The sequence below is a fragment of the Embiotoca jacksoni genome, unplaced genomic scaffold (assembly GCF_022577435.1).
Source record: "Embiotoca jacksoni isolate LCO1_2020_lvr unplaced genomic scaffold, fEmbJac1.0.p SCAF_29, whole genome shotgun sequence".
Taxonomy (NCBI): Eukaryota; Metazoa; Chordata; class Actinopteri; family Embiotocidae; genus Embiotoca; species Embiotoca jacksoni.
In genome coordinates, this window is record NW_027185380.1 from 121,702 (window position 1) to 264,342 (window position 142,641).

At 43.2% G+C, this 142,641-nt stretch overlaps 7 protein-coding genes and 1 non-coding gene across 15 annotated transcripts in view; 2 read left to right on the top strand and 6 right to left on the bottom strand.

The window, feature by feature from the left end:
- The window catches only part of LOC138205499 (kinesin-like protein KIF3C), a 20,173-nt gene extending 14,634 nt beyond the window's left edge, over window positions 1–5,539 (bottom strand). Inside the window, exon 1 of the mRNA XM_069161513.1 lies at window positions 3,547–5,539. Within this exon, the coding sequence (XP_069017614.1) occupies window positions 3,547–4,962 (1,416 nt within the window). The 5' untranslated portion in view covers window positions 4,963–5,539. The remainder of the gene's footprint in view (window positions 1–3,546) is intronic.
- Window positions 5,540–9,857: 4,318 nt separating this feature from the next.
- rab10 (RAB10, member RAS oncogene family) lies at window positions 9,858–22,401 on the top strand. Its single transcript, XM_069161720.1, is given in 7 exon segments — window positions 9,858–10,645; window positions 16,434–16,494; window positions 17,890–18,028; window positions 19,306–19,395; window positions 20,861–20,962; window positions 21,162–21,206; window positions 21,208–22,401. Coding segments are annotated over 7 exon segments (606 nt in total). The 5' UTR covers window positions 9,858–10,518; the 3' UTR covers window positions 21,250–22,401.
- lats1 (large tumor suppressor kinase 1) lies at window positions 22,208–31,627 on the bottom strand. Of its 4 annotated transcripts, none has more exons than XM_069161717.1 (8): window positions 31,410–31,627; window positions 30,342–30,854; window positions 29,724–29,838; window positions 27,788–29,250; window positions 26,679–27,261; window positions 26,097–26,279; window positions 25,378–25,484; window positions 22,208–25,236 (listed from the first exon to the last, which is right to left on the bottom strand). In XM_069161717.1, exons 2-8 carry the CDS (start codon window positions 30,684–30,686, stop codon window positions 24,721–24,723), a joined length of 3,312 nt encoding a protein of 1,103 aa, XP_069017818.1. In that variant the 5' UTR covers window positions 30,687–30,854; window positions 31,410–31,627; the 3' UTR covers window positions 22,208–24,720. The 4 variants fall into 4 exon arrangements, with proteins under 4 accessions (XP_069017818.1, XP_069017817.1, XP_069017820.1 ...); XM_069161716.1 differs by having other exon boundaries at window positions 30,342–30,857; XM_069161719.1 differs by lacking the exon at window positions 31,410–31,627 and adding an exon at window positions 31,054–31,351.
- Window positions 31,628–32,152: 525 nt separating this feature from the next.
- On the bottom strand, window positions 32,153–35,994 carry nup43 (nucleoporin 43). Of its 2 annotated transcripts, none has more exons than XM_069161595.1 (8): window positions 35,946–35,994; window positions 34,948–35,070; window positions 34,569–34,646; window positions 34,180–34,342; window positions 33,900–34,035; window positions 33,600–33,751; window positions 33,362–33,478; window positions 32,153–32,619 (listed from the first exon to the last, which is right to left on the bottom strand). In XM_069161595.1, exons 2-8 carry the CDS (start codon window positions 35,020–35,022, stop codon window positions 32,393–32,395), a joined length of 948 nt encoding a protein of 315 aa, XP_069017696.1. In that variant the 5' UTR covers window positions 35,023–35,070; window positions 35,946–35,994; the 3' UTR covers window positions 32,153–32,392. The 2 variants fall into 2 exon arrangements, with proteins under 2 accessions (XP_069017696.1, XP_069017695.1); XM_069161594.1 differs by lacking the exon at window positions 35,946–35,994 and adding an exon at window positions 35,418–35,657.
- Window positions 35,995–36,046: 52 nt separating this feature from the next.
- pcmt (protein-L-isoaspartate (D-aspartate) O-methyltransferase) lies at window positions 36,047–43,039 on the top strand. Of its 3 annotated transcripts, none has more exons than XR_011178887.1 (8): window positions 36,047–36,131; window positions 38,675–38,779; window positions 38,904–38,935; window positions 39,203–39,307; window positions 39,431–39,551; window positions 40,873–40,958; window positions 41,041–41,281; window positions 41,822–43,039. XR_011178887.1 is itself a non-coding variant. In XM_069161596.1 (8 exons), exons 1-8 carry the CDS (start codon window positions 36,077–36,079, stop codon window positions 41,832–41,834), a joined length of 687 nt encoding a protein of 228 aa, XP_069017697.1. In that variant the 5' UTR covers window positions 36,047–36,076; the 3' UTR covers window positions 41,835–43,039. The 3 variants fall into 3 exon arrangements, 2 of the variants coding, with proteins under 2 accessions (XP_069017697.1, XP_069017698.1); XM_069161596.1 differs by having other exon boundaries at window positions 41,041–41,210; XM_069161597.1 differs by having other exon boundaries at window positions 41,041–41,166.
- Window positions 43,040–44,758: 1,719 nt separating this feature from the next.
- On the bottom strand, window positions 44,759–53,228 carry lrp11 (low density lipoprotein receptor-related protein 11). 2 transcript variants are annotated; one of them, XM_069161873.1, is made up of 9 exons: window positions 52,450–53,228; window positions 51,180–51,370; window positions 49,877–50,018; window positions 49,676–49,801; window positions 49,383–49,577; window positions 46,023–46,190; window positions 45,857–45,913; window positions 45,663–45,755; window positions 44,759–45,554 (listed from the first exon to the last, which is right to left on the bottom strand). In XM_069161873.1, the coding sequence occupies exons 1-9, from the start codon at window positions 53,024–53,026 to the stop codon at window positions 45,400–45,402; spliced, it is 1,704 nt and encodes a 567-aa protein (XP_069017974.1). In that variant the 5' UTR covers window positions 53,027–53,228; the 3' UTR covers window positions 44,759–45,399. The 2 variants fall into 2 exon arrangements, with proteins under 2 accessions (XP_069017974.1, XP_069017975.1); XM_069161874.1 differs by having other exon boundaries at window positions 51,180–51,337; window positions 52,450–53,227.
- Window positions 53,229–53,768: 540 nt separating this feature from the next.
- Window positions 53,769–114,337, bottom strand: map3k5 (mitogen-activated protein kinase kinase kinase 5). Its single transcript, XM_069161871.1, has 30 exons — window positions 113,324–114,337; window positions 96,105–96,244; window positions 93,385–93,408; window positions 88,726–88,919; window positions 86,427–86,595; window positions 85,238–85,344; window positions 80,091–80,261; window positions 77,760–77,872; window positions 76,133–76,292; window positions 75,047–75,200; window positions 74,811–74,918; window positions 73,889–73,941; window positions 72,227–72,322; window positions 69,687–69,768; window positions 67,843–67,976; window positions 66,383–66,510; window positions 66,105–66,241; window positions 65,471–65,576; window positions 64,057–64,214; window positions 61,648–61,825; window positions 60,832–60,849; window positions 60,331–60,508; window positions 59,539–59,707; window positions 59,244–59,429; window positions 58,258–58,363; window positions 57,089–57,335; window positions 56,867–56,979; window positions 55,888–56,009; window positions 55,670–55,746; window positions 53,769–54,992 (listed from the first exon to the last, which is right to left on the bottom strand). The coding sequence occupies exons 1-30, from the start codon at window positions 113,769–113,771 to the stop codon at window positions 54,932–54,934; spliced, it is 4,137 nt and encodes a 1,378-aa protein (XP_069017972.1). The 5' UTR covers window positions 113,772–114,337; the 3' UTR covers window positions 53,769–54,931.
- Window positions 114,338–134,139: 19,802 nt separating this feature from the next.
- Window positions 134,140–134,213, bottom strand: trnai-aau (transfer RNA isoleucine (anticodon AAU)). The gene has a single exon. It is a non-coding gene; the product is annotated as a tRNA-Ile (tRNA).
- Between the last annotated feature and the right edge of the window lie 8,428 nt (window positions 134,214–142,641).

Here is a 142,641-nt window from a genome sequence, read left to right on the forward strand (position 1 = left end):
TTTATAAAACTGGAATCAGCAGTTGAAGTGCCCTGAGCATCCTTCGGCAGGGTACACTACGATAAGGCCAAATGTCGTCCCTGAACTTATATTTCAGCATATTTCAGCATCTTTGGAGGAAACGAATCAACATCTTGCACGACAAACAGCTCGGAGGCGACGCAGGTTTCCCTCCGAACCGACAGCAACAGACTGATGCATCAAAGGCAGGAAATACTTCTTCCCCTCAATCATCTTCCTCCACCGAGGGGAGGAGGGAGTTGCTGATTCACATCGTTCAGCAGCCACCGGGTCAGCATCAAAACACACACGACCGAGCCACTGAATCGCAGGAGGGTTTTTTTTACACCGTTCAGCACTAGACAGCGTTATCGTTAGACGGGAGGAAATGTGAGGAGGCTCGTCCACCTCAGGCCTTCACTCACAAACGAGAAAAGTGCAAGATACGAGAAAAAAAAAACACCAAAAAAAATTGACGTGTGTTTACGCGGCTATTAAAATGACGAGGTAGGCACAAAGTGCAGCATGAGCGCTCTGGCTTTTTTTTTTTTTTTTTTTTTGGGCGGGGGGGGGGGGTCCAATTTCAGGGATTTTAGACCTTTTGTATTGAGCCTGTGCTGCTGAGGCCACAAAATAAAAGGAAAAGCTTTGGGAAGTCATTTTGGCTGGTGCTGTCATTAATGGATAAGAGTCTCCTTATCCTTATCCTACAATTGCAATAATTAGTTGATTAATATGTTAGTTGATTAACAACATTAATTGTCAACTATTCGGATAAATGAGTCATCATTTTGAGGTTTTTTTTTAATGAAATAAATACTAAAATTCTCTGATTTCAGCGCCTAAAATGTGAATATTTTCGAGCTCCTTCAATCCTCTGTGATAATAAACCGAATATCTTTTGGTTGTGGACTGTTGGTCGGAGCAACACAAGACATTTCGGGCTGCATCTTGAGATTTTGGGAAACACGGTGTGATATATATATATATATATATATATTTTTTTTTTTTTTTTTTTTTTTTTTTTTAAATCCTTTTCGGACATTTTACAGACCAAATGGCAAATCATCGAAAAAAAAAAAAAAGATTTTCCTAATAATATCATGATGTTGATTCTCGCCGATCAGCCTGAAATCTATTAGAGGCCAACAGACCAGTTCGTTCAGTGATGTCGTGTTTGGAGGCATCAAGAAAAGTGTAAAGTATATAAAAAAAAACAAAAAACAAAAACAAAAACAAAAAAAACTGTTGCTGCAGCTCTCTCCGCCTACACCGAGTCTTTTTTACCCACAGCTGAATACTTCAAGTTCACACCGCTGCTCCGGGAGGTGTTAGGTTGTGAAAATGTAAATTAAAGCATTTTATTACCCCTAAAAACACGCAGAAGATCACAAACTGGTTACAGGAAAGACTCTTTTTTTTTTTTACTCCCTTTAAATCTACATTAACTAGCCCTTTTTATTTGTCCCCCATAACACTAAAAACATCTTCCTCCTCTCATTTTCCTCTCTTCACGGCCTCGGGCTGCTCAGTAAGCCGATCTGGCGGCGTCTCGCTCTCAGCTGCAGTATTACAGAGCAGCAGTCGCTCAGTCATCCCGCTCGAGTGATTTATTGACTGGATATGCGCCGTGAATCAGAGCCAGTGATTAACGCAGCTCGCTCTTTGATCGCCTGCGTGTGAATACAGCAAAAAAGAGGGGAACGGACATTTGAAGCTGCAAAAGGGTCAGAGTTCCCGTCTGGACTCGCCAGACTGCGGATGAAAGGGCGGTAGGTGGGAAAACACAGGCACTCGAAATCAGTAAGTTACGACTCCAAAATTAAAGATTTAAAAGGGGTCTAATTGATTTTATACATTAATCTCAGTTTGTAAATTCTTCGCGGCTCAGAGGGAGATTTCGAGTCACCTGTGATGGTTAAGTTGTGGCTTTGTTATTTCAGTCGCAATTAATTTCAAAACAAAAGCCTTGTTAAGAAAAGAAAGGTTTCTGTCGAGTGAAATGCCAGGCTTTTATTTTGAAACAGTTACAGGAAGTGTTAAGTTTGTGCCAATGGATTGAGATAGAGATTGTTATTATTGTGATAATTCTGTTTGTGCTGGGATGAGTTGAAAAATTGGATCTTGGAGATAGTTATTGTTACAATCGGGTAAATTCAAGTGGTTACTGAGCATGTGCAGGTTTATTTTAGATGGTGAGACATGTAGAAGACAGAAGAAGCTCGGAAATAAAATAGTTGTTTGTGTCATATAACGTAGAACAACAAGGACAGGTTGGACATTTTCAAATGTCATCTTTGGAAAGGAGTTGAAAATGAAAAACCTGCACTTTGGATTAGTTTATAAAAAAAAAAGAAGAAAAAAAAGGAAAACTCAGAATGGATCTCAAAACTTTAAAACCTGAAAACATATAAAACCCAAATATGTTCCTGGTGAGTAGTTTTTGCACCACAGTGATGACACTGGTGGTCATCAGAGATCATTCAGGACAGATCTGAGGTCAGTTTTTCTGTCAAAATAATCCCGGATCGAGGTATTTAAAATGATCGGTCACACATTGTACGATGGTCAAAGACACACACACACACACACACACACACACACACACACACACACACACACACACACACACACACTGAGGTTACTGTCCATCGTTTCACTCACTAACAGATCATCAGATTATCACATATGATAATCCCACCGACCACATGTTCTTAATCTGAGTCCCCGCGGTGAGAGGACGACGTGTGTGTGTGTGTGTGTGTGTGTGTGTGTGTGTGTGTGTGTGTGTGTGAAATATCAGGACATTTATGAAAAAATGAGGACTTTTTTTTTTTTTGTCACATTAATTTTTTTTTTTTTCCAATTTCACTTTTGGCCCTACTTCATATGAAACAGCAGACTTTCCCAAATCGTGCGGTTTTTCTATACGTTTGTGAGAAATCGTCATACTACAATACCCATGAGCCCTCGTTGCCATGGAGAAGAGGCCAGTCAAGAGTTGTAGAAAAATCTAAACTCTTCACAGTTTTATTCGTAAATAAAAACATATCATTTTTGCCTTTAATTAAAACCAAACCGGACACAGAAATCCAAAATGAATTCAATTGAACTGCTTTTCATTTTGGCCACACCTTCATCCGTTACAGAGCTTGAAGATAATTGGATATTTCTTGCCAAAATGCAGTTTATGAGTTGTAGTCAACTCATTCTCCCAAAGATTTCAGGTGCGCGGGATTATACATGAAACTTTTTTTTATAAGAGCAGGAGATGTTCTAACATTGCTGTTACATTTTTGGGGTTTTTATGTTATTTCAAACTGTAGAAATGTCAAATGTAAATTATCCAACATTGTCTGTGGAGAAAATCAAAAGGACTTTTTGCACCGTTGCGCCTTTTAATTGTTGTTTTGTTTGTTTGCTGTTTCGGTCTCTGATCTTCTAAACCTCCCAAAGCACTTTTATATTTGGTCCTTTGTGTATTTGTTTTCCCTCTCGAAACGAATGAATATCTTCACTCGATGAAGAAGGACAGACGGGACTCACCTTGTACTTGGCAGTCAGTTGCTCGGTGGCCTCCTGCTCCTTCCTCAGATCCCCCATCATCCTCTCCTTCTCTCCCAGCAGCCTCTGCTTCTCCTCGGCCAACAGGAACCGATCCTCTCGGATGGCCTTCTTCTCCCTCTCCAGCCGCTGCTCCTCCAGCTTCACGTAGTTCTCCGCCTCCTTCTTCTCCTCCTCCTCCGCCTCCTCATCCCCGTCGCCCTCCGTCTCCTCCTCCCCGTCCCAGTCCTCGCCGTCCACCTGCTCCTTCTTCTGCTTGCTCCTCCACTTCCTGTGGTTGAGCTGGGCCCTGAGGCGAGCGATCTCCGTCTGGAACTCGCGCAGCAGGGCGTCCTTGGGGTCCTCGTTGACCCGGGGCTGGTTCTGGATGTTCTTGGCCCGGTTGGCGTAGCGCAGGGTGGTGAGGGTTTCGTCGTAGTGCTGGGGGGCCGGGCCGAGCGTGGCGACCATGACGGTCTTGGCGTTGCCGCCCAGAGAGTCCTGCAGCAGCCGGGTCAGCTTGGAGTCCCGGTACGGCACGTGGCCGCTGCGCCCGTCCGCCAGCGCCGAGATCACGTTCCCCAGGGCCGACAGGGAGAGGTTGATCTTGGCGGCTTCTTTCAAGCGCTCGCCCTGGACGCCGGTCTTGGCTTGGCGCTCGCTGCCGGCGAGGTCCACCAGGTTAAGGCGCCCCACTCGGATGTGTTTCCTCCCGTCTGGTCCGGGCTGGCTGCACTCCACCGTGATCAGGAACAAGGCGTGGGAGCGGGACGAGTGCTCGTTCATGTCCGTGGCCCCGACCGCCCTCGCCTGATTGCCCACGTTCATCACCTCCTCGATCTCCTTGATGCTCTTGCAGACGCACGACGTGAGGTCTCGGACGTACACGCCGGTCTCCGGGCTCTCCCTGAGGTCCAGGGCTCTGGCGTTGCCGTGGTTGGGGTCGAGGAGGTCCCGCACCTCCTCCCGGTAGATCTCCAGGTAGGACGCCCGCACCAGGTACTGCCTGTCCGACTGCGAGCGGGAGATGTGCGTGAAGATGTGGTCGAAAGCGTTGGGGATCACGCCTCGCTTCTCCGGGTCCCGCCACGCTCCCTGCATGGTGTACGTCTTTCCGGTTCCGGTCTGCCCGTAGGCGAAGATGGTGCCGTTGAACCCGTCGAGCACCGAATCGATCAGCGGCCGCACGCTCTCGTCGTACAGGTCTCGCTGTTTGGAGTTCGCGTCGTAGACGCCGTCGAACGTGAACGTTTTCTGGGGCTCGCTCGGTGGCGCTCGAGGGTTTCTGAGGATCACCTGTCCGAGCCGCAGGTCCATCTGTACGATCCCCCCCGCGGGCCCGTTGGACTCCTCTTTCCGGTTCAGAGGCCGGCATCGAACTACCACCTTCACCGACTCGCTGCTCTTACTCTTTGACATGATTGCTTTGTTCTTCTTGTTGTAAACAAGAAATCAAATATTTACTTAAATTAGGAAAAACAATTTTTGAAACCTTTATGGCGCCTTTAGGCCGAAATCTGCTCTATGTCTGCTGAATTGTGTTGTTTTTTTAGGTTGTTTTTTTCTTCAAATCATTAATAACCACATTCAATACGGCTTCTTGATCGAATCACAGAGGGGAAAAATAGCTGCAGTGCCTCATAACCCAGACTCAGATGTTTTCCAGCGCAGACCGAGAGATGCCACTGTGTCTGATGGCTAATTTCCTTTCGGTTGATTGTCGGTGAGATCACGAGCAGACGGTCGGTCGGCACCTCTCACGCGTCGGATCGACGCTCCATTGCGGTCCCCGCTACTCGTCCAGATTTGCCTCGGTGAGAAAAAAAAAAAGGGTCCAACAACGCCGGCAAAGACACCAAAATCATTTCAGACCGTCACACGCTCGCGTCGTCCCGGTTGGTACACGGACCGGCAGCTCCGCCACGCACCGCTGTCCGCATCCCCCCCCCGTCCGCCGCGCGCAGATGCTCCGTGGTGGATCGACGGCGCTCGGCTCTGCGCGGAGAGAGAGAGACAGACGCGCACACAGCTTCCCCCCTCCACCCCTTCCCTCCCTCCCTCCCTCCTGTACGCAAAGCACACACACATACAGAGATACACACACACACACACACACACACACACACACACACATTCAACCACCACACCCCACATCACTGCGGAGCGCAACAGAGCATCATGGGAAATTGAGTTTTGTCGAAGTAAAGCCTTGATTCTTGTCCAAGGCGTCTGACACCAACTCGTCAGATATGGACATCATGTTTGTGTGTGTGTGTGTGTGTGTGTGCGTGTGCGTGTGTGTGTTCACACCGTAGGAGCCCTCATCAATTTGAATCATTTTCTACAAGTAAAAGTCTTTCATTTAAAACCTTACTTAAGTCAAACTACTCGAGTATCATCAGCAAAATGTGATGATTCTCAAACTGATTTTTTTTTTTCCCCGATAAACTGAAGGATAAGATGTTATTTTTATGGGTTGAGGAAATATCACCTGAACTAAATAAACTAGCCCGATAAAACATATCAAACATAGCCTACGGTTTCCCCCTTTTAAATGCATTACAGTTGCAATAGTCATATTATTGCACACTGCATGACAATATCAAATATCTGCAACATTACCCTGTTGAAATGTTTAATTTTAGTTTTTGTGGTTGCACCACACAGTATAATCTAATCTAAATAAATGTTCTGATACATTTTTACACACATTCAAACCATAATCCAGCCATTTTGGTACATTTGAGGAGTTTAAACAGTATTCGAATGCCCAAAAATAACCTAAAATATGATCAATAATTATTTACATTTCCACTTGATTTGCACCGTAAAAAAAACTAACCTTGTACAACAGTTCAATGATAATATGTTTTATGTGATTTATTGTTAAGAAATGTGTGCTAAAAGACCCATTGTACAAGTTATCTGATCAGTAATGGCTCAGTTAAAGTTTCATTATTGTGCATTTAGAGGAAAATGATGGTAAATGTTTGATGACTGGTGACATGATGCATAAGTCACATTTGATACTTGAAAAAAGGGGAAGTTCCCACATTCACCAGTCACATACTGAACGTGGCTTCCCAGTTTATTATTCAACTGTTTTCCCAAAGCAGCACTGAATTGAGGACAAGGGGGCCAAAATATAAAATTAATCATTGCAAGACTTATTTAACCATGAAGCTCAGTCAAATGTGACTCAACAGCGCCCTCTGGTGAGATAAGGGTGGTGCAAGCGCGTGGAGGCCACGTGACTTGAAATTATTTAACGTGGTCGTGAATTGTGAAAAGTCTCAAATAATTAATTTGATGCAACACATGAAGCATTTAACAATTTCTACAGGAAAGAAAGAGGTTTCTAGTGCTTTAAACTGAAATTTAAAAGACACGTCATTATTTGTTTATCTGCCATGTTGCAGTCTTGAAATGAATACTAAGCATCAGTTATGGTATGATTAAAATAACTGGATAATGATGTAATTGTGCATGTTACACAGGGGCAGAAAATAACACGATCATGATTATCAAATTATAATTTTACCCTTAAAAATGTGAGGAAAAAAAGGAAAAATAAATGCTGACTGCTTTGTTTTGTTCAATCAACTGTTTAAAACCTGAACATATTTTGAGTTTAAAAGTTTGTTGTTGACTTTAGAAACAGAAAGTAATTTACAGAAATAATAAATGTCTTTTTTTTGTTTTAGTAGCTGTTCTGGGGACTTTTAATCATTTCACACACTCACCCTCAAGTGGCCCAGTTGTCATGGAGATACAGATGTGCAAAGGGATTGTGAAAGATGTTGGCGGAAAAAAAAAAGAAAAGAAGTGCGTATTTACTGTAAGAAACAAAGGGCAGGAAATTCACAAATGAAGATGGAAGCAGGGGATGTTTGACATCTTTCATGCTTACAAAATGACGAATTGATCAACTTGTTTTTAGCTCGTGAAATAGGATAGTTGAGAAAAGATAAACTCCTTCCTCTCATTTCCTGTTGCGTCTCAAAGACAAAAAGCACCTTTAAAACCCTTTTAAAACAACAACAACAACAACAACAAAAACCCGTAATGTTTTCCTGTAAAGAGACTTCTCTTCCTCATCACGACCAAAATTAGTGAGAAAACTCGGAGCTCTGGTTGCCGGCTGTTTTGTGTGAGCGTGAGACGAACCCCGGGGCCCCTCGCAGCAAAATAAATAAATAATAAATAAATTAAAAAAAATAAAAAGAAACCAGGAATGCACCCAGATCTGGAAAGATTTTTCTTTCTCAGCACAAGATTTATTTGACAATGTGGAGGAAGAACGCGGTGATACAATCAGAGAAAAACTCGTCCTCGTTTAGCCAATTACTCCCAAACAAATCTATTCCCCTGCGGTCCATTTAAAAAAAAAAAAAAAAAAAAAAAAAAACTCCGTCTGTCTGGAGGATGTGTCGGTCCACCGCTTTGATCCTGAACCTGAGAAAGCTCCACCCGTAACAGCTGGGATCGGCATGAAGAAAAGACACTCATGGTCCCCAGAGGATGAATATATGTTGTTGTGATGTTCTACCTCATCCCCTTTTTGTGAGGTTGGTTCGGCCTGTGGCCTAATTTACAAAAACAAAAAGTACATTTTTCTTTTTATCTTTTTATCTTTTTACAAATACTATTAGCCAATCAGGGTTGGGTTCTCCTTTCTCCCATGCTACACCTTTCCACCAAAGTTTTATTAAAATCGGGCCGGTTGTATTTCCTGAATTCCGCTTGACAAACAAACAAATAAACAAAATAAAACATAACCTCTTTGGTCATAGAGGATTAAACCTGTTTCTGTTTTTTTTTTTTTTTTCTTCCTCTACCTCTTGCCAACAATGCACCATGCAATAACTTTATTTTATCTTCCGGGGTTCTCATCTCAGCGACCACAATTACGGTTAATACTTTGGTTTGTTTATGCAACATCTGGCTTTTTCTTTTTACGTCACAGGCTGAATCTTTCTTTTTTCCCCTCTTGACTGTTTTTTTCTTTATTTCCCTGTTTCTTTCTGTCTCTCTTTCTTCATATCCTCCTTTCGTCCTCAGTTTGAGTCAAGTCTGTACTTGGCAGCAGAAGGCAGAAGCATACTCAGCATTCCTGAGGGGTGTTTGAGAGTCCAACTACTCTGACAGGCGGAAGAAGGAAAGTATTCTCACACACACACACACACACACACACTCAAAGCCAAGTCTAAAAGCACCTAATGATATGTCCACGCAGATTGTGTGTACACTTATTAAAAAAGACTTCAGGGGGATACATGATCTTGCAGTTCTCAGAGCAGAGGATGTGGGAAACGCCCGTAACTACGTACAGAAGTACTTATATATGACATCACTTTGCCTGACTCAGCTGGGATAGTACACAGCACCAAAACTGTAACACGCCCCGGCAGCGAGAGATCGGCAAGAAACCGGCCGCCATATTGGCTCCGAAGGGTATACGTCACGGTGAAAAGCAAAGGGAGGTTTTGAGCCTGAATGTCCGATTAACTCGCGCAGTAACATTTTGCCCTTTCCATCACTCTAAGACACGCCCCTTTACCTCTCAATGGTTGCCGGGGGGAGGGGGGGAGGGTAAGCCAATCGTATTTGGGCGTTTTACTTAATGGCAGCGGGGGATAGCCAATCGGAAACGTGCATTTTGACAGGAGGGGGGGCGGGACGAGGCGTTGTCAGCGGAGCTAGGGTGTCGCCGCGGTGGCTCCCGATTCGAAGGCGACGGCGGACGTCTCTGTATTTCTGATCTCTACTGGAAAAAATAAATAACAATAAATACAAAATAAAAATAAAAGAAGAAGCGACATTAACACGGAGACTTTTAACACACTTTCACGGGTTGTTGTTGTTGTTGTTTTTGTTGGTCCAGATTTCTCTCTCGCTCGAGCTCGAGGCAGGATGACGCGCGTGTCGAGAATTTGAACGAGCTCGCCGTTAGAGAGAGAGAGAGAGAGAGAGAGAGAGACATAGAGAGACACAGAGAGAGAGAGAGACACCGAGAGAGAGAGACATAGAGAGAGAGAGAGAGACATAGAGAGACACAGAGAGAGAGAGAGACATAGAGAGAGAGAGAGAGAGACACCGAGAGAGAGAGAGAGCGAGAGAGAGAGAGACATAGAGAGACACAGAGAGAGAGAGACACAGAGAGAGAGAGAGAGAGAGAGAGAGACATAGAGAGACACAGAGAGAGAGAGAGAGAGAGAGACACAGAGAGAGAGAGAGAGAGACACAGAGAGAGAGAGAGAGAGAGAGACATAGAGAGACACAGAGAGAGAGAGAGAGAGAGAGAGACAGAGAGAGAGAGAGAGAGAGAGAGACACAGAGAGAGACAGAGAGAGAGAGAGAGAGAGAGACACAGAGAGAGAGAGAGAGAGGAGCCATTTTGTCCCGACTGTGTGGGAGAAAAGAAAGAGTGGAAAAGAGGAATCACACCCGGGGAGCAGGTCCTATCTTCTTCTGTTTGGATGTCTGTGCTCGTGTTGTAGGAGGAGGGGGGGACGACAACCTGGGATCGGGAAACGCAACTTCGAGAGTTACGGGGCGCGTTGTTGTTTTTGTTTGTTGTTTTTTTTTTTTGTGGTGGTGTTTTAGCCGACTTAGCTTCGCCGAGCTAATCAACAAAAAAAAAAAAAAAAGAGAGAAGAAAAAAAAAGAGAAAGAGAAAAAGCTCCCGGATTGTTTGAACAGCCGAGCAGCGGGTCGGTCGGTCGGTCGGTCTCAGGTTGGCCGAGGAGCTGCTCTACTCTTCCCCCGGGCTCCACACTTCCCTCCGGCTCGCTAAGGGTTATCGTGGTGGTCGTGTTTTTTTTTTTTTTTTTTTTTTTTTTTGTCTTCCTCCTCCTCCTCCTCCTCCTCCTCCTCCTCTCTTCTTGTATATATATATATATATATATATTTATATATATATATATATACACATATATATATCTCTGTCTGGGTTGAAACGCAAGCTGGTTTTCAATGGCGAAGAAGACGTACGACTTGCTGTTCAAGCTGCTTCTGATCGGAGACTCGGGCGTGGGGAAGACCTGCGTGCTGTTCCGCTTCTCTGACGACGCCTTCAACACAACCTTCATCTCCACCATAGGTAAGACGAGCTGAGGAGGGTGGAGGAGGAGGTGGAGGCGGTGGTCGGCATCGGTATGTTGATGCAGGTGTTTTCTCGGTTACTCTTGACAGCGTTGACACGACGACCCCCCCCCCCCCTCCCTCCTCTTACCCCACCCTTCCTCCTCCACCACCCCCTCTTACCTCCACCCTCCACCCCCACACTTGCAGCTGGAAAGCGGCAGGCGAGGACGCTACGCGGTTAGCCGCTATGCTATCAGCGTGCATCGGCTCTCCCGAGGCCTTGCCCGGGTCGGGCCAGCTGTGCGAGCTTTGACGAGCCTTCAGCCCCCCCCCTCCCCCCTACACCACCACCTACACCCTGTTTTAATTTACTATCACTTCAGTAACAAAAACGTGATTATTTTTCGGGGGGCTTAGCTCGGCAGGAACAGCAAGTAAAAAAAAAAAAAAAAGGGTTTTTGTGGGCCGGAGGAGTCGCTGTCATGTCGGTTGACCCAGTAGCTAACTAGGCTAACTAGGCTGGTAGCAGCGGAGGGCCCGGGCCCGGTCTGGGCTGGGCCGGGCCCGGGCCGGGCTGGGCTTTTGCTTTGCTGGTCCACTAAACACTTACTCCTCGGTATCAACGTGACTGGCGTTATGCATTTGTTCCCTTGTCATGAATTAAAACATTAGAGGTGACCAATATCTTCGTCTTACCCCCTGAAACCCTTAAAACAAAAACAAAAAAACAACAAAAAAAGTGTATTGGAAGTAGTAAAAATCTACTGACTGGGTAATACAACATCGATAGAAATACTTCATCACCTATTTAAATCTACAGAAGCATTATCAGTCAAATGGATTTCAACATCAAAAGTAAAAGTGCCAATTGTCATCAGTCGTTTCTGTTGTTAAACATGTTAAAGTTGGACTTTGGTGGGAGGCTTTTTTAAATTTTTTTTTTGTGTGTGACTACTTTATATTATGTTGGTTAACCTCATCTACAGATATCGATCTGGTGAGACCTTCAAATGTTTCCTGAGTGAAGTCTGAAACCGCTTAATGGAGCTGTCAAAAATAACTAGAGGAAAGAAAAAGGAAGGTACGATTTCCCCCTCTGAAAAGTAAAAGTACAAAGTCGCACGAACGCTCCAGTAAAAGTACTTCTTCATTTATTTCTTAAGTATTCAAGTACTTAGTAACGTCCCTTGGACTTCTCCGGGGAGAACCGTAAACAATTCATCATGGTGATTCATCATCGGTCCCTTATATTGTCCCCCGTCCCCCCCTCCCCCCCCCAACCTGTCCTTCACGTGTGCGTCCCAACATCACGCTCCCATGAGTCAAGTGTCAAACTATGTCAAATCCCCACGTGGCCCGAGCGAAGGCTCCATTTACTCCTGTTGCTTAAGATCATTGCTGAGTAATAACGTAACTTTAGACGTGCTTTGCTCCAACCACGCCGAGCCTCTTGTTTTGCAGTGAGCTGGCATTACGTAGCCGATTCCCCGGGACCGGGGCCTTTTTCATTTTCGAAGCCCGGCTTCTTCTTCTTCTTCTCTTTTTTTTTTTCCATAACTTATGCGGCGTCAACTCTTCCTGACCGCATGCCCGACGACTCGCAGCCAATAACGGACGACGGCGTTCGCCAGCGGCATCCGGGCTCGATTAGATTTGTTGAGGTGCAGATGTGAAGTGTCGCTCTGTCGCACAGCTTGTTGCCACTTTTTTTTTTTTTTTGTGTGTTTTTTTTTTTTTGGTCTTTTTCTTTTATGGTTCTAGTTGATGTTTGGCTTTGACTTGCAAGAGCCTCGGTACCCTCAGTCACGTCTTTTTAAAATGTCCTCGAGACTCGGTGCTGTTAAATAAACCGACGACCTGCCTTAGTTTGGTTAAATCTCTGCCAGGTCGGGGGGGGGGGAAAGACGTCGTCCAGACTAACGGGTTCTTCGGCCCTCAAACACCAGCAGTGACCTTTTGCAGGGCTGCTTTTTTTTTTCTCTCTTGCTTCGCCAAGGTGGGCAGTAAGTCGATGCCTGAAACATGTTAACAGCAACTGCAGGTGTTTTTACATTCAGAGACGATGTAAAAACAATAAAATAAAAAAAATGCCTTCAACCAAAACTCAACAAGAAGCTCCAGCAGCACACACAAGGAGAATAATGTGTTCGATCCCGTTAAATGTAATCATGCAGGTATCGATAGTGTAAAAAAAAAAAAAAAGCCTTTTTTTTTGGTCGATATAGTGAAAAGTTTGTCATTTCAAATATCAAGATGATAAGAAACAAAGAGTTCCCTGAATCAGTCGAAATGTTTTGCCAAGATCTGTCGTCTTGAACCAAGTCGAGAGACTCTCTCGTCTCCGTTCGACATCTGTGTTCAAAACAAAGCAGCATGCGACACGATAAGCTGTAAAAAAAACAAAAAAAACAATGTAAGAACATGTAGAACATCACAGGTCATCCATCCCAGACTGGAAAATTACATTTATTGTTATTGTTCAGTTAAATATGGGAAATGATTTAGTCTGGTATGGATTTATTTTTTTTTTTTTTGGACATTGCCGAGCCGTCGTCGTTCTGCCGACCGCTCGGGGAGATTTGTTAGTTCTGCTTCAGGAAAAACAAAACAAAACAAAAAACCCCCAGACATTTTCAGAAGTGTGTTCTGCCTTGTGGGGATTACATTTTTTCCGACAGCGATACTATATGGTTGCTGGTTTCATTTCTGTATCTCTTATTCACCAAAATTTTGATGCCGCCGATGTTCTCGGCAGACTGGATGATGAGATAAAAACCACAAAACACTACTTAGAAGATCCCAAAGTTTTACCGGGTAAAATACTAGAACGGACGTCTAACATTGGCTTTTTTTTTTTTTTTTTTTTTTTTTTTCCACCACTGAAGTTCGAGACAGATAGGACCAAAAAAACAGAAGCATACAAAGTTGGTGGCACAAAATTGGCAACAGACCAAACAATAGAAAAAAAGAGTTGACAATATTGAGGAGGTTAAAGCCAGCGAAGAATAAGAGACAATTAGCCTCGATCGTACAAGAGATTATCTTTTCTTTTTTCTTTTTTCTTTGCAGACTATTCAAAGTCTGCCACAAAGTGGCCGTAGCGGAAAACACAAAAGCTTTTCGTTCCCATTTCAGTCTGTACATTAAGCAAAGTCAGCAGATATGTGATTGGAGATAATGGTTGCCGGAGGGGGAGAGATGGGGGGGTGTGGGGGGGGGGGTAAGTCTGAAAACATACAATAGACGCTTTTTCCAGATTTGTAAATAATCAAGCCATATCTGTTACTTTTTAGGGAATAAAAACAAAAGGACAAACGCATAACAGCCAGGTTATTATATCTGGGTGCGTTTCCATAGCGACAGTCAGACAGGAACTACAAAGTAAAACCAGCCGAACCGGTACGAGTGAAACAGGAGGTTGTTCTTCCTCTGACGCTCTGGCGCTCATATGGACATAGACACAGATGCACAGCTGCTTCTCAAAATACCCCCACTGGAAACCACAACACCCACCCACCCCCCACCCTCTCACTCTCTCATCAGCCGCTCATTCTCATTTCCAGTCCTATTGAGTGTCCTCCCCCCCCCCCCTCCTCCCCCCCCCTGAGGTTACTGGAGGTTTACGCACATTTAAAGAGTGCTGAATATGCATATAAAAAAAAAAAAGAGCAAATCTGAAAACACGTCATGAATTTTGCATGGAAACTGCCGACTAGCCGAGTGGTGTTCGTACTCGTGGAAGGAGCGGCTCCTCCGGGATTTAAGAAAGAAGAAGAAGAAGAAAAAAAAAAGAAAAAGAAAGACGGCCGTAAACCACAAAAGTACTTTGTCGTGTTTAAGACGTCCACTTCAACAATAGGCTGCAGTGCAAAGTGTCATTTCTCTTCTGGGGAAATATACCCAGATAGATAGATAGATAGATAGATAGATATATTGTTGTTTTTTTTCCAGTGATTGGGTGAATGACCTGTGATTGCACAATGTGCATACTTTCTTGATAACTTGCCAGTACACCTCACGAGGAAAAAAAAAACCAAAAACACATTCGGTTGGTGTGGGACGCACACACACACACACACACATATATATTTTACGTCATTCCCGCTGAGCCCGAAGCTGAGAGCTTAACTTTTAACTGTTGTTGATGAGAAAACTCTCCCTTGTTTACGTATATACGATCCCCAGTATTAACTCCTGCCCTTCCTAATGTCTTTTTTTTTTCTTTCTATCCGACCTCATCCCACCCCCCTCTCCTTCCTCTTCCTCTTCCCCGGGGGGGGGGGGGGGGGGCGTTCATAATATTTAGTGAGTCACACTTTGGCAGCCGGTTCCTCTCATTATTGTGCAGCGCTGCCCCACCTTACAGCACAGCTGTTTCTTGGGACTTTTGAAACCGACCACGGCGTCCGATCGGAGCAGAACTGACGAGCTCGGGTATTTAAGGGGAAAACTCCACTCGTTGGCCAAAAGAGTGAAACCGCGATGACTCACCGGCGTTTTAAACTGGCCTCCTCCAGACCTCTACACTCAGTGAACATTGTGAAAATTGCACGGCGGGTCGTTTTCTCCGAATCTTCTGTAAACTACTGCTCTCCTCTTTGAGCAATGTCTCAAACCGCCAGTTTATTTACATATTTGAGCCGAGTAGTTGTCGAAGTGTGCAAAGTGTACCGAACCGGCGATAAATGCCACGTCCTTGTCTCGCGATTTCCCAAAGACTGATGTGACGTTTTCAACCAATAGTCCAAAAAAAGATATCCAGTTTATAGAAATGTAAAGCAAAGAAAAAGCTAAACGACACGAGTAGCTGGAAGCAGCTGTCTAGCGTTCAGCTCGAGGTTGTTGTTTTTTTTCCCAGCATATTAAATGTCCTAAATATGTGATGTGTTACTACCCACGCAAATGTTCAACGTTACATCTTCAACTGTTTGTGAGGGGAAAAAAAGTAAAAACCCTCCGTGTGAGGATCTGCAAAAGGCAAATATTTGCCATTTTTCTTCTTGAAGAGTGAACCGAGTTGTTTACAGTCAACTTTTCTCCATCAACAACACGACTCAATGAGGTTTCAGTCCTTTTAAAGACCGGACAGTTTGGCACATCGTAGCTTTTGCAGAAATCAAAAGTCTCCCGTTACCGGTGAGTTGCTCAACCGCTAGATTAGTTTCAGTGTCATGACTTATTTCCTGTTTGCACTTGGTGGTTGTTGTTTTTTGTTTTTTAAAAGCGATAGCGCTTAATAAATACAGAACTAAAAGAACCTAACGAGTACGGTAAAATACGAGAAACTAAACAACCGGTATGCAAACAGCCTTCAGGATCAATAAAAGGAAACGTACATCTTCGAAACGGAAAGGGATTAAAAAAAAAAAGGCTTCAGAAACTTTCCACTGCAGAACTGTCCTCTCGATGCATCCTCAGTGCATGTGCTCCGAATTAAAACAGATAAAATAGATATATATATCATATCACTGACGCGCATAATGTGTACCAGCCGAACCGTGACTGCAGACGTCTCATTTGAACCAGCTGTGTTTAAAGCACATGTTGTATTATCATGCATATAAAATAAAATAGAAAAAAAAAAAAAATATATATATATACACTCTCACTCTCAGTCCACTTTCCTTTTAACCTGATTTCCTGCTGCTGATAGACCGGAGGCTCCGGCGTGACGCTGCACAACCAGGAAGAGATGATAACCCCCCCCCTCCCACCCCCCCGAAGTGTTGTTACTGCGCGCATCGTTTCTGACGGACATTTGGGACGCTAACGCAATTTATTTTGTCCTTTTCCCCCTCTTCCAGGAATAGACTTCAAGATCAAAACTGTTGAATTACAAGGAAAGAAGATCAAACTACAGATCTGGTGAGTGTGAAGAGATTTGTTTGTTTGTTTGTTCTTTCAGTGCAGCCTCTCTAGTTCAGTCCTCGTTGTTACACCGTGAGACATCTGTTGGACAAAACCTCCCTGAAGCACCGAAGTATGCTGGAACAGGAAATGGTCATCGGTCCATCAGGAGGTCTGCAGCAGGGAGATCATTGTGGTCCGCAACAGCTGACTTTCCCCGACTGGAAGTGACAGTCAAGCAGCTTTGTTTACCAACAACAGCAGAACAACAACAAATTGTATCACTCGAATACTGAATTTTGTATCGATAAAATAACTTTTAATTGACTGTCAAAGTGATTTAAAGATTCATTTCAAATGTATTTATTGCGGTGAGGAGTCAAAAGCAAAATGCCTCTTTACATTACAACACGCGTTCGACTTTTTTCTTTTCTTTTTTTTTTTTTCAAACCCGTCTGTTTGAAAAGATTTCTTTCAAAAGAAACTTCCGAGTTTCCGACGTCGCAAACGTTTTTTCCGCCCTAAAGAAAAGATAGAAATGTTTTCTGGGGACGCAACGCTTTGCGGTCATAACACGCAAACCGGTAATTGATACGCAGGAAGTTTTATGACCTCGTTGACGTCTCCCCGGGAGACGGGATCTCTTCAGTCAGCTGATCTTTCACTTTGATCTCCCGAGTGACACCTGAAACATCCACACCCACCGTCGTGAGACAACTCGCACAATAAGACGCATTTCGGGGGGGTTTTGATCCGTTTTGTCGGACAAAAAAACCCAAAAATATTTCAATACTCATCGGCTACTTTTACTATTTGCGGACAAACGATTAACAGCGCGACTAATTACGCGTTCGAATAGTCGCTGCTGCCTTTTGATTTCGAGGTCGAGGTGCGTTTTCATTTCCTGTTTTGCTAATAGAAAGCATTTGAAATATGCGTTTGATATCGAGCCGTTTCCTCGTTGCCGTGTGGTTTTGAATGAGTATCGGGCGAAACCTGACAGACGTGCACGTCAATAAAAAAAAAAAAAAAAATCCTGCGGAGATTTCCAAAGTCGAATCCACATAATACAACAGAGTACTTTAAGCCGGTATAAACTTATAATATTCTGATGTTTGCTTTGCGTTCGGTGCTGATTTTCGCCCCCCCGAGCCGATCCGACGCCGAGGACGCCCGCCGGTGTGTATTTAGGCGCAGCTATTGCGCAACAATTCTCTTCATTTTAAGGTTTTTAAATGATCGTCGAGGAACCTTTTGAAGCGGTTGCTCGACGCGACTCTGCCAAAAGCCCGCGTTTTTAAAAAAAAAAAAAAAATCGCCGCTTTCTTTCTCGAGCGGGTAAGATCCGGAGTTACCGAGCCGCTTGTCGTTGGCGTTGGAGTACGTCCAAATGAGAGCTCCGTTTGTGTTCAGGGACACGGCGGGCCAGGAGCGGTTCCACACCATCACCACCTCCTACTACAGAGGAGCCATGGGCATCATGCTGGTCTACGACATCACCAACGCCAAGAGCTTCGAAAACATCAGCAAATGGCTGCGCAACATCGACGAGGTGGGACACACACACACACACATCGTCCTGTGAGGTTGTTTTTTTTTTGTGTGTGTGTGCATCTTTGTGTTTTCATATCGTTGGCATGACGACAGGGCGTTAAGTACTTCGCGGGAACGCGGCCAACATGACTAAACTGTGTGCGGGCCGTGACTAAATCGCATCAGACCAGCCAGATGTCCGTACGCGTCTGTAGTGCGGACCAGAACCAAGAAGTTCAACTCTAAACAGGAAGAACAGACCTTTTTAGTTTTATTTTATTTAGTTTTAATTAGCTAACTGCTAATAAACTCCAGGTGTGGCAGCTAACAGTCCCGTAACAGCGAGTACGTTAATGTGAAGGGAAAAAAAAAATCGCAATCTCCACTCGCGCCCGTGTACTTATTCTCGTCCGGGACATCGGCTGCATCAAAACGAGCGCTCCTTTAATCAATAACAAGGGCAGCGGCACATTTAAGTGAAATAATTCAAGTAAAATTCAATTCAACTTTATCAATAAAGCGCCAAATCACAACGAAGGTTATTTCTCGGGCTCGGAGGTGGGCGGAGCCATCTGTTAACTGATCCGCTTTTATCAGCTGACGATAAATTGCGCTGATAAATCCATTTGAATCTCATCAAACGCCGGTTTGAGGAGGCGTTACCGAGCGATAAGAGCTGCGCGCAGTTTACGGAGGAGCTGATAATTGCTGCCGAGCAACGGTCATCAGGAAGGTGTGAAATTCACCGAAACGACCCAAAATATGAAGCAAAAAGAAAAAAAAAATGTCTCGTTTTATCCAGAATCCTGAACTGAATTCTTTACAGGCTTCGTACTACAAAACCAGGAAGGCTAAAAGTCATACTTACAGAACAATAAGTACCACGTGTTGTATATACTTTGCTAAGTTGCTTATTGGACCAGAATTGTCTCCAAACTCGTTTCTGTCCCACAGAAGTCCTCCGATGTTAAACTCTGCTCGGCAATTATTCTGCCGACACGGGTAACAATTAATGCAACGAGTTTTAGAGTAAAAGGGGGCTTAATGCTTTTTAAACAAAATGTTCTCTTTATTCTGTTAAAATACATTTAAGACATTTGTTAAATTATCTGCCAATTTGAAGAAAGTCTCCCCAAAAAAATAGTTTTGCTTCCAATAAAGACACTTTATTGTGTTTTTCTATCCTGTTAACCATCTTTCAATCTTTTCTCAAAACAATGCAAGACTTTTGAAAAGCTCCTGTTTAAATGCGATTTAATAATCGACTCCTCTTTCTGTATTGTTTTTTTTTTTCAGCATGCGAATGAGGACGTTGAGAGAATGCTGCTAGGCAACAAGTGTGACATGGAGGACAAGAGGGTCGTACCAAAAGCCAAGGGGGAGCAGGTGAGATGGTCCGGTCCGGCTGAAAGCAGCCGCTGCGTGTTGATTGGCTGATTTGTTTGCAATTAACATTGAAGGTTTCCTCTGTAGACTCATCTCAAAGAATAACGGGGGGGGGGGGGGGGGGGGGGGGGGGGGGGGTTACATTTTTAGAATTAACAAATGGGAAACGTTAATTTACTTGATGATCATGAGACTCGGACTAAAACAAAAAGAAAAGGAAAGGTGTTTCCAGACCATCACGTTGACGACGATGACAAAACGTAATGTCTCAAATATCATTTCATAGATTATATATCTATAAGTTTATGGAATTATAATCGCTTGATGATGTGATATCAAACGTACGGGAGTTCTGCTCAATGTCATCCCGAGTGGTCTGCTCACACACACACACTTTAACACACACTCTCACTCACTCACACACACACACACACACACACACATTCTCTCTCACAGACACATTCTCACACACACACATTCTCACACACATTTTCACATACACACTCACACACACATTCTCATACTCATCCTCACACACACACATTTTCACACACACACACACACACACACACACTCTCACACACACACACACACAGACACATTCTCACACACACACACACACACACACTCTCACACACACACACACAGACACATTCTCACACACACTCTCACACACTCTCACACACACACACACACTCACACACACTCTCACACACACACACACACACACACACACATTCTCATACTCATCCTCACACACACACATTCTCTCACACACACCTAAACACACACACACATACACACTCTCACACACACATTCTCATACTCACACACACACACACATTCTCTCACACACACCTAAACACACACACACACACACACATTCTCTCACACATTCTCACACACACACTCTCACACACACATTCTCATACTCACACACACACACACATTCTCTCACACACCTAAACACACACACACACACACACACACTCACACACACATTCTCACTCATCCTCACACACACACACACACATTCTCTCACACACATACACACTCTCACACACACATTCTCATACTCACACACACACACACATTCTCTCACACACACCTAAACACACACACACACACACACATTCTCTCACACATTCTCACACACACACTCTCACACACACATTCTCATACTCACACACACACACACATTCTCTCACACACACCTAAACACACACACACACACACACATTCTCTCACACATTCTCACACACACACTCTCACACACACATTCTCTCACACACCTAAACACACACACACACACACACACACACACACACACTCACACACACATTCTCACTCATCCTCACACACACACACACATTCATTCTCTCACACACATTCATTCTCTCTCACACACACCTACCTCCACCTCCACCTCCTACCTGACTCTGACCCGGTCCCGTCTCCTCCACAGATTGCGAGGGAGCACGGCATTAGGTTTTTTGAGACGAGCGCGAAGGCCAACATCAACATCGAGAAGGCTTTCCTCACGTTAGCAGAAGACATCCTCAGAAAGGTGTGAAAGATGTCCGACTCACGATTCATGTCGCTCGTCTGTACTCTCTTCTTCTTCTTCTCTGTCTTGCGTTAACAGTTCTCATTAGTTTACAGTTAATTTAACTCTTATTAAATAATTATGATTAAGCGACAGGAACAAGTTTCACACTAGTAAAACGTTGTTTCATCTGTTTGTTGTTGTGTGATTGTTGTGACAGACGCCTGTAAAAGAGCCCAACAGTGAAAACGTGGACATCAGCAGCGGGGGGCGGAGTCACAGGCTGGAAGAGCAAGTGCTGCAGTTGAACAGCTCCCCTGTCACTCACACTAACACACACACACACACACACACGTTTTCTCTCTCTCTCTCTAACTGCTAACTCTAACTCTCTCGCCCTCTAACCTGTCTCATGAGTTTTTTCTTGCACACTGACACTCTTGTCTCTTTATCAGAATAAAACAATAAACCACGTTGCTCGTCTAATCCCCCTCCTCCCCCTTACCCACCCCCCCCCCCTCCCCTCTCCCTCCCCCCCGGTCATAATTCCTCCACTCTGATGATCATTTTTATTTCTGATAAAAAGAGAAATCCAGTCACGTTTCTTGTCATTTGTTTTAAAGGTTGTTAAGGAAAAAAAAAAAAAAAGAAGAAAAAAAAAAAAACAAGTGTGAAAAGACAAGCTCATATTTTTTAATATTTCCTTTGCCTGAGCTCACCTGGTTGGACACCCTCACCCACCCTCACCCTCTCTCACCCCACCCCACCCTTTAACCCCACCCACCCACAGCACTCACCTTCAGTCAGAGGAACTCAAAAGTGAAAAAAGAAAATCCCTGAAAAAAAAGAAAAAAAGAAGAAGACTTGTAGGATTAACATTTTGTACTCTTAGTGAGGTTTCTGTTGTCTAACCGTATTTGGTCATTTACAATTTGTTACCAAGTGACAGAGGTGTGGCTAGCTCCTTTTGTATGTGGGGGTTTATTTTGTCCTGTGCCTTATATGGAAGACAGGGGGCGGGGGGCGGGGCTGTGTGGTGGGCGGAGCCACATCCACCCAATGAAATTACAGTTTAATATTATCAGTTGGTGTCTCTCCACACGAGGAAGCCGAACTGAAGCTAAAAGCGTTTGAATTTTCTCCTCCAGCTAAGAGAACGGCATTATACAGTATGTCCTGTTTATTGATGTTTTATTTTTATCTGTATGATTTATTTTACTTTTATTTTTTTTTGTTATTTTTATTTGTTTCCCGTTTTGGGTTGAATTTTTCTTTGATTTTTTTTTTTTTTAATTTTTTTTTTTTGGTTTTGTCTCCTGCATGCAGATTTCTTTGGGTTGGAAGCGTTTCTGTAACGTTGTGTAACGTTTGCCACTGGGTAACTGTGGGCGGGAGGTACACAAGTTCTCTTTGGAAATTCAAACAATTTTGCAGATCCATTAAAAAATAAGCTTGTTTAAGTTAACTTGTTTGTCCTCAATCGTGTGTCGTCTCGTGTCTAATGTCGGATTTAATAAAAGACGCCGACCGTTTCCATCGGTGGGACGCTCTCGGAGAGGAAGTCAAGAAAAGCTTCCTTCCTGGTATGAACACCAAAATATACTTGATTTAACTCTCAAATGTCCCCTCACACATTACTTGTTCCACATCCTGTTTCACTGATGATTTGCATTCAAAGTTAGTTTCGCAGGTCGATGCATTATTATTATTATTATTATTATTATTATTATTATTATTCAGGTGAAGACGTCCTGCGGAGAGAAAAGTTGGTGAAAAGTACATCAATTTCTTGAGTTTCAACCCTCCAAATTGTGCACTGTCAGCATAAATGCATGTAGTTACTTGTGTATAGAGCATGTGTCACTGCCCTGCTGTCGTTGATGTCAAGCATGGTTACTGTGTGTCGCCCCCTGGTGGCAGAAACGGATAGGAGCAGCCTCGAAATGGTCACGTTTGAGTTTATAATCTGTTTATTAATGGTTAATAAAGGATTTATTAATGATCTATAGAGCACTTATGAGCTAAGACCAACTTGTAGTATAACTATTTATTAACGAGAATACAGTGTTTGTCTAGCTGCTGATCAATTTAAATGTTTATGTTCATGGATCATAACTAAAATATGTATTAATCTATATAAAGTCTAAAGTTTGGATGTTTACATTTTTTAGGTTTTAAGCGGATTTCAAAAGTCAATATTTATTTATTCCTAAAACTTACACTGTAGTTTTTATATGACTATATTATCTCGGTACTTTTCAACACTTTTTTTTTTTTTAAACAAATCTAAATCACAAATTGTGTTCACATTCTTTATTTCTCACTCCGTTCCCAAACCTCCCCGAGCAATAAATGTACACAAAAATAAAATTCTCTCACAATGGAAACACAAAAAAAAAAAAAAGAAGAAAAAGCCAGTGCAGAAGGACAGCGGTCACCGTCTTAAGTCCGATAACAAACTACATTCAGAGATCTTTCCTACACACGAAGAAAAGAAAGAAAAAAAATAATAAAAATACAGCGGGTTACAAAAAAATAAAATCATTCACGATATGCGAGGAAGAGTCTCTTTATTATTTTCAGTGAAGACGTGTTTCTAACGTGCGGATGAAGTGATCCTAAAATCGAGGCCGATAGTGTCATGAAGTACTTTCTAAACGTAAACCCACCTATCTTTAGTGCTTTGGTTGAAAGACTGAATGAAAATGAAATAAAATAAGATGAACGGGGACAAAAAAAAAGGCTTTTAAGTGTTTTTCGGAGTCCCGTGAATTAAGTGTTAGAAACAGGAAATAGGTGTGAACAGAGGAAGAAAAAAAACAACAACATCCAACACAAAATCAGCTGACGGGGAAGAGGAAAATATTTACATCCACTGTATACAACTTAATTTATAAATACTTTTTTTTAAAGGTATAAATTAGAAAAAAAAAATACAACAAAAACCTACTGTAGTTCAATCAACTATTGCTACTCTCGTTTTTTTCTGATTATTAAACCTCTTTTTTTTTTATTTTGGTGAAAAGATAAAAAAAAAAAAGAAAAGAAAAAGGCACAGCAATGAATAATTAGAGCAATTTATCCCTGCAAATATCTCTAGGAGCCACGACACTAAATCCCGGTTGCAACAGACATTAAAATATAAATTAAGAGCTTTTTTTCTTCTCTCTTTTTCAACCAATAAATGTCATTTCAACAACATTTTCCCCCCCCACACTCAAACAGCGTCTACGCTAGCATCACCAGTTACAGTTTCTTAAATAAATTAAGGCTTTATAAGGGAGGGGAGGGGAGGGGAGGAGGGGGGGAGAAAACATTTCTGAAAAACAAAATAAAAAGAGGCTATGTGTAGCAGCTGGTTAGCTTAGCTTAGCATGCAGATGGGAAACAGCTGGCGAGGCTTCATTCAAAAGGCCAATTTTTTTTTAAAAATTGATTTTACTTGCGTGCGCTCCAGTTATAAAATAAGCAGCTGTCGCCGCAGTGATGTTAAGAACTTAAAAAGAAAAAAAAAAAAAAGGTTTTATACGCCACGATAACGAGACTTTGATATCTTTTCGACGGGGTCGCCGCTTCCGGTCTTCACGCTAAGCTGAGCGACCGCTGATGAGCTCCAACGTTTAGATCTAATAATTAGGATCCTCTTCCCTAAAATGTCGAACTATTCCTTTATCTTCGTAGTGTGACCGCGTGCTGCTCCTACAAACATACGTTCCTATGTTTTTAAATTACCGTACCCTCGCCCCCCCCTCCTCTTCAACACACACACACACACACCTCTACACGTAGACGAGGTCCCGGCCCGCCGCCGCCGCCGCCGCCGCCTCCTCCCGCTGCGCCGCCCCCTCCGGGTCCGCCTGGTCCTGGTCGTAGCCCTCGTACTCGATGGGCTTGGGGCAGCTGTACGGGTGGCCGTTGTCGTCGAAGAAGCGGCGGAAGGTGAACTCGTAGAAGGCGTGCTCGGGGTGCTTGCCGTCGCGGAACCAGCCGCCCAGCGTGTCGTCGAGGTCGTCCTCGCCGTCGCTGTCGCTGCTCCACAGCTTGTCCGGGTCCACCGGGTCGAAGTTGGAGGTGTCGGTGGAGTGGGCGATGGTGGGCACGTAGGGCGCCGCCTGCTGCCGCAGGTCGCTGGAGAAGTCGATGCTCCGGAAGAAGGCGTGCGCCTTGATCTCGTCGGCGCCGTTCTTGCCGAGGCGGTCCTCGGGGCCGCGGCACAGCTTCACCACCAGGTCCGACGCCTCCGGGCTGAGCTTGGCCGGCGGCGGGATGTGCAGCGTGGTCTTCCAGTTTATCACCTGAGTTTCAGGCGGGAAAGGGAAAAAAAAACAAAAAAAAACAAAACAACAACAACATGAAGAAAACAAAAAAGAGCTCGGGGGAGGAGGAGGAGGAGGAGGAGGAGGAGGGGGGGGATTTTGTTTTTCCGCCTCTCGTACCTTCAGCTGCGTCTCCAGGGGCGTCGTCGCCAGGAAGGGGGGCTGACCCACCACCATCTCGTACAGGATGACGCCGACGCTCCACCAATCGCAGAGCTGCGTGTATCCTGCGGGGCAAAAACAAATAAACAAACAAACAAACAAACAAACAAAAAGGTATTTAACTTCTCTTAGCAGAGTTTGTTATGCTTCTGTGGCTCGTTTATTTTACATTTTATTTCCACAGAGGATACGAGGAACTATTACCGGTCAGATGCTCACGTAGGTCAAAAGAAAATTAATCTACAGCTAATTTATTACCTTTTTTTTTTTTTTTTTTTTAAAAGCATAACAGTCAAACGATTGCTGATTTAAGCATCCCGAATGCGAAGCTGCTTTTTATTTCCATAAAATGATCGTAAAGCAAATATCTTCCAGTTGTGGACAGCTGCAGGATTTCAGTCATAATCATCGACGAAAAAACAAAACAACAAAAAAACAACAACAGCTCTGAATTGTGGAAATAATCTGCAGATTAAATTGAACGTCTCCCACTGCGACTGTTGTCATATTGCTTTAACGTCGTTTTGTTTGCCAGCAGTCGCGCAAGAGCGAAAAAAATCTGGATGTTTAAAAAACCGGAAGCTACGAACGGCGTAAATAAGCAAATCAAATTAGCGGCAATTATTTAAATTCGGAGCCTGTTTTTTTTTTTTTTTTGAAGGTCCGGTCCGCCGTACCCGTCCTGAGCAGCACCTCCGGTGCGATGTAGTTGGGCGTCCCCACCAGCGAGTGGGCCAGACAGCGCTGGTGCTGCCGGGCCTTCCTCCTCTCCAGAGGCTTCAGGCGGTCGGTGCAGCGGCAGTTGGCCGGATCCTCCCACTCCTTGCTGAAGTCCATGCTGTCCTGCCTCACGTGGTCCCCTGCAGAGAAATCACGGCGTTATACTGAGATCGGGGGAGGGGGAGGGAGGGGATTTGAAGACTGTAATCGTGTCGGCGGGCTGAACGTGGAACGTCCGACGGTTCGAAGGTTCGTAAACCGACAAAAAAATAAATAAATAAATTAAAAAAATCCCCCCAAAAAATGGAGAGTTGTTAACTTTCCTTTTGGACTAAACAAACATCTTGAATGCATCAACTAGAGCTACAGGAAATTATTATGGGATTTCTTTTCTTTCTTTTTTTTTTAACAATGTTCTGATCATTTTCAGACCCGACCTAAAAAAACAAAACAATTATCATTTGCAGGCTTGCTGTCAGCGTTGTTGTTGCAGATTTCACACCGCGGGCGAAGTCGGACAACGAAACGTCGACACCCACCGCTCTGGTAATACTTGGAGTCGTGCGTCCAGCGGAAACCGGTGCAGAGGCCGAAGTCGGTCAGCTTTATGTGTCCGTCTCGGTCGATGAGGATGTTGTCGGGCTTGATGTCCCGGTGGATGAAGCCCATCTTGTGGACGCTCTCCACGGCGCAGGTGAGCTCCGCGATGTAAAACTGCGCCAGCTCCTCCTTGAAGATGCCGAGGCGGATGAGGAGGCTCATCATGTCCCCGCCGGGGATGTACTCCATGACGAAGTACAGGTTGTCCCGGTCCTGGAAGGAGTAGTAGAGACGCACCACCCACTCGTTGTCCGCCTCGGCCAGGATGTCCCGCTCGGCCTTGACGTGGGCCACCTGGTTCCTCAGCAGCACGTCCTTCTTGCGGAGCGTCTTCATGGCGTACAGCGCCCCCGTGTCCTCCTTCCGGGCCAGGCACACCTCGCCGAAGGCGCCGATGCCGAGCGTCTTGATCCGCTTGAACATGGATTTGTCCATCTTGGCCCGCTTCAGCCGGATGTAGTTGGATTCCTTCTGGCAGAGCATCATGCGCATCTGCTCCTGGGCTTCTGAGGACAAACCCACCTGAGCACAAGACCGAAGTCCAACGTCAGAAAAACAACAACAAAAAAAACAACAAAAACAAACACCAGCTGTGATCAAAACCTCAAAGGTTAATTAGAAATGGCATCGAGAGAAACAAAACGAAAACCCACCGGTGCAAAATGCGTTCGACATTTACAGTAAATTAGTGTTAATTATTATTTTACTCCAAAACAAAAATGCACAAGTAGTGTCGTTATGTTTAGATGGAGGTGTCGTGCCCTCGGGGACCAACATGCTTTTATCAGAAGATGCAGAACGTTTAAAAAAAAAAAAAAAAAAAAAAAAAAAAATACATTCACCACCCAACAACACCTCACGTGAATAACTGACGGGACTATTTTCGCGTCGCACGACAGCAGAGACCTTTTTACCTTTCAGATCAGCTGTTAGTGACAGCGAGGAGAGAAAGAACAGAGAGAGAACAGTTGAGGGAAGAACGGGGGAAAAAAAGTTCGGAAAACAGGAAAAGTCCTTCGTAGCCGCCGTCCAGGAATATTTCTCTCACCCTCTGCATCTCGCTTTCCAGCTGCTTCCTCCTCCGAATGCGCTGCTGATGGTTCTTCAGGATGTTCTCCACGTGCTGCTCCATGAAGAACTTGAAGGCCTGCGGCGAGTACAGCGCCACTCGTCCGGACTCGCCTCGCCGCTCCTCGTCTTTGGCGTTGCGGCGGACGGGAACCGGCGACGTCGTGATCTGCTTCTTCTCCTTCTCCGTCGCCGCGGCGCTCTCGGCGCTTTCTGACGCCGCCTTGTCTCTGGAGGCGTCTCCGCCGCCGCCGTCCTCCTCGCCGGGCTCCTCTCTGCCCGCGTTGAGCTTATTGGCCCCCGCGTCGTACGCCGGGGGGCCGGGCGAGGCCTGCTGCTGCAGGAGGTGCTTGGGGTAAGGCGGAGGCGGGCCCTGGTAGCTGGGCACCTCGGCTACGACGGGGGCGGGCGCGGCGGGCTCTTGGTAGGCCGGCGCGGCCGCGGCGGCCGGCGGAGGGACCTGCTGTATCCACGGAGGGTGCGTGGGGGCGACGGCCGTGTGCAGTTCGGGTTTCTGGACGCGCATGCTCTTCACCGGCTGCAGGATGGGCGCCTGCGTGATGGCGGTCACCGTGGTGGCCGAGGGCTGCGAGCCGGACGGGTGAGCGGGTCGGCCGCTCAGCTGGTGGTTGTTGAAGGAATTGGAGCGGGCCGGCATGTTGTGTTGCCACGACGGCGACAGATCCTGGTTGCTGCTGTTGCCGGAGGACGACTGAGGCTGGTTGGAGCCGTGAGGACCCGGCGACCAGGACTGAGGAGGACCGAGGCTGTACAAGTCGAGGTTGTGACTGTTCCGGTTGGGAACCATCATGGACGGAGGGATGTTTCCACCGTTGACGTAAGAGGGAGAGGACGCGGGTCCGCCCGCCTGCTGCTGCTGCTGCTCGGTGGGACTGTGCCGGCTGCTCTGGTTGACGGGGTACGGGGGAGGGGGCTGCCTGCTGCCCCCTGCCATGTAGTCCGGCTGAGGGGAGCCGTTCTGGGACCAGCCGGAGGGGAAGGTGAACTTATTCCCCCCGGAGCTTTGCATTATGATGGGCTGGTGGCTGACGGGCACCGGGCTGATCCCGCGCTGATTCTGCGGCGCGGCGGCCGGGTACCCGTCGGGCCAGGCGCCCTGCGGCACCGGCGAGATGCGGGCCACGATGTAGTCCATGTTGCCGGAGTAGCGCTTGGTCGACGGGTTGCTGTCCCAGGAGGACGCCGGAGGCATGGCGCCGCGGTTCGGTGGGGGCGTGACGCTGCGCACCTGCGGAGGCAGCGGAGGGTTGACCCTCTGGCCGTTGGCGGGGTGGCCCTGCGGGAAGGCCGGAGGGGGTCCGGGGCTGTCCGAACGGTACATCATCCCGTCCACCATGAGGGGACCGTGTCGAGGAGCCAGAGACTCCTTGGAGCCTTTCCAGCTCGGCCTCCTCAGCACAGCCTGCTGGATATGAGGAGCTCCTACACGCACGACAAAACAACAACAACAACAACAACACAACGATTTGAATTATTAGCAACATAATTGAAATCGAAGCCTCGCTACGAATTTCTGTCACGGGTCTATTGTTAAAATATATAGAAACTCGCATACGTAGCCACACATGCTCTCTTTTTGTAGTAGATAAAAAGGTAGACAACAAACAGCTGTTGATGATCAACACATAGCAGCCCGTCTTTTAATGTACTACGGCTGCCACGGTGAATGAAAACCTTCCAGTCGACTTTTCCACGCAGCGACTCAGTGACTCAGTGACTCAGCGACTCATGTTCTTTGTCAGCACGCATTGTCATTTTTCTTTAAGCAAATGTCCCAACTCCCGCGGACAATAGGGAGGGCTGAATGATGGTGGATGATACGAGAGGGAGAACCAAACAGTTGATCCGGGGGGACGGGGGGGAGGGGGAATGCGGGGGGAGGGGGGTTTACGTACCTGAGGCTTTCAGGCCTGTGGAGTTGGGGTTGGCCACGGCCATCTGTTCCCTCATCGAGTCCTGGTAGCTCACCTTGCTCATGTACTCCGGAGCCACGCCGCGACTGCCGCTCGGCTTCAGAGGCAAAAAAAACAACAAAAAACAAAATAAAATAAAAAAAAATAAAAACAGAACCAAGTGACATTTAAGAGTTTGTGCCGTCAGATGCAAATGAGCTGTAAATAGATTTAATAACGATTTATTTGGATCATTTGGGGACGGGGGGATTTGCGCTTAAATTGTTTTTCCTACATTTGAGTCGGTCGTCACAATAGTGGAACCCAAATCAACGAAAAGCACTTTTCCCCGCAGAGATGTTCATTTTCTAATCCTCTGTTACAGTCGAACACGCCTGAAATCAAAACAAGTGGCATCTGCCTGCCGAGAAACCACATTCGCAGCGTCGACCGCACGAGCCCGTTGTTCCACTTTTGCATACCTGAAATTTTCCAAATATTTCTCCCCTAAACAACAAAAAAAGTGCAACCGGGCTATTATCTTCAATTACGGCGACACGTTATCGAAAGACACACTCGTCCCGCGATCCTTCACAACACCCTGTTTTGGTGCCGTCTCACCTCCTCGAACCCGGCGCACGGCGGGGGGTCCGGCGCCGGGTGTTTGTTTACATCCGAGCCGTTGGGCTCGTTGGCAAAAGGCAACAGGGACTTGCGGATCTCCTGCAGGGCCTTGTGATAGGGGTTCTTGGGGTTGCTGCAGCGCCCCTGCTGCCTCGGGTCCTCCGCCTGCATTTTTCCGGCCCCGCCGATGTCCACTTTAGGCGGGTCGGAGGGCTTGGACAGGTTGCGCAGGCTGTTCCGGATCTCCTGCAGCATCTGCTGGCTGTTGCCGCTGTAGTTGCTGGCGGGGAACGTTTTGGGTCTCATCTGTCGGTATCCTTCGGGTTTCTCCCCTCTCTTCATGTACGAGCATGTACGGGCGACGATGAAAGGGGGGAGAGGGTGGGGTGGGGTGGAGGGGGGGATGAAGGGGACGTCAACAAAGTCCAGGGTCGCAAATGACTGCTCCAAAACAAATAAATAAAATAAAAGGTCTCCGACTGTCCCGACTTTCACATCTGCATGCTGGTGCTGCTGCGGGACAACAAAAACAAACAAACAACAACAACAGTGAGATAAACAAGCATCCAGAGTAAATGACATGTTACCCAACAGGTTGAACATGTGGGAATAATAAACAGAGACTATCAGATAACCATTACACGACATGCGTAAGATCACACGTCATTTATGGGAGTTCATTTGAACGAGTTTGATTTCACTACATTACCTTTACACTTTTAAAGACAGATTAAAACCCATTTACTCTCGAACCAACACCTCATCCACTTTGTTAGCATCGTTAGCATCGAAACGCTAATCGTCCTGCGTCAGGTGCGGTGACGATAAACGTGAAATATAAATAACCTCCACGAATTATCGACGCGTGTTTTTTTTTTTTTTTTTGAAATCGTAGTTTGTCATAATTTGCGTTTTAAATTAAAAAAAAAAATAAAATAAAGAAGCGGAGGCTCCGCGGCCTGCGTGTGTCCGAGGCGTCCATTTGCTGCTGCTAAGCTACGTCCAACAGGTTAGCCTGTTAGCTCGCGACACTAACTTGTCGAGCAGCGCGAGACCAAAACTCACCGTCCGTCCGTAGCTCGTCACGTGCCCCGTTCCAACGGCCGATAAATGTCGCTCGACCTTCCGTCCGCGGCGAGGACGCGGGTTTTTTTTTTTTTATTAACTTCAAAAATGTGTCCTTGTTGGTGCCGAAAACTGGCTGGTTTCCTCTCAGTCGCGTTGAAATTCCTGGGATGTCTGAATGACAAGTACAACGGCGAGAAAATACACACACACACACACAAAAAAAAAAAAAAAAAAAAAAAAAAAAAAACTACCGTCATCTACTTCCGGGCGCTGTACCTTTCACAATAAAGTTCTCTGCGTGCGTGTTTTCTGAGAATTAGGCGAAAACACGTCCGGTATCAAAGATTTAGTATTTGTAACACCAAAATATAAACAATTTATATTTAAAACGTGTTCTTTAGTAATAATTAGCGACAACTACTGAGTCTGCTCGTAAAACTTCTCGAAGGACTCAGTCGGACCGGATGTGCTCTTTGAGAGAATTGTTGTCGGAAGTCTGGGAAAACTTCATACATGTTACCCGGATGCTGCTTGTTTTTGCGCGTGTACACTTTCAGCCTTCAACCCCTTCACCTGGATCACGTGATCACCGCTGACCCGAACAGGTGAAGATTTTATGTACGTTATATACAGCAGCTGTTGTATTTTGTCATCACCAAAAAAAAAAAAAAATAACGGCTAAATTAGGTGGAGAATTAGAAAAACAGGTTAATGAACCTTGAGACATTTGTACAAAAAGCTTTTGTTATTTTATTTAATAACTGTTTTAAATGTCATCCATACAAAAAAAAATAAAAAAAAGTATCAGAATGAATTTCAAAAACTTTGACACGTGATGATCCATCGCTGCAACTCACGAATGAAGCGTTGCATCAGGCAAATACACAAGTAAAGCCGTTTGACGCCCTGAAGAGACAACAAGCCTCCTGCCGTGCCTGAAATTAACAGCAAATAAACGTCTTTATCCGCATCGTGTCTTTTTAAACTGGGACCTGTCGGTTGACAAAAATAGCCTCTCCGTCGGTCCCGCAGACGAGACACTGTCCGAGTACGTCCAGGCTGTTGACGGACAGCGTCTGGCTGGGCAGCATGTGAGTCGTCTCTAGACGGCCGCTGCTGGAGTCTCCGCTGAGCCAAACGCTGAGGGACGGGTTCCCTCCGGCGGGGGCCATCGCACTGCGAGAGATCAGGCTGCTGTTCCTGCCGCCTGGGAAATACAAGAATGAAACGTGTTACATTAACAATAATATAAGATTATTAAGATACCTGTGCTGTTAATATATCAATATACAGACTTTAACATGTAGCTATACCGATATGTTATCTCGTTAAAGTTTGGTTACTGGTTCAGGTTTTGGGAAGCTAGAAGTCACTGTTGACAGCTAGAAATGGATTTATATATATATATAAAATTTTGTATGTATATATATAATTTTTTTTAGGTAACTCTAATTTGTAGTCCACCACTGATCCATTCACTGATAAACTTCCCATTGTAACAATGAACACATGTGCAACGATATTATGTATGTGCTAGTCAATTTAAAAAAAAAAAAAGCAACCTCAATAACCACCGTGTATTTTCTTTCGTATAATCTCATACACACTGGCTCCATCTGACAATGCAGCATCATGTTAGAACTGTTTTCACACCTTTTAATGCGACCTGACAACCATAATATCCTGTAATACTTAGATTACATAGCTGGTGAGCATTGAAGATGTATGATGAAACATTTTTGGGGTGGCAACTTCTCGATTATTGCACTTATAGATTTTGCACTGCATCTTTGTCTGTAGTAAAAAAAAGAAAAGAAAAAGGAAGCTGTTTCTTTGCAGCATGTAGCAGCTTTTTTAAGTGTCAGAGGCAGAATAATAATAATAATAATAATAATAATAATAATAATAATAATAAAAAAAATCCTACTTTCATGATAAAGTTCACTTGCCTTGTAAGAAGGAGGGCATTTCTGAATGCGAATGAGTCTCCCAGTGCAACAGCGAGCCGTCCTCCGAGCATGTGAACAGATGATCCGGGTTGGTCGGGTGGAAGTGAACCTCCCACACTGTCCAGAAAGCCAAAGGCTTTGTCAAAATTCTTTACACACACGACATCTTTGAAATGCACTTTTTCCACAAGTGTAAATTTACTTATCTGCAAAAAAAAAACAAAAAAAAAAATCTTACTTTCAGCAGAGTGGGCCTCCATAAGGGAGAAGGGCGCGTTGCCTTGCCTCACATCCCACACACAGAGCATCCCGTCTTGGCCTCCCGTGGCCACTATGTGCTGTTGGTTGGGATGTCTGTCCACACAGTGCAAAGGAACTCTGTCCCCTGACCTGCAAGAAACAACTTATCAGCTTCATTTCTAATCCAAATCATCCAAAGGAAAAAAAAAAAAAAAAAAAAAAAAAACACTCTCAGAGCAGGATGGGAAAAAAACAGATCTGAAGGTTTTTTGTTTGTTTTTTAATTTTGAGATCTTACTGGGAGAGAATCTGAGACGGTGAGCTGCTTTGTTGTCGGAGATCCCACACTTTGAGCTGGCCGATGGAGTTCACCGTCAAAATCTCTGTTGTCCTCAGGTAAGTCACGGCATGAATTGTGCTGCTGTCTGCGTTCTCTACCAAAGGTTTAAAGAGTCCAGCAAACATGTTAGTTTCACGCTTTTTCCACACGACTTAAAAAATTCATGATGTCATTTTAAATTTTTTTTTTTTTAATGACATGGCGGTCTGACTACAAGCAGTTCGATCTCAAATCTCACCTATGACTCGAACCGCTGCCTCCTGGTCGGCTCTGAAGACGATGATCCTGCCGTCCTCGCCGACTGAGACGATCTCGGGGCTGCTGCACACGACGCCGGTGCAGGGAGCGTTGTCGCAGGGGTAGCGATGTGCTCTCGCCCAGTGCTTAGAAACTGATATGGTCTACAGTCGAGAGAAAGAAGGCAAATTAAACTATTTGTGTCCCAGCGAGTCAGAGATTAGCTGCTATCTTTATTTAAATTCCTCTTAAAAATTCACAGATTTATCCTTGTCTCTGGTGGAACATCCCTAAATATCAATTATAAAACTGTTATATTTCATGATTATATATATATATATTTTTCATGTAATTCATTTTGCATAAAAACCCGAGTACATATTTGGGTACCTGACTGTTTTGGTGGTGGTGGAAGACGGTGACGGCTCCCGTTGACGATGCCGTGACGATTCTCTCTTGGTCCAAAAACTGTAAACGAATAATATAATAGAAGCAAATCGTCATCCGATTTTGTAAAAACAGAGAAGCTGCATACATTTTTTTGACTCTGCAAAAAATAAACGTGACAAATTAATGTAATAATCTTTAAGAGCAACGTGATCTTGTTTCTTTCAGCAAAACCAAGTGTCACTCACAATGAACGGCTTCATGTACTCACAGTAAATATCGAAATCATCACAGTCAAATATTCACAACACTGGGTGCAGTGTCGTGAATATTTGACTGTGCAGGCTGGTCTATGAGCTCCATATCCCACTGAGTGACTCACTTGAAGGTCAAGAACATCTCCATCGTGCTTGTGTTCACGTAAAAGCTGCGGATCTCCTTCAAATCCATCCTCCATACCGGAGCTTCCATTATTTCCAATGGACCAAATGGAAATCTTGTTGTCCTGTAAGAAACACACACACGTCAAATCTGAACAAAGGTTTATTATTATACGTTGACCAAATAACATCATCACGTATCAAGTTACTTTTTTTTTTGTTTTTGATTTTTGCCAGAAATGGTGATGAGAAGATGTCTGACGTCCCTGCTGTAAATTGTCGCGTTTGTTTATGTAGTGACAGCGTGCCGAAGAGACACATGAGGCTTGATGACGGGTATTAAGTTGTACTCTGACCGTTACGGAGTGTGTAAGCCCCGCCACTTTGCCAAAACACCAAAACGACATCATTTTTCCACGAAGTTTGGCGAGAGATCCGCTTCGATCTCATTTAGCGTAAATATGAACTGCACCTCGTTGTCCCACGAGCCGGTAGCAAAGATGTCTGGTTGCTGCAACGACGAATACGATACCGGCCGCCATCTCGTCTTGCTGATTTTCTGGGACACGTATTTAGCATTTATACTCTCCATGGAAACAGAAACAGTTTCCGCAACCTTAAAACCAACTAGCTACGCGGACGTGTTAGCTTAGCACACAGCGGCGACAAGACATAAACGCGCCTACCACGTCGTACGTAACTACGGTGGCCGAGCAAGACCTGCGTTTTTTTTTTTTTTTGCGATTACGACTAATTTAGCGTCGCACTCCCCCTAGCGGCTGCCGTGTATGTTACTGCGGCAAATCTGATAAAGCACAAGTGAGGAGGAATTTTTTTTTTTTTTTTCTCCTCGCAACAAACATGAGCTCAGCCACTAAAAAGATTTAATTAATTTTTTATTTTTTTTTAAAAATAAAACGTCACCGCTCCGTTATGAGGGCGTGTGTTTAAAAGGCGGTTTCCCTCCCTCCCCCCCCAAACTATTTGCAAGTAAAACCACCTCCGATGCCCGGTGACGTAGCCGCCGCTCCGCCGTCTGTTCTGGAGGTTGTCGGTTTCATCGGCAGAACAGTTGGCGCAGGCGCGGCACTGACAGCTGCTGTCTACTTACTCCGCAAAGTCTGTTTAATAATGGCCTGGAAATCTGGAGGAGCCAGCCACGCAGAGCTCGTCAACAATCTCCGCAGTAAGTGCGAATGTTTTTGTAAAAAAAAAAAATGAATGTAATTAAAAAATAAAAACAGCTTTTACCCGGAAAACAAACAAAAAAAAAACCCGCGAATAGTTTTTGGAGGCGGCGGCGCGAGCGGCGGCGGCGGCGGCGGCTACCTGGTTGCTAAGCTATGTGTTGTTGTTGACCTAGCGTTACCTCTAACAACAACCCCCCGACCCCCTCAAAAAACAACAACAACACGAGGAACAGCTGCACGCCTGCGTCGCCGCAGAGCAATAATAATTTAAAAAAAAACGTAACCGCGAAAGGCAGAAATTAACCTTCTTCTTTTTTTTTTTGTTTGTTTTTAATTTGTCGCTGCTAACAGGTTTTTTTTTGAGTGACGTTAGCTTAGCCTGCTAGCTCCGATGTGCGTCATTCAGGGACGTCGCGGAGCTAGCAGGTAAGCTAGCAGGTAGCCGCTAGCTGCCCTGCCCACATCCACCGATGCTCTCCGGATCATTCAGCGCACTTGTGGGTTTTTATTTTTTTATTTTTAAATTTGAACACGAATGACGGTAGCAGCTGCAAATGTGAGGCTCCTTTCTGTTGCAGCGGAGGGAGGGGAGGAGGGGGGGGGGGGGCTTTGTTAGCTGGTGGTTTGATAAATGACAACTTGCCTTGTCACGATCCGGGTTGGGTTTTTTTTTTTTTTTTTTTTTTTTTTTTTTTTTTTTTGAGCTGCACGCAATAAAAGCCTCGACTCGGTGTAGTCAGCTGTTATCTGCGGCCACGTGGTTTCACGTGTGATCAGACGGGCTGCTGTAAAAACACGTAAGGTGTTTCTCGCACGCACGTACGTCGGCCACTAAACATTCATTTTGGTCTGCAGACTCGAGAGCTCAATATTAAATATCACGCAGGGCTATTTATATATATATATATATATATATATATATATATACATATATATATATTTATATTCTCTGCTGCAAGATGCAAAAGCATTTTGGCAACAAAAAAAATCTGCATCGTTTAGTCTGAGATGTGATACGAGATCTGATTCCAGCAGGAAATCTCATCTTGTTATTGATCTTATTTTGCATCTGTACGTGGTGGATTTAATAATAATAATTAAAAAAAAAAAAAAAAAAAATCAATGCACCAGATAAAAGGAGGTTTAAACCATAGTGTTTTATGTGTCTTGTACTACTTGGTGCACTTTGCTGGACACTGACCCATTTTAGAAAAGACCAGTGGCTTAAATTTAACCCAGAGTTTGTATAAGCTGCATTTAAGCAGGTCACACGCAGGATGAATGCTAATTCAGGACTTTTCTTATTGTCTCCGTCCTGCTGGTCAGCACTCGGGGACCGGTCAGGACAGGCTGTAAATAGACGTTTTGAATGTCGAACGCCTCGGCAACTTGTTCCAAGTTTGGCACCCAGTTTTTTTTTTTTTTTTTTGCTGCAGGAGGAGAAAAAAAAAAAAAATTGGCCTCCAAATTGAACACGAATTAGCTCAGAAGCAGCATGAAAAAGCTGGTGTTGGTTATATTGGCAAAAACAAATCGGAGAATGTTTCAGGCGAGGAAGAAAAAAAAAAAACCCAGCTTGAAATGTGCCAGCGTGGGTTATTTAAATTTCAGAAATCACTAGTAGGTGTCCATCTGGCAGCTTGAACGGGTTATTTGTAATGTATCCTACATGGCTGTGAGGTTCGAGGGGAGTCGGTAACGAGAGCAACGCCGGCTGTCGTTGGCTTTTGGCAATAACCGCAGCAGGGACCTGTTTGCAGGGCGTTTACTCTGAAGACGACGCCGCGTCTTCGGGGGAGATTTTTTTTTTTTTTCCCCCTGCGTCTTCCATGACTTTTTATGTTTTTTTTTATAAGATGTGACACCTTTCTGTTGCTTAAATACAGCCGTGTGTCACCAGCACACGGTGCGCACAACCTTGTGTTCATGCTGATGTCTTGCGATTTCCTTTCTGGAATATTCCTCGTGTTTTTCCTCGCGGACATATTGCGATTTGCAAGTTTCATACTTTTCTTTTTCCTTTCAGTCAGTGTGTTCCAGTGTTTATTAACCTCGCATATTCATGTTCATTCTCCTTTAAAAAAAAAAAATATATATATTTATATTTTCTGTTCCCATATGGGTTGGAGACGTGGATAAAATCACATGATTGGACAGGGTGGGTCGATTTCACCGCCTGACGAATCAACACACTGACGCGAAAATTAAAAAAAAAAAAATTGAAATAAAGCTTCATCGATTTGGAAAATTTCCCACGATCGTCTAAAATCCTCAGAGTTTTAACGGAATAAGCACCAACTCCGGTGGCCGTCGAGACATCGAACGCCTCAACGGCACCGACAGTTGAAGTAGTTTGTCGTTAAAGACCTTCAGTCCCTGTTCTTCCCCCCACCGTCGGTGTGATTCTCTTTTATGTATTTTGTCCCCGTTTGATTCTGCCGCAAGATTGCGTAATGTATTTCTCTGCCTGGTGTTTCTCTGCTCGAGTTTTTCCCCGAAACACAAAGTGACACAAACTCTTTTGCCTCCCTCCCCTCAGAAAATGGCATTATTAAATCCGACAAGGTCTACGAAGTCATGCTGGCCACAGACCGATCGCATTTCTCTCGGTGTAATCCTTACATGGACTCGCCGCAGTCAATAGGTACGTCTGCTCTTCGAATCATTCACGCATCACCGCGCACAGAATAAAAAAAAACAAAAAACACCACTCTGAGATCTGAAGGCGGCTGAACTAACCAACCCTGTGTTTCTCTTTTCACCAAAAGGCTACCAAGCGACCATCAGCGCCCCACATATGGTAGGAATTCAAAGACTTTTCCACACATTTCTGCACTCTTTGTACCTCCCTCACTCATTCCTAATCCGTCTGTTTGGAGTCGATTTAAAAAAAAAAAAAAAAAAAAAAAAAAGGACAGAAGATATCCAAAGTGTCGCAGTGTAAGGTATTTCTGTTCGACGCCGGTATTTTGCCGTCGGAAGTGTTCGCTGACGGAGTATGATTTCAGACTGATGGGTTACAACGCAGTGTCCTTGTTGACGCCCTCTCCCCCCTCTCCCCACCCAGCACGCCTACGCCCTGGAGCTCCTCCACGACCAGCTGTACGAGGGAGCCAAGGCTCTGGACGTCGGCTCCGGCAGCGGGATCCTGTCCGTCTGCTTCGCACGAATGGTGAGCCGCACGGGCCGTTCTCGTTCATTACCCGGTTGCGAAAATAACGTCAACCGGTCGACATGAAATCAGATGGAAGTTTGTTTAATGTTTAATCCTTGTGTGTGCGCGTGCGCTTCACAGGTAGGTCCTAAAGGGAAAGTTCTAGGAATCGATCACATCAAGGAGCTGGTAGACGACTCTATAAACAACGTGAAGAAAGACGACCCCAGTTTGATAACATCGGGCCGAGTCAAGCTAATAGGTGAGGTTTTGTCTTTATTGGGAATTTTGTCGGAAGTGCAGAAATTGCAGCTTTCTGCATCTTATGAAACTGAAAAAAACAAAAACAACCAAGAGCGATGCTCCTCGGTGCAGGAAAACACCGGGGCAGCTCAGCAGACACTGTGCACCACTGAATAATTGAGCGGCGAGAACCTACTTTCACCTGCTCTGCTGGAGGGTTGAAGCGCTGCGACAACCGAGGCTATAAATAAAAGAAGTCACTCCGGTTGGTTTTTCTTTTGGGGATCGTTGTACATATTTGTGTTCCCTTGTGAATTCAAGCTCTATAGGTAGTTTTGCCAAATTAGCAAACATGTTCTGCACATGCACTGGAAGGAATTCGAATTTTTAAATGGTTTTGGTCCGTTAGTGATTTATAGAAAATATCAGGCCAAAAAAAAAAAAAAACTAGAAAAATGACTCCCAACAGGACGATAAAAGAGCAGAACAGAGACCGAACAGATTGAAAGGACGTAGGCTGAATCTTCAGCTTAATTCACCCACACCCCCTTTTTTTTTTTTTTTTTACAAAGCCCCAACCTACAATATGTTAAAAAAAAAAAACAACAACAACATCAGAAGAAGAGCATCTTTGTTCTTTGGGCAGATGTCAGAATAAGAAAGCTATTTTAAGAAACCTTTTGAAGAGTCAGGAGACTTGTCTGTGTACTTAATCTGTGATGAGCAGCCAGATACCATCCTCATATCCCCGAGGGAAAGTGCTGGAATATAGTTTTGTCGCTTATTGAGCAATTTCTTAGATTAAAGGTCCCGTATTTTATGCATTTCGTGTGTTTTATTTTCAGTCTTTATAAGAAAATATTCTTGTGGTTTTTAAGTACCAAAAACCATCTTAGTATAGTTTCTCATCTCCTCTCAGAAGCTCTACGAGAACAGGCTGGTTGGTGTCCGTGTCTTTAAGGTGCATTGATATCCGTGACGCTCTCTTTTGATTGGATGACTTTTTTTTTTTTTGGGTGAGTGACACACGCGCAGGCCAATCACAGGTTTTGTTTTGGACTTCATGACGGAGTGACCCCCCCACCCTCCCCCCGTGCTTTCCACCTCATTGGTTGGATTGGTGCCGCGCAGAGGCCGAACGTATGATGCGATCGATGAGTTTGTGATGTCATAAACTCACGAAACGGAATAATTGCCGAACGCAGGCGCGATTTCTCCGTGTTGACCCTTTGACCGTATTTATGAAGCACCCGCAACGTTTTTGCAACGTGGGACTTTTAAATAGCGACCTTCGGTTTGAAGTGCGATCCGGCTGTAAGCGAGATCCCGTGTGTTTTCAGTTGGAGACGGGCGGATGGGCCAAGAGGACGAGGCACCGTACGACGCCATCCACGTCGGCGCGGCGGCACCCAACGTCCCCCAAGCCGTGAGTCTCTCCGAACACTTTCCATTCGGGTTCCCTCGAAAGCAACGGACGCGTTAACGTTTTCTCTCTCGCTCTCTCGCAGCTCCTGGACCAGCTGAAGCCCGGCGGACGGCTGATCCTGCCCGTGGGCCCGGCGGGAGGCAACCAGATGCTGGAGCAGTACGACAAGCTGGAGGACGGCAGCACCAAAATGAAGCCCTTGATGGGGGTGATTTATGTGCCTTTAACAGACAGAGACAAGCAGTGGTCCAGGTGGAAGTGACTTCCTTCTCCCTCCCCCCTCCTCCTCCTCCTCCCCCTCTCTCCTTCTCACAGCGGCAAAGGTGAAATGGTGTGGCTCGGAGCAACGGATCACAAGGGGCTGCGTTTTTGCTGCTTGTTGACATTTTTTGCTTCTTCCATACCATAGCGACTTCGCTGCACGTTTTCCTTTCATCTTCTTTTTTTTTTTTTGTATGTTTTTTTTTTTTTTTAACACAATAAAAAAAAAAAAAAAATCCCACATCGGCTCAACATAACACGCCCCGACTAATTTCATTTAATATTTTCGGCGCACAAACGCGAGAGCAAATACTAAAGCGGCGGCAGCTCGAAGGCATCTGCTTGGTTTTCACGAGCATGACGGCTTTGTCAGTTTGGATGCTTATTAAGACGTTAAGGGGAAAAAAACAACAACGACAACTTTGATTTGATCTTCCTCTCTTTGAGACGTCGACACAAACCACAATTCACAGTGTTTCTTAACATGTTTTTGCATGCGACTCTAACTCCTAACTGTTTGCATGACGGGCGGGCGACCGGGTTGCTTTCTCTTTTCTTGACTTTTTTTTTCTTCTTTTTCTTCTATTTCTCTCCTCTCCTAGGGATGAACTTTGAAGAGGAAGACTCGTCCATCATCCACCTTTTAAGTTTGAACCTGGAGAGATCTCGGATCGGAGGAGGGGGAAGGGGGGGTCCAAACAGCCCGTGACTTTTTTTTTTTTGTGTTCAAAAGCAAAAACAAAACATGGTCTTTTTTTTTGTTTGTTTTTAAGTCTAAAGAGGGACTGGCGTATCTCGTTGATGACGGCCCTGAAGGGTTCGGGAAGAAAGACTGCTTCAAGTTCAGCAACAGAAAATATCGCGGAGGGCTTTTTCTCTTTTCTTTTCTTTTCTTTTCTTTTCTTTTCTTTTCTTTTCTTTTCTTTTCTTTTCAGGCCTGCATCCTTTTGGTTATGTTTTTATTTTTAACCACTGGATTTTGAGGTTTGATTTTGTTGTTTTTCTTCTGTGGTTTTACCATTTGAATTGCAATCAGCCCGTTTTTCCAGCATCACATCTCGGCAGCATCGAGGCTGAATGTCGAAGGAACGCCGGACGAAGACGACGAGCGCCTGAGCCTTTTAGATAACTCACCCAGCTACAGTGTGTGTGAGAGAGAGTGTGTGTGTGTGTGTGTGTGTGAGAGAGAATCATCTAACTGTAGACTTCTCTGCTAAAATATGAGCTTTTGTTTTCCCCCGCCAGCAGTATTAGGAACACACACACACACACACACGCACACGCACGCGCGCACAAACGGGCAAACACAATGGCTGACGTAACGCACACACATCCTGATGTTGCAGCACTCTTTGGTCATTCGACACGTAAAAATAAGCAACACACGTTATCATATCGTAACGCTCTCCGGAGAGAGCGAAGCACTGAAGACATCAACGCACACACACACACACACACACACACACACACACGCACGCACGCGCGAGCGCACCTGACGCACACACGCAGGGGCTGCGCTTCCTCACCCGGTGACGTGTTGCTGCTTTCTGCTGCTGGTTTCCATTAACATGTGTTTGTGTGCAGAGTCCAATGGTGACTGACACTACATGGGATGGGCACTGCTTTGCCAAAATAAACTCCAACAAATATGAAGCAAATGAATGTCTTGTTTTCTTGAAAAGGAAAAAAAAAAAGAAAAAAATATATGAAAAAAAAAAAAAAAAAAGATATTTTATTTTGGGTTGTTGATCTAAGTTGATGGATGATATTTGGCTTTCACAGTTTCTGGAATGACACGTGAAAATAAAGAGATGCTTATGTTTTTGTCTTGTTTTTTTTGTTACTCGGTTCTTTTGTGTTCAGTTTTCCGGCCAGCGTGTAACAAATATTATAGATTCCCTTCAAACAAACTCGCGCTCAAGAAATGTGCGATTAGTCCATAAACGTTTGTAAAAGTTTCTTGATTTGTAATTATTTTTGCGTTTATCTTAGTGGTGGTGTAAATGCATCATTACCACACGGATATAAATCTGATGGAGAAAATAATATAGTTAGGGCCCGAGCACCGATGGTGCGAAAGCCCTACCGTTATTATTATTATTCTCCATAAATAACTGGAGGCTTTATCATACTCAAAAACTCACGAAAGTTGGTACACACGTCTTTCCCGGCAAAATATGTAATATTTTAGTGTAGTCGCAAGTAGGCGTGGCCTAATGGCTCGCCTAAACAGATGCCCCGTCTGCAAAAATTTGTTTTGGGTCACGTTTTGCTATAGTATGACTTCTTTTTCATAATTCGGATGAACTGCCATAGTATGATTTCATTTTTTTTTTTTAAATTCAAGGGGCTCGAACCCTAAAACTTCTAGCTGGGAGGCAACATTGCTAACCGCTGCACCACCAGTCTTCCCAGGAGAAAACTTGCATTGTGACACATTTTTGGTTAACTGCAACCTATAACTCCACCGTTCTCAAATATTCATTCAAATGCGATTGAAGTTGCCTCACTGAGAAGTAACTTGAGGCATGCATGTCAGTTCAGAAATACTCCAAAAAGGTCATCCAAAATATTCTATGTATGTCCAAAATATTCAAAGAAAAGTCATGCTATACATGTCATCCAAAAATGACCCAAAATTCATTTTTGTCTAGAGTATAGAGTATATTGTATATAGTATAGAGTATATAGTATAGATTATATTGTATATAGTATGGAGTATAGAGTATATTGTATATAGTATATAGTATGTTGTATATAGTATGGAGTATATTGTATATAGTATATAGTATATAGTATAGAGTATATTGTATATAGTATATAGTATGTTGTATATAGTATGGAGTATAGAGTATATAGTATAGAGTATATTGTATATAGTATATAGTATAGAGTATATTGTATATAGTATAGAGTATATTGTATATAGTATATAGTATAGAGTATATTGTATATAGTATATTGTATATTGTATATAGTATATAGTATATAGTATATAGTATAGAGTATATTGTATATAGTATATAGTGTAGCCAGGGCGATGCGGCTAAGTTTGATGTTTCGCCGTGACACAGGAAATTGATGTTTAAGGTCAAACGATGCTCTAAACCTCATGAAACTTGCGTCAGGCACCAACTTTCGTGAGTTTTTGAAGATGTTAAAGCCACCAAAAAAAAGCCTTTTTAAAAAAAAAAAAAAAAGAAGAATAAGGAACAAGATCGAGAAAAAAAAATAAAACTGCAAGCGGGAATATGCCGACCCTCGCAGCTTCACGTCGGGGATCCAGCGGGTCGGGGCTGCCGGCTCCCTGACGTAGAGCTGCGAGGGCCCGCATATCACTGCTTGCAGTTTTAATTCACATTATTTTTCACTCTAATGGTAAAATGTAGAGATGGCGACTCTAAATGAATGTTAGCTATCGTCGAATAAAAGTAACATTTATAATTTATAACGATATTTTAGCCAAAATTTGTGTATGGTAAAGTAGGTTCTGGTAAAATAGTTCAGTTTTGTAAATCGTCAACATATCTGACCAATAATTAGCTTTTATATATAATAAACTTTAATATTTCACATGAAAGACCACTTTAAGGGAATACACCTGCGCAAATATACAATATACAGTACATAATTCATAGATGTTTGCTTTATAACGGAAAAAAATATGCAACGAAATTTTGATAAAATTGACCAATATTATCTGCTATGGCTTCGTATGATTCCGACAAGCTTTAAGAATAATTTATGTTTGATTTCTGTGGTGCTGAAACTTTACACGGCTTCATGTTTCTGCCCTCGAGGCAACTTACCTTCGGGTGTACTGCACAAATATGGCATATCAGTGCCACACAGTGGCAGAAACACGCCATGTTTTGTGCAGTAAAACACATCACGAGTGAAAATAAACACGTTTGATGTTAAAATAACCAGAGTTTAGGGAATACAATTAATGAGAGAGACGGGTCCATTTTATCGTACGTATCCGTAGCGAACGAGGAATGTTGAGATTTAATCATCGAGTCAAAATTCTTAAGACAACATAAATATGAAAGCGCAAGCGTCTGAGTGACGTGTCTCTCAGCAGCGGATGTACAGTACCAGTCGGAGGGGATCGGTTTAAAAAAAAAAAAAAAAGGCTTTCTGATCATACCCCCGGTGACGCCGCGCCCCTGCTCGGCGGCTACAGGTACATGCCGTTGATGAGGTAATCGGACTCCTTGGTGGTGAGGGGTCGCGCTTTCTTCAGCTTGTGGCGGACGAGTTTGAGACGGCAGCCGATCATGAGCAGCAGCAGGGCGGTGATGACGAGGCCGAGCGCGAGGGGGAGGATGGCGCCTGGAGGAGGAGGGGGAAAAAAAACAAAAAAAAAACGAGGGAGAACGACGGAGTTAAGAGCAGAACCCAGAAAGAAAGCTGCTCCTCGTATGAACGGCGGGTTCTGACCTGACTCCGGCCCCGGATGTCCTCCCATCGCCGGGGACGGTTTGGAGACGGGGGTGTTGCTCTCTGCTCGGCTCTGGGACCCTTTTGGGGCAGCTTAAGACAAAAAAAAAAAAAATAATAATAATACAAAGATAACAAAGATTAGATAACATCCAGCTGTTAACACTGATATGTGTTTTCATAAATAAACGTACCTATCTCCGTCTGTTTGGTGACGGGAGGAGCTACGCTCGCGGGTCTGAAAGCTGGACCTAAAAGATGTTTGCAATAATATATATTAAAACAAAAATTGTTGTCATTTGAAACAAAATTCATCAAAAAAAAAAAAAAAAATACGGAGGTTATAAAAAGTTCTCTTACTTTTTTGTATACATTCGCTGACACAGTCCGACTCCTGCAGGAAGTTGTTGTGGTTTCCCTGGCAACCGCCGTACAGGAAGTGTTTGCACTCCCCTGCGTTCTGGTCGTAGTACCAGCGAGGGAAGGTGCCTTTGCAGGGTCCGACCACCGGAGCCGCAGCACACGGATCTACGGGAGCAGAGACGACAAACAAACATCTTTAAATACAATTTACTGATATAAATGAGGTCGTCGGGACAATTTTTATTCACAGAATCACAGCGATCCTGAAACTGCACACATTCACTCCCTTTTGTTCTGCAGGCTCATGTAAGTTTCCGTTCTCTCTTTTTTTTTTTTTTTTTTTTTAGGTTTCAGACTGTAATCGGATAAATTGATAAGTCGATTGTGAAAATATACATTTTGAATGGTTTTGATAAAGTTAGTCGCCTTAAAGTGGGTTCAAGCTTCTCAAACTGCTGCTTTTCCTCGGTTTAAATATTGAAAATTAAAGTTTGTATAATGAAAAATGAAAAATGCTGGGCTGGTTTTGACTTGAATAATCAAACAGAAAAAAACAACAAAAAAAACAGAAAAAAAACCAGATGAATTAATGATGAAATCCCTCAGTAGTTTCAGCCGCTGTGCGAGTGATATACAGTGGGTACGGAAAATATTCAGACCCCTTTAAATTTTTCACTCTTTGTTTCATTGCAGCCATTTGCTAAAATCAAAAAAGTTCATTTTATTTCTCATTAATGTACACTCAGCACCCCATCTTGACAGAAAAAAACAGAAATGTAGAAATTTGTGCAAATTTATTAAAAAAGAAAAACTGAAATATCGCATGGTCATAAGTATTCAGACCCTTTGCTCAGTATTGAGTAGAAGCACCCTTTTGACCTCGTACAGCCATGAGTCTTCTTGGGAATGATGCAACAAGCTTTTCACACCTGGATTTGGGGATCCTCTGCCATTCTTCCTTGCAGATCCTCTCCAGTTCTGTCAGGTTGGATGGTGAACGTTGGTGGACAGCCATTTTCAGGTCTCTCCAGAGATGCTCAGTTGGGTTTAGGTCGGGGCTCTGGCTGGGCCAGTCAAGAATGGTCACAGAGTTGTTCCGAAGCCACTCCTTTGTTATTTTAGCTGTGTGCTTAGGGTCATTGTCTTGTTGGAAGGTGAACCTTCGGCCCAGTCTGAGGTCCAGAGCACTCTGGAAGAGGTTTTCTTCCAGGATATCTCTGTACTTGGCCGCATTCATCTTTCCTTCAATTGCAACCAGTCGTCCTGTCCCTGCAGCTGAAAAACACCCCCATAGCATGATGCTGCCACCACCATGTTTCACTGTTGGGATTGTATTGGGCAGGTGATGAGCAGTGCCTGGTTTTCTCCACACATACCGCTTAGAATTAACGCCAAAAAGTTCAATCTTGGTCTCATCAGACCAGAGAATCTTATTTCTCATAGTCTGGGAGTCCTTCATGTGTTTTTTGACAAACTCTATGCGGGCTTTCATATGTCTTGCACTGAGGAGAGGCTTCCGTCGGGCCACTCTGCCATAAAGCCCCGACTGGTGGAGGGCTGCAGTGATAGTTGACTTTGTGGAACTTTCTCCCATCTCCCTACTGCATCTCTGGAGCTCAGCCACAGTGATCTATGGGTTCTTCTTTACCTCTCTCACCAAGGCTCTTCTCCCACGATTGCTCAGTTTGGCTGGACGGCCAGGTCTAGGAAGAGTTCTGGTCGTCCCAAACTTCTTCCATTTAAGGATTATGGAGGCCACTGTGCTCTTAGGAACCTTGAGTGCTGCAGAAATTATTTTGTAACCTTGGCCAGATCTGTGCCTTGCCACAATTCTGTCTCTGAGCTCCTTGGACAGTTCCTTCGACCTCATGATTCTCATTTGCTCTGACATGCACTGTGAGCTGTAAGGTCTTATATAGACAGGTGTGTGCCTTTCCTAATCAAGTCCAATCAGTTTAATTAAACACAGCTGGACTCCAATGAAGGAGTAGAACCATCTCAAGGAGGATCAGAAGAAATGGACAGCATGTGAGTTAAATATGAGTGTCACAGCAAAGGGTCTGAATACTTATGACCATGTGATATTTCAGTTTTTCTTTTTTAATAAATTCGCACAAATTTCTACATTTCTGTTTTTTTCTGTCAAGATGGGGTGCAGAGTGTACATTAATGAGAAATAAAATGAACTTTTTTGATTTTAGCAAATGGCTGCAATGAAACAAAGAGTGAAAAATGTAAAGGGGTCTGAATACTTTCCGTACCCACTGTAAGAGTGCAGAGGTCAAAGCCCTCGAGACAAAGATGTGGCGTATTCGTCTTGCCGTTTCCTCTGACTTCTCTCTCCCTCTCTCTCTCTCTTTCTTTTGAGCATTTGGACTGAACATTTGTGACATGAAGAAAAGAGTCCTGAGAATACATCCACCTACGGTAACGAGGCCTTTCTGGTCGGTCTCAGCCTGATTCGTGGATCAGATGGCCGAAGGGAATGGGGGGTGGGGTGGGTGGGTGGTGGTGGTGGTGGTGGTGGGTGTGTGGGGGGGGGGGGGGGGGGGACACACGACAGAGGAGAGCTTTGTTCCGCCACTCAGAGGGGATGCAGGCCCAGAGCTGCTTTCCCAGGGAAATGCAGAGCTCTGCCAGCATTTTAAGCCGAGTGTGATGACTCAGCGGCGGCCCACAGGCTCCATCTGCTCGTCCAGACGCACTGTTGAAACCCTGTCGGCCTCTTTATTGCGAAGAAATACGGCGAAGTGACGGGATCATATTGTTGAACAAATATTTTAACAAGTACGAGTTGAAGTAAAAGGAAAAAACTTGCAGTTGTTTGGGTGCCCCACTCTAATTTCATGTTATATTATTCTGGACTGTCCAAACAGACTAATAAAACAAGAACAAAATGAACTTTTTAAAACATCTTCAGCCTTGCTTTTAATTAAAATAGACATATTTTAATTTTGTTATATTTACTTTTAAAAGTTTCTTTTTATCTATTTGCATATCTTTATTTTCCTTTACACTTTCATACCTTTCAACGTCCTTTCAGTGACATTTACATACTTTTATTGCTCTTCCCGATCTCTGTTTTTATTATTTTAACACTGTCATTGTCATTTTATCTTTTAATCTATCTTCTACATTACTGTTATCTCTATTATCTTTCGTGCTCCCTTTTAATTTTTTTTAATATTGTTCTCATGTATTTTAATTTTCTGGTCTTCAACTCTGTGTTATTATTGGACCTGTCAATCACCATGTTAAGAACTTTGAACTGCAACCAAAAAAAGTACAAATAGTGCGACATAAACAAAGTTTGATTGACTGTAGACGTTTTCTTCCGGTCTTAAACAACCAGCCTACCTTGACCGGCTGCCGCCTCCTGCTCGCTGGGACTCGGCGGAGGAGCGGCCTTGCTCTTCACCTCTGGTGGCGTCATGGTCTTCCTCGGTGGCGTCTGGAGCATGGAGCCGTCGTCGGCCTCCTCCGTCTGGGCTGCGGGCTGCAGAGGGCCGGGCGGGTCCACGGGGTGGGTCACCGACTTCCTGCTGCTCTCGACTAGAAAAAAAAACCAAACACAAAAAAAAAGCACTCGGTTGTGTCAGGTGGTTGAAATCCAGTGATCCAGATCATGTAAGACTTCGACTGTCTCCTACAGTTCGGGCAGAAGTCTTCATCGGAGCGGTCTGGACAGTGTTGCTTCCCATCGCAGGCGTACGTGATGTCGATGCAGCAGCCGTCGTCGCACTTGAACTGGTAGTTGGAGCAGTGACCTGTACACACTGTGGGCGCGGGTAACGAAGTTAGTAAAGGATCCAGGTAAAAAAAACAACAACAAAAAAATGGGAGTTGGTCACCTTCTGCTTGGTGTTTGGGCGCCAGCACGGTGACGGAGACGTTGTCGGAGCTCTTCTGTCCCGCCATGTCGGTGACCGTCATCTGGAAGGTGTAGACGCCCTGCTGGAGGCCGCTGATCTTCAGCAGCCCCGGATGGGTCGCCTTCAAAACACACACACGAGAAGAAAAATCAGGTCTCCGAGGGGCACAAAGTCTGCTATAAGATCCTGAGAACAGTATCTCACTATATAGTGACATGGTATTTCACTATATCATCATTTTTTGGTGGAATTAATTGACTAATCAATGCAAGTAATAACCGAGTTCTTTATCACCTTCCTGATCATTAGTTTACAACATCGCTGACAATTACCTCACTGATCTTTTATGGTATTAAATGTATACAATAAAAGTCAAATGGTACCAGTATAAACTACGTGGTAAAATGTCTGTCACGAATATCGCAGAACTGCCGGATCACAACTATTTGAGGTGATTGTTTTTCTATAATCGTCAGAATCGTTTCCATTCATCTTTACAAAAACAAAAAAAACAGCTGAATGGAAGTAATGGAACAGAAAATGTCACATTTCCATCCAACATTTACACGTCGCTTTCCCTCGTTGTAAAAATATCGTCTCGTTGCTTCTTCTGTTTGAAGGCACACAAGAGGAAGATTAGCGTCTCATAGGACACCGTTTGTTTTTATTATCAGTAATTTCTTTGTATATTTCAGTAATATTTTCTGTGTATTGAAGTTATGTCACGTGCCCAGGACATTTTTTGGTTTACAAAACCTAAAAAGCAAATAAAAATGTCATTTTTATTTATGTATTCTAATTCTATTCTAATTCTAATTCGAAAACGACTACTCTTCTTCTTCATAAGGTGTGTGTGTGTTATTAAACTATGTTGAGGCAATAGTCAAATGTAATGAAAAGAAAAAGACAATCAAATCTTTTACTGCAATTATCTGTGACAATTAATTGTCAAATACGTTTTTATGACTGCGACAGCCTGAGAATGAGTGAACAGAGGACGGGCTCTCGTGTCTCTGCTTTCCTTCGGGGCAGTTTGGACATAATAAACTCTTATCTCTGTCGATCCAGCGAGGTATCACCGAGCTCTGCACACAAGGCCGCGTAGTGCAAACACGCAAATGCAGCTCCGGAGTCTGCGAGGTGGATTGGTGACTATTCAGACTTGCAAATACAGACGTTGTAGAGACACCCGACCCTTAACGGGAGAGAACAAAGGAGCTGCTGCTGCGGACGAACCGGTGAGAGTCACACAGGTGCACCCGGATCAAGTTCAAACGCCGACCTTCATGTTGACGGCGTTGTCCCCCTTCACCAGAGCCCACTCGTAGATGCCGATGCCGTGGTCGTCCACGCTGTCGCGGCCGTCCAGCACGGCCCAGTCGGTGGGCAGCTGGATCACCACGTCCTGCCCGGCGTCGCTGCGAGGAGGCTCGTCCGCCTCTGCGGAGACAAACCCCGGGTTATACGAAAGAGCTGGGAACAAAATGTCTGATTTATTAGAACTTTTCTGCCGCTTTTTAATGTGTAATTCTTGTTTTATTCAGCGGCAGGTTAAAATATTAAAATAAGTACGATTATCAAAAACAGCGAGTGTTTCAATATTTTTAGGGGGTATCTTTATTTAAATATAAAAGTTCGAAGGTCTTTTGGTGGCAAATTATAATTATTTTAACAATCTTCTAAGCTACAGGTTATTTCCCTTGTTACTTTCTTTGGTATATAAATTGTCAGAAAATAGGTGAAAAACAACTTTTTTTGTTTGTTTGCCTGACGAGCAATGCAACTGAGGGAACAGAACTGACTTCCCAGCAACCAGTATGAGCCATCCGTGATTCTGTATCGATGCACAGACGAAACGTATTCGTGTTTTACTGCCTAAATAAATATATAAAAAGTCCTCCTTCTTCCCATCCTCTCATAAACATCTGATCAAAGGTCTCTTTCTGTCTCAGCTAGAGTTACAGTTATACCTTACCTTACTTGACTGGCTCTATCAGGCTGCTTTAATGTTTGTTTCAAACTGCAGGACTCTGTATCACACTGCACCTTGTACACTTTAGGTGGACGGTCTCCACTGGTGCAGGTCTGCAGCAATATACCCGGTTATTCAAGGCACCCTTGTACAAGCGCTCCAGGTTTGTTCTAGTTTCAGATCCACAAACAGCTGAGCTTTAGAGGCGTCACCTGTGCAGACTGACACTGGAAACAGGAGTCTATTTTATTACGGCCCTCACAGTGTCCAGTTTTATACAAAAGATAAAAGCAGTTTTTACTATTCAATATTCTTAATAAAGTTGCATGAAGCGGACATTTCTATAGTACAGTACAAATACCTAAAATGTGTAAGTAAGTACAGCATTTGAGTAAATGTACTTAGTTACAACCTTATTGATTAGTTAAACATAAACAACTAACCAGCATGTTTACATGCTTATAATGCAGCACCAATAGTGACTCACATAACTTCAATTTATTCCAGGTTTGTAATAACATGGATGAACAGACACTATGCGTAATATGTGCCAGTGATACATGTCAGCAGGTTCTCTCACCTTGCGTCTCATCCTCCTCGGGAAGCCCTTCCCCGGTCCTGCGGGCCGAGGCGCCGGGTGGGACGGGGGGCTGTCCCTGCGTCGCGTTGGGAGCGCGGCTGTACGTGGTGAAGCCCTTCTGCGGCGCGAACGAGCAGACGTGTTTGTTCCTGTAGGTGCAGTTGAACAGGTAGCAGCCGAGTCCGTCCCCGGTCTGCCTCAGGTCCTCCTGGACCACCGCCACGGTGCAGTGGGGCTGGGAGCAGCAGGCGTGCACGCAGTCCTTCCAGGTGTACACCCGGTCCGGGGCCAGCAGGAAGGTGGCCCCTTGCTCGATGGAGGCCCTGGCCCGGATGATGCGCTCCCCGGCGGCGTTGAAGTCGCCCACGCAGGAGTCGACCGCGTCGCTCGTCCTGTACGCCTGGTCCTGCTGCAGCTGCTTGTGGAATTCCTCCAAGAGCTCCTCCACGCCGGATATTTTGGATTGCAGGTCGGATATGGGCGACGACCGGGTGTCGACGCGCTCCGCCACCAACAGCAGCACAACAGCGGCGAGCAGCAGCAGCAGCAGCAGCCGAGGGTGCTGCAGCAGAGCCATGTTGTTCACGCAGTCAAACGGCGGCGTCTCCCTCTGCCTCCGGACGGCCTCGTCCCTCAGCGCAGACGAGCCGTCCTACATGCAACAAACCTCCGCGGTGCCACCGCCAAACACGCTTATTTTACATAAATACTCAGGCTGCGACGGAGGTGACTGTTAAGTCCTCTGACGATGCTGAAAATCTGACGTTGTCACGGTGAGGGCGGGGACTGGCGGAAAGACCCACTGACGTCACCACGATGGACAAATATAGGGCGGAGAGCAGCGCACCTGTTGCGGCTCCCATCGTCCGTCCTCCCCGCTTGATGCTGCCGTTTAATGCAAGCACTGCAAAACCCCACAATCAGCTGTCGGACAGGTGAAACATTGAAGGAACAATGCTTCTGACATTTAAAGGGAAATGAGCCACACAAAATGGAAATAAATAAAAACATTTTTGCACGTTTGTCTTGCCTAATGAGTAACACTGTAAGATGATAAACCCCAAAGCCTCTATGATGGTGGAAATACTTTTTTTTTTTTTTTTTTTTTTTTTTGCATGCTCATAATGCCAGTTTTTATTATTCATTTTGGGAATAAAAACAGCCAGGGAGTAGTTTAGGAATTAAAAAAAAAATAAAAAAAATCCTTACCCCAGTATGAACCTTTAAATCACCTCTCAGTGCCACATTTTCCACCAAACTAACTTTTCAAGAACTTTTCTAACACGTTTTTTTTTTTTTCACAGCTTCATCATGAAAAGTTTTATTTTTTTTTACCAATATAACACAACAATCTTGAATATTTTTTAGATATGAAACAAAACGGACACACAGCTCCCGATTATCCCCCCCTTGTTTCTGACATCATAGTTTAAAATTTAAAAAAAAAAAGAAAAAAAAAAAAGGTCAAGGCTCTTCCATTTGAAATTTCAGATTTTTTCATTGCAACACGCATCTTGATTGAAAGATCATATCTACACACAAGCAAGATAAACACAATTTTGTCAGTGTACAACATTAAAAAAAAAATTAAAAAAAAAAAAATCCGACTGACTGAATATTATCTCCTATGATTCGCGACACTAGAAAATACAATAATGTACAATTCATTTTTCCACGTGTTCATTATAGACTTGGTCCAATTCACTAGTAGCAATATCTTTTTTAAAAGGACATAAATGTCATTCACATAGAATTCTATAACACAATATTTACATGATAAAATTCTTAAAAATAAAATTGTCGGTTCATATTATAAAAGGAAATGTGGAAAAAAAACAAAAAAAAAACAGACAAATGCTTAAATAAGTCTCAGTTTGGATTGGAAAATAAAAAACAAAAACAGGGCATGCGCTGACATCCTTCAGATTACCATGACTATTAAATTAAAACATTTAAATAAAGTAGTGATAAGATGACAAAAAAAAAAATGTTAGTTCACATGTTGTTGAATGTAGTATTTTGTATCTCAGGCTTGGGTTAGAAAAACGGTCAGTCTCCAGTTTTGTAAACATCTTTTAAAGACAGGAGACATTTTTTTTTTGTTGGGACAATTTTCAGGATTTTACAAACTTACTTTTTTTTTTTTTTACATCAGTTGTCACTTTTTAAAACACACCTGTAACAAAAGCTGCGTCGTGTCCATCAGGCGTAACAAAACTAGTGGCACTTCTTAGCAAGTCTTGCTTCCAAAAAAAAAAGAAAAAAAAAAAAGACCTAAGATTCAAAATCCTTGTTTTGGAAATTATAAAATACTCCGGGAGAATCTCGTGTGGGTGGAAAGCTGCTCCGCGCCCGACGCTCGAACGCCGGTTCTTCTCCCTAAAAGTCTTGCTCTTATAAATACTGAGGTAAAGAGGAGAGTGCTGAGTCGTTGGAACAAAAATGTCCTGGCTTCTCTGAGTGGTTGTCGCCACTTAAGGCCTTAGGTTGGCTTCTTCCTGTAGTCTGTGATGGCTTTCCATAGTTTACATAAGACCCCGCCTCTGACATGTCGGGCAGAGAGGAAAAACACAGTTAGGTTACAGCACACAGTGAATTATTAACCATTTATTAAAAAAAACACACAAAAAAAACAAACATCAGAAATTACACTGCACGTCCTTTAAATATAACATTTACAACACAATAGTTTCTATGGTCCCAGGAGTCAAAAGTCATCATTGTCGATTAAAGGTCCCATATTAGACACTTTTTGGGTGTTTTATCTCTTGATATCTATAAGAAGATATTTTTATATCAACATCCTTTTTCGTCTTGAGCTTCTTCGTGGAGGTCCACCAAAGAACAGTCTGTTTTTGCCTCCGTGTCTTTAAGATGCATTGATATCAGTGACCCTCTCTCCTGATTGGTTGACTCCTTTCTGAGTGACACACGCCCAGGCCAACCACAGTGTTTTCTTTGGTCTTGTAGTTCGTTAGCTCTGCGATCGAACGCATAAAAAAAAGCTCGGATGGTGAGCTGTTGCTCAGGGTGGGCATGTGACACGGGGGGGGAGTTTGTGATGTCACAAACTCACCCGTGTCACAGCACAGTTGCTGGATACAGGCGGCTGTGTGCAGTTCTGCCTAGACTCACTCACCAGCATCTATATTGGTGACGAAATACTGAATGCAGAAGTGAAACTGTCACAAAGCTGCAAAAAAAAAAAAAGGTTTACTACCTCAGTCTTAAACTCTTCAGGTCGTCTCTTGTTACATCGTGGAGGATGTCGTTCAGTGTATACTCCTCGTTCAGTATCTACAGAAACATAATGAAGGAATTTTTACAGGAGATTAAAAAAAAAAAACAAGTTAAATGTTCTCAGGTTGGTTACCTGCTGTTCTTTAGAGCTCAGTTTACTTTAATTTAGTTGAAAAGCACACGCTGTTTGACACCCACCCTGTCTATGGAGTCCTGGTCCGCACCGTGAAGCCTCAGCCAGCCGGTCAGCTCTGGGTCTTCACGTCTCTCTGCAGGTTGACTCCTCTTTTCCTCCGGGCCCTCTGACGATGTGGGGGCGTCTAAAGGAGAAAATAATTTAGCACACTCGGCCGATTTATCAACGTCCACAGCTTTATGACTCAGTTTACCGTCATATCGGTCCAGACTCACGTAACGTATGTACAAAGATCAAAAAGTTCTTAGACGGCTCCTGTCGTGTACAAACAGGAAGCAGCACCGGGACTGTAACCTCAATGAGTAACGTCGGTTTCGTGACACTGGTTCAGCACAGATGAACTGTTTGTGTACTTTTGAGGCTTCAAGCTTTAGCACCACATCTGTATAAGCTAAATACTGTAGTAGGATCAGCTTCCAAACTTTTTGTGATATCACAAATCTTAGTACCGCCCCTTAAAATCTGATTCTCAAGTTTCTTCCATCGGCAGATAAACGAGAGTTTTAAACTCTGCACACGAATCATTCTGCACAGTTAAACTCAAACGTTCAACTGTAGGAAGATGAAGAATTCAGTATTGAGAGGAGGACCACTTTAAATTTTGAAGTTCAAAATGTTGAGTTGAGCTTAATTTAAATTGCAACACGAGCACTGTCAATGTCGGCGCAGGGAGTTTGTCCTGACAGAAAGGCTCCCATCATCGCTGCACGACACAGCAACACCACCACGTCAGCGGGTGGAGCTGCTTCGGTACCGGAACCGCTGATCAGAGCAGCCAATTTAGAGGCAGAAGTCACCCAATTAGCACCTCTGGTAGGTGATAAGAAACAGCTCCGGTCTTGTTCCTGTCATGACTTTTATAAAGCGGAGGAAGTAGCAGCAGAAGCAGAAAAGGTGGAGCTGGTTTTGCAGAGAGAGGGTGCAAAAAAAAAAAGAAAAAAAAGAAGAAAAAAAAAGGTGCATTTCAGTAAAAGTAGAGACCTGCAGGCTCAGATCGCAGCCGCAGCAATCGGATCTCCTGCTCTCTCTCCTCCAGCACTTGTTGCAGGATGGTCTGATACTCTCGCTCCTTCTCCAGCAGCTGTTCCAACAGCCTGGAAGAGAAAGAAACACAAAGACGTTATCACCAAAAAACAGGAAAGAATCACGAATGGGTCAAAGCTGACTGGGTGAAATGATTCCGGCTGCCGAATGACGTCTAACCTGTTGGTCTGCAGCTTCATGCGGCCCAGCTCCATGCTCACCGAGCGCTGCGCGTTGTTGTGGGACTCGTGGGAGACGGTGGAGCTGAGCGTGCTGATTCCCGACGTGGCCACCGTGTCGTCGTGGGCGGCGACGGGAGGCGCCCGGTTTTGGTGGGCGGAGTTCCTGTCCGGCTCGCCGTCGTCGTCGACGTCCTCCTGATCGGCGGGGTCGCTCTCCGAGGCCAGGCTGAAGTGAGGCCGCAGCTCTGAGCGCCGGAGTTAAAGACACGCCGGGATTAAAACTCCACGAAAGCGGCGGGATGGATGAGACGTAGCTAATCTGATTACGTAGATCCTAATACAAATACAGCGATTTTATTAATCAATCTTTTTAATCGTTGATTGAGAAGAAAGTAACTGGTTTTCAAATGTCTGGATTTTCAGCTTTTTATATCTTTATGAAGTTGTGACCTAAATGTTTGGGTTTGGATCATTAGTTGGACATTTTTGAGCTACTAATCGTGATTTATATTTTTTGACATGTTCAAGACTAAATGATTAATAGATTAACAGTAAAAATAATCAGGTTAATCAATCATGAAAATGACTCATTAGTTCTAGGCTCATTCAAAGTTAATCATCACTAATTAGCTTTAAAAAGCTTTTTGATCCACAATAAAATCTAATACTTCCAAGCGTTTGCTTTAAACTATATTTATCACAGGTTTCAATCAATATCTGGTATTGATGACAGTAGATGTCCTGTCGGGTGAACCTCAAACAAGATGTTGGGTTACTTCGTAAAGCAGGTAATAGTCTGAAGCATGAAAAAAAAAAATCAGATAAAAACGTAATAGCGATGCAAACACTCGGCTTTGTCGGCGTTAACGCACAATGCTGACGCAAACAGGGAGGCGAAATAAGAGTATCGTCTGGTATCAAATGCAAAAGTCAACTTATCACCTGGAAGTGTTTTAACAATTTAACTCTTGTGATAAAAACACAAAATGTCGAAAGCTTCTCCTACGAACTGAACGAAGTTCTTCCTGTTTCTCTGCGTTTCGACTGTCACCCGACACTAAAGGTCTATCGTGCATCTCGGCTGTCGTCCCTTCACATCCCAACTTCAAACTCTGCGGCTAAAAGCCGTGACCACACTACCGGCCGCTTCGGTCCTGATGATGTTACCTGGCACCAGGATGGTGATGGCCGTCTGCACGGCTTTGCGGATGATGTTGTCCAGCGCGAACATCCAGTGAGGCTTGATGTTGTGGTTTCGCAGCACTTTGTTCACCTGGAAAACACGAAGATGAATATTTGATCATTTTCCTTTCAGAGATTTATTTGCTGCGTTCTTTACTATATTTCATTTTCACGGTTTTCTCTTTATTTGATCTGCTACATTAATAAAACATCCCCAAAGGGTTTTTTAAAGCACCACATTTTTTTTGTTTGTTAATATTTTATTATATTATCATATACTATAAACCAGAATATGAACCTTCGTCTACTCTAAAACTCTTTTCACTGATGACCACCAGGGGGCATCAGAGCCTCATTTTCCTCCAGGATTATGCAATACCCCTCTCAAATATGAAAACAACCACTTGTGCAGGGTGTCATGTCATCTGCATAACTGCATTTCTGAGGGGAAGAGCAGATGAAAGCTTTTCTTTTCTTTTTTTTTTTACAGAAGGTGTAATTACTCCTGATAGACTCCCCCTTTTACCGCCTCACCTAAAGGTTAGGAGTATTTCACAGTTATCTGTCTGTCTGTGTGTGTGTGTGTGTGTGTGTGTGTGTGTGCGCGTGTGTGTACGGCAGGAGCAGCGACGAGGCGGCCTGATGCTGTCTGTAAAATGACAACAATTGCACTGACGTGTTCGGAGCCCATCGTTTATTCACAGGCTGGAAGCAAAGCGCAGGAAATCATGTAACAGGGGAGCCAGGAGGGGGTTGGGTAAGCAGCCTGTGAGGGGAATTACAGTAACAGATAATTCCTCGGAGGAACAGCTTGTTATTTTACTTATGAACCAAAACTGGTTGCAGCAAGTATTTCGGTTGTCCTGTTTGATATGAGACGTGAGATGAAATGCAGCTCAGATCTGTTCTTTTTAAAAAAAAATTTTTATTAACCCCTCTCTGCAACAGTATTCATTCGTGTTCCCACTTACAGCGTCCTGGAAGCCGAACAGCACGACCTGCAGCTGGCTGATGGCGGTGCTGTCGAAGTCCAGCTCCAGCTTGAGTTGCGACAGGGTGTTGGCGATGATCTTCCTGTCCGCCATGCGAACAAAGTCGGCCAGACTCGCCACCAGGGTGGAGATGTGCTGAGGCTTCAGCTTCATCTCCTCGGAGCCCTGGAGGTGGGAGAGCGACACGAACAAGCATTTGTTGTTGTACGTTGTGGATCTCGCTCTGTCTGACTACACTGATGGGTTTTTTTCCCCGTTTTTTTCCCGTTCCCACCTGTGTGATGGCGTCCATCAGGTTGGCCACCACCTTGTCCTGGTCCTCGGTCAGGATGTGGTGCAGCGTGGCTCGCCTCTCGCTGTCCTTCCGGAGCATAAAGAAGCCAGAGTCCTTCTCATCGGGAGACGGAGGGGCGCTGTGGTCCTCGAAGTTCTCCACTGGGATGCTGAGCAGGAAAAAAAAATAAATCAAAATTTTGGATTTAAAAGTTTGAAGTTGGTAGTCTCTGACTGTTGAGGTCAGGTCTAATTGAATGATGTGTTCTTTCTTTCTTTGTCTTTTGCAAACAAAAACATGAATACAAAGCTGAGTGTTTTGCATGTGCAAGTTTCATGTACATTTGACTTGCTAATACTGAAGTTTCGAGCTCTAAAGAGCAGTGCAAACAATAACTATGGCCTCTGCAGCTTAGTGGTGCTTCAATAATTATTTTTAAAACAAATTTGAAATAGAAAACGTTCCCATTGAAAGGCAGTCTGTCTGTAACTGACCGCTTTAGGGTTTTAATTTTTCTTTTTCTTTGACAGCTCAAACATTTTGCCTTATTTTGATATTTAAACTGTTTAAATTGGAGCCGTTTCTAAACAGTCGACCATCTTGTGACACAAACACTCTGAGCTTCACATACTGTAGACAACTGGCTCAGTGTAAATCAATACTACAACCATGAGGTGATAAATACAACAACTGTATGAAGTCAAGCTAATACAAAGCAAGATGTTTAAGTAAATGGCCTCTGTGACCCCCTTTCACTTCGACAAAACCCCGTCAAGGTGGCAGTCGTTGTACCTGAGGAAGAGCGACCGGGGCCCCTTGACGTCCCGCTCGCTGTAGCACTTGACGCTGGGCTTGAAGATGAAGGGGTTGGTGTTGAGGTCGTTGTCAGGGGAGACGGAGCCGTACTCGCTGCTGCTGCTGGTGTCCTCCACCACCACCGGCACCGGCAGGGAGATGCTGCGGAGGTACTCTGAGGGACACAGCGAACGCAAGGTAAAGCGTTGTTTAAGGACTACTGGCTTCCTTCCTCTGATGCATCTGGCAGGAAATTACCATCATGAATAACTTATGAAACGGAATCTAAAGACATCTTGTTGTGTACAGTCTGTTTAGAGGTCCTTGGCAAAGGCCGAGTAATACAAGGTAGGAGGAAGATAATAAACTGTAGCCTGAATACTCCTCAGCAAAGCATGCAGATGTTTCATGGAACTGGCATGCAGTTCATGAAGTCGTCCCACTCGTGGTGCAAAAAAAAAAATAAAGAGAAGAGGTGTAGATAGCAAAATGACTCACCTGACCCCGGTGATAGAGCTGCAGTGGAAAAACAGAAAATATGTGTCAGCAATTAAAAACTACAACAAAACAGAGCAGGATTTCCATGTAAGACTGGCAGGAGAACATTTCCCAGCATGCAGCGGGGCGCAAGCTGCAGAAGAGCAGGGGAACATGAGGGCATCGCTGCTGTGGGGTGGAAACGAGCAGAGAGACTCTTCCAGATATCCAGACACGGAAGAGGAGGAGGAGGAAGAGGAAGAGGATGTTGTCACAAAAGATAAAAAAACAGGCTGCACTATGAGGGCTTTACGAGATGTGGCGCTCCGAATAATAAACTCCGGTCTCGGTTCATCTAAAGGAGACTCAACGTGACATTTCAGGAATAAAGTAACTTAGTTTTACTGTGAACGGACGATCTTTCAGATACAACTGTTGTTCAGGTATATATATATATATATATGACATATGATATATATATACAAAGATGAGACTGTTGGGAAGATCATCATTAAAAAGTAAAACATTTAATTATTATTATTATTTTTTTTTTTTAAATTGAAACATATTAACTGAACATCCAACGAAAAATGTACTTCGTTGTCCTCCGCCGTGTCCGGAAACGTCAGCGAACACGTCCCAACTCGTTAACCTCGACGCTTATAAAAACAAATTCGGGTTTCGACGTCGTGGATACCACAAGGGGGCGCCGTTCACACGGACTCCCCTCGTGTCCGCGGTAAATACGACCCCCATCTGAACTCAGCATTAGCGCCAAACAAAAAAAAAAACAATACCGGGTTCAGAAGAACGCTATCGACGGGAGCCGAAACCCACCGGTGAAGCTGCCCTTGCTCTTCTTCTTGCGGCTGGTGACGGTGAGGAACTCGTCGGTGAGCAGGTCGAGGGCGGTGGCCCGGCGGTCCGGGTCGGGCTCGAAGCAGCGCAGGATGAAGGCTTTGGCCTCCGGCGACATGGACTCCGGGATCTCGGGATGGATCTTGAACATACCCACCTGCAAGCGAACGACACACGCACACCGTCTTGAGCCTGAACTTCCAGATACAGGCGAGTCTGAAGTAATAAGTAATAAGTGAGTAAACGTATAGACAAGTGTCTACGCAGTTTGACTATACGAGACGATGCTTCGGGCTCAGCTGTAGCTCGAGGCGGCAGTTGAGAGCAACAAAGACTGTCATTGGCATCAAGATGAACACAAGAAATTCCTGTTATTGATGTTGAGGAATGTTGATATAAGATTAGCGGGGAGATGCCGCTCCCATGAGACATTCCACAAGTATGAGTGAAGAGCCCAGCAGGACTGTTTAAAAGGACTCTACATGCCAGACGTGACACCGGATCTCCTTCAGATGATGATGATGATGATGATGATGATGGGATTGTACTTGCTTTGTTTCATAAATTCTCTGATCCCTGTCCAAAAAAACCAACCAAAAAAAAAACCAAACACAGACAATCTGTGAGCACATCCAAGTTTCTACTTTAATGTTTACTTTACTACGAGCTATATGAGGTACAGTAACATACGCCTCCTTGTTTGGATTCACACAGCCCTCTAATTAAAACGCATAATATGGAAAATTCCACGATTTTTTTTTTTTTTTTTGGGGGGGGGGGGTGGGGGGAGGGGGCTTTGACAGGAGCTCTGTAATGCTTTCCAGACATTACTTAAACATCTCCACTGCCCTTAATGGGCCGCACATGGCTTCAGAACGATAATTCACTTTACATTTTTCCGTCCGGAGCAAACGTGCCGTGTAAACTGGGAAGATTTCAAACAGAGACACGTGCACGGCGGAGGATGAGGCGAGCCCGTGGAAACGTTTCCGCTTCTCGCCGGGCTGCAAATGTTTGTTTATGCTCACACGAACCGTTCGTGCACGGACGGTGTTTGGAGTTTTCTGCCGGGCTCCGTCACGTTACAGGCTGCAGGTGCAGAACAGCTGACTTGATGGTTTCGTTTCCATCGAAAAAGGGGAAGCGATGCGACACCTGCTGATTATTTCATTCGACGCCTTTTTAAAATGAGTATCTTTTTAAGGCAATGAATGAACTAACAAGTTCACATAAAGTGGATTTTAAATGGTTCGGGCGGGTGGAGGAGGCTTTGCACGACGCTCCCTATGAAGCTGGTATAGTTTACATGTACGGGAGGTTTTCCGTAAACAGCCACGGGTCTGTGTGAGGTTTGACAAATGCTAAATGCTCCTGCCTGGTGCCATCGTGGAGGTCTGAAGGAGAAGCAGCCGTTTACAATTTGCAGCTTTAATCAGCCAATTAAAAAAAATACAACCTGAAACAAATTGCGGTGGTTGGAAAGGCCGTGCGGTGTCATGAGGTAGTGTTTTATTCCAGACGGCTACACGGCCTCTCTCAATGCAAGTCCTCCTCCACAGCTCTTTGCTATTGGTTTAATATTCATGTTATGTGAAAAGCAGCTGAGTCGGCTTCATTAACTAACCATGACTTTGCAGTCTGGAAATGGATTTTTTTTTTGTTATAATATTTATTATTTTTCAGTGAATAGTTACGCAAAGGCTCAATAGGATCGCAATAATGGGAAAAAAAACTGAAAAAAAAATCCCAATGATAATTACATAAGTGGAAAAGTATTAAGAAACAATAAGCATTTTCAGTGCGTTTTACTTAATTTTTTTTTTTATCTCGGCTTTAGATTAATTCTTGCATATTTTCTTGCATGATTTTGCAGGTTTTAGGGCCATTTCAGACCATTTCACTTTAACAGGTCTGGCTGTTGTCATGATTGACTGCTAACCATTAACAGCTGACTTCATGTCAACAGTCGTTTCCATGGTAACGTACCGCAGTTACCTTCCTCAGAAATCGAAGAGACGGAGCATTTTGTCTGACCTCATTTTCATGCCAGAAAAAAAAAAACCTTGAGTTTCAGTGCACTGAATGCAAAAGGATGATGTGGTTTCTTTTATGCATAACGCTGGGTATGGTAACAACAGGAAGTTGATGGTCAACTCTTTTAAGTTAACGCAACCTTAAAAAAAAAAATTAGCACACATTAGACACTTCACTTTATCAAGTGATCGCAATCGCCAGCTCTCAAACTATCGGTTTTCTTGACAAGACACGAGAAGATGGAAGATGTGGCTTTAAAAACAGCTGCTAATCAACTCGCCACACCCTGCTGTCTAAAAATAGACTCGTTACCTGGTGGGAAAATGTGAACGTGTCGCTGCTAATGTCTCTCACCTTGAACATGGCAGCTTGTGGTTCTCCCAGTTCATAGAAAGGTGGTTTACCGGTGGCCATCTCTATGATGGTGCAGCCCAGAGACCAGATGTCCGCCGGTTTGCCGTATCCCCGAGGACCCTTGTCTATGATTTCAGGAGCCATGTATTGCAATGTGCCTGAAAAACAACACATAAAAAACCCCCCAAGAAAACATAAAAAATACTGGCACAAAACCCTCGTAGAAAAGCAAACTTCTTTGTAGTGATTAAATGAACAAAATTAACAAATGTCAACATGTTGATGGTGGGCGGATTCTGCAAATAGTGAAGATACCCAGATGAGCTGTCTGCTGCTGCTTCCTGTCTTTATGCAATGCGAAGCTAACTGACTGTAGTGATAAGATTTATCTATCCGACATGAAGGTGGTGTCGGTCTTCACAACTAACTCTTGTGCAGAAAGAAAAAGCTAACTCTGGATTAACTACGTGCAGTTAACACATGTCAATGATTTGTCGAACCTGCCTTCTGTTGCACTTTTGTAAATAATGATCAAATCAGCGTTGCAGATAATCTTTCCTGCAAGTGCGTCTACAAAACCGCTAAAAATAACTTCCGCCTGCATTCGCGTGTGTGCAAAGTGCACTTGAATAAATATTCAAGGTACAAAGTGTGCGCTAGGTAAACATCGGCGTCACCGGCGTGTGAATGGACTGATGTAAATGGCAAAAATAGCTTGAATAAGACCTAATTTTAAGTTACCTCTGCCTCTAGGTGATGACACAATTCCTGCGAGTGACCAATCAGGTTGCAGGAGCTTCACCCGGGCTTACGGCCTCGTGCAGAGCAAAGAGTCTCAGCGTTGCCAGTTAATCACAGCTGAGTCCAAAGTAACAATCTTCAGATCCCCTCTGAAAGGACTCTTTTGTTCTAATAATAGCCCACCGGCTGCTTTTCTTGCTCCTCGAGCACTGAGCTAAAAATGGACAGTGACACATTTATAGCAGGCGTGGGCTTTAAAAAAAAAAAAAAGGAGTAGCCCAGTTTCCTGAAAGAGCTCCACCGTTCAGGGTAAGTCCCTGTCTGCACCAATCAGCCGACATGACGGGGCCCCAGACCCGCCACGGTCTGACCGCAGCCTCGGGCCGAACCCGGCGTCTGTGAACAGTCAGCTATTCTCGGTGATGTCACCGACTGGCCGAGGACCCGAGACTGCTCTGAAAATAGTGTCAGCCAAAGACACAGCAGCTTCTGTCCGGGGTTTAACTCGACTTCTATTTATGGCCACTACCGAGCAGAGTTTAGTCTGAAGTTGTTTCAGGAAAAGGTTTATTCTGGGGCGCGTCGGAGGGGTTTCAACAGACGTCTCTCCAGCCTGTTCAGATGTTTGTGTTGCATGAGAAGAGGAGACAGTGACGGTGTGTCTGAGGCGTACCTGTGAACGTCTCAGTGCAGGGGTTGATCCCGGCCAACCTCTTGGATGTGCCAAAATCGGATATCTTCAGGACGCCGCTGTAGGTGTTGATGAGGACGTTATCGCCCTGCGGAGTGAAAAAAAAAAGAAGAAGCCGATGAGAACACATCCACCCGCTGCGATACCTGATGATCACGACAAAACAGCAGGTTACAACACGGCTCGGCCCAGTCAAAACAAAGTGATTAACATCCACTAATGACGCTTACATGACCGAGCTGTCAAATGAGGTGGAGGTATAGGGACGGGGCTGCTGACCCTAATGAGCGTCTGTGATGGGGACGTTATCAGTGTTGTTTGTTATAACGCAGATAAAACAGGTCTTACTTAAGAGAAAGGGATTTCTGTCGGAGCCAATAAGCTCTGGAGAAAACCGCTGAAACGCTGTGGGCAGCTCTAGACAAATTAGACAAATCTAATTTCCTGTTTACCGAGAGTCGTTTTCCGAGTTTGAACGTGCGGTGAGGGATTTACCGCAAACTTTTAAAACAAAAAAAACTCTGCAGGCTATGAATCTTTTTTTTTTTTTTTTTTTTTTACTGTGAAACTTCCTCTCGGTGCCAAAATATAAAAGAATATAAAAACTGCGAGTTACCTTGATGTCTCGGTGCGCGATCTGGTTGTCGTGCAGGTACTTGAGCCCCTCCAGGATCTGCCGCGTGTAGAAGCCGATGGTGGACTCGTTGTTTTTCAGCGGGCCCCACTTGGACCTCAGCAGCGCGGACAGACTCCCTTGAACACGACGGGACAAAAGCGCAACAGCGATCAATACGACGCTCAATACAGATTAGCAGCAGCGGACCGATTCGGCCTTCACATTCGGAGAGTCGTGTCGGCACGCGCAGGCGTTCGGATAATTCGCCGCCGTCTCACCTCCTGGCACCTGCTCCATGAAGATCTTGATGAAGCCGTTCTCGCTGATGGAGCCGAGGTACTGGACGATGTTCTTGTGCTTTAAGTGCTTGTGGAGGGCGATCTCCTCGTGGAGCGGCTGAGAGTACCTGCATCGAAAAAACAACCACCCGTTTAAAATGCAGAAAAGCTGAACACTTTCACCACCAGGAAGCAGGTCAGATACTGTGTGTAGATGGAGCTGGAAAAAGTACCAATGTAGGATATTAAAGCACTAAAGGAGGTGAAGCACTGAGGACCTCTGAACTCTAAAAAAAAAAAAATACAGATAGTATGTTTCTCTTTTTTTAATCTCTCCACAGATTTTTCACAGTTTTGTTCAGCTTTGTTGGGATTTGAAGGAGCTGAACTTTTGTTTTCGGTGAAGTTGGTTACAATCATTCATATGTAAAAAAAAAAAAAAAAGAAAAAAAAAAGAGGAGGGCTTCCTATTTTAATTGAGTACTTATTGACAAATTAAATTTCATTTTAAATTTGTGGATTTTCAGATTTAAGATTGTGGGAGAATATTGCACTTGATATGATATGTGTACATATGTTTTTTGTTTGTTTTTTTGCATAAGTATGTTAATGAGGATGTCATGTCACTGTCTTAAAACGCGTGAACACAGGAATCCAAAACTCGACAACAAAACACTGAACCAGTTAAAGACACAGGAATCCTGATATTTGACCAGAAGAACACGTCCCTCTGAAATATGAAAGAATGCCTGCCAGCAATTTATATTCACATTCAGCTCTCTGCACGAATCACACCTTCTCTCTTTCTCGTCTTCTCCCCGTCTTGAGATTTCAGTCCACTCCTGAATTATTTACCCAGATTCTCCACATTCTTCGCAGCTGAGCGCCCCGCCGACTCGCTGATGTGATTAGTGGAAAGCATCGAGTCTGTGAGAAAGTCTCGTAGTCTTGAGATGAGTAGGTAGAACCGCGAAGGAGACGAGCGTTTTTTTTTTTTTTTTTGAGCGGAGACAGTGATGGAAATAAAAAAAAAAAAAAAAAAAAAAAAAAAAAAAAGGCAGAGGGTGGGAGTTTGGCTTCACAGCTCTCCACTAACCAGCCACTCAAACTGAATATCAGAAAGCACCGGGGACAATGCTGATCTCTCTCAGCGGGACAAAAAGCAGCACTTTTCTGAATGATGCTCGACGGCATTAACAACTCAGACGCTTGTTGACATGGAGGCTGGGATTCAGTCTGTGTACTGTACGACCAACTGATAATAAATGTCCCAAAGATGGATTCAAATCAAAACTTTATCCACGTCAGTCTGCCGGTTAGATTGTTAAATATTCTGTACATGAATAAGCGGAGCGAGACGAGTGCTTACATCACATGACTTCTTCTGTGGTAACGACAGTGTGAAACTTTGCAGAGTGACAAAAAAAAAAAAAGAAAAGAAAAAGAGCCCTCTGTCTGACCTGCTGTCTCTCTCTGGTATTTCCTTGATGGCCAGTCGGACCTGGTTGCTGAGGTCCCGGCCCGCGTACACCACACCAAACGTGCCTTTTCCCAGAACCACCCTCTCTCCGTGCTCATCGTACTCGTAGTCGTACTGCGGAGACAAAAGAAACACGCGCAGTCGTTTAAAAGTGATACACGGTACTCAATATTAAGACGTAACGGACATGATCAACGGTAGTAGTATTTAATCACAGATTAATGCAAACCGGATTCTCTGAAATCATCAATCTTATTGCATTTTGCTAATATAATCTAAAATAATATAATAATAAAGAAATCTGGGTTGTTATATAGACAACTTGAATCAATTTTTACATCCTTTAAGAACATCTCAAATCTAAATAGATTAAATCAAATAAAAATAGCTGTATTTTTTGTTTTTAAATTCAATAGATATAACATGTTTTCTTTGTATTGTTACACAAAAAAAATTCTTACATGTAATTGTCACCCTTAATAAAGACAAAAAGATGAAAAGTACAATAAAACAGTGATTCTATGTTTGTTTCTTTGTTTATTTACACCTTAAAATCCGTGTTAAGGTAAATCTGAACACATCCAAACCCACTTTATTCTGTGTTTTTTTGTACTGTGTTACTTTTCAATTCATTTGCGGGATGAATGTTCTGCTGTTACTGAACCCATTTTGCTGCTGTTTTTCTTTCACCTGTTGCTCAAATCCAACTAATCAGCACTTCTTTTCTATCCATAAAAACCCGATTAGATCAGATCGCCTTAAACCGGTTACAACGACTCCTTGAGGATGAAACTTTAACAAGAGCTGCTCTGTTACAAAATACTTTCTTTCTGAACCACGTGACTCATGTTTACAAGGAAGCAGACTCCAGTTTTAAGTTGTGTTGTTGGGAGACAGTTGAGTGTCCCTCCGTTCAGCTAACAGACACGTGTATAAACATCCCTCCGAGAGAAACCTGTTTGACATTTGATCCGTGTCATGCTGAGTCAAAGAGGGCACGGCGGCATTTTGCATAATTAGCTGTTCTTTCTCCTCGGGCTCTGCTGGGAAGACAGGTGAATGCAGCAGCAGGTGTCTGTTCTGCACTGTCAAAGCACACAAAGCAGACGAACCAAATCCAGGCTTTTTCCCAGCAGGTCGCTGCTCATTTCTGAGTGTTTGCAGCTGAGATTTGATCCACTTACTTCCCTTTTTACTGTGCTGAACTGGATTACAAAAACCAAATGGAAAATCTGATAAAAAAAATAAATAAAAGAGCAAATAAACGCACTGAAAAATCTGTTGTTCAATAAATAAATCATACATTCTGCATGAAAAAACACAGTCAGTAACAAAGAACATGTTGAAATATGTTTTTTTGTCTTTGTTTTTCACCTTCAGTACTTCAATCTTTTTGATGGAGACAGCAAAAGCACATCATGTTTTCTGTGACATTACAGAAGCAGGCAAAGTGCACTTTAGAAACAGAACAGGATGTTGCGAAACAATGAAAAGCAACAAACGCATACAATTTTTCTTGGTATCAATGCATTAAAAAAAGAGTTGCAGATGTAGATTCAGGAAAAGTTATGTTTATGTATGTATTTCTGCCTCACTTGATTCGCTCGTGGTAATTACAGGCTTCACAGAGAAGCCTGTGGAGTATAAACATGTTTAAAACCCACACAGACTATTATTTTAGTCCAAGAAATGACAGCTGAGGTTGAAATGTGCCACGAGCCCAAAAAAAACCAAACACAAACAAAACCACTTCAGAAAAACATTCCGATAAAAGCAAAGTTTTGAAGGCTGACAGCGAATGAAAACAGACTTCAGTCGTCTCACCTCTAAGGCATCTGTGTCACAGTCACCTTCCTCGGGACCTTTCCAGGCTTCTTCGGCTATGCTGTTTACCAGATCACAGAATCTGCCGAAGGAAAGTCGGGTCAGAATACAGATAACAGACAGCATGTATGTACACACAGCTTCATGAGGGCAGTTCAAACTGTACAACACGCTCTGTAACTATGAGGACAGTGACAGTTTGTTTCAACTTTCACCACATTCGATTTTAACTTCAAAAATGACGATTTAAATGTAATACACATAAAATACAGGAAAGGGGGCGGTAGAGGTAAAAACAACAACAACAACAACAACAACAAAAAAGACTAAAATATAAAAAAATAATAACTAAGAGTTGAGAGTTATTGGTGGAAGTATTCATAGAGAATTTGATTTGATGAATTTCATTGGCCAATATTGGCCTATCAGACGTATCTGCAGTAACGCACATGTTTGCGTGAAAACAGAACATAATGCAGAACAAGAGAAGTCCTGCCCCGACTGATGAGTTTTAATTAAAGATTTGACGACATTTAAAAGAACCGCACCAGCTGTTCTGCGTGTCGGAGCCTATTTAGGACTTGAAGACGCAAATATTACTGTTGTTGTGAAGTAATGCAGCAGTGGAGCCTTTTAAAAATCTTACGCCACAACAATTTATGTAATGAATGACTTGATGGATTAGACTAGAGTGTGTTGAGTATCAATTTGTTATTGTTCACATAAAAGCAGCTTCATCCGCTGGCTGGGTGGAGCTCAGCTATGTGAATAAATGTTACAGTGTCTGAAAAATGCACGAGCCGCTCTTGGACACTTTCATTTTGTCAAAGTGTCTCTCAGAGAAAAAAAAAAGAAAAGGTGGCGACCCCCGGATTAGACAACATAATCAATTTGTGGTCGATCGTTTAAAACCCGCACACACATGTTTTTCTTATATTCCTTGATCCAACGGATAACCTCAGTAAATAGAGACATTTTTAAATCATTAAGGTCTAAAATGATTGAAAAGTCCTTTAACGTGCAGGATCTGCACGTTTTGTCGGCGATCCATTTGATACGTATTGGGTTCGAGCGGTGTCGGTGAGCTGCTGTCCTCCTCCAGACGAGGTTGCAAACTTGTTTACGTGCACACCTCCCACACGAATACATACGTACGGTGACCTTTAGAAGTCTCACCGCACACAAGCTGTGAATTAGCAGGTCGCCCCGTCGCGCTGTCACACGGCACGGCCGCAGGTGTCCGAGCGACACCGCGTGCGCTCGGGCGCGCGCCAATCAAACATATGCAGCGCGGGCGGGCTCAGACCGGGTCTCTTCCTCTTTCTATACCGCCTTACATCTACTACTTCTTTCCCTCCTTCTCCCTCTCCCACTTCGTCACTCCTGCTCAAATGAAAGCAGCATCGCAACAACAGACGGCGTGACTCACTGACTGTCACACTCCAGATAATGGAACTGCAAGTGCTCGGGAGGCTCAGATGTGAGAGTCACAAGGCTGAACACTCGGGTGTTTCGTTCAGCGGCGTCGAAAAAGAGACGAGGTGTGCTCGCGGTGACGGGAACGTGGCTGACAAGAGGGCTCGAACTGCTGGAGGAAATGTTGTCCGACACCGATCTTCACGGTCCAAAGTCACCAGGAAACTCACGTTTATTCGGTAGCGAGCAGGTTTTAAGGAATTAAAAAGTCTTCTCGTGAGGAAAGGTTGCGTATTAATCGTAGTGTTGAACTTGCACCCCAAAAAAAATAATAAAAAAATATGCAGGTCACTTTGGACAAAAGGAATGAGATGTTGAAATATTAGTACCCGCCATCTCCTTTGTAAACACGTTCAAAAGTCGTACTTCAATGGCTTCACCGACAAAATGTACTCGTACTTGATGGATTTTAGGTTGCGAAACACTCCTTCATCTCTTCCTTTTGTTGATAAGGCAGTTATAAATAATTAACAAGTTGTTAATAAATGTATTTGGGTCTGCAGCCATTCTCATTAATGGTTCGTATGCGACTTGTAAAGCTTTTGTTGATGATATATAAACAATTAATAAACCCATTGCTTCCAATTTACAGACCCTCTATATAAAGCGCGCCTTGTCGCAAAGTGGTACAACATGAGGTCTTAATTAACTGCAGTTAAAGTTTAAATAATGTAATGTAATGTAACACTCATTCAGAAAAACAGCAGTACTGTGAAAGTCAAACTCAATGCCATCAGCCTCAGTGAACTTTGTTAGCACGTTAGCATGCGGTCAGCATGATTATTCATGAATCAGCAAGTTTAATAACCATATAAGATACATTTAAATCCTTTTTTTTTTCCAGACATCATGCTGAGATGAACGAATCCGTGCCCTGATTTCAAGCTAATTTGGGGCTAATAAATGTAAAAAAAAGGAACATTGATTGAGAATCATTTGAGAGGGCGGTCCTGCAACTGCGATCACATTAACGGGGTGTTTAATATGTTATCCGGCTCCTAAAAATCTCAAGACATTCATCACACAACAGGTGCAACGAGAGAAACAGGACAAGACGGACCGACCTTTTGCAGTGCATCTCGGTACAGAAGTAGATCTGGAAGTCCTCGGCATTGTGAAGGACGTAGAGAAAGGCACTGCGTTCGTCAAACTTGGAGATGCTGAGGAGAAACCGTGCAAAAGTTAGTTGTGTGGTAATATCGTGACCCGGAACGTATCGAGCCTTTCACTGGACTCACGCGACATGCGCGGGACGTGCACGCGTGTCGTAACTGCGACGCATCTCATCTACAGAACAAAATCGGCATCTGACACAAACGCAAGAGTTGTTTTGCCAAACCGTCAAATTTGCATGATGCTGAATTTGGGCACAAAAGCTGAAACGGCGGGATGAGCGCTCGTCCGTGGGCGCCACCGAGGCCGCAGCCGCCGAGCCACACAAACGGAGTGCCGTGTATGTGTGGTCGTATTGGAGCTGGAAGAGATGCCATTGTGTCCCGCTGACTGTCTGCAGGCTGAGTGGGCACAGAGAAAGAGTCGTTCCCTAGCAACATGCGAGCGCAGCCCTTCGCTTCTCTCCGGTCTGACACTGAATTCCTTTGAGGACCGTGGAAAAATAGGCTCAGAGCAAGACATCGTGAAAGCAAGAAATCATTGCGTTTGTTTAACTCACACTCTTATGTTTGATTTCTTTAATGTCGCAAAGGAAGGTCTTTAAAATCTAATTTTGTATGCATTTCAAACATAATACATATATTTCTGGTACATATGTGTATCTTAAGAATAATGTGCGGATGTATTTAGGATGTTTTTATTCTTGGTTAGACTTTTTCGTTTTTTTATCATTTGGATATTTTACTCCTCTTATGGTGTAATCCAGCAGTAGAAACAAGACACTGGGAGTGAAATTAGGGTATGACAAGCAGCATAGGTCTCTAGCCAATCACAAACCAGGGATTTAGAGTTCAAGGTTTGCTTCTGAAAGGCATAGTTTGACATTTTGGAAAAATGTTCTTCGTAGCCTGGAGGTTGGAGCGCCGCAGTGATTCCTTAGAGTCAGAGCTGACTGCCAGACAAGGTCATGGTCACAAAAAGACTCTGGGAGATCTCCCCCTTCCTTTGCTTTCTATTCCTCTATATTATTCTCATGACATGTAATATTAAAACATGCATTTGGGTCACTCATTTATTTGTTCACAATCAGCACCACTATCATTGTGGACACTACATTGTAAAAATAATGCCGTATTAATGAAATAGAAGTGGCCACTGCCTTAAAATCTGAACTGAACTGGCACAGAATGATCTATAACACTTGTTATAACAATAATAATAATAATGTTAATCATAATAAATTTAAAAAAAACTTCAGTCAATAAATTACACAACCAAGAGCTGCCAGTTAAGCTCGACTTTCTGCTTGTTTGTTTTTAAGAAAGTAGTTTCACATGCTATGCACTATGCTGACAAAGCATTTTATCCATTGCTGAAATGTTACATGTCACTGATCCTGGTTTTACTTTGACCAATCACAGATCACAGATCAAACCAGGAGCAGAATTATACAGAAACACGACCATGTTCCAGACGGAAACTCATTGTGTTGCTTTTCACACGGCTTTTTAAAAAAAGACTGTAGACTTGAAAAGACTTGAGACACGACTCTTCCTCGGTCTAAGAAGACTTGAGACTTGTATTAGTTTTGCATTGAGGCGGCTGACGCTCACCTGACGCCTCGTACAGACGTGGCGCTGAAGTTCCACTCGTGGAACCCCTTGTTCTGCAAGACAGACACGAAAACAAAACAAACAAACAACATTATCATTACAAGTTAAATCAATGTGTCGCATTATGGCGTTGGCAGCAAAATAAGGAAAAACAAGTCATTAATGGTTTTATAACACAATATTTAAATACTTGTTTTTGTAGCGTATGTAGAGCGTTTCCTCGGATCAACTACTGATGATTTTATTTATATACCGTGCAGGTAAGCAATACTGTGCTACAACATGAGAAAATATACAGATGTAAAGAACTTCATTAGTTTATGAATCACAACATCTAATTAAAGGTGACAAACACAGAAAAGGTGAAATCATCACAACCCATCTTTTAATATCTGTAATACGTGATAAACATCTTTAGTTTAAACACCATCTAGTTTAACCATTACGAGAATGTAAAGCATCAGTGCTGTTGCTATGACGACTTGCAGCATGGTACAGAGGACTGATTAAACGCTCTGAAACCAGCTCAAACCATGTGAGTGTAGAAATGTGTGATGTTTTTTTTAATGATTTAATGTCCATCAGCTGATCAGAGACAAGTGTTTTTTTTTTCTCTGTGGCTACGATATGATTTCCATCATCTCCACATCCACCTTCTCGTCCTACTGAAAGACGTCGCCAAACAGTTTCACGTGTATCTTAGCAACATTTTACACCAAAACACTCTGACTCAACACATTTAGCTGTCAGTTTGTTCACTCAAAATAGTGCCCAAACCCAACCCAAGCATGGAGGTTATTATCTTTACACTTACCTAAAGGCATTAAGGATCTTCTTAGAGGAATATGAAGTATTATCTAAACAAAAGTGTTGAATTTTAAAGGTCATAGATGGAGCATATACTGTAAATAATGACACCCACCTTGTCATCAGGAGCAACATGCCAGATAGACACCGTGTTGTCATCCACGTCTTTGTTTATGGACAAATATGAAGGCTGGTACACTTTAGTGGGCTCCAATATCAACACCTGCAGAAGGGATACATGAACAGTATTTTTAACAGTGAAAACAGTGAAAGTTTTGTGGCCTTTGCCTTTTTGTTTGCACATATTGAATCTCGGCTGTTTTATCTGTGGCCTTGGCCAGAGTCACTTACAGGGAATCGGACTGAGGAGACGTCTTTTTTGGTCGCCTCCACCAGGAAATCCATCCAGAAGTCCACCAGCTCCTGTTTGGGCGCTGGCTGCTCCGTGCAGGGCTTTTTGAAGTGCTGGTAAATCAGGATGGTCTCCACCAGCGAGCGCAGATACCTGAAACCGACCAGAGGTACAAAAACAAGGAAGAACAACCCTTTAAGAAAGTCGCAAAGAAAATATTTATTCAACCACTTCTCACCAGATGGAAGATGATCTGCATTCATATTCTACAGATTTAAAGCCACGAGCTCAGTTCGAGAAAGATCAACAAAAACAAACAACAGCATTTCAATTGTGTTTCCATGCTGGGAGACATTTTGCTCTGTGACATTAATGGAAATTTGATGAGTTTTCACAGCACTAACACAAATAAATAACAGCATGGTTTTATGCACTGGAAAAAAAAAAAAAAAAAATCCCCCCTCAACATGTTGTAGTTCTGATACAGTCTCAGAAAATGTTAGTGAAAAGTCTGAAATTATGTCCTGCAGACATCTGTTTCTCCACCATGAGAGGATTATGTGAGAATTTGAATGTGTTGCTCACATTAAAATGTTAAAAGGATAATGTTCAGTATGTGAGTGAGTGGATTACTGACAATATTTCTTTATGTTTAGTCACCTATACTAACTTCTGAACCGTTTTAATGTAGAGGAAAAAAAAGTCAAATTAGACACTTCACTGCTGTATTTCCTGTTGTGGAGAAGCATTTCTTTCATTTTCCCTCCACAGAACCAATTATTTGCATTGTTACACATTAAACACTACACAAGATGTCACAACACTAAGCTGGTATATCCGTCGCGATCCGTGTAAAGATAGAAGTGCTGTTCAAATGAGCAAAGAGATTTTGATATTTTCTGTTCTCCAATAAGAAATACACCAAATGTGGCCATACACTATGGCCACAGATGGCCGCTGTGGTTTTTGAGGGAAAGCAGAGCACGCTTCAGATCCCAATGACACACGAGCAGTTGGTGATGGAGGTGGAGAAAACATCTTTTTGGGGTTTTTTTTTCGGCGTGCCAGTCGGAAGAAAGTCTCACCAGATGGGGGCTTTGAGTTTGAAGAGTTTCTCGGAGGCCTGGATGACCCGGGTGTTGTCGCAGGCCAGGATGCTGGCGCCCAAGAAAAAGCCCACATCCCAGTAACTCTGCAGCTTGTCCAGGCTGCCTTTCTTACCCAGCAGGCTGCTCAGCTTCACTCCTGGAAAACAACACAGCAGGTACGTGAAAGTATTGTCTTTTATTGTCTGCCGCAACAACAAGATAGCTGAGGAAAGATTACAGCACGAAAGAAGAAGCTCATATTCTACTTGAATGTGTCACAACTTGCAGTCCACAGTAGGTTTTTATTTGGGTTGTTTTGCAGCCGAGCTGCTAGGGTAAGCTGCCACTACATGTTTTTGCACAGCCTGCTGCAGAAACCTGCCATTTGGAGAGGCAGTGGGGGTCGTAGGGATAAGCTCGGGGGTAAGCGGTGGTACAGCGGGACGGAGGGTGGGGTTAATTTTGGGAGCTGCAGGCCAATTCCCAGGACTGCCCTTTCTTTTTCTCACATTCCTGAGCTGCTCTGAGCCTCAGATTTCAGAGAATCAACAAAAAAGAATTGGAGCAAAGGCTTAGTTACATGATTGCCTGACAAAAACAAAAAGGGAAAGGCTACTATAAATTATTACATTTTACTATATTACAGCAGCTAGAATAATAACATCACAACTACGATGTTAAAAAAAAATATGAAAAGAGGTCCCCCTTTGCTCTACGGAGTTTCAAAGCTTCTTTCAGCAGATTGTTTTGGTTTGGTTATTGCTTTGGTTCGATAGTACTCTCGCTACACTCAGCTTGCAGGCTGCTGTTTTCCACCAACGAGCTCCAACAGCAAAACTGGATGCTACCTGCTCAGCACCAAATGTCAGAAGACAGTTAGCAGCTGAAGTGACAGATATTTCCCTCCTAACGCGTTGGAGACCAAAACAGAGCCAAAAGAAAAGTGAATGCTGGACTTTAAATCTACTTTTTGTTGTTGTTCAGTTGTTGTTAAGAGACATATTGTCACAGCTGATATGTTGAGCATATTAGACAAACTGTTGCTAACGTTTACAACAAGAACAGACACAAAACAACATTACCTCACATTTGAAGTTGTTTCTTGCTAGAATGAATGACGTCTCATTTTCACCCTCTTTTATGGTCTCTATCAACTCTGAAACATGTCTTGTTCTTTTGCTGTTAAATGGTTTAATGCTGAGCTTGCAGTTAAGTGGATTTGCCACTAAAGGTTTTTCACAGAAAACAGCTGCTGCTTCTGCTGGAAATGGGAAATGGGGTTGATGTAAGACCAAGTTGCAGCTTGTGACACCAAAACAACGAGCTGAAAGAGGCCAAAACGCTGTCTGGACCTGATGTGAACTGCAGAGACAGGTGATAAATATCTCTGGGCGACACCTCTCAAGTTACACAAAAGTATTGACTTCTACGTATAGATGGTAATAATCCTGTAAAATACAAGCTACTCTTTGGTAAACAAATTAAATCATAAAGGGCTACTGCACAGGAAGGCGAGATTAGAGTGTAACTGCTGAGTGGTTAGTCAGCAGGCTGAATGTCATAAATGAGAAGCAGCATATTTGGGTCAGAGAAGTACAAATATCAAAATCTGGTGTCCACTCACCCACTTTGCGAAGCTCGAAAGACGTGTCAAACTGGTGTCCAGCTGCCAGCAGTAGAACAGCGTAGTTGATACCAGAGTGTAGTGTTGGCTCTGACTCGAACCCCTTTTTAAACCTGAGAGAACAAGAGAGAGAGAGAAAAAAAAAAGAAAAAAAGAAATTACTCCAATAAACACTTTTCTTCCAAGAAATGCGTCATTCTGGGCATCTCCGAGATAACGAATGGCTTCGCAGGGCTCCCCCGGCTTTTCTAAGACACTTCAAGATAGAAAAAAAAACAATTACAGCCATATTGAGTTGGGGCCACAGAACGGCAAACAGCAACTGTGAGTACCCTCCCCACCCCCCCACAAAACAAGAAATTTCATTTCTTTAATGAGCAATCTGCACTGCTGACGGAGGGGGAGGGGGTGGGTGGTGTGAACGTTATTAGAGCCCGGTGCCAAGTTATGACAGGGAACTGAAAATAACAGTCAGATGGGAGCTTGATTAACAAAGCAGCATATTCAGCTGACAAAAGATATGAGGTCTTAAAAAGTGACTGCCAGATGATGACAATCAGCAGCCTCGTGTTATTATTAAAGTCTGGCCCCCTGTGTGCTAACATGACAACGATTAGGACATGACAAAGTGGAGTTACACCTCCCTTTATGTTTACAACCACTTTCGACATTTGTAGCCAGCAGTCTGACATTTCTTCAAATGCCAAGAAGTTGGAGAGACCCACCATGTGCATCTCACAATGAGCTGACTCGTCACCATCACGCTGGGTTTGTGGTGTTTTGGTTGCACACTCAAGCTGTGACGATCCAGCTCTATCGCTGCCCAGAGATCTCTGCCAGGTTAAATCTGAACTAAATTTACAATCATGCTTTCAAAAAATGGCCTAAAAGACATTGATGACAAAAATTGATTTGTTTCAACATGAAAAAAATATGCCACGCTCCCATTTTAGGTTTTTGCAGTTGCTTTTTTTTTTTTTTTTATCACTGGTAATTGCAGCAACACCAATGACAAGTTTTTACTGACACTGACGTCTCTATTAGAGTCCGGAGATGAACGCTTATAATGAAGACATAATAAGAGCACATATTAAATCTCCTAATGAATGGAAAAAAATACGAGGAAGAAGAAATAAACACTGATCTTCTTCATGATATTTGGCAGGAAACTCCAATTTCTTTTGGATATTGTTTCTGGATGGAATTGATAAACTATCCTCTCTAATATGTTTTGCTCTTGGTCGACGTTAGAAATTTTCCGCCATTTAATATCTATTCTGAAACATAGATTGGAAGCTGGGACATTTTGAGACATGGCGGAATATCATTTGAGAAAATTGTCCAATAAATTAATAAAAGGCCAAACTGGAATACAGAAATATATTTTCAGTCACTTAAGCTAGCTTTAAAGTTATACTCTTCTCTTAAATTTGTCAAAACAATATGTGATTTGAGTCTGATAAAGTTACAACAGACTGACTACAACCTTAACCTAAAATATTTAAATATTAAGGAACTGAAAAAGGCTCACAACCCTCTGGTCACTGGTTGAGAGAAGTGATAAAGCATCTTTAAATAGACGTTTTGTGGTTCCCCTGAAATATTTCAGAAGTTAGTTCACTGTTCTGAATAATCCTAAAAATAGTTTGGACACTGTGAACTGAAATAGAAACTACAATTATATTTCATTAAATCAGAAGGGTGGGACTTGAATAGTTCTTTTTTAATTTTTTTTTTATTTAATCCAAATAAAACTTGATTGGCAGTATAAACCACACAAATATTACCATGTCACCACTTCTTCATGTTCCCACCACTGCCGACACAGCAGGCAGAACCGATGCAGAAATGAACCTGCCATTGACCTTCAGCATCTCGATCTATTGTCACTGCTAATGTCATTTTAAATCTTCATTCATGTTGGTATTGTAATCTCATTTGGTATTAATAGACAGGATTAGATCCTCCTCATATTATTCTCGTATTGTTTTTCTTTAAGGTGTGACAAGTTGTGCAAATGCCATTTTGCATACCACGGCTGTAAATCAGCTGTAATTTGCTGACGTGTAGCCTGTAATCATTGCAGCCCGTGTCCTTGAATGAGACTTCTCATTGCTAACAATGACTTTCACCATCAGCTGTTACGTAATCCAGTACTGATGGCACCATTCATGGGAAACTCTTAATGTTATGGTTGCAGCAATGCAGTGAGTCAGCTTATCCATCATTTCTTCTAACAATATTTACAGGTGACTTGGTGCCTGGAGCGGCCAGCTGTTTGCCGGAGCAGAAATTTCAGGTGCACAGCGACATCCTGCCCGGCTCTCTCACCAGAGCGTGCCGCTGTCTCTGCTCTGTATGTTGGTGAAGTGGGACTCCAGGAACGTGTCCTTGTAGATGCGTCCCACCAGGCAGTAGATGTCCGATGCCACCTGCTCCTCGCCCTCCACCAGGGGCAGCATGATGTCCAGGGCTTTCTGTCGGTCGCCCGGCAGGTTCCTCCTACACAACAACACACAAGAGGAAACACAGAAAGCGGCAAGTCAGAAAGGAATTAAGCTTTTGACATTTTGTGACTGTTGCGAGACATTTAGACATTAATCGGCTCTGAGCATCTGTTCAAACGTGGGGAAATCTAAGCAGACAAAAATTACATCTGGAGTTCCCCAGGGCTCCGTTCTGGGGCCTCTTCTCTTCTTTTAGTGACTCAGATTATGGAAAACAACAAATATGTTACCACAACTATTCAGATGACACACAAATCTGACTAACCATATCACCAGGGGATGATAATCCCATATAATGTCTGAGTAAGTGCGCTGAACAAGTCAGCGATCAGTGTGACAAAAAAAGATAAAACTAAAGTGACTATTTATGGAAAAAAGGAAGAAGGATTTAAAAGGCTGATTTGGAAAGACAATTAAATACATACAAAATGATTCATGTTTGTCATGTTTCTTTGTAAAATCAGCGGAGCTCCCCAATAAGTGATTTTTGTTGGATAAATTTCATTCATAAAACAAAATAAAATTGTCTTGCGTAATAAAATTGCATGTTAATGTACAGTATTTCTAATTTTAGATGTTGCACGATGACCAAACGAATACAATTTGTAGAATAATTTAAACAGTTTACAATGTTATAATTACAATAACCGCTGATTTGAACACACTGAATTAAAATGAGCATCACCAGCAGCATGTGGAGGTCGTGTGTGAGCACAGACTTGTGCGTGTGTTTGTGTCTGTTTCTAGGGAAAAGCTGCACAGCTATTGTTGTGGGACAGCGATGCCAGGAACAGAGGAGGCTATTAGGAGCCTGACTTCAATTACAGAGGTTACCGGGTTCATTCACAGAACCACCACTTTTATTTGGTGCTGTGAGGCTTCAAACTGTGCTGCAGGCGATCATTCATTCAGGTCGGGGAGCATTTTTTTAAACTAATGTGAGGAAATAATTTGAGGTTCTATAATGAGTAACGCATCAGAAAATAACCGAGAGGGGAAAAAAAAGGGACTTTGTATTAGGAAAGGAACAGCAACCTTTTCAGGTGCTAATTACTTAAATTCTATGAATGTCTGTCTATGAAAGCTTTTACGTTTCATATTCACTCGGTGTCAAGAGAAGACACCTTTAATGCTTCGGCTTCATTAGAAAAAAGAATAGAAAAATAAAACAGCAATGGATGGGTAGGATGAGTAATCAGGCTCAGACAATAAACTATCAAATGAGGACAGTTAATTTAAATGCAATTTTATTATTATTTTTTAGAAGAAATAAATCATCGGACTCACGCGTATAATAACAATTGTAAATTTACTGTTTATTATTAGGTACATGTAATTTTGATGCAACAGCCCCGCAGTAAATCCGACCTTAATGTTCAAAAGGAGTCCGTCTCCAAAGAAATACGACCTCATATTCCTTTTCTGAAAGCAGCTTAATCCGACAAACAGTTAAGTTTTGAAGTCACGGCACCTCTCTTGGTCATCTAAGTAACAACAATCTGATGTCTCAGAGAAGTGACGCAGTTAAAACGATGCGAATATAAAGAGTTTTCCTTGCCGGGAGGAGGTGTGTTGGGTTCATGGTTCGACACAACAGCGAACCTCTGTGCAGTTTCCAGCCAATGGACAGTGTTTAAAAAAAACCAAAAACGTGTTTACTGTTGCCATGACAGCGAAGGTCGGGGAGTTTAAGGAAGTCGTAACTTTGCTGCACGACATGGTTCAAGCCATAATTTTGGTCAAAACCGTTCTCTTTTCAGCACCTCAACCAAGAGTTGGTTCAGCAACAACGAGGGTAGGAAGAGGTGACCTTTACGGCCGTATGGGGGTGGGAGACTTATTTTTTTTTTTTATAAATCAAGTATATGGTCATTTGTTGGAACCACCATCTTAAAAACCGAACCAAGTCGTCCTGCTTAAAGCAAACCAAACCTTAACCGCAATATTGTGAAATCATAAGAGAGGTATTTGTCAACAGATATTGGTGACGGTTTAGTAATCGCACAAACAAATGATGCCGTCAATAAAGACGTGAGATCAGAAAACACCCCGTTGTGGAGAGGACGGACAAACTTAAAAAAAGTATTTCGCCATTGAATGTGGAGGAATTGTTGCACGAATGTTTTGAAAATGACTTCTAACCAATAAAAAATAGGATCGACGTACAATATATTAATCTGTAATCATACATAAATTCAATGTTACATCTCAAGAAACTTGCCTTTATATAACATACTGAGTATTAATGTCAACAAACTCAGGTCAGTGAGAGCTTCAGGAAAATCACTTTGCTCATTATTATGTAAATGTCTTCATTTTTTTGTTGTCAGAACATGTTCTCTGTTGGGTGAGTTTTTATTTCAAGGTAAGACATTCGAGTCACACTCGGTTCTTCCAGTTACAGATTGTACTGAAGAAAGACCTCAGAAAGAGATGAGAGGCGCTGTCGTGCAAAGTTACACGTCACACGGACACAATGTGTGAAAAGAAAAAATCCTGATCAATGTAACGTGGCTCCTCTCCAGGGCATGAAGGTTAAATAAAACATATGAGCTGACAACTATTACCATGGAGACTGTCCAGAGGGACGAGCACTCGGGAAGACGAGACCCGCTCCCTCCTCATTGCATTTCCCTCCTTCTTCTCTCCAGAGTGCTGATGGGTATTCGGATAGAAGAGATTCTTTCTCTCGTCACGGTTCTCGGATGCGAGACCTTTGCGACGCGACGCCCCCCCACCCCTCCAAGCCACTTCAGATTCATTTAGAGGCAGAGCGCCATCTTCATATCGATGATTAGGCATTTATTAACATTAAAATATCTGTAATCTCAGGGCTGAGTGTGGGCCGCATGCTGCTGAGTCATAATTCAAGGTAATGATTTATACAACTCCACTTCAAGTTTGGAATTCATTCAGTTTCACACTCGAAACCGATTTTCTGACGTTCAGCCAATACAGACGACAACTAACCTTTGACAGCTGTGGATTTTTTTAACGGCAGTTATAATAGCAGTCATTTTGTATTCAAGCTTTGAATCTGTCTCTTCACGGGTTAAAGAAATGATCAGAGTAATTATAAATATATCAGTTAACGCCATTCATTTTTACTTGACTTTTTTTCCAGGAGGGTTAAAGATGGACAGAAGCTCCAGTGAGGACAATGTTTACAGTTCTGCCGTATAATTGACTAAATAGTTTCATATTATAAACATTATTCTACAAAAGAAGAACTTTTACTTTTGGTTCTTTTGTATATATTCACGTTAATACTTGTACTTTTAATTCCATAACATTTTGAACGCAACGCTTTGCATTTACTTTACTGAAGTAAGACATCTGAATACTCTCCCATCACCGACCAAATTAACTTTGGTCTCAAGCACTCCAACAGGTTTTTTTTTCTCCCCGACGACACCAAATCAGACAACACGGCTCCACCACCCAATGACAGAGGTCTCCTCTAACAGCTCTTGTGGTTACAGTGACTCATCCTGCTTAGCTGAATCCATAAACTGAAAACACTCGCCCTCCTATAGCTGCGACTCTGCTCATGTCGTCCTCTTCTGAAGCCGAGGGATCGCCTTTTTGCCATTAATACATATTGCATGAATTTGTCTCGTAAAACGTCTCATTACGCCGGCTTGATCTCGCAAACACAATATCCCAATCGAGGGAATGGTCCTGATAGTAGCAGAGAGCACCCGGGCGTCCTGGCGCCCCGCAGAAACATTTTCCATTTGCTGCCAAATTAAAGAATAGTGCGCTTTTATTGCTGTTTGAAGCGGTCGCGCCGTGAAAACCGCAGGAAGTTTACAAGAACAGCAGCTGGTGAGAAACAGGCAGCCAAAACCTCCCGTGTCGTACATCCGTCTGCTTCAGCATCGTAGCAACACACTTACTAACAATATCGCTGCTGTTTTTTTTTTTTTATAAAAGGAAATTCTGCCTCTTGTTGCTGCACTTAAAGCTCCTACCTGAACTAATACTGACAATATGAGAAAGATTTAAGACTTCACTGCAGCTCTGTTAACAGAAGATAAACTGTGTAAATGATAACTTCCTCATGTAAACTACTGAAACCAATATCTAATCGGAGCATAATGAAAGTCATTACTTCTGTATCAAGAGACCTTGGCGTGTGTAATCGCCTTTCTAAAGCAGGCACTTAAATGGAAACGATTATTGTCCTTCCCTTGAACAGTAGCCTGCTGTCCTGTAGTGTAGCAGAGCTCAACACCTAGTCAGACCAGTTTCAGTGAAAGTTATTATTTAGTAACACAAAATCATCGGGAAGCATCATTGCTATGGTTCAATAATACTCTTGTATATAGATTTTAGATTTTGCTATCTTGGTTTACTCTTCATACGTAAAAAAAAACAACCTAAAACGTTATTTAACCCTTCGAGGGCTGATTTGTATGCAGCAGCTCACAGCCCTGGTTAACAAATACACACACGAGTTCATAAAGCAGAAACAAATAAAGATTATAAAACATGATTCATTTTGGTAATAAATGCACGGGTAAATAAATGTCAATATTGACAAATATACAAAAAATAAAATAAAAAAGACACCATAGAAGTACTACAGAAGTACAAAGTAATCTGGGCTCTAAGTCGCATCAAAGGACACAAAATATATATTTTTTTTTTTATCACAAGTCAGTTGAGTCAAACTGAATATATGCGTGTTTGTGCGGATGAGCTCACAAAATGCAGGTTTGGTCGGTGGTTGGTGTCACTGAAGCCTCTTTTCCACGACCGACACTGACTCATTTATTTTTTTTCCCAATTGGGCTAAAGTTGTGGATAAAACCTGGAACAATGCTCGGTGTGACCTCCATCGAGGCTCCAATGGAGCTGAGCCGATGCACAAAAAAAAAAAAAAAAAAAAAAAAAAAAAGCGTAGGTGAAAAGCGTGCAGACCGTGGACAGGTACCAGCAGTGTACCACCGATGCTCTCCATCTTACCGATTCAGTGCAAAGGCGTAGTGGAACTTCACGTGCGGATGAGCCACGGGGTCAAAGGTCGGGAGCTTCTCCAGCGTCTCCACCAGCTTCACGATGGACTCGTAATCCTGGACGACAGAGTAAAGAACACGCTGATGAAGCTGCCGCTGCGCTTCACGCGTCTCCGCACGAGACGGCCTCCAAACGCAGCCTCCATCTCATCACGGTGCGGAGCTGCCGTGTGGAGGCCGGCGGCACAGTTTCTGATCTGCCTCCATTCATTCACTCTCAACACCGAAAGCACTTCAATAATTGAGAGGCCTCTTCATCCCATATTTTGGTTTCTTATACTTGTCGCTGCACCTAAAAGCCTGCTGAATAATTCACGACGTCCTCATCGCTTGTTGTTCTGCTGAATGATTCATGAGGCTGCGTGCTGCCCGCGGTGAGCGGGAGCATCTGGACGGTGAGCGGCATCGCGGCGCCGACGACCGAACAGCGGAAAAGAGCGGCAGATTTAAGACGAGCGGACCAAAAGCTTTTTCGCCTGCAGCTCTCCGCGGGCGGTCTGCGGCGACGTGAAGCGGGGAGCGACGCCGACGGATGGATGCCGAGGCAGCGACCTCCCTCTCTGACTCAGTACAGTAGGTTTGTACAGCAGCTTCCTCTTTGTTTTCTGTCATAAACAAGAAATAGTTTTTTTATTTATCCTCATGCAGACGTCACGTGTTGCATTTCAGGGGTTTGAGTTACAACCCGCACGCACACTTGTCAGCTCATTTCGGTCAATGCAGGCAAAATGCTACTCGTACGACTTCTACTTGTACCAAACGTTCAAATGTCATCACGGAAAATGCAGTAAAGTAAAAGGGTAAAAAAATACTTGAGTACCCAAATGGGTAACCATCAATGCACCAGCTGATCTAACTGCTGACACTTATTTTTCCATTTTTACTTGTTTTCTTTTGGCCTCATGTTCAATCTCACACAATTCATTTTTGACATATATGATATTGCTATTAACCAAATAATGAATGTAAATTTTGTTACAGTTCAATTACTTTATTAAACTTCCTCAAACTGAGGGGTTTTGAACACCACTTGTCTTTACTACAACCTTTCTGGTTTAACTATCCACAGGAAGTACAATGAATTTGACGAATGACAGCGATACGTTGACGTTCAGAGCGCCGACACCCAGCAGCGGTACCTGGATGTCCCGGTACGTCAGCAGGAGGTTGATGACGACGTCGACTGAAAGGCACTCCACGTTGTCCAGCCGCTGCTGGATGCGGCTCAGCTCGGCGGCCAGCTCCATGCCGGTGTACAGCTCCCGAGCTTTACGGATCTCGTTCAGGATCGTCTCGCGGAAATACTGGCTGGAGGACAAAAAAAAAGAAAACACACGCATAGAAGAGGCAGCTTGAAAGTATACGTTATAGCAATTTACCTATAACGGCAGCTTTATCGAAAGTAAACAGCATTTATACGCGCATGTAATTAACAGCTGACAAAATAAAATGTTTTCAGTAGTTTAAGTTTAATTCTAACATGACTGGAGCTGATTCATTTCCTGCCTTCTCCCATTGTTTTACATCATTTCAGATGATTCTCCAGTGAGACATGAGCCATTTCCTTCTTAAATGAGTTTTCAAAGGAAATGTTTTTAATTAAACATCGCTACGCACTTCCAGTAAAATAGGGACTCAAACTTAATTTTCAATTCTATTTTTAAAAGCGATTACCCTCACGAGGAGAGGTAGGTCCTTTTACGGTAGTCTGCCTAGAAAAGCATAAAGTTGTCACTGAATGTCTGTTTCGATTCATCATTTTGTTAATTTATTCTATTTTCGGACAGTATGTGATTTAAATCAATTGATTTTGTTCTTATATATTATTATTGTTTTCATATTCAGTCAACACTTTTTTATTTTGGAAAAGATGCTGATGATAATCAGTACAAACTCTATTTTTGTAAAGAAGATCTGTTTCTTGTCGGCCGACAAAAATTAATTTGACTTTAATTTGACTTGCATACCGGGTTTTATATCAGTATTGCCAGTCTTCCCTCTCTTTTGTATTGAACAAGGTTAAAGCCTCAACAAATATATGTGAGTGGGTGGTGAAGGGGGGGGGGTGTCAAATGACCATCATCCACCCAAAATCATTACACACTATCACAAAATGAACACCTCACAGCAGCGATCTCCTGCTACTTTAACAGAACACATTTCCTGGGTAATCTATTATAAATCCCGGCCTTCACACAGCGAACAGAACGCATTCTCCTTAAGGTACCATATAACTTGATGTATCTCGGTCTCCAGAAGACAAAGCAATCATGCAAGCGCCCGTTTTTCTTCTCCGCCTGTAAAACCTGAGTCACTATTCCTGGAGCCGAGCGCTGACTGGCTGCCGCATCGCCTGTTGGCAGGAGAGCCTCAAACATTACCCCAGCAACCGAGGCAGAGCTAGTGCTTTTTAAATTTTTTTTTATTTATTTCAAATCACCACGCGAGTCAAAGGTAAAGGGATGCACACATGAAAATAATTACAGAAATTATAAATAGGACGAGTGGGATAATAGAACTGTTTAAAAGCCTGTTCACTGAAAACTGTCCCAGTGCTGCTCAAACATGTACACCTGCACGCTACGCAGGAACTTCCTCATCTGTGATGTACCTCATTTATGTCAAGTCACCTCAGTTTGCGTTCATACGATAAAACGAACAGTCGAACATTGTTTACCCACAATGACTTTTTGGGTATTTCACGGCCCTGTACGAATAACTTCCTGTAACATATTTTTATTTTGCTTCCTTATTCTCAAACACAATGCCTTGTTGCGTTTCCTTTAACAGTTACAGAAGGCGGCTGAGTGTAAAACCCTTTTTAACATTTTCATTAGGCCTTCAGTGCAGCGCTAGCAAAAATGCAGGAAGTATAAAGTTCAAATTTGAGGCATTTTGAGGAATTTTTGCCATTAGTTTTACTGTAGAAAAATTATTTGCAATAGAAATATATCATTTTAGTGAAAACATAAGGTAAAATTTCAGAATAAAACTAAACAGCGCAGCTAAAGTAAAGCTGGCCTGAGCTAAAAATGAAGCTAATTTGCAAATTTTGCGACAGTAAGCAACAGTGGAAATTTAACTGGGCTCAAATCAACTTGTAGATTATTTATTGATTTTAATATACTTTAAATGTTAATATTACGCAGATACTATACCAGAGATACAGAACACACAGTAACCTATTAGAAGTAGTTTTTTTTGGTGAAGATTATCCAAAAGCATAGTGCAGTATGTGTGCATTTTTTGGGGGGGGTTCACAATGCTCACCAGTATCACTAGGATGCGGGCAATTAAGCTTTACACAATTCAAATGTCAAATATAGGTGATGAAAAATATACAAATAAGCAAAATACATTCAGAGTGACAAATATAAACAGCATGAAAATGCTAATTCTAATAAAACGGCCGTTTGTTTGCTGACCCGGTCTACTTACTGGGAGTTGGCCTGCGACACTTTGAGCAGCTGGATGAAGCGGTCCAGCAGCGGCATGCAGATGGGCCCCAGCAGCATCTCGAAGCTGGGCTGCATCAGCTCCGTCAGACCCTTCATCAGACTGCTCTCGCAGCAGTACACCTTGTTGTGGGGCGTCACCATGTACGGGATGAAGGTGTAGTTCGCCGAGCACGTCTGGCAACACGAGACACGCAGTTTGGGACGTGAGCACATTTAAATGTCAGCGGAAGGAAGGAAAAGAGGCATCAGTGACGTCACAGGCGAAACGGGGTGGTATCATTCGGAAAATAGCCCCCCAAAAATACCTTTCGCCTCGTTTTGAAAGATCTGTGAATGTCGTCTTGAACAGAAAACAATTCAGTACACCACATCTGGACATGGTGCATTTAGGAGTAGCTCAAGACAAATTCACATTAAATATATATAGTGTAATTTTAAAAGCAATCGAGGGCAGCTCTATATGATGCGTATCTTTGGCGAGGTCGATATCTCTGTCATTAAACATATATACATTTTAATGCGACGAAAGAAATATAGACTCGCTGCCTGTTTTAATGCAAATATTAGAGGCATATGTTTTAATAACTGAGATTAAAGTGTAATGTATCGTGACCTAGCGGTACAACGTGTGCATCTACACTAGAGAACACCCCCCCCCCCCCTCATTGAATAATTATACAACAAACTCTCTTTACAACTGCTCTTACAGACGGCGTAGAATAAAACCTGAGGGGAGGAAGTCTGAGCTGTTTGAGACGGTTTCGGGTGATAACACCGAGCTTCATATCTGATCTGACACAACTCTGTTCACGTGGTTATCTTCCAGTCTGAACATGCAGCAGCCGGGAGGACAGATGTGCATCAGTGGGGAAAGAGGAGGGAGGTAAGAGGGAGGGCGGGGGGGTGACAGGCCCATTAGGAGCTGCTTTCTCATAACCACCGACACTTCCAGCAGCGTTCAGGCAGCCTGGCGTTTCGGGAGTCATTTACTTTCACGTCTGTTCCAGTTTTAAGCTGCACTTGTTGCACCAAAAGCATCCTTCCTTATTTACCTCGCTCTAATTCAAGACATCTGTGCGTCTCGCCTCTATTTGTTCCGTCTCCTGCGTCTGTATTTGTTTTAACTTCACACTATTCTCCGGCAGCGGGCCTCGACGCTCCTGTTGCGGTGGCCCCCGCCGCTGCTGAATAAACAAAGAGGAAGCACGTGTGTGTGTGTGGTGTTTACGGACAGCAGAGAGAGAGAGAGAGAAGCAGGAAATCCACTACTGATATCCTCAAGAAGCAGTCGAGGTCTTTTGAAGGAGAGCTATTCCCAGTATGTCAGATGTGTGCAAAAAAACAACAAAAAAAACCACAAAAAAAACACAACAAAAGCATCTGAAGGCGGTTGGGCTGCTACCCAGCTGCATCCTGACTGGCTTTAATATTCTATCATAGTTTCGGCTTTTCAGAAAAACACACTGCTGCTGCAGAAGAAGAAGAAGAAGAAAAAAAAAAGGAAGTGTTGAAGCAATGAAAGCCATCCGCAGATAACTACTTCCTCCTTGTGCAACAGCCAGCGGTTCATGACATCATCAGCTCCTGCAGCAGCAACGCAGGCCTTTGAGAAATCCACCCGTGACACCTGTTTCTGTGAGCTGTAACCAGACAGGTTGCAAAAAAACACTCAGGCTATATTTAGCTCTCGTGTTGCGTGTGGGATCACATGCTCAGGCCGATGCATATTTCAGAGGTCACCTGATGCTCACCTCTGCTCGTCGTTCGCAGGTAACGAGTTTCTGAGCTGAAACACATGCATGTCTGGCTCGCGGGGAATTTGGCGAATGGCACCGAGAATGAGCCAGTTATTCAAGCGAGTGAGTCATCCGGGTTGTTGTTGTTTTTTTTTTTTTTTTTTGTTCAGCCTCGCCGATGATCCATCCGTCCATCTGCAGTTGCAGCAGGATCGTATCACCGGAGACGAACACGGCTTAATGTTAACGCTTCATTTTTTATTACGGCCGCTCCCACTGAGGAGGCAGTTATGACCCAGCTTCTTCCAACCTGGGCCTCAAAGCTCGGGTACGGTAAGGAGTCGTAATTAGATAAACACAAACAGAGGCCAATTACCTGGATTTCAATTATCATGGCGGGGAGTTAAATGCACTGCGTGAAACATAATTAGCAACACATGCGTTTCAAACACGGGGAAATGATCACGTAATCACCTGCAGTGTTTTTTTTTTGAAGCAATGATAAAAAAATATATAAATGGATTTGCATCAATGCAAGTGGCAGTTAAAAGCACCTGACTGTTAACAATATATAGAATTAGCAGCTCAATCTAAAGTTTATAGTTCTTTACAGCGGGTTTCATCTCACTGCTTTGCTGTCCAGCCAGCAACTTCATTGTTCGTCATTTATTTGGTTGTTTTTTTCATTACCAGGCAGCTGTTTGCAGTAAAAAAAAAAAAACATCTAAAGACTTTCCACTGAACTACCTGCTCGGTACCAAACTGCAGACAATTAGTGAGGAGTTGGTGGATAAAGGGAAGCATGTCGGCAGCAGGTATTAATAAACAAAACATGTGTTTTCCCTCAGGACATAGTACACACCAACACAGTGTGAATATTGGGTTTTTTTCAACAGGTGGCTTAAAAACTAAACTCTAAAGGAGTGATAATGTTGCTCCATAAATGATGGAAGAAGTCCAATTTATCAGCTTCAATCTGCAATCCAAGTTCAAAGAAGCTGCATTTGCATGTCTTACAAGTATGTTGGCAGGATAACATGAAAGGACATGTATTAAGACTTGTTTTCCGAGATCACGTTTCATAATGAGTTGGCTGGAAACATTAAAAAGTAAGCCGGGGACAAAATATTCAAGCAAATGTGAGCTAATTACATTTTACTAGAAAAAAATGTCAAAAGTCGTAATAACTGGTGACAATATTTGCTGGAGATAAGATGCGTGTTGTTGTTTACTTCAATGTGACGTGGTGTTTTGAAAACTATTATGAATATGAAGTGTTGTTTGTTTTTTAATTTCCTGAATTGCCTCCAATGTTGAAATAAAGAGTGTCTGAATATAATGTAGGTGACTTGCAGGAATAGGAGGGTCCTAATTTTAGGGGTTAATTATGAAGGATATTAACGTTTGAGCATAATTAATAGGTTTAATTCCACAGACTACGGGGGACTAAAGTGTCACGCCTTGTGTGTCGACCTGTGCTTGCAGGAGGCAGGTTACTATTGGCCAAAAGTTTCTTTGTGACAGTTTTTCTGAATGCATGCATGAATATCATCTCTAGAGCCGAATGTGTATGAAACTGATTATAACCAATAGATGAAAGATGTTAATCAAGGTCCATGCAGGGAAAAAAAACAACCAAAAACAGCTGCAATAACATCAAAGGGATGGGAAAAAAAAAGTTATGATCAAAAACTCAGAATTTGCACTTAAAATGCACTTTTCCCAGTACACGGGGGTAGTTAAGAGCACATGAACCCGTGCAAAAGGGCATTAAAGTGCCTCAATACAAGTGGGAACAAAGACAGCGAGTGGCCATGAGGAAGATGTGTGAGCTCACGCTCTGATGCTGCGCGTGATTATCAGCTCTCCTCACACGGTACGAGTACGTTTCAGAGAACGGTATGTTTTCATGCCAACTCCTCCCACTCTGAAAAGCCACTTAGGAGAGCTAAGCCTTTCCTCTGACTCCTGAACAAGGACTCCTGGACAATTAGCCTCAGCCTGCTTCTGTCTTCATGACACGTCGAGGGACAGATTGGTCCGCTCACAGAAAGTCCGATTAGCAATTAAACATTTTGAGGCGCTTATGGAAAAAAAAATAAAATGCAGAAAGTTTCTCTCTAATGAGAGAATTTGCGACTTTTGTCTGTTTTATATCAAAATAAATGGAATTATATTCAGTTTTCCACTGCAGATAAAGAAAAAAAGGAATTTGAAGATGTCACCGTGGGCTTATTTTCGAATGGCTTTTTGAATGCCAAAAATGAGCTAATGGAGCATGTAGTTTAGTTTACTGTAGGCTCATGAGTTTACAGAGAAAACCATCCTCAGGTTCCCTTAAATTAGTAAGATAATATACGTTTCTAACTTAAAACAGAGGTGGCTTTACTAAAAATGTAAATATTTATATCTAATGTGTTTTAGCGGGTAAATCTAAATCAGTGCATTGACTTTTTTTATGAAGAACTAGTCATATCTGAGTCAGTTAAGAACAGGATTTCCTTTGCTTCAAGGCTGCACCTTATTTGAATGCTGCAGATTTTGCAAGTCAAATTTTCAAAATGCTCGTGTCTTCTTGTGCAGCTCGTGGAACAGCTGTCGCCTGAGAAATTCATCTCGAAAGTGGGAAGTGAACATGCCTTCGTTTTGCATCGAACCCGACGTGTATCGCAGCCTCTAAACAAAAGTGGGCTGCAACAAGATGAAACCCTTTACAACACCGAGCAGAGAAACGTAAGGTGTTAGATACTGTGCTGTTTGCACGTTGTAAAAAAAAAAAAACAACCCAAAAAAACAACAACAACATATTCTTTGCACCACATAATATGTGTGATGTGTGAGCGCTGGGTGAGCAAGAGTGTGAAAAGGCGGAGGCAAAGGAAGAAATACTTAAGTGTACTTACAGTGTTCTTCTGGCAAATTATCTCCTGAAAGAAGAGAAGAGAATAAATTACATTTTGAGACTCAACAAGGACATTTTCTTCCGTGGGGGCAATTTTGTGTTGGACGCTGAATAAAAACAATCCTACAAACATCAGGCCTGAGACGGCAACATAAAGAGATGACGCTGCACGTCTGCATGCAATTAGAGAAGAAGACTACGAGCTGATCTAAAGGCTTTATTTACAATGAGAAGTACCTTTAAATGTGTATGTTCAGCACTTGACTTGTCCTACATATTAAATATTAAACACACTCTGCATCCCGCTGCATCCTGCACACTTCAGGCTAGCAGCGGCGTTTGGCCTTTTCTAAATCAGTAGATTACTATTTTACTCAAAAGATAGCTTTCGACTTTATTTTTCAATTTTCAGTGCCCTTCAGGGTCATTGCGCGTCGAGCTTCCCCGCCTGTGCAAACAACACAACTAAATGCACTTCAAAGTAAGTGCTTGATGGATCATTTGAAAGTGTCTGACAATCCCCTTTCAACAGAAAGTCTGAGGGTTGTTGTTGGTGTCACGTCGACTTTCTGCAGAGATTTGCCAGTTACGAGGAAGTGAAAAGTTTAACAATTTAAACTAACGGTTTGAAGCTCTTTCCTCATTCTTAACACAAAAACTAAAGTCACATTTGTATGTAAAACCAATTACAGAAACGAATGTCTTTAGGTGTGCAAAGTTTCCTTTTAGTGCCAATTCCATGTTGTCTTTTCCATCTCTATGACGGCTATTTTTTTTATAATTGAGCAGGCGGGCTACACCTATGAATTTGTTTATTTAAAGCACCCCGTGTTGGATTTTCTGCAACTAAAAGCACCTTCTTCTGTCTTTTTTTTTTTTTTTTTTTACATCTAAACTGACAATTTAAATAATCTTTGCGGGCTTTAACACGTCTTTACATGTTTTACAACTTTAAGGAAAATCTGAATTTTCTAGCTGTAACTTCACGTGCAAAGAATAGACTTTCAGTACAAAGGCCACTTATCACTCACTGGATAAAATGATCAATAGGATAGAATTGAGCAATTAAAATGATGAAATAAATCACTTCATCTCACTAACACGACACAGCGCAGAGTACTACTAATGTCTATCTGTCCCTGAAGAATACAAGGCAGTAATGAGTGCTTGCAGAACATCAATATCATATTCGTATGTTCTGTAAGATGACCTCTACGATGTGTTATAACCGATAAGAGTGTTTCTTAATGCTGGTTGTGTTTTAAAATTAATCTAGAAGAAGACATTTTAAATTGTGTATCCACAAAATAATCCCAAATAAATGAAAGTCTTGTTCATTGGGACTATTTTATTCTTCAGGAAAAATGCTGCAGTGAATAGAAGCATGACGGGTGCACCGAGTGCATGAATGCTCTTTTTAGGATCTTGGTGTATGTTTAAAAAAAAAAGCAAAAAAAAAAAGCTCCATTACGCAAAGAAAACTTTAAAAACAGCACCCTTTTCAAACAATTTAGCAGCTGAATAGATAATCCGAGGAAACTGCCAGAGAGGAGTGGTGTTTTCAGGGCAGGGTGAGGAGAAGCTAGTCATCGCCCAGCCAGACGGGTGGGCACCGCGGGCGGACCACAGGAAGTGAAAACTGCTTTTAGCTTTCAGACTGCATTAGAGCAGGAATGAAATGCCACCTTCAGCAATTTTCCCGACACGAAGAACACACATAATACAGCCGAGTTTCGTTCTTACACCTCGAACTGTTTGTTACTGTAGGATGACTAGAGTTTGTTCAGACTCCTGTCGCTGCACCAGCCAGGAGAAATGTGTTCCTCTGCTACAAGTCGCCTACAGTGGGAGTTGTTGTTTTTTTGTCAGCCTCAGACTGCGTGAAATATGGCTTTTCTGCTATAAAGTTGCTTCAACACACTCACTGTCACTGACACTTTAAGTAAATATACAGTTTTTGTCATTGCATGTTGCTTTTAGTGATTTGACGGTGTACAATTTCAACTTTATTGTTGTCTAGAATCTCTTTCCAGTTTAAAACATGTTGTTAGGTCTTGGAAAATTGTGGAATAATAAAAGAAATTTGCAATTAAAATGAGCAAAGACCGCTAACATGGGACACCAAGGTATGCACTCTTCTAAATTTATTTAGCTATTTTATTAATAGAATAATGTGGTCATTTTATTAGTTTGATTCTGACCAGGGACCTTGTTGTTCCCTTCTTTCTTTCTGTGGTTCTTGTCTGTATTTTTAATGTCACTGTAATAAATATTCCTTGAAATATTAAGATTCATGTTAAAATAGCAAACATTTTCCAAAAATTCTCTATCTTTCAACGATTAGCGATCCTTTAAAAAGACACTTTCATTCATTTATAAAAAAAAAATTAAAATGAAGGAGAGCATAAACACCTCTTGAGGACTAAAAATAAAAATAAACACAGAATGATCCAGATAGATTAGCACTTTTAAAAAGTGTTTGGTAACTAATCAAAAAAAAAAGGCAGAAAACACAATTGTGTTTCCTGATTAAACTCTCTTTTCACCCTCAGTCCACTTCCTACCACAGCACGTTTCATAAATTCATTTCCGCGCATCAAGTAATTGATGTCACCCTCCTCCTAAATATAGCCTTTAATCACCACCTCGCAATGAACCGCCGCGGTTGTTTGGATTGTGCGTTAAAGTGATGAGAGCCGAACTGTCCTGGTTTCTGCTTACCTGCAGCGACTGCAGGGAGTCGGAGTTAGTGTCGCAGTACAGGATGATGTTGTTGGCCATGCTGAAGCTCTCTCGGACTCCCAGGTGGTAGAAGAGCGAGGGCTGGCGGAAAGCATCGGTCATCTCCACCGCAGCTATGTCTGGTGGCGAGAGACAGGTACAGGCGTCAAAGATGTCAGTGTGGTCCTCCGAGGGAAGAGTACCAACTGAAGCTCAGCAAGTCCCTGACTTATCTTCCGGCAGTTGTATCCAGTAACATCAATTCAAATATCAGGAGCTTTTGAAGACCGATAAAAATACCGGAGACAGTTCATCTCACTCTAAAACTAGGAGCATTACTCCGCTGCTGTAACAGCCTTCCACTCTTCTGGTTTACACCAGATTATGGAACCTGGATGCGGTGATTTACTCCCATTCAACCACATTTCAACCCATTGAAGCGATCAATTTATCGATGCAAAATCACCACAGAACATGGCCTATAATTACAGTGAGGAACTGTTCAAACAACATGCAGTTGTGTGATGTAAATGTATAGAGAGTAGAAGAAAGCCCAGCTAAAGGATCATTCAGGGTTCCCCATGTCGGCTCTAATTATAAGCTTCATCTTTTAAAAAGGAAAGTTTGAGTCTTAAAAGTAGGGAAGGCGTCTGCCTCCCGAACCCAAACTGAGAGGTGGGTGGACGGGACGGGGGCTTGAAAGCTAAGCTTTTTCCACTTTTAGAAACTGTAGGAGCCACAAACGAGTCTGGACTCCATTTGGATAATATGGTACTACTGTGTGAGGTCTGCAAGAAAAGGTGGAGCCTTGTCAGTAAAGGGTGAAACCCAGTCACTAATATTGGGTGATAAAACCTGACTCATTTAACAGTATTGGGAGGGTTGAAGTCATGGCTCTGTGTTTGCTTGTGAAAATCGTACACAACCAAACTCGGGAAAAGAACATGTTATTATGGTCCCTGTTTATGTCAGTAAAACAGAAAATGCTTATTTGTTCGAAACCTTATTCCTTTCGTGAAAGCCAGCAGATTGATGATGACGAGAACACCAGCACAATAAATGCACATTTATACCATTTCGTCAGCAAACACGTCACAATTCGTGAAACCAGGCGCACCGAATAATTTAAAATGACAACGTTGGGAATATCACAAGAGGGCGGCTTTAACATAAACTCTTCTCGTAAACGCCAACAAACTACAGGTATTTTACAGGTGATTCTTACAGTTGCAGTCTGTCGTCAGCTATAGAGTCTCCTTTCAGAGATGCAAGTGGAGCTAATTCAGAGCGCAGCGGCTTTAAGAAAGTAAGTAACTCCCATCGATGAAGGCGACTCGACCCGCCAGTGAATACAAACACACTCGGTACCGCTCCGACTCCAGCTGAACTCGCACGAACGATCGAGATCAACAGGTCAAGGGGAGTCAATATTGCCCGTTGTCAGTCAAGCCAGCCAGCAGGGCTCCTGGTGAAGGGGTGGAGAGTTCCCAGCCTTCAACAAAAAGAAAACTCCAGTGCTTGTAGCAGCATAACAGACGGCTGCGTTGTGCAAGTATTTGAACTGACTGGTGGGCTGTTAAAGTGAACAAATACCACACAGGAGCCTGCCAACCGCCTGGAAATCCTTCAGCTCCTTCAGCTCCTGCACTCCGATGACGCACCCATCGACATGTAAATTAAAGCCCGATGACGTTCTGGAGACCCACGCATGAGGCGGGGCGGTACATGCCGTCCCTGAGGCCACCTCGAGCCACCGATAACAACAAAAACAAATCAGCCCGGTGGCCGCGCTCCAGTAATGACAGAGGAGAGTCGCAGAGATAAAGCCGCTCCCTGTTTTTTTTTTTTTTTTTTTTTTTTTTTTTTTTTTTTTTTTTTTTATCTGTTTCCAACTATACACCTCTCTGTGTCAACAAACAACACGGAGCTTAAAAAGAAGAATCTTTATACGTCTGATGGGCGGTTTTAAGCAGGCGCTCATTACAGCTGGAGGGAAAGCACCAAAACATTCAGTCAGCCAGCATAAATCAACGCCAGGGTGAGCTCAGACGACGGGCTGAAGATTTCAGGAGGAACATGTTTTTAAGGAAGCCTGACGAGCGCAAAACAGACCAAAGTTTACCATCATCGTTACAGCTTCTACAGCTTTTATTTTGAAAAGTGACAGGTACTCGGCTTGTAATTGCAGACTTGAAGCTGCTCCCCATTTTTTTAAGCCGTGATCTCCGTTCAGGTTAAAAGAATGAAGATTTGAGACTCGTCTGAGACTAAAGAGCAAAACACATTCAAGCCTGAAGTCTTGACCTGGTGAACTTTCCTTTAAAATAAAAAGTTATATGAATGATTTGTTATTACTAAAATGATTAAATGCTGTTACATTATTTAGTTTAACACCATGAATTGCCTCACAAACACTGAAATTGATTATCTCAGTCCTCGGCGTAACTAGCGACAATTCAATAGGCGAAGCTGAGAATTTCAGAGCCGGCCAATTTGGACGCAGATCATTTCATACAGTCTTCATCACCATTCAACAGTAAAACTAGAATCATGACTGACTGTGTTGGCCATACATACCATGTGTACGACACTTATGGTTTTGAGTTTTATTTTGTCTTTACGTTTCAAAACTACACGTTTTAAATAGGCTGTTATTTCTTCCTTTACTTAGGAAGTAAGTAACTTAGGAAGTTAATGTGGTTGCTTTATTCCCAAGGAAGAACACATGCTGGGAAATGTTTAGTTTAACCATGATTGTGATGTTGCTCCCTTTCATTTGTGGAGGGGCCCAAAAATAATATTTGCACCACGGCCAATCATAATTCATTTTTTTCTTTTTCTTTAGTCAAAAACGTTGTTGTTCTGATTCGCTCTCATCAGCATCAATTCCAGCTGTTTTCAACAAAAAAGGCTCTGATAATCACGCTTCAGACTTTGGAAACCTGCCGGTGAACGTAGTAGAGCGCTCAGCAGCCAGCCAGAGAAATGTTTCAGGAGTTGGTAGAAATCAAACAAGCTAAAACCAGAGGGAATATTGGACTTTAATTGGCGAGATGGCCAGAGACATGACTCTAAATAAAAGCTAAAGCTGTGTGTGTCAATAAGGGACTCTTTGCTGACAGGTTTAAAAAAATAAAAAAAATACAACAACAACAATAACCTTGTAATATAGTAATGTAGCCCTCCTGACTGACAAGTAGCTGTCGAAGCTATATAACATTATTCCAATACAACACCAAATTAGTGACACTCTCATTACGTGAGGATTTGAAGTAGATCACTAAGTAAAGTGTGCGCAATTACAGTAAAGCCCAAGACAGCACCCAATCCATCACGGCAAATTACTCGAAGCGAGCATGTGAACGCTCACAATTTGAGTGCACGGTTAACATCAAGCAGTCAATTTAATTTAGCGGCTCGGCGGCTGCATGACGCCGCAGCGCGAAGCCCATCAAGAGTCGGGCCGGTTGTAGCGGTGGAGAGCTTTTCATCAGCGACGATGATAATAATCAGCATATGCAAATTCAACCAGGAAACAGGTACTTATTGTTGGCGTCAGAGGTTTCTCATCATCAACATCCCCGTTTCACACGAGCTCCCGGAAAACTGCCTCGCTTTTTTTTTTTTTTTTTTCTCCTTTTCACAGCCCGGTAAGCCGAGGTCGGGACGCGACGGGTTTTAAACTCGGCGGCTCTTTGCAGAGATGGTGGAATATCAAGAGGGTTTTTTTTTTTTTTTTGTTCCCCGGATGAGCAGCCAGCGTCTTCGCATCAGGACGACTGCTCTCCGGTTCGAGCGCAAGCTGGGTTTTCACTTTCTGACGTGCAAGGCGGAGAGGGAAAGTACGCCTTAATCCTCACCAGGACAGGCCGCCGCTTAACAACCGCTCGTTACATCCGTGTCGGTGACGCAACCCCGTCGATGACACCGTCACGATCGCTGGCCGTTTAAACTAGACAAATATTTTGAAAACCACGCCTAATCTCGCAGCAAACCTCGACAATCCTGCACATGATGAAAGGCTCTTTAGCTCATCGTCTATCTTGTGCACACAAGGTGCAACTGAATGTCAACATCCAGACAGCACAGGTAGCCTGATGAATAAAAGATAAGTTTGTCTCATTTCTGTGCTGGCTGTCGACCCCATCAATATTACATCCGAACGAGATTTTAATGCAAACAGGCCATTAAAAGGCAACGGTGCAACTCAGCTCGGCTGTAACGGCGCAGCGGTGACTTGGGTTGGATCATTTTGTGTTTTGCTCAGCTTGGGAACATCACCTGAAAACGTTCGCTGCTCGGTCACAAGGCAGGTCTGATACGGGGAATGAATAAAGAGCTCAGCCAACTGTGTTAACATATGAGAAAAGGGCAAGACTGGAGCGCGTCGCGAATAGCAATCAGTTCTCATAAGTGCTTTGTACTCGCAACAAAGCCCCCAACAATAGCTGACAACACTCGACTAGCGGTGCACGATGTCGTCGGCGTGGTGTGTATATTTCAGTCGGGCTGAATAATAAAGAATATAACACATTGCACGGCGGCGATACGGAACCATTTAAATCCTTCATTTTCCTGACAGGATAACACATTGTTACGTGTCTAAAAGCAACAACAGCAGCTCGGTGACGCGTCTCCTCATAGAACCGACATCACATTCTGGTACCGAGTTGGCTATTTCATCGCCTGTAATAAACTGCGGTGTCATCGTAAGGTGGATGTTGCTGTGCCAACATGCACAATAAATTCCTGTAAAAAGCACCGTGGAATTTAAAAGAGACTTTTATTTTGAAGGGTACATCTTATTTTGTACAAATGTAGAATCTGCTTGCAGCCCTGTAAGAGGAAATGTTTTATATTTAACAGAACTTAGCAGTAGTTTCATTTCACAAACAGCTTCCTCTTTTCATTTGAACGTTCTCTCATGGAAGAATGTATTTTACTTACAGTTTCCTGTCAGCGATGTTCGCTGAATACTTCACTATTTTAATTTGAACAACTTCACTAATATTTGTGTATTTTGGAACTAAAGTTGTATTTATTTAAATGCATGACTCAGCAAATTAGGAGCAAAGTTCATCGAAGGCATGAGTGGCCGGGCTGCCGAGCAGCTTACGAGGTGTCCTGTTGAAACTATGCTGGCTCTTGTTCCGACACCATGTGACTTTTGTGAATGGTATTACCCAAGCAAATGGACCGTTTTATGCCAGAGGGACCCAATTTGAATGCTTTAGTTTGCCCTCAGTTGCAGGGATGCTGGTGCCTTGTAATAAAGTGAAGTCCGTGTTTATTATATACAGCATACAATTAGACCCGCTGCAACTACATCTGCAAGGATGTTAAAACATAATCCTAATGAGCAATAAATGAACCAAAGGTGGAAATACTTCACAGTTCAAAAGAAAGCGCTCCAGACATGACGTGAATACGTGCTAGTAAAACATCACACTTCAGCGGTAATGACACGCTACATCCAAAATGTGTTTTCGCCTTTATGACGGGCTTTTTGCCAAGCTCAGGACAAAAATATTGATTTCATGGACAAACAGGACAGAAAAAGGAAGTGTTATACACACAGAGACTTGGATTCAAGAGCCTGTGAATATTTCTGGAGCACATTCAGATGTCCTGATTGCCTACCAATGCAGCAGCAGAGCTGAGAGCATGCCAACGTGATGGCAGACCTGCCAGCATAGTGTTGACAGAAGGATGCGTGAAGTAACTTGAGTCACCCAGTTACCCTTTTCACAGGCGCCGCCACCTGCTCGCATGCGTTCACCTCGGCTGCTGTTGGAAGTCTCTGCGTTCACCTTAAATCACGGGTAAACCGAAATGCGTCAGGGGTGAGGAAGACAGACCGATAAAACGGGAGCAAAACGCGCACGGCGACGGCCTGATAATCCTGCTGCACCTCCTACGGCTGGACCTGCTTCTGTTGACCAAAACTAAATTGATTCCCTCGCCTACTGCTCAAAGCAGAGGAGGGAAAATAATTCAATACTCTCTCACACTGTTTGGCTTTCAGCAGCACTCGGCCTGCAGCTTCCTCGGGCCCCGCGGTGCCTCTGAAGGGGGAGAATCAGGGAGAGGAGAGCGGGAGGAGGGCAATGGGTGATGAGCAGCTCAGAGAGCTGCATGAATTTACTGCAGATTGTTCTGGTGTCCGTTGGCTCCTCTTTATAGATCCTCCACAGCCCTCCTCCCGAGAGCCTCCGTCAGTTCCACATGCTCGTTTCGGGGGGGGTCTGCTCAATACTTTAATCACAGCACGATCTAAATGGCACTGGAGACTGTTCGAGTGGAAATGGATTATTTCGGCATTGCAAAGTCTCCGTCTACTCCGTGCCCAGAGCCAAACGGAGAGCATACATTTGGACACAAAGAAATCTATTTTAATGAGTGTGGGCTGCGTAGAAATGTAAACAGTCGCTCCCACCAGCCTTCAGCTGTAAACAACACTGATAATGTGTGCATCACTTACACCAAACATCCCTAAAGCCACATGATATGTATGCGTAACACAAAACAACTTGTTTGCGCACTTGACTGAATGGATGTTGACGACTACACCTGCAACTACCAGTTATTATCAGTCGTGATTCATCTGCAAATTTAAGATTAGATTCATATATTCTATGGTAAAGATTTTCCGTCTTATTACGAGCATCACCCACAGCCTTCTTCATCTGTGGCTCAGGTAGCGTGATGACACCGAAGCAAGTTTCATTCGCTGCGGAGAGGAAAGCTAGAGAGTGAATCTTGAGTATTTTATCAGAAAATATGCAACTTATGTTTCTAATTCATTGATAAATCTTCTAGGCTACGCACCACATAAATACCTAATACAAAATGTTCCTCATAAGATCCCTAGATGACACTTTCAAACTTTGTATTTTGTCCAAAACAGGAAAATATTGAATTCTAAGTGACATAAAAATTGAGAAGGCTAAAAACTAAAAAAAAAAATTCATTTTTTGCTTGATAAAGGACTTGAATGATTAAATAATTATCAAAATGTCTCCAGAAACACAGTAGATGTAAAACTAGGGCATGACAAACATCAAAATTACAAGTACAGTCAAACAAATATTACCGATGAGCAAACAAATGGTGGCTTTTCTAGAAAAGTAGTTACAAAAGTCAAAGTGCTCAAAGCCGTGACATGTTTAGACTTCCTAATGCGTAAGAGATGAAGCATCAGAAAACACCTCCCAGACGGCAGCGATCTAAACCGGTCGTACATGTGTGGTTTATAAATGATTTATAGGCTGTGTTCGCCATACATTTGGAGAGGCTTTTAAATTTTCATGACTAAGATACCACTGCAGAAAATTCATTCCTGCATCAAAATGAAGGAATCCAGACGTATTCAAGTCAAACGTTCATACCGGTATCTGCAAAAGATAAATCAAGATGCTGCATAAATATGTCAGCTTGGCTCCGCCCGCCTATCTCTCAAACGTTTTTAGCGTTTGTTGCGATTACATTCTGGAAACCCTGTTTACGTTAAGGTTCGCTCAGCCACTCTGAAGGATTGACCAATCAGGGACCAGAGGTCCTTATAAAACTTCATACTCGTGAAAATGTCAGCGCATGCCGGTGCCAAAAAGCCCCTGCAATTACTTTACCGACTGTGTGTATACAGCGGTCAGCCAGGTGCCGGCTGTGTAGGCCTGCGGTTTCATTGTGAGGGCCACTGTTGGACTCGAGCAGCGGAGGTGCAGGAGGTAAATAAAGCACTCGTTACAACCAATTACATAACAGCTACACATAAGATGTTGTAACCATGGCGACTCCAGTGAGGAAGCTGCTGTAAGTGATGTGATTGAAGCCATCAGTGTGTATAGCCGCTGAGTTTTTTTTTTTTTTTTTTTTTCCTTCTTCCTCTTATCTCTAATGGAGAAGGAAGGGAATGAGGCTGTCGTAAGTGGGGCACAGTGCAGCGGCTGCAGCTTTTTCCAAAGACCTCCGTTCCACACAGAGGACACAGCGAGAGACAGTGGACTTACTGTCTCTAAAGGTCCACTGGAAATCATTTCATGCACTCCAGAAGTCCCCTGAAAAACTGACCCTTTAAAAAGAGCATAATGTCCAAATTCTGGGGTGGCTGTGGATCAGCTGGTCGAGCAGGTTGGAGGTTTAATGTCTACTTGCTGAGGTTTCCTTGGGCACGACACTAAACCCCAAGTTGATTACAGAAAATTATGATGTTCCGTCCATCGTCATACTCATATTTTTTTGCTTTTGTATTGATATTATTGTTTTTGCTGTGGTTGTCATATACATTATTTCTTTACATTATTTTCATGTGGTAGTATTTATTTGACCTTTATTTAACCAGGTAATATCAATTGAGAACCAATTCTCATTTACAATGATGACCTGTCAGCACAGTCCTGAGGTATTATCGCTGTATGTAAACTTTGTGTTTTCTATAACTTTGAATTTTTGATGCTATCTAGGTCGAGGCTTCAGATAAGTGCTCTGTGATTTTTTGTTTTTTCTTTCACCTCTTCGTGCACTGCACAGAATTATTTTTTTTTTTATCTTTGTACAGTGTGTGTTCAAACTTGTGCCAAAAAAAAAAAAAAAAAAAAAAAAAAATCAGGTTAGAGTAACATGCAAGATATTAGAGCCATAGATGTCAGACTTGAAGGTACTTAGTTTTCCTGAATGATGCACCAAAGTCTAAATTTGTCTTATTTCCTTTGAGGACTTGCGGGCTGCGTTCATGTCAGGTGTCATTTATCAGATTTTTACTCACCATTTTCTGGAAGGGTCAAAACTGGAAATGAGCTATGCTGCACTTCCAGGTAAAAAAAAAACAAGTTGTGTGTGCCTGTTCCTCAGGGAGTATCCATTACTCATGTGGACTGAAATTTTTATTGTTGCCCTTTTTTAAAAAAAAATTTTTATTTGGACTATGTCAAACTTTGGGTAAAAAGAAGCATAAAAGTACAAACTCAAGCCATAAATGGGGACTTTGAACATTGTGACGAATGTGACAACTAAAAGCTGAGGTCAAAATTGTCTCTTCAGGTGGTCAAACATCTGATTCAAATCTGATTCAGCTTCATGTGTGGCCAAATTAAAAAAAAACATAAAAGGATTTAAGAAGCAGTCTCCCAGAAAAACAATCCTGGGAATGGTGAAAAAAAAAAAAAGGCACCATACAAGCTTTCAGCTAAATATGTCTATCTATAAATACATCTCATCTCCCAGAGGATAACATGGGAAATGTAGACAATGGTTATTCAGAAGTTTCGATGCCCCGCCCAGCAGATATTAAATGCTCTATTTAATTTTAGACGTGAGTGCGCTCGAAAGGAACGACCAAGAACAAACCATGATGCAGGAAATGTCCCCAAACTGTTCTCGTCGCACGCTGGAGTCCCTTTTTTTTTCTTTTTTTTTTTTTTACATTTTCTTTGTTTTGTTTTTTTTACCTCTGGTCCACTTTGTTGCCTTTTCACACACATGAGATATTTTACAGACTGCAGTGCCATGACCCGGAGGAGAGGGGAGGAAACTCCCCGAGAACAGAATGTGAATTCATCCACAGCTGACGGACACACGGGGAGAAACCCGTGCAGCGGCAACAGTTGCCGTGACATGTCTACTCCACGTACTTCCTGCTTGCTTTTCAGTGGAACACAATTCAGTGTTTGAACCTCATCTCGTTACTTCACATGATGGGATTGAGTAATGATTATGCCGCACGGGGCAGAAACGAGAGTGAAATCACACCTGAACACCCTGAAAAGTGGAGCTTTTCGTCCCGAAACGGCGGCACGGTCGATAAAAAAAAACTCCTCACGTGATTTCTTGGTATTTTTGGAGCAATTCTTGAAAACTTTAAAAGTCACAGCACCTAAAAGATGTGAGGACATTACGTGCAGTAGTTTTAAAGGTTTATTTGGCCTTTAAACACCCCGGTTTTCGGGGATGGCAGTGTGATCTGGTCTACCATGCTGGTCCGAGCTGTAATATCTTAGCTGTTTGATGGTGTGCCATTAAATGTTATGTAAACATGCATGTTAGCCAGAAGGTGAATCCTAATAACTCTGTTGATCCTTTGACTTTTGCGCCATCAGCAGCATTTTGGCTCAACTGGTAAAACATGTCAACGTCGACTGCAAATTAGCAACTCAAACGCTTGTAAAGCTGATAACATTCCCATCAGCACGCACACATCAGCGTTCAACTCAAAGGACCGCCGTTCCTAAACATCCCCGACTGATCCTCCGTGTCCCAAAGCGCACTACATTATAGTTATGAGCAGCATGTCCTGTGTTCTCACTGGAAACATATTCAAATCAGACAGACTAAATATTGTGACAGGAAACGGAGGAGCAGCTCGCATCTGAAAAATTATATAAACTGTAGAGTTTTTGAGGTGGAACTGCAAGTAGTTTGGAAAAAAAAAAGACCTTTGCAACAAAAGTATAAACACGAGGAACATTTTTTTTTGTATGTCTTTTTGCAAAGTCGGCAGTACGTAGTAGCTTTCCGAAAGTTGCAGTTTGATTCCCATCCGACGGCACACACGCACTGCATCATTTTCTCTTGGTATAAAATTGTACAGTAGTTTCATACATTCTGTTTCAAAAGGTAATCGCAACACTGCAGTCTGCTGCAGTCTGATCGTGAGGAGAGAGGGGGAGGCTCACCCCTGCCACTGTCAATCATTTTCTTTGTTAGATTTAGCATGTTTGACAAGGAGAGCGGTGTTTTGAGTCCAAACTGTCACTTCACCAGGTTCAGGTACAGCATCAAGCTGATTCAGGTGTATGTTACTGACTTATAGAAGTCAAATATTGTCACATACTAGCTGCTAAAACAGCATACGATGGATTTGCAGCACAGCCACGGTTGGTCTGCTTTTCCAGAGGCCTGTACAAGGAAGCTGGATTTGCGATAATCGAGGTAACTTCAGGTTTAAGTCTGGATTTTACAGCACTGGTACTCCGGAGCAGGTTCTGTCTGCAGCATCAGTTACCATGGCGATGCATCCCGGTAAGAAGTGAACCAGCTTCGTAGTCATTGAAAACTCCAGAGGCATGAACGCAATTAAAAAAACAAGACTTTTTGTTTTGTAGGTTGTGTGTAGCAACCCTCCAAGAGACCAGACATATTATTATGAGAAGAAAAAACGAGAGAACTTTTCCCACGCATACACCCACTCTACAGCTCGTAGCCGATATCGTAAAATGAAACTCTTGCCACCCAAAAACATTGTTTTCTTTCCCGACAGCCGCCCGAGCGGTTTTGCACCCACTTCACTCAGCGACCTTTGCGTTGTGTTCGCAGAATCAAACCACTGAAACGAGTCAGACAAAAGCGGCAAACTATAAAGGACAATTGAGCGACGCACCGCTGCCTGGTTACGATGTCAGAATTAGATACTCAGAGCGCGTCGTCAAATTGTCGCACGGAGCCGCGTGTTCGCAGGAAGGGAAAAGAAGCGTCTAATAACAGCGGTTCTGACCCGAGAAAGAGTCGAGCACTTAACAGAGACGGAGAAGCTGCCGTCCAAAACAAATCAAAAATAAACCTCGTATCCAGATCTCAGAGCCAGTCACCGCTTATCATGATGATATCGTGATCTCACACCGGTTTCACAAAGACGCCAGCTTCCCCCTCCTGCAGCCTCAGATGAACCCTGATCAGTCCTGAAAGGGAGCTTTGATACTGCGCTTCTCCACCTCCTGTCATTTTTCTGAAGAGCACTTAAGAGGTTTAGCCCGAGGTTTATACTGTGCTCACAAAAACTTTATAAGGAGTCCCTTCTTAACAGACTTGTCTCATGTTGAAACACATGAGGACGCTTTACCGCTATTATTCGGCGGAACATGCAAAGATGTCTGAGAAAGAGCACTTAAGGGGATGTAACAGCCCGCTTGAGTGTTCGAACCACTGACATATTTCCATTGTAATGTGGTTTTCACAGCGACGACGAATGTCAGCTTCTGATTTTGAGTCACGCCGCATCCTGTTGGGAAACAGCAGCATGAAATAAAACAACATGCACTGGCAGCTCCGCCTGCAGCCAACCTCTCCCACCGAGGGGGGGGGAGAGCAGCTCTCTCCCCAGACGCCGGCGAGCGGCCCGTGGGCTAATTCCTCCTGACCTTGTGCTCTCTCACCTCTGAGAAGCAGCCAAGCATGCAGAGTAAACAGGAGGGGAGGATAAACAACTTAGCGGAGGGCCAGCTGATGGGATTTCGGAGCGGCGTGGCCTCCCGAGTGCACCGTCTTACCGCCGAAGAAGCTGTCAGCTGACGCCCGGCGGTGTTGACACTGGACATAGCGGGACTTCACTCGCCGTGCAGGGACCGCGTCCGTGCACCGTTTTGGATGCATACCACGGAGGAGAGATTCATTAAATATCAACTAATACCAGATTGAATAAACAGAAACAGAAGCTGACTTTTGCAGGAAAGAGCCGGAGAGACAGAAACTGGACGACATCACTGTTATAAACATCCTTCTGTTGCAACAGGGATTGTGTATTCAAATATTGGGACAAATTAGCACGAGTATAGCATGAGTGCTATTTCCAGTTCTTTCAACGTACCCGTGCTCGGGTACTTTGCAAACGGGAAAAGGGACTCAAAACATGTCCGCAGCATGTCACCATCTAGCAGTGAGATGTTTCGCCTGTTTTGTGACGACATGCAGGCGGGTTCTGCTGTTCAACTTGTCCACTGAGTGGATAAATACGTGATTTTGTACTTTTTTTTCCTTTTTTTTTTACTGCTTTTCGGGACAAAACTTTCCGCTACTGCTTTTCCATGTCCCTACTGGAACAAAAAGAAAAACTACAGGTGAAATTCAGAAACGTATTTCAATTCACTGCAAAAATAAAATGATCTTTTGCAAGGGGCAAAATATTTGTTAACCTGTTCAATTAAAACAAAGAACAACCTGTTCCAGCACGAACCTTGCAATATTAAGCAAGAAGGAAACACGTCATCTTTGCTTGTTTCACAAGTCGTTTCCCGGTTCTGTGATAAATACTGCTTCTGTAATGACGTCAATGTAAAGTTTAAGAAGTTAAGGATCACAGCGGGCCACACGGACACGATGTACCGGCGGCACAATGGGTTCGCAGAAGCTAACATGCTATAAAAACCTTTCGAGAGCTCGACACCGTGTTCCTCTCAGCCTTCCCAGCACTACTACAAAGCAAAAAAAAAAAAAAAAACACAAGTGGACCGCCTAAAAACAATTTGTTGAGTTTGTACCTGTGCAGAGCGGTGGAGTCGAGCTCTCAGCACAAAACGAGAGGTAAGCAAACACTCGAAGCGAGAGGCGGAGCTGCTCTCGAAGTGCTCAGAAACTCATTGTGCTGCCTATAAATGACACGGTGATGTAGAATAATGATCGACGGGGGAGATAAAAGCTCTGCATACCGAAGCTGTGACCCGACGCTCAAACCCGCTAAAACATGCGGACCGGCGCAAGTCTGCACAACTGATCTCCGATAAATACCAACACCAGCTGCCGTATTTGTTTTTTTTTTTTTTTTTAACAGATTCCCGTTGTGTTATCACTCATTTATCCAGTTGAGGAGACGGGTTATCTTTATCGAAACAATCATTGACGAATCCATTACTTTCTATGCCGTTCACAGCCGACGCGGACGATCCATTAGCGGAGGCCCGTAGCTGTCCGCTCGGCAATTACCCTGCTGATTGAAGTAACCGTGTCACTTAAACATAGCGAGTAATTTCCACTCGTGTGCATCATCATTGCTGCCGTGCATTACAAGGCTCATCACCATCGATCCATTTTATTTCTCCTGATCCTCCATTAAGGCGATCCAGTGAGACACAACTAACCGCTGCCTCCTCCCGACTCTTTATCCAAAGTAGAATACGGAAAAAAAAAATAAAAAAAATAAACATTTTAGAAAACACAGAAACACCTCTGAAAGCCTTCAACACGTCGTGCGTTTCTGATTTCAGAGCTCTTCAATAAGTCGGTCGTTTCTACTTTGCCTCTACATGCATGCATCTGTTGTCAAATTTGCTTGGATAATTTTCAGCATTTGGATTCTGGGAGTGCTGCCACCAAATTCAAAATTAATGCTCGACTACAAACGTTGTTTGTTGGCTTGTCTGTATCTTCCACCAGCAAAACCAGTCTATCACAGGAACAAAGTCAGAGCTTTTTTTGTGTGCAACTTTTGTAAAAATATATTTTTTTAAGTACAGTTGAAGAAACCACTCACTGCAGCCAAAATCATTTATCAGCAGGTGGATTAAATGTGAATATTTTGCTTCACCAAATATCGCCGTCAGTCTTTGCTGCATGAGGCAGCGGTGCAGAGGAAATGGAAATTCCTCATAACTTTACTTCCACATTAAAAAAACAAACTACAGTTGATATTACCAGTTAAATAATAGCTCGGTATTTACGAGACCCAAAATACCCTTTGTGGATAGTTCCTGGGTCTTGGAGATTGTTTCCAGGCGTTTCTTCTAAATGGGCGTAGGCCTCGGGTTAATTATGAAACTACGGTAGTGCCTTTAACCAATCAGCTTTGACCACCACATTCTGTATGTTGTAAATTTAAAGACGCGAGGTGCATTGTTCTTGCTACGGCTTCCATTTCTCGATATTTGCTTGCGCTGCTTCAAACAGTTTGTGTCACTCCATCTCCTGCTCGACCGCTCTTCCACTATTGCTGGAACGACATTAAGAAACGAACGCTTGACTTCAACGTCATTGCACTCGGCCAAACCCACGAGTCAGCGATCGGTCCGCCCTTCAAAGTGCCTGAGCGAACCATCACGCGATATTTGGAACTGTTGGTCGATAAAACAAGACCCTGGAAGATGTCACGATGGGTTCTTGTAAACTTTTATAGACATTTCCCTTAAGTGATTAACGGAGGATGTAGTCGGCAGATATGTAATATATATACTTTTTTTCAGTCATGGTTCTTTTCTTTTTAATGACTGAAACCAGAGCATAAACTGTAGATCCTCCACTATGTTTGAATCTGACTCAATGAACAGAATCTGTGTTGAACAGCTCCGTCGTCGGGAACAAAACCCCCAGTGATTAAATTCGATTCGATTAACCATTTTTTTCTCCTCACTTTTTCCTGTGTAATGGCCCGAGGGTTTGGCAATCAGGCTCTGCCATCTTCCAGCCAAATGCCCTCTTTGTCCACAGCATCGTGTGAGGAGGACATTTAAGGACAGTCGGGGACAGCTTCTCGTTGTATTCAAAATCTGGCAAAAAAAAAAAAAACGTCCCTCCAAATGAACAGGGACCCACACGCTGTCAGTCAGTCTCTGAGCTCATTGTTTAAAGTTGTTTTTTGTTTGTGTTGTTGTTTGGCCTTCATCTGTGGAACACACATTTGTGCAGGAAGAGGATGAACAAGTGTGTGTTTGAACCGATACAGCAGCAGCAGCAGCGGCAGCGGCAGCGGCGAGTTTCTGGGAAAAAGCCACAACTCTCCCATGTGTATTATGAGAAAATTCCACAGTACTTGAGAGAAAGAAGACCAAACCGAATACGGAGAACTCGATGTGTTTGCACAACTTATGATATGAGAAGCGACGAGCCTCTCTAGGAGGAACAGGCTCTACAACCGTCACTGGTGCGCTCTTAGGAAGGCTTTTAATGGTTTGATGCAAGTCAAATAATCAATTTAACTTTAGCATTTGAGAGGTTATTTCAGGTCAAATTAAATGGCTTTCAAATACAAGTTAACTCTGCTTTAACTGAATGTGGACTTTTTTTTTTTTTTTAGATAATAAGTACAAACGATAGAAAACTTAATCATCAGCACAGAAAAGAACAACAAAGTCTTGGAATTATTTTTGTCGCTTCTGTAACACCGTCTTGGCGAGGACACTAGCAAGGTTATTTTCTGGTTATTAAAGAATCATGAGAGCTCGATTATCTCCAGTAGACGCTGATTAAATTAAAACTGGACTTTTTTTTCTTTGATGTTTAGTTTAGTTCCTTCGAGTAAGTGACCGGATTCATCACATTTAAACCTATTTGATCATTTTTCTAAGACTGTCAGGCATTACCAAGAAGTTTTGGGTTGTTGACTTTGTATGTAGTCTTGATTTTTATTACCGTCTAACACTTGATGACTTAATCTGTTAAATTGTTCTTATCGGCGGCTTATTGCTGATCACACATTAACTATTGACAAGCCTTTAAGTACCTATAGTACCATAAGAATCTCTGCTATGTAGTTTTATTTCTACTATATTAGCCTGAACAAATCCTGATACCGACTATCTCAGTGAAATGCAGACACTTGCTGCTCAACACGCTCGCTAACCTTGTACATCCCAACTGTTCTTTATTTGACAAAAAAAAAAAAAAAATCGCCTAAAGGTCGGTTTTCCAGGGAGTTTTTTTGTTTTCTCAGCTTATGCAGCTGAACATTTCCAGTGGGGATTAGACGCCAACTACTACAATACAGTATACATAAGAGGTGGAAAGTGCTTTCAAGTTTGTTTCTCTGCGAGTCGATTCCAGTGGAAAGTCCAACCTCACGGCCCAAACCGTGACACTGCAGCACAATACTAGGGAGGGAAACTATATGTGTTGGTGTGTCTGTGTGTGTGTGTGTGTGGGGGGGGGGAACAACGACGACAATACCCCCCTCCCCCACCAAGGTTGTGGAGCAGAAAATCAAACAAGCTCCCCCCCACCCACCCCCTCCCCCAAATGGTGCTCTTTTTGCCCAATGAGTTCCAGCTTTGTTCACTGTGGTGTGGAAATAAGTGTGACATGATGAGCCTCTAGCCCTGACATGCTCAGCTGTGTGTTGTGTTTGAGGAGCACTGAGCAACCTGTCCCACTGGCCCAACAGTTTCCAAGAACAGAGGCATGCAGCACATGTGACCTTTGACCCCTGAGTGGAGTTTCTAGGAAAGGTGTTCCTGTGTCTCATGACGTAACGACGCCGATTCTTCCCTCATATATCTTGTGGCTTAATCAAATATTAAGTTAATTCCTATGAAATCTATCAAAATAAAAGTAAATCCAAACAAATGGGCCGATTTTAGGACCACAATTTAACACATCTGGACAAAGTTATTACTTTGATATAATATTTATATGATGTCAGTCTTCTTTATTTAAGAATTTCTCTTGATGAATGCAGTTTGGGAAGTTTTTTTTGAGGGGTGTTGGATGTAGAAGGATTTCAGAGGCGTCCTTCACTTTTGACTCACCTGCGTTGTAAAAGCGGTCCAGCACCGTGGTCTCCCCAAAGTCCAGTTTGCCAAAGTTGACGGTCTCCAGCCGGCTGCCCACCGCGTCGCAGGCGTCCTTCAGGCACTGCAGCGCCATGCTCTCCGCGTTATTCGGCTGGCTCGCCTCTCCGTTCACCACGTAGGCCACCGTCACCTGCCTGCTTTTGCCCGACTTGCCGGTGGACAGCAAGCCGCCACCGTCCAACGGGCAGCTACCTGGGGTCGGGCTGTGCACCCCGCCTCCCACCACCGAGTCCTGCCAGAAAGTCCCGGCTGCAGGGATTCCGCAGGCGCCGCCGCCACCGCCACCGCCGCCTCCTCCACTGTTGCTGCTGCTGCTGGCGTTTTCCCCGGTGAGGGTCTCTCTGGCGGGAGAGACACCGAAGCAAGGCACCGGTAAGGATATCCCGTCCTGGTCTTGACTCATCTTGTTGCAAGTGTCTGTCACTCTCTCAAAGCGTGGGTTGTGATGAGCGGCTTCTCCGCCAGTCCTCCATGGAGAGCCAGCGTTACGCACGGCGGCTACCCGTGGAACCTCTGCACGGGCACGACGTGCAACCTCGCTCCGTTTCCACACAGGTAAACAGTCTGTTACAGGCGGTGCAACTCCACATCATGCTGCATGCTTGCTGCAGATTGCGCGCTTTGAAAAACACTCGACAGCCACGGTATCCTGGTTGAAGTCACGACAACGATGCAAGGTGAAAACACCGGAGAACAAGCCACCAAAAATCCGCGCATTCCGTCTCAGCTCACAACAAACCCACCTACTTCTCGAAGTTGAGCAACACCGCCGGCGTCGGTGCAAGCAACGCCCACAGGGATCACGGATCTCACCACCGAGTCGAAGTTCGGCGCAAGTTAAAGGGATCGCAGCGGCGCAACGGCTCGTCCGGTCTCCGAAGTAAACCGTGCACGCTCCGAGGCTGCTTTTCATGCGCTGGCCGACCCTACCCAGTTTCCGCTGTTATCTTCTCGTGCAGATCGTCTCGCGCGCTGGGCGGAGAGACGACGGTGGGAGCCTTGCTGGTGCTGGGCGGAGACATCATGACCATATGTGGAGTTGTGGAGCCTGTTTCAGGAAAGGAGCAGTTCACCAAAAAAACAACAACAAGTAGCACTTTCTCCCTTCGTCCGAAGCTGTTCCACCAACGAGTGAAAATTAAGAAACCAATTGGGTCACCGATTTATCATCTGATAAGATAAACGCATTGACAGAAAACGAGAGAAGGAAAAGTCCAGGAAAATAGACTTTTATTGGACATTAATCTCCGTAATGATGCATGTTTTAGGAGACTGCGCACTCAAAGCATTTTTCATTATGTTGTAAACTAATTGCGTCATTTATCTTATTTGACCCAAACGAATTATGCTGCACAGTAGGCTTAATTATGAAACCGATTTGGCAACAGTTACAGCCTCCTGCAAGAGCAACGCTGCATAATTTGACTTTGTAATTGATCTAAACAAATATTGGAGCTCTCTTAACTCAGGACTGATTTAATTAATTCAAGTAAAATTTGAATTGTTTGTCATCTGTTTAAAACCCTATTGTTCGTGTTGCAAGGAGGACCTCTTGTGGTAAAGACGTGATATTACAGGTCAGGGCGAGGTGAAATATTTACATATTCATACGTAGGTGTAATAAAAACAACTGCATTTTTTTTTAATTAACATACAACACTTTAAGAAATAAATACATCGGATATATATTTTGAGTACTATTAATTAAAGGTATATCTGGAATAAAATATGAATCTCCAAAATATCTGGAAGATCTGTGATCTGTGATAACAAATAACCGTACTGTACTGTATATTACTTAGTCACATCGACCCCCCCCCCCCCCCCGCAAAATTAGATCCACAGTCAATTAAAAAGGATTACCAGTTACTTTTTTAAAGAGAATCTGATCATGTGTTTGAAACATGACTGCACGGACACAGCGTTTTATTGTGTATTTTATATTGCCATCAAATATGACATGCCCATTAAGTTGTGTTTGTAAATTACAATAATTTTGCCATTTGTTCACTTGGATTCAAATTCCACGAATACATCTGCAATATCTTTAAAACAAAAAAAACAACAACAACAACCATACACGGTTTGGGTCTTTCTGCCTTTTTCCCTTATTCATTTTTTTTCCTCCTTGTAATAATCCCTCCATCCGCCAGAGGTCGCCAGCCAGCGTGTCTCTCTCTCTCTTCCTCTCTCTCTCTCTCTCTCTCCATGCTCACCTCTCCTACCTGGCCACGCCCACTTCGCCTGATCCCACATCGACACACCTGCAGCCATCCTGCCAATCAGTGGATCTACTCCCAAGTTTGCCGCGAACTTGAAGCGTCATAAGTTTTCATCTCTCTGAGTTTAAGCCTTGGTTGTTGTTGTTGTTTTTTTTGTTTGTTTTTTTTGTCTTCTACATCATCATGTCAGCTTTTGGACCCTCCTGTCAGTTACAAATGTCAACGCCTCTTTGTAAGTAAACAGCCTGAATCAACGTCGAGCGTTTTTGGCTCCTTTTCCGTATAAAACACACGTGACACCTATTAATTAAAAAAAAAACAACAACCCTGCAAGACGCCTAATTTCAAATCACATGCAACAATGACACGTTTTGTTTGACATTAAGAATGAAAAAGAACAAAACAATAGTGATAGTAGCTGCTAAAAGTGTAGTTTTTGTTGTTATACCGTCATTAACGTGTTGTTCTTCAGCACCATAAGGTCGCATTTACCTTTACGTGTGATGGAGCCTCAATATGAAATTATTCACACTACTGCAACTGCATCTATTGGACGATATTCAGCATTGATTTGTCCGTATACTGTGTTCACGGGTGGATGATTGGCAGCACATTTTTTTTGTTTTGTTATGATTATTTATTAGTTAGGAACTTTTGTTACTTTGACAGTTAAACATATATCATATACATGTTGCTGCTTCTCTGACAAATCAATTACTTTCACTGTAGTTTTTCTACTACTGAGAGTCACCGCTGCACAATATTAAACAGGACCGTATTTAAATGATTTAAATTTTCAGGGAAACGGCTGAATAAAGGTAAAACCTCACAGGCCAGTCTCTTACACTGGAGTGCACTTTCCCCTTTCTGCCACTAGATGTCTCACGCTGACCATCTTTGAATTTTTTTTTTTTCCCTCCGCTTCCTTCAGTTTTCAGAGAAAACGCTGCCAAACCAAACACGTCCACAGGGCTGTGTGATTTCTTTAAACGCATCTGTCTGGTCTTCATCATTTAGCTGTGGGCAAATTACCGGATCACACCGACCATTCATGCATCACCGCGTCTCTCATTCACACTCAATATCAAGTGGAGTGGGCGACGAGGTGACGTTATCGAGCCAAATGACTTATTATTGGAAATGTACTTTTTACTCACTGCTGCTCTCGTTTGCGTCCCTCTTCTGTCATTTTCTCACTAATGAATTAACATAAAGCTGTTTGCGCTTACAGGTAGACTAATGAAAAAATAAAAGCAATAATTGAGAGACCTTTATTAAATTCTTAAAAACAATGAAGACACAGTAACACCACGAAGATTAAATGTTATAAAAAAAAAAAAATCTAAAAAAATCTGCACACTAAACACTCGGCACCGTGTGTCTTCCAGCCAGCGATGCTCGACACATCTGGCCGACTGAGCCGCTGAGCCGCTGCATCCTGCAGACGGGCCTCAAAGCTTCTCGCCGCTGGCAGTCAGTCGGGATCCGCAGCTTCCCGTTTTTAAGGTGCTACAGAATGTAAAGAAGTCTGACAAGGTGCTTCCAGCAATGTTTCAATTGAAAGGTAAACTTTTCTTTTGTTGATATCATTGTTGTGGTTATTATCAAGGGGCGATTGGAGAAGTATCCAAATCCTTTATGACTAAAAGTATCAATATTAGGATTTAAAGTTTCCTTTATGATGATACTTCTGTGCTGTTACAGAAGTATCATCAGTAACATGTACTTAAAATGTCAAAAGTACTTATTGTGCTGCATGTTCTCTGTCATATTATTACATATTAATTAAAAAAAAATATGAGCAATAATTTAGTTTGCAGCTCGTCCAGCTGAAGCTACGTTTAACTTTTCGTATTCTGCTGGTTGTGTAGTCTCTAAAAATGTTTTGTTTGCAAGCTGGTTATTAGAGGTTTTTTTTATGTGAAGTGTTATTCTAAATGAACAAACACCGTTGGATTTTATGTGTTGTCTCATGTTTTGACTTTTTTTTGGGATTGTATTACATGAGCCTCTTTCAGATAACCGTATAAACACTGTCATAATTACAACAGATATGTGTCGTAGAGTAACAAGAATCCATATCTGTCCAGATGAATATGGAGCGGATCCGACCAAATGTGAAATATGGTCCAGCTCTCCTTCCGTTCCTGAGTTATGGTGTCGACTGATGACTAGAAAAGTGTTTTTGCAGGAACATTATGACGCCACACTGAAGTTGACCTTTGAACTTTTGGATATAAAATGTAATCACCTAATCATTTTATCCCGTTAGACGTGTGTGGGAAAATTTGTCTTCTCGCCAATTCGTTCTTCAGTTCTGGCCACGAATGTGTTTTTTGAGGTCACCGTGACCTTTGACCTTTTTAAAGACGCTCCCTATCACCCCCTCCGAGCTCCTCCTCATCTTCCTCACCGATGCCGCCGTCGATGGCAGACTCATCGGAGCATTTCTCGAGGTGGTAAGTTCCAGAGTTGAAGCTGAAGGCCGAGGTGGAGACGGTGAGGAGAGGCGGTGAAAGGACGCGTCCTTGCAGTGAGACAGAGTTTCCCACCACAGCATCTGACAGGTTGCCAAATGGACCGTGGCCTGTCAGTGAAATAACCCGTAGTCCGGTCCAACCGTGTCGTGGTCCACCTGCAGAGAGCTTCTCTACAAGCAGGAGGAGTAGATGGTGTTAAATGAACTGAAAGACATGACTCTCATCGTCCGTCTTGGCCTCCACAGGTTGGAGTAAACCCTGTGCAGCAGGCAGATGATGACATCGTCCACGCTGATGAGCAGGAGGTCCAGGGAGTTCCTCATCAGGGCCCTGAGGTGCTGTCCTAACCAGGCTCTCGAAGGTCTCCATGACATGCGAGGTCAGTACCACTGGGCTGTAATAACTGAAACTACTGGGTACAAGTACACAGAAGCTTCCCTTTGCCTTCAGTAAATCCACATGCACTTCGAGTTCCTTCCTTTATCACGGAGGAAGCTCTCGGATGAATGAACTTTGTTTAAGTGATACAACTTAAGTATTCCTCTAAAATTAAATAGTCATTTTCAATAAACATGAATCACAATTAAAGCAAGGACAAAAACAGCTGGAGTTAATGTTTAGATGTTGATTAAAACAGTATATTAATAATTGTCCTGTCCATGGACTCTGTCCATGGAGTGTGTTTTGTTCACAGCTGTCCTCATTCTGTTTTGTCATACTGCTAAATTCTGATTGGTTTAAGAAAATGTGACATCAGCTGTTTCAGACAGAGCCACGCCCACTCCGGCCCAGAGAGACGAGCACAGACAAAAACATAAATGCTCCAATCTGATGTGAAATAACCAAAAGTGGCTGAACTAGTAGGACAAGTCTTGGTATTGGAGCAACCTGAGTGGTTTTTCTTATATTTTCTTTTCCCGATTACATAATTTATGAGAGGTGAAGTTGCATAAACACAGTTTTCTTTCAAGAGATTTTGAAACAACTTTGACTGATTTCATTGGGAATTCTGAGGCAAAAGAAAAAGTTGTATTTCACAAAAACAACTTTTCACCTTATAAAATCATTTTGGAGAATTTGTCAAAAAACGGTTTATTTAGCATTCAACTCTTTCTGTCCATCTTGTTACCTAAAAGTCTAATATTCACTCAGATTTTTGCTCCGTCGTCAGTTCTCGAGAGAAATATGAGGGTCCTTAGCTGCTGAATACCACATTATACTCAAAAGGAGTCTCCAACTGGTTGTTTACATTACACTCAGCCATGTGATGCATTTTTCACATAAAAATAAGTTATTAGTGCAGATTTACACATCAGTGTAGAAACGGGTGAAAATCTGATTTTTGACGACACGCGTGACCTGTGTGCAGTGATGCAGAGGTCAGAGGTCGTCTGGCACAGCACACTATGACATCACGGGGTGTGGCCAGATGTGCAACAGATTTACAGCCAACAAGAAAGTGCAGTTAAACAAAGCTTTTCAGCTCAGCCCTCTTTAATTGCGACTTTATTAGGCGCCGTTCCAAATGGATCCTGTTAGATAAAAATGCACATCGTGACCTTTTAATATAAATGTCAAGTTAGATTTATGTATAGCAGTGCCGCTGCGTGCGACATGCAAGTGTGTAAAATGTTTGGGTTCTTCTCGCCGGATTTGTTCAAAAGTCTTTTTAACAGTAAACACGTGCATGTCGGAGTAAAACAAACAGCCTACAGTCCGGAGAGAAGTGTGAAGTTTCTGAAGGTTTCCGTGTAGTTAACCCAACCATCAATCCATGCTGCACCGCGCAAATAAAGCTTTCCTATTCTGCTCTGCCACAGACCATGAAATAGTCACTCAGCTCTGAAATGGAGAGAATCACTCAGACGGGGACGCGGCGAGAAGTTCGGTTAGTTCTGCAGTGCAGGTAGGAGATAGATACTTGGAGGCACAGACTTATTGCAGCCCTCCATAGATATCTGCCAAAGTCTACACAAACATTAGAGGGAAACGGGGAAACAAAATTACAGAAATCTGCTAAGTTTGACAAATGGTTGGCCTCGCTTTGCCACCAGCTATTAGCCTGCAATGATTAATAAGTGAGAAAATAATTGCACTTCATTGAGATTGATGACGCCCCATTTAACCTCCCCACTCATCCCGGCTGCACCACGGAGCACCGAGATGAGCCTCGGACACGCTGCTCCGCCGGCCTCATCGGCACCAAACACACACACAGATACACACAGGGTCTGTAATGATCCTATGGGGCATTTTTTCAAGAGCCCCGCGGCGCTCTGATCATAAGTTCATTGTTAGTAAGTGAAAAACAACGATCTCAGCGCTAGGAGGTCTCTGGGAAGCTCTTACTCCGCCAATATAGAAGCATTTAAGTCGAACACCATGGGGATTTAATGACAGCGGAGTCGCCATTAACTCCTATGCTAACGAGTTTGTGAGCTTTGGCCCTCTTGTTAGACACGTCGTATAAGTGTGTGTGTGTGTGTGTGCGTGCGTGCGTGCGTGCGTGCGCTTCCTCGTCCGTCTGAGCGCCCGTGTCGGGGAATCTTGTCGATCTGAAAACGCACGCGGCCGGGTGCGATTTTCACGGGTAAAAATGCAAACAAAACGGCCGGTAATCAGGCGAGGCGCTAGGAGTGCCTTATCCTCTCAGTCTGCAAAGAGACATGGCCAAGGTTATTAAAGAAGGATGTAGCCGAGCAAGATGGCCGCTGTTGTGACCAGAGGCGGTGTGGAGAGATAAATGGTTGACCCAGCCTGGTGTCAGGTTAGGATTGATGCCACTATCAGCCCCACTGCTTTCCCAATGATTTTCTCAAATCTCTGATAGAGTGTGTTATCTAGTTACTGGCATGAGGGCAACGGCCTGCAGGCACGGAGAAGGTCAATCTATGAGGACAATCTTTGTTGGACTAAATGAGAAAAAAGACCTCACAAAAAAGAATAAAAAGCAGCTGCTAGGTCTCCGGGATAAGATAAGCCAAATTACTTCTCTTTAGTAGGATAGCCCTCGGGCAAAACATCCCCCCAAAAAAAAAAAAAAAAAAAAAAAAAAGAAGAAGAAAAAAATTAACTGAGGCTTGTGTGCTCTCTAACTTCAGTCTTGTAGATTTCACCTGGAACCTCGGCTTCCTTGAACTAATGTTGATTCAGTGGCAGCAGCACCTTGAGGAATGGGGCCGGGCCGTCGGCCGTTTAATCTGCATTCGACTAATAAATCTCCTTAGCAGGCCAAAAAACAAACAAAAAAAACCCACCAGGAACACCAAGAACATAACAATAAGCAGTCAGCAGAGTCAACCAGCTCGCAGACCATCAAACTTCTCCATAATCTCACTCGATCAACCGACTCCGTCTTTCGGTCGTTTCAAATCCGAGGGAAAGATTTTGACTAATAGCTTGTAATTTAGCGGCCGAGGCCTCGATCAATAATTCCGCGTCAATAATGATGGAGAGGTGGGCGTGAGGGTGGGGAAATGATTCCACTCGTTGTCTTGAGAAAAATGAAGGCGTGGACATCACCCCGGGCTGCCGGCAGGATGTCCACAGGTGCTCGGCCGGTATGACGGTCGAGTCGATGAGACAAATAACGCACACGTGGACACACGCGGAGTGCACACTCTGTTGTTTCCCCCGTAGTGTGCATCGGATCAAAACTTTAAAACGCACACACATCCCTAATGGGCGTATCTTTCACCACACTTTTCTTTCTTCTTTTGCTGACATTTTAGTCAACGGGCCTTTCTCATGACAGTCTCATTTTGAAAGCAGTCTCCTGACAGAAACATTGACCAACCTCCTATAAATGGAGGGAGCAATCTGTTTCTTTATGATCCAGAAAATTGCTAAAATGGTTTCAAGGAGATAAATAGAGCATCTTGATTCCTTTTCTGACGTGCTGTGAAAATATAGGAGCTCTTATCTGCATGTATTGCAGCACATGAAATAAAAACCACCAGGGTCGAGTGATCTGTTTATTATCCAAACATACAGTCAGAATGGTCATCTGCTGACGTTTAAATTATTAAAAAATTAAAGGTTTTCAAGCTAATTGTCCTGAGAAATTTCATACATTTCTGTACTCCTTTCACACCATGTTGTACATCTTCAGCATAATGGCACAAAAATCATTTTAACAACCATCGATTCAACATCGAAATATTGTCGTAATAAAAACGTAAATGTTCCATGAAGAACCAACAAAAGGATTGATAGAGAACCAGACTGATGTACAGTGACCTCAATAATTACAGAATGGCAGAAGTTTTCCAACCTCCAGCTCTTCTTAGAGTTTGTTGTCGGACCAAACTGAGTCACTGGTTAAGAAGTGACAAGAACCCAGTGGTCTCTAAGAGAACATCAGAAATCCTCTGCAAAGATGTGGGAACCTGGCCGGAAGAATGACGATCTCAGCAGCCCTCCGTCAGCGAGGTGTTTAAGGTAGAGCGGTCAGACAGGAGCCACTCCGAGTTAAAGACACCTGACAGCCTGCTTGGAGTTTGTCAAAGAAGCTTTTAAAGGACGCTGAGAACAAGGAGAAAAAGAGTCTCCGGGCTGGTGAGAGAGAACAACCGGACCTCCAAGCACTAAGTCTGGTGAACACGAGGCTTAAAGGCAAAGGGGTGGAAGCATCTTCTCAGCTGCAGGGACAAGGACGTGAACGCCGCCGAATACGGAGAGGTCCTCAAAGGAGAAGCTGCTACAGAGAGCGGTGAGAGTGAGGCGACGGTTCACCTTTCAGCACGACAACGACTTGGAGAAAACCACGAAGATAACGCTGGAGTGCGGCCTCAGGACTCTCTGACTGCCCTTGAGTGGCCGAGACGAAATCCAGACTGAAACCCCAACGAACGTTTTAGGAATAACCTGAAGATGGCCACTCGGGCGCTTCCCATCCAAGTCGGCGCCGTCTTTGCTAGTTCAGAGCGGTTTGGAGCAGGAAGTGACCATATTTGGGCGAGCGGTGGATCTGACTCGATCTGATTGGACACCTGACGATACTACGTCCCGCCCACCGATAGCCGTAACATGACTGCGCCTGTCAATCAAACAGACACGCCCCCAAAAACACATCTTATTTTCTAATTAATGATGGGATTTTTTTCAGATGGACCACCAGAAAACAAGAAGGAGGGACTTTAGCTGGAAAAACCAAGATAACTTTTGGAGAAATATTATTGATGTTGAAGTTGAATGAGAGTCTGTGGAGCCGGAGTCTTTTAGTAGCCAACCTCTAGTGGCACTCGGTGGTATTGCAGCTTAAGGCACTTCCATAGTGGCCTCATTATTCAGACCGGGAAGCTGCATCCACTTTTAAATACAGTCTATGATCCCTGATAATCTGATGTAACTTCAGAGGATCTATCAGGAAGAATGGGATAAACTGTCTAAATCCAGGTTTAGACAGATTTACCCAAGAAGACATAAAAAATAAAAGTTATACTTAAAAATGGAAGTTTTCTGCATTAAGTTGTGACTATTGTCTTGAAACCTGTAGAAGATGTGGGCCATCATCACTGCGTAACCCCAATGTTGTTATATTTTCATTTATGTCAAACATTTCCTAAAACATGCAGCCTGTGCTCGTATATATCTCTGGTTTCAGCAGTTCGACGTTTCACTGCCTCACTTGTAAAATTGGAGAGAGTATTCCTGTGGCGAGAATCCCGCTCTGTAGTTACAAGCTTGATATCAAAATCTTCTCAAGCTGCGGTAAGCCGGAGTTTAATGCCTTGATCTGTCAGTCAAAGATGAATGTTACTGACTCCAGCCAACATGGGCACGGGGAGCTTCTGAAAGCAGTCTAAATATTTTGACACAAGCTTTCAGAAGAACACAAAATGCTACAGACCCGGAGCTCAGACTGTGGGGGCACACAGAGAGGCAACAAACGACTCCCAGTGTATTTCATTAAAACGGAAGTGGAGACTGTGATCGGTGCATTTATCACGTCAGCCTTTCTTCCAACTGGCATATAATGGTAAAATATTGTAAGTAAAGTGAGGACGGATGAATGGATGGCACAACAGGAAGCCTGACAATCCACAGCCATACAAACACACTAATATATACTGTACACTCGCTTGGATAAATTTTAGTAAGTAAATGTAAGAATTAAGGACTTTTACCTGCAGTCACTCGGAGGCGGGACTTTACAAAAGGGAACTGATCACGAAGGTACGGAGCAGGAGGCTGCTATGACCTTTATTATTATTATTCGTCGCTTGATCAACATCATTACCGGAGTTATACGCACTTTTGTGACCAGTGGTTTGCTCACATTTGCGACTTCACCTTGGACTGGAAACTGGAGGACACGTCAAAAAAATATTCTGCCACAGAAAAACACAGAAAAAAAATGCGTTGTCACAAAAATGTCTGGAACTCGGGTCCTGATGCTGATCGAGCAACGCAAGTTACAAAACTTACGAAGGTCACAGCTTATCCCGGCTCCACTTGCATTTCTCTGCTGCGCCCCATTCGTGCACAACAGGAGCAGTCTTGGAACATTTTGATCGCCCCTCGTAGGTAGTGGAGGTTTCCAATGTGACGTATAAAACATCATAAATACATATAATCTTTTGATGTAAGAAAGATCGAGAGAGACCTTTTTTTTTTTTTTTTATGTTCAACAATCATACCGTGAGAATCCAGTGAAGAGAAGACCAGATCATGTCCTACTTCCTCTCAAATAATAGTAATAGTTCTGCACTGATAGTAGCGGAAGCAGGCCAGAATGCAATATCACCACAGGACATGTGTTTTGAGTTTGCAGCAGGGCCTTCAAATACAACCCAGAACTCGGTGATAAAACAGCCGCCTCTCCTCAGAGTTTATGAAAGCAATAATGATAATAAACTGCAGAAAAAGAAGAGGCAGCTTGAGAGAAACAGTGATCCGATGTTACCCTCCGACCCCTCCGACCCATCACCCCTCGGCCGATGTGTATTCTGAGCCGACCTGAACAGTTTGAACATTGCGCTCTAACTGGATTGGGTTCCTGTCAGAGCTGAGCGGTTGGACATTGATAAATTTCCTCCTGTGCGGGATCGATAACTCTCACCTTTCAGCCCACGGCTCCTTCAGAGTGGGACGTCATAATTACACTGTCAAACTGAATGCCTGTCTGTGTTAAGACGGACGACACTGTGTGTGTGTGTGTGTGTGTGTGTGTGTGTGTGTGTGTGTGTGTGTGTGTGTGTGTGTGTGTGTGTGTGTGTGTGTGTGTGTGTATGAATGATATACAGCAGAGTTGGTCAACGTGTGTGCAAAGCAGTACAAGGTGGTTTTTTTTATGTGAATGTTCTATTGTGTGTTTGGGGCTGTGTGCATGGAGATTTATGGATGAAAAAGATCTGTGTGTGTGTGTGTGTGTGTGTGTGTGTGTGTGTGTGTGTGTGTGTGTGTGTGTGTGTTGGAGTGTTTGTGGGCCCAGGTGATGCTTTGTTAGCTGAGCTGGACTTGTGACAGACAGTGATTGACATCCCGGCAGCCCGCCTCCTCCTTTCGCCTCCCACGGCGCTTTTTGATGCCTGTCACATCGGCCAATCAGCGAAGTGATCTGACAGCTGTCCCGACACACACACACACACAAACATACACCTTCACAGATGAGTAACGATTGTACACAGACAGGCCTAATTCTATTCTCGACTCTGAATCCACCTTTTAAAATGGATCATTAGGCCAAAAAACACATTTTTTTTTAATCTAAATTTGGAGGACTGCAATCTACTTTATGATGTTTAAATAACCGTAAACTATAACGACACATTTACAGCACTGAGACCACGGCAGCCATGTTTACTCACAGATTAGCAGCTACGATCAGCTCCATAAAAACAACACGGTGGTGGTGGTGGTGGTGATGGGGAGGGCCCCCCCCCATTCACGTCCATCACGGTAACTGAATTAACATACGTGATGTTCCTCCGATCTGTAATCTGTCCAGATGCAGTGATGATTAATTTATTCTGTTTCAGGGAAGGAATGGAACCGCAACCATCTGCTGCGTCAGACACCGACGCTTCGCTGCACGCGCGCCTTTCCTCCAGGTTAGTGCAGGTTAATGCCAATATTTTAAGTGTGAGTGTCTGTATTTGCATTATGCATGTCGGCCCGTCTGTACGAGTTTGCATCGCGTGTCTACCCGTGATTGCAACTTAACACGTAGCTGTTCAGTACGTGTTGTGTGTGTGTGTGTGTGTGTGTGTGTGTGTGCGCGCGTGCGTGCGTGTGTGTGTGTGTCACAGCAGCCGTGCGGTGCTGCTGTCGGTGGAAGAGGCAGCCTGTGGAATTAAAAGTGAATGAAGCGAAGATGAGCGAGGCGGCCTGCTCCTCATAACGCTGCCACAATAACAATAATAATAGTAATAATAATAATAATAATCACGGCAATAATAACCTCAGTGCTCATTTAGACATCAATACTAATCACTCTCATTTGGAGGACAATAATAATAATCAGGCTCATTTAGAGTGCCGTTTCTCCACAGAGGCTTTCACTGCCTTTGGGGTTGGTTGGTGCTTAACCTAATGATAATAGTCATGATTCATGGCTCAACTCTCCCTCCCTGCATGTTGCTTTCTCTCCAAATGAACAGTTTGTGTGTGTGTGTGTGTGTGTGGGGGGGGGGGGGGGGTGTATATAAGAGAAAAAGACAGTGTGAGTGTGTTTTTCTTCTTCGACATTTTAACACACACAAGCTTGTACTTCTCTTTGTAGTTTTTTTCGAGGACACACAATTTTCTTCTTTTTCCTCCTCTCGAGAACTTCACGTCGACTAACTGACCTCTAAATGTTTTGACACTTTCCAGTGTTTATTCATTATTTTCCTCGTTTTGGCCATCGTTATTATCACCGATCTGTCAAACAGAAATAGTCCAACGGAAGCAAGAAACAGACAATCAATCGTAGAGGTTTTAAACAAAACTCCAGGTTTTCCAAATTCAAAAGAAAAAAAAAAAAGATAGAAGGTAAAATTATACGTTGAACTGTCCACTGGCACTTTACAGAATGACTACACAGTTTTCCTTCAGTTTTAGTGTCTTTCAGCTTTATTTTTCTGATAACACTATTTTTTTTTAGCTTCCTGTTCGCCCTGTTCTTCTGTTTAGCAAATATGACGTTATGAGGCCACAATTGCAAATGAAGATGATGAAATGACCAAAATGGACACAAATTGTTAAAGATTATTTTTGACATTTTGGGAAATGACGCAAGAGGTTTGAATTTTGACAGCCAGACGTCCAGTATACTGGAGATGATGAACTAAACAGTCAGCACATGTTAGTGTGGACAGGCTGCTCCAGGAGATCAGTAACTTTCCGAGTGACCTGATTTCTTAGAGGTGATCATTTTGACAGCAGTTTAAAATCCAGACAATTCAAATGTGTCCTTCGAATCTTTGATGCCTTCTTTATTTGATTTACTTTTATTTTTCAAATGTGTCTCTGATCGCTCACACAGATCTGTTTTTGCGCTGCTCCATCACAGTCTGATCGATGAGGATGCAGGAATTTAGTTCTCGCACTAACGCTCTGTCAGGCCTTTGCAACACCATAAGGCCATCCTCAAGTCTCCGAAAATATTCTCTTCTCTTTCTGATGTATTGCGTGCCGGCACACGGGAACAAGTCAGGCGCTAATGTAATTCCTCACGAGCGGCGCTCATCTCATCTGGGCTCCAGCTTTGAACTCTTGGCTCGGCGGCTTTTTCAGAACGAGACAGAAAATGGGGACAGAGGGAGAGAATTGTCCGGCACTGATTCGCTGTAAAAAAAAAAAGAAAAAAAAAAGAAGAAAACTCGGACAGAAGATCATTTCAGCGCCGCTCGGGAAGATCAAAAGCTCGGCTGGCAAGAGAGCGGGGCGCGGGGGGGGGAGATCGTATCGGCGGGCTCTCATTTCATTCACAGACGAGTGTGAAATGACTTCATCTGTTGTGTGGACTCACACTAGACACCATTATACACCACTGTATCCTGACCCTCCCTCCTTCCTCCCTCCCTCCCTCACTCTGCCCTGCACGCTGGCAGCTACGGGCCAAAAACCCATCACAGCTTTGTCCTAATAATACATCTGTCAGGTGTTACTTTGTGTTTCTATTAGCCACACTGGCAGCTTTAACCTACATTGACATTAAGAGTATTAAAAAGCCTGATTCTTTAATTGCAGTGTGAGATTCTCTTAAATAACACCGGTTGGTCTCAGGTCTGATGTTAATTGGCTATTCACAGGAGCTGAAGGTGTCAACCTTTAAAAGCAACTAAAAAGGGAATAAGGGAGCGCTAATAGAAGATCAGACCTCGAGTCTGGGCCTAGAGTACTTTGAGAACCGGCGGTGCACATCGTTAACACTCCTGCACTTAAAAAAATATAAAAATATAAAGGAATTTGCCCAAACTTCTGAGCCTGAAACACTTGAATAATTTAGCACTGAATATTATAAATCCCCTTGATTATTTCAGGAACGACAACAAACGGGTTATAACACCACAGCTCTCTCTCTCGGCGTCACTGCTGATGGAGATCGCAGCACACGTTGCAGGCACACACTCAAAGAAACAGCAGAGTGTGAGAGAAGGGAAAAAAGAAAGGGAAGCATAATGAGATAATAAGAGTCGGCTTAAAACGAGGATTTTTCTCCTCCTTTCTTCTTCTTCTTCTTCTTCTTCTTCTTCTTCTTCCTTCATCCCCCCGTCTTCATTTCCTCCCTTCATTAGAAGAGCAGTCCGCTACGGAGCCAGGCTGTAATGCCGTGCGTTGGCTGTGAAAGCTTTTCTTCCTCTCTGTCTCTTTTTTTTCTGCCCTCCCCTTTCCTTGTCTTCATCATCCTCCTCCTCCTCCTCCTCCTCCTGTCTCCCTTGAACACCCTGTTTAGCTGTTTAAGCTGATGACACAGAGAATATTGCATGTTGAAAGGCCGTTCACCACACACACACACACACACACACACACACACACACACACACACACACACACACACTCTCTTGCCCAGAGCGAAAGGCCCCAGGCAGTCTCTTTCCCGCTAGCCAGGGGCGATCATTCTGCCTCTATGATACTTTAACTGTGGGATGTCAGGAAACATTAGGCCTTTAAAAACACAGCTACGATGCAGTGCAGACACACACTGACAACACCCACACACACACACACACACACACACACACACACACACACACACACACACACACACACACACACACACAGTCTCAACTGTAGTCCCATCCACTTTCCTCCAAGGCCATAATAGTTATGCAATCCTCCTGTGCAGATTTTTTTTTTTTTTTTTTTTTTGTGCAGTAGGGGACTGTGATTTATTTATTTCACATCTAGTTTTTCCCTTTTTGTCGAATCACCTTTTCTGAACAGTCACAACTTCAAATGCATAACAAGTATGTAATGTTTTATAATACTAATTTGCTTTTTGGATTACTGTAACATTTTGATGCTGTGAACCGGAAACCAGTTCAGTGTATGACATGCCAGGATATCTCTTATTGAGTTGATAATCCATTCCAGTCTCCACAGTATGCCAAATCTAAATGAATGCCATGCATCTCTACATTTTCTTCATCACTAGTTCATGTCATTTGACTTCTCACCCGTGCAACATTAACTTTATCCTTTCTCGTCTCTTCTCAAAGTTGATGCCCGATGTTATTTATCATCGCAAACAAGCAGAACACTGCAGTATACGGATGATGTACAACTTTTTTCGACTGATTTTTTTTCTAGGTATAGTTTTAATGCTCAACAAATAACTTTAAATTGCATAAATGAACAACAGAATAATTGCAAGAAGAAAATAATTGTGTTACTAAAAAATGCAATGACTGCATGCATAGTTTGAAGGCGTGCTTTGTATTTCCCTTCAAAGCAGAACCAAGTCCATGTCGCTATAACGCCACTTACATGACCACTTTCATTGAAAAAGGAGTCAATATTTTGTGCATTTCTGCATATCCTGCATGAAGAAAAGAAAATGAGAATGTTGAACATTGTTAAACTCATTGGATGTTTCTAAATACGTTCTGACGTCCCTTTGTAGTTGAAAATTGAATCCTGATATTGGAAAGAAAATGAATGTACGGTTAGCACATGGTGCTAATCACAACAAGCTGATGCTGAATGAGACCTTGTGGCCTAATGGGAAAGACATCTGACTCTGGATTAGAAGATTGAGGCTGTGAGTCCCTTTGTGTTTCTAATATTGAGGTAGTCCGCAGTCACAATCATGATGAGTTTATGCTGCTCAGGTGTTAAAAAGTCCCTTCGTGTTTGCTGTATCTGAAGGCTTTAAAATGGAGGGAGCACTTGATGCGTTGTCCATTTTTGTGGTATTAATAATCACAAAAAAATGATTCTTTAAACTTCTACAAACTTTTGAATTTATTCAATGTGTGTCCCAATGGACAAGGCATCTTACTTCGGATCAGAAGATTGAGGGTTCAAGTCCCTTCGTGGTTGCCGCATTTTCATAGTGACTTTAGTCATCATAACGAAACAGGCACATGTTGCTACACCATACAAACGTTGATGTTATGCTTCCCGCTTATAGAAAAAAAATCCTATATTAAATTTAGATGGTAATAATTGCAACATAGATTGTTCAGTCCCTCACCAACGTGCATGTTTTGGGTGCTCGATCCAGTTCTGTACTAAAAACAATTGGCCTGAAAAATTAACGCAAGGTCCGGTTAGCTCAGATGGTTGGTCCTTCATGGTTGATGTATCTCCGTAGTCACAGCAATCCTTATGACAAAAAAAGCACTTGTTGCTTCATGACAGAAACTTTGATCAAACAGTTCATGCAGAAAAGGTCAATTAGATTGTGCTGTGAAACCTCCCAACATAGATTGTTCAATCCCTCACCGATGGTTAGACCCTGGTCCCGATAAAGCTGACGTCATAGGTTTAATACCCATGCTGGCCATATTTCAGCAAAACACATTATATTGCAACAGTGATCTGTTTTCAGTTGTTTCTGGACAACAAGTCTTTTGTACTGAGGAATAAACTATATCAGGCTTTGATTAATCACTCAATACATATTTGGACTTTTCATGGAATGTATTGACAGTTATAAAACACAGAATATCACCACACATCCAGAATTTCCATGACAGTGGTGAATATAACATGCTGTTGGGCTAACTGGTGCTAACGCTACTGCTCGCCACCAATAAGATAATCAAATCCAAGCTGCTGGAATTTGTACATTTTGATGTTTTGCAATCTTGTGGTCAAATGTTGCTGCAACGTCCAGAAAGTCAAGGAACTCATCCCTTCTCTCTTTCCACATTTCCTGTCTGCCTCTTATGAAATATGAGCAAGAAGGCAAAACCGTTTTAAAATGTAATATACTTCAAGAGATACAAGGTATTTCATTGATGTAAACGTTTTATTTGCGACTGTCTTTTCATATAAGTGTTCATTTCTATTGGTGTTTCTGTAGATGATCAGTTGAGATGTGAGTCTGTTGTATTAGGCATTACGAGCGACTCCAGCCTGTCCCGTCTTTCTCTTCCTCTCCGTCTTTGAGCCTCTGAGAACTGCAAAGAGTGGACTGAGTTTTAATAATAAAACATCTGACACCAGGATTTAGGGGGCTCTGCACTGGAATACTTCCTGTATCCTTGCAATAACTCCCGTATTTTGTTCCAAAATGAGGGAGAGATCTCTTTTGTGAGCAGAGACGCAACGAGCGAAGGAGAGTCTGCAGATATTAGCATTTAATGAAATGCACATTTTTTCCATTTAGTTTGAAATGTTTCCAAATCTAGGGAAATGCGGGGATGACCCATATTTTGATATGCTCTTTATTAGTTTGTTTTCTTTTCATGCGTTCTCTTTTTCTCCACTTAAGGTTTCAATCCATCCTCTTTGAGCCCTGCGTGCCAAGATGCCGTGAGGACGAGTCCAGCCTTAATACAACCACTGTGAAAGTGTAGGTCACTGATATATATGGTTTTACTGAACTCATCCATGCCCCTCTCTAAAGTCAGGAGTTTACTTTCAGTGTCCTGAATTTAAAAACAAAAAACAAAACCCAGAGAGCTGAATGTATTAGCAGCTACTAGTAGCAGAGCCAAAAGTTTCCTCCAACATTTCCTGTTTTAACTTTGTTGAAACGCACACACAGGATCACACATATAGACACTCAGAGGAAGGTCTAGTGTGTGCGTGTGTGTGTATGCGGGAGTGTGTGTCTGTGTTTGGCTGCAGGCCCATATGGTGTTAATTGGATAATGAGGCACAATGACAAATCCCTGTTGCTGCAACAATAAGGTGCTGCTATCCAGGTTTAATATCTCAGGCCCTGGTGTAATGCTGTTTGGATACACACACACACACACACACACACACACACACACACAAAACTCAGGTGTCTGTTGCACCACTTACGAAACTAATCTGGCTCTTCCTCCCAGCAGCCAATCAGTGGCAGCCATTGCTCCCCCAACAACCAATCAATTAACTCTAATTCTTGTAAGGCTCTTCTATCCTCTCCTCTATTTCTCCTCTTCTGTTCCTCTTCTGTTCCTCTTCTGTTCCTCTTCTTCTCTCCTCATTTCCTTTCCTCATTTCTTCCCCCTCCACCCACTCTCTTTTACTGCTATTCATTGTTTTAATTCCTGGTTTCTTTTTCTCATAATTTTTTTTCCCTCTCCTCTTCTCCTTTCCTCTCCTCTCCTCTCCTCTCCTCTCCTCTCCTCTCCTCTCCTCTCCTCTCCTCTCCTCTCCTCTCCTCTCCTCTTGCCGAGCCATAACGGGGGGGGATGATGGGCCATAATTCATGTGGATCCGGGCCGCCCCAGACGTGCTCACATTAATTGGATGTCCATATTAAATGGAAAATGAGAGCGGCGCTGAGGGAAAAAGTGAATGACTGACTCTCTTGGCTGCTATTGACCTATGAGGAAGAGACGCTGCCCTTTTCCCCAGCGCTCTCCCTCGCCCAGTTTTCTCTGCTCCCGTCAGCGTGATGGATCTCAAAGCATTCATTTTCTGACCCCTCACCTGGAAGCAGATTAAGCGCTCTGATTCAATAGGGCCGTTAATGGGGGCGCCAAAAGTTTATGAGGATTTCTGGAAAAGGCCAGGGAAATTAGATTGTAAGCTAACAGATTTATTGCTCTGTTTCAACACATTGTAAAAAGATTATAGGACCTTGAGGCAGGTTGGCGGGGCAGAGGGGCCGTGGCGTGTCTCGGTGTGAAGGAGAGGTATAGGAGAGAGAAACAGTGTCCTGCTCTCACATTTACCTGCTATTCTACACTGACAGGGCAAAGACAAGCATGTCAGTCAGCGAAGGATAAGCTCATGCCTGACCGTAACCTGAGCGACAGATGTTTAGACAGAAAGCAGGGCATTCCCCTGATGAAATCCTGTTGGAGGTGATGTGATGTGGAGTGATGTTGTCTGTAACCCTTTTCACCTGTTTTTAAATCATGATGTGACTGATCTGTGCAGTGCAGTGGCTCTCAAGAACAGTACACATACAATGACCCAAACTGAGCTGGTAACTGTCTTGAAGAATAACCAACCTTAATTAACTGCTTTTATGGCAGACTTTTAATTTTTTTTTTTTTTTAATTTTTGGGGGGTTTGAACCAATGACCTTGGGGTTATTAGCACCACGCTCTGACCATGAGCTAACCGGCCCTGTTTTACTAGTTTTTGTAGGCCATGTTTATTCCAAAAGAAACCTGGGTCTGGCACCTAAAATGGGACCAATGGAGAGGCTTTAAATGAAAGAAGTTATGATAATTTGCAGTATGTGCTATTTGTCAATCAAGTGGAAACTCTTGCATTGAGGATGAATCCCCAAAGCACCAAGGGCTAAGTCTGTTCTAAAGTCTTCAGGGAACGATCAGACCTATTAACCACGAAGGGACTCGAACCCCCAATCTTCTGAGCCAAAGTCTGACACCTTATCCATTAGGCCACTTGGTCACATCTGCAGCTTAATATTTTAGTCAAGTTTGAGTACACCACATACAAATATCAGTATGCAAGACATGAAATAAATAACAAACGCAAGACAGTCTTGGATAAAGAAATGTGGCCAGTATGGGGATTGAATCCATGACCTTGGCATTATTAGCACCACGCTCTGACCATCTGAGCTAACCGGCCTTAATTTTCAGGGTTTTTGGGTCATTTACATTCTAAAAACAAACCCAGGGCCGCCACCTAAAATGGGACCAAGAAATTTGAGGTTTTTGTTGACTCCCTTTTAAAGCATTCAGGGAACCATCAGATCTACCAACTACGAAGGGACTTGAACCCTCAATCTTCTGATCTGAAGTCAGATGCCTTATCCATTAGGCCACATGGTACAATTTGGAGCTTAATATTTTAGTCAAGTTGGAGTACACCACATACAAATATCAGTATGCAAGACAAAATAAGTAACAAATGCAAGACAATCTTGGATAAAGAAATTTGGCCAGTACGGGGCTTGAACCCATGACCTTGGTTTTATTAGCAACAAGCTTTGACCATCTGAGCTAACCGGCCTACTTTTTCAGGGTTTTTGGGCCATTTTTATTCCAAAAGAAACCTAGGTCCGCCACCTAAAACGTGACCAAGAAATACTTACCTTGAGGACATGTTTCCAGATTACTAAGTGCTAACTCCCTTTTAAAGCAATGAGGTAACCATCAGATCTATCAACCACGAAGCAAATTGAACCCTCAATTTTCTGATCTGAAGTCAGACTTCCTATCCATTAGGCCACGTGGTCCCATTTGCAGCTTCATATTTTTGTCAAGTTGGAATACACCACATACAAATATCAGTGCAAGCGATGAAATAAATAACAAATGCAAGACAATATTGGATTTAGAAATTTGAGGTTTCTGGCCAGTATGGGGTTTGAACCATGACCTTGGATTTATAAGCACCACGCTCTGACCATTTGAGCTAACCAGCCTTAATTTTCAGAGTTTTCGTGCCGTTTTTATTCTAAAAGAAGCCTAGGTCCGCCACCTAAAATGGGACCAAAAAATCCTTACCTTGAGGACATGTTTCCAGATTACTAAGTGCTAAGTCCCTTTTAAAGCATTTAGGGAACCATCAGAACTATCAACCACGAAGGGACTCGAACCCTCAATCTCCTGATCTGAAGTCAGACGCCTTATCCATTAGGCCACGTGGTCCCATTTATAGCACAATCCTTTCGTCAAGTTTGAGTACACCACATACAAATATCAGTATGCAAGACATGAAATAAATAACAAATGCAAGACAATCTTGGATAAAGAAATTTGAGGTTTTTGCTGGTTCTTGGCCAGTATGGGGATTGAACCCATGATCTTGGTGTTATTAGCAACTCACTCTTACAATCTGAGCTAACTGCCCTTGTTTTACTGATTTTTTTAGGCCATTTTTATTCCAAAAGAAGTTTGGGTCCAGCACCTTAAATGAGACGGCTCGTGTACCTTGAAGTCAGAACATCAGAGTATCAAGTCGTGCTTACATTTTCAATCCTGCTTCCAACCTGCAGAATTACCAACCACAAAAGGATTTGAACCCTCACGCTTCTGATCAGACACCCCCCGCCCTCCTGAATCTCACTCTTGGTCTCTTCCACTTCCTGTGGGCAGGGCTTAAGAGGCAAGCTCTCCCACTTTTCAGATTATTTGCCAGAGAACCTGTGTAAGGGAACAAAGGTAAGAATCACCTGCAAATGAATCAACTGTGAGAGATAACGTTCACTAAAATATTTGAAAACTAGTTATAAATACAGAATATAAGCTTCACATAAAGTGACACACTGTAGTGGGTGGCAAACCCCTTTCATTTTGGCTTTAGCCCACTTTTAAAACTCAAATATTTCTTCCATCATGCAATAGTTAGCTGGTACGTGTTACTAGCACCGCTGCTTAACTGCAGGCCGACAACTATTGTACAAACGCACAACCATTAATGCACACTTGCCATGCAATACGAAATCATGCAATGGAGGAGAATCTCCATCTGGGTGTGTAACTGAAGTGTTCGCTAAATGCCTGCAGCGATCTGTCTGCTTATAAGTCTTAAATTCTCATCCAACATTCAGCAGTGAAAAAAAGGCCCCTGCTGGAAACGCAGTCTGCTGAGGAAAAACAGTTTTTCATCATCAGTAATGATGAGCTGAGATGCTAACACAAACAGATTTCCAGTGTGTTTGGCAACCGACTCAGGAGTAACGTAACATTCAGTCATGCGTGTTAGCTTGGCTGTCGGTGGGGACCTACGTACATGGCTCAGGGTTAAAATCTTCTCACCAGGGCTGAGCTGTCTCTGTAGGCCCAGCTGCCGAGTTTGGGTTTAACCCTCTGATGTCTGATGTTCGGTGGCACACCAGCGCCTCGGGATCTCTCTCTGTAGTAAATTAATTTACATTTGGAGGATTTTCTAAAGATGCTGGCTTCCTGTGGAGCCGGGGAGATCAAAGTGTCTCATTCTGTGTGTTTGATGATGTTTGATGTTTGCTTTGAGTGTGAATGTTGCTGACTTTTTGCTGTCTTTTTCTCTGCACAGCGGGAGGTGCTCTTTCCTGCCTTTTACTTTCTGCCCTTCCTCGCCCAAATTTGGTAAGTTGCGTTTTACTTTTTTTCCGGCTCTGATTCAGAATCCCTTTGCTGACATATTCTTAATCACCTCTTGATATCTACTCAACAAGCATTTGATGGCGGGGTGATGATGTAGGAGGAGGAGGCCAAGTTCAATTCTTGCCCCAAGTGGCACAAATTCTTTGAAATGTAATATTGTGAATCAGTAAAAATTCGCCCTCAGAAACTTCTTAAGTAACACCACTGAGATGTTTGATTTCAGATCCTGAATATCCTCATTTGCCAGTTCGTATTTCCTGTCATTATTCAGTGTTATGGTTTTATGTTGGGTTATTTTTCCCCAATCAGTCTGTTTTACGTGCGTGGTCCGTCTAAGGGATTTTGACTTGATGTTGATTTTAATTGCTCATGAATTATTTAGCATTTCTTCGACCAGTATCTTAACTTCATCGGTGCTTGTTGTGCCCCGGTGCAGATGGTTTCCTTTGGCCCCTCCCCTCGCCCCAAACACAAGCACACACTCTTGCGCACATACATCCACAAACTTAGCCCATGTTGCTAACTTCTTGTCCATTTGCTGAAGAGCCTCTTGCTTAAAAATGTAATATTTGAGGAAAAAATGATCACAACGTCAACGCAAGTTATCGCAAAATGCCTAGGAACAAATAATTAGCATTTCTCAACATGCCTTCCTCCTTTAGTAACTTTAAAAAAATAAAGCAACCAAATTAGATTGACGTGATCTCAAGTCTAAGTGATGCGTAGGAATAACAGCCTATTTATTTTGATTAAAACATGTAGTTTTAGAACATTTCAATGTAGAAAAAGATGCATAGAAATAGCCTGTTACTCAATACTATTATTGCTTCATGCAAGATGAAAAGCTGGTATTCATCGCTATCGGATTTGTCAAGGGGTCAACAATGTTTTTAAATGATCACTTTGTCGTGCTGGATAAAGTGGGACAGGCAGGATACTTTAATCCATCTTTTTTTTTTACGTGCCTCTTTTGGATTTTTGTACCCAGTTTCATTGTCGACAGTTAAATTGCCTGTTTTAAATCTTTCTCTGACTAAAGGACAACTTAACAGTTTCATTTTTTGCTTCACTTGTTTGGTAGTTGGTGCCATATATTGCGTATTGTGTGGTGTTGTCATCTTCTGATTTATCCCTCTTTGTGAAAAGGGTTTGACATATATCTAGAAATACACAATAGTACTCCGCAAAAGAGACAAAGAATATTATTCATCACGCAGTACCATCAGGGATTCGTGTGACTGATCCAGTTTTCAATCTTCAGCGCGACAGTGACCCCAAAAACACCCTGTGGCAAACTCTCCATGATGGTTGTAACAACCTACCTGCCAAATACCTTGAAAACTGTGTGTACCCTGGAGAGGTGCTGTTTCAAAGGCAAAGGGTTGTCACACCAAATATTGATTTGAGTTTTTCTTTTTCTTTTTTTTTCTATTTACTGGACTTTGTATGGAGTTAATTGATAAATAACAACTATTCATGGCATAGTTTTTTGAAAACATTCCCACTTTCCTTTTAATCCCATTTGAACAGTACTTTAAAGTATTGTTTTGTCACTTCTTTTTTCTTTTTAACTTTTTGACACTCTCTGGGGGATGGTATCATAATTGTGCAATATATATATATACCTAAATCACGTGTCATGTTGGCCATTTACCTGATGAAAACCACGTAGAGTCGAGATGTTGTCTAAACTCGGCTATAATCCAGTGTGAGCAGAGACTTTATCTTTTCTTTTGTTGCTCAAGGGGAGGCGCTGCTGGTTACATAACTGCACTGATTTCACTGATTACTTGGCTCACTGTTTTTGTGATAAGCACGTTTGACGCCGTCAGAATTTTCTGGACATCGAGTGTGTCTTTTTCAAACAGCCTTGGTAACCCCGAACAAAATCTGTGCAACACATCCATGTATTTTAGAGCTGCCTTGTTGGTGCGGACGGTCGCACTAATATCCGAACAATGTTTAAATATTTACAGAAAATGGGAAAATCTGATTAAGTTCATCAGCATCATCTGTTTTCTCTCAAGAGCTTCACATCTTACATTTTTCCATTTTTATTTCAGATCCATGATAACTTACCGCTGCCGTTTTTTTTGCTGACTTCTCGTGACTGCGTGTAGAATATATAAATGGGAGTACGAATTTTTACACGTCCTGAAAAAATTTACAACGCAACGATAAGTTTTCACCTGGCGGCTGTTATGGGTCGACAGTGCGAGTGTGACTGAACAGCGGTGTGTGCCGAGTGTCGCTCCGTACGTCAGTGTGATGTGCTGCAGGCCGAGCAGCAGCGCGACCTGATGGAAATGAATCTGCGTGATTGCTGTGAAAACTGCATCTTATTGCTTGTTCATTCAAATGTGCAGGATGCATATGTCTGTGCGTGCGTGTGTGTGTGTGTGTGTGTTGAGAGATGTCACAGAGTTAGTATGCGTACAATTGCCAGAATCCCTCCCCCCCCTTCCCCCTCCTGACTCTACCTACATCTGATTCCCTTCCGGCTACAGCAAAGGCCCCTGGGCACGTTGTGAGGCCCCTACGCCCACTCTTTTATACATCCACATCGGTGTGTGTGTGTGTGTGTGTGCGTGTGCGTGCGTGCGTGCGTGTGTGTGCGTGCGTATGCATGGGTAGATGCATCTATTGTTGTTAATCTGATTTGGTTAAATGTCCCCGGGGCACACACAAAGCAGAACCTCCTCACCTTTAACCCGCCTCCTCCTCATCGTTTTTCTCTTCACAGTTATTAATCCCCGACCGTCTCGCTCGTTTGAAGAGGCTAATCAGTTTAAGAACTTTGATACAGATAATATTCTGGGGCACCGTGTGAACGTAAGCTCAGTGCGCCAGTGTTTTCTTTGTGTGGGGAATTTTTTTTCCGCCCAGTTTCTTCTCTATTTGAACACTCTTGTTGAGAATAATATCCCGTCTCAAGTCAATCAGTTGTAACTCTATGTACGTCATGTGGAACATTTGCTGACATACACCTGATGTGTGATATGCAAATACCTTTATGATTGACTCAGAAAATCAAATTGAATACACACTCTATCACTGATATTACTATTATTGTTTACCTTTAAGGAGGTTGTGTTTTCAGTGCGGTTTGTTTGTCAGCCGAGTTCCATAAATAACATTTTTTTTTTTTTTTTTAATCAAACTTGTTGGAAAGGTGTAGCGTGAGCCAGGGAAGAATCCAAGTACATCTTAAATTCAGTAGATGGTCACTTCAATAGTAAAAAAACAACAACAACATAGGCCATATTTGAAATGTGACACCTTTACGGGTACCAGTAATCCTCTGGGATGCATATGGATTTAATAGCAGTCGTTAACTGGAACTGATGCAATTGTAGCACAATCGCCTCGATTGTAATAATAAAATATATCCACACATGTATATCGGTTGCAGCTGCAGATTTGTATATTATAAAAGAGCAGCCTTTGGCCTCGACGGAAGTCTGTGCTGTCAGTGCACTTCTAGCTTTTCTATTGTGAAATATGCTGTTGTCACTAAAACGATCACAAAACCAGACCTGCATTGATCTTTTTTTTCTTTTTTTTTTTTGGAGAGTTTGCATAGTTGGCCCGGAAATTTAGATGATGAAATGATCATTTTTCTTCTGTCAAAATAGACAAGAAATCCATAAACGTGAACAGACAAATGAAAGTTTGAACATATACAATCCCAGAACAACAAAGATCCCGAGGGAAAACTGTGAGAAACGGTGAAAAGACTTTTTAAACATTGTTGAAAAATTGCTGAAAAAACCCCTCAAAATCTGTCTTTTCTCAAGTTACTAAAGGATGAGATAGATGTTTTTTGGGGTTTGGAAAAATATGGAAGAAGAACTGAGCTGTCTAGCCACAGCTTTTTTTTTGGTGTATAAAGATTTTTGTGGATTTTTGGATTTGCCTTTTTGCCTTCATTCAAAGGCAAACTGAGAGAGAAGAGAAATGACAGTCAACAATTTGTTTCTGACCCAAATCCAATCAGGAAAGCACAATTAGCATTTCAACGTAGCCCAATATTTTGTATTTCAGACCTGTCAAATTTGCCACAGAATTATGTGGACAAAAACAAAAATCCGATATATTTTGAGTCTAACTTGCATTTTCATTTGACTGAAGACATATTTACACAGTGCTTCTGATGTGTCAGTGCTTGACAGGAAGACTGACAGCGTGCCGACCTGTATTTAACATTCGAACCTTGTGTATTTGACATCGGCTCTGTAGACTTTTCTCTGAGCTGTGTGTCGGTGTTGTTGGTTTAGCCTCATTATCCCAAATCCAACATCATTTCCAGTCAGATGAGTGTTTGTGTATTTACTTCTCGCTGCTTTTCTCTGCTCCATCTGAACTGTGATGTTCAGCTGACCTCAAAGCTAACAGTCACCCATTTCGTATCCCCCCCCCCCCACACACACACACGATTCTCTCCCTCGTGCACCCGTCTCACCCCCTGCCTCCCCATCCTTTCTACCTGCGGCAAAGTCTTATGTAAAACACATTTATTTTTAATGGATTTTTTAATGAATTTTTTAGCTGCCTATTAATAATGCCATTAGTGGTGGTAGAGCGGCGTCAGACAGCAGCCCGGCCTGCTAATCCTGCCCCCCAGCCCTGGCAAACGCAACTAATCCAGGCCCCTGCTTTGGCTCCAAGTAGGCCTCACACACACACACACACACACACACACACACAGAAGTATGTGCAAACACAAACTGTATGTAAAACACACTGCCACACACACATGAGAGCATTGACTAATCCTCAGTGTGTGTATTTCACCATTATTTCTTTCTCGCTGTCTTTTCACACGCCCCCCCCCCCCGCCACTCCGCCTCCCCGCACCCACTCCCCCACCACCTCCTCTTCTTCTTTTTCTTCTACTTCTTCTTCACTCAATCACAACCCTCCTCCTCCTTCTTTAATCCTTCTGTCGCTCCTTCTCTCCTCCTCGTTCACGTCTCCCCTTTGCCTCCCACCTTATTTCAACCCTTCGTCCCCCTTTCAAGCCCCCCCCCCCCCCACTCCCCTCCCTCCCCTTCCCTCTTGACCTCCTCCCGCGTCTTTTTCTTTTTTCCTCTCCTCGTCTTCACCGCCCTCCTCTGCCGCCTTTCTTCTTGTTCTCCCCTGGGCACCCAGCAGGCCCGGCCTTGGTGCTCATCTCCTCACGGAGGCTCCTTACCTGGGGCCCTGAGTGCACAAACACACACACACACACACACACACACACACACACACACACACACACACACACACACACACACACACACACACACACACATCTGTAGACGCTACAAAAAAAAAAAAAAGTCAGAGCAGAGCTGCTTAAAGCCTTAATAGAATTTGAGCCCAGCTCAGAGAGCGCTGGAGAAAAGATGTTAATTACTGCAGGTTTTAATGCTAATTAAATGTTTCAATTAATGGTGTGTTTGTTGCCAAAATGTGTGTCAGTAATTGACGAACGGCTATAAGGTGTGTGAAGGCATTAAAAGGGAAGAGACAAAGAGAGTGCGCTCTACCTCCGAGATGTGCCAGAGCCCGGAGCAGTGCAGCATGGGAAATTTCATTCATGAGGTGGAAAGAAAAAAGTGCTGGAACAGATTCAATACAGCTGGTTTCCATAAAACCGTTCGTGGCCTCCGTCAGCTGAAGCGTTTCTGTGCAGCTGGACTATTGATGTATACAACGTACTGAGCTGAAGGGGTCCTGGATGTTTAACAGGAGAACACCATATACAGGCAGAGAGCAGACAGTCCAACTTATTTGTAAGAAGATCCGTCATGACTAAGCATACGAAAAAGAATGAAAATTCTCTTGCCATATAAAGATGATTTGTTTTTCAGTTTTTACTGACTTTTCTGGATTTGTTTTTATTAAAACTTTATCCCCCATCACATGCGGACTTCTAGTTTCCTGTTGCAGCTAGAAACGCAAGTTCATACTGAATGCGATAT

Bases quoted from the DNA above. Each gene is read 5' to 3' on its own strand.
- lrp11 (XM_069161873.1), bottom strand. From the start codon at position 53,026: ATGGCTCTGCTGCAGCACCCTCGGCTGCTGCTGCTGCTGCTGCTCGCC. The intron at 51,371-52,449 runs GTGAGAGAACCT...TTTTGTTCCCAG, and splicing joins CGAGGAGGATGAGACGCAAG to CTCTTTCGTATAACCCGGGG. The intron at 49,802-49,876 runs GTGACCAACTCC...CCGCGCCCACAG, and splicing joins GCCCAAACACCAAGCAGAAG to TGTGTACAGGTCACTGCTCC.
- lats1 (XM_069161717.1), bottom strand. From the start codon at position 30,686: ATGAAGAGAGGGGAGAAACCCGAAGGATACCGACAGATGAGACCCAAA. The intron at 26,280-26,678 runs GTGGGTGTCGAC...ATTTCTCTGCAG, and splicing joins CTCCAAGTATTACCAGAGCG to GGGACCACGTGAGGCAGGAC. The intron at 25,485-26,096 runs GTACGGCGGACC...TTTGCCCCGCAG, and splicing joins GGAGGTGCTGCTCAGGACGG to GATACACGCAGCTCTGCGAT.
- nup43 (XM_069161594.1), bottom strand. From the start codon at position 35,537: ATGGAGAGTATAAATGCTAAATACGTGTCCCAGAAAATCAGCAAGACG. The intron at 34,647-34,947 runs GTGAGTCACTCA...ATTCGTTTACAG, and splicing joins GAGATGTTCTTGACCTTCAA to TTTTTGGACCAAGAGAGAAT. The intron at 34,343-34,568 runs GTACCCAAATAT...TCTCGACTGTAG, and splicing joins ACCACCACCAAAACAGTCAG to ACCATATCAGTTTCTAAGCA.
- map3k5 (XM_069161871.1), bottom strand. From the start codon at position 113,771: ATGAGTCAAGACCAGGACGGGATATCCTTACCGGTGCCTTGCTTCGGT. The intron at 74,919-75,046 runs GTAAGTGACTCT...TCCCTTCTGCAG, and splicing joins TCTCCTCAGTCCGATTCCCT to GTGTTGATATTGGAGCCCAC. The intron at 56,980-57,088 runs GTTAGACGTCAT...TTTCTCTTCCAG, and splicing joins ATGAAGCTGCAGACCAACAG to GCTGTTGGAACAGCTGCTGG.
- pcmt (XM_069161596.1), top strand. From the start codon at position 36,077: ATGGCCTGGAAATCTGGAGGAGCCAGCCACGCAGAGCTCGTCAACAAT. The intron at 36,132-38,674 runs GTAAGTGCGAAT...CCCTCCCCTCAG, and splicing joins GCTCGTCAACAATCTCCGCA to AAAATGGCATTATTAAATCC. The intron at 38,936-39,202 runs GTAGGAATTCAA...CTCCCCACCCAG, and splicing joins CCATCAGCGCCCCACATATG to CACGCCTACGCCCTGGAGCT.